At 38.3% G+C, this 144,179-nt stretch overlaps 4 protein-coding genes and 1 long non-coding RNA gene across 6 annotated transcripts in view; 3 read left to right on the plus strand and 2 right to left on the minus strand.

The window, feature by feature from the left end:
• The window catches only part of LOC121380217, a 14,000-nt gene extending 1,087 nt beyond the window's left edge, over window positions 1–12,913 (minus strand). Inside the window, exons 1-3 of one of the 2 annotated variants that reach the window (XM_041509036.1) lie at window positions 12,767–12,913; window positions 323–510; window positions 1–98 (exon numbers count right to left, since the gene is read on the minus strand). The exon at window positions 1–98 is cut by the window's left edge and continues 172 nt beyond it. In XM_041509036.1, coding sequence (XP_041364970.1) covers window positions 1–98; window positions 323–466 — 242 coding nt within the window. In that variant the 5' untranslated portion in view covers window positions 467–510; window positions 12,767–12,913. Of the gene's footprint in view, window positions 99–322; window positions 653–12,766 lie in introns of those variants that run through there. The other variant, XM_041509038.1, reaches the window with a different exon arrangement.
• LOC121380218 lies at window positions 12,850–15,126 on the plus strand. Its single transcript, XR_005958894.1, has 3 exons — window positions 12,850–12,932; window positions 14,487–14,704; window positions 15,007–15,126. It is a non-coding gene; the product is annotated as an uncharacterized LOC121380218 (long non-coding RNA).
• Window positions 15,127–25,166: 10,040 nt separating this feature from the next.
• On the minus strand, window positions 25,167–27,646 carry LOC121378722. The gene is made up of 2 exons (XM_041507007.1): window positions 26,910–27,646; window positions 25,167–25,786 (listed from the first exon to the last, which is right to left on the minus strand). The coding sequence occupies exons 1-2, from the start codon at window positions 27,325–27,327 to the stop codon at window positions 25,167–25,169; spliced, it is 1,038 nt and encodes a 345-aa protein (XP_041362941.1). The 5' UTR covers window positions 27,328–27,646.
• A 9,729-nt stretch (window positions 27,647–37,375) lies between these two features.
• Window positions 37,376–40,168, plus strand: LOC121379964. The gene is made up of 2 exons (XM_041508663.1): window positions 37,376–37,596; window positions 38,423–40,168. The coding sequence occupies exons 1-2, from the start codon at window positions 37,531–37,533 to the stop codon at window positions 39,317–39,319; spliced, it is 963 nt and encodes a 320-aa protein (XP_041364597.1). The 5' UTR covers window positions 37,376–37,530; the 3' UTR covers window positions 39,320–40,168.
• Window positions 39,386–116,826, plus strand: LOC121378727. Its single transcript, XM_041507013.1, has 6 exons — window positions 39,386–39,818; window positions 48,329–48,551; window positions 53,550–53,665; window positions 65,573–65,788; window positions 97,627–97,866; window positions 116,398–116,826. The coding sequence occupies exons 1-6, from the start codon at window positions 39,386–39,388 to the stop codon at window positions 116,637–116,639; spliced, it is 1,470 nt and encodes a 489-aa protein (XP_041362947.1). The 3' UTR covers window positions 116,640–116,826.
• The last annotated feature ends 27,353 nt before the right edge of the window (window positions 116,827–144,179 follow it).

Genomic DNA, 144,179 nt, shown 5'->3' on the forward strand with positions numbered 1-144,179 from the left:
TCCTCTGTCTCCTTGCCCGTCTCCTGGGTCTGGCCCTGCCCCTCAGTAGCCACAGCGTCGAAACGGTCGGGATGACGCTGCTTCAACTGCTGCAAGAACTGCAAATATAAGATCATACATACTTTGTTTAAATATTCAGTTCAATTAACATTTCACAAATTAAAATGTTTTAATTGTGTTTTGAACCTTTTTAATTCTGTTTTAATTATCCTGTGACTGAGTTAGTCAGTGAGTCAGTGAGTGAGTCAACTAGTAATTAAGCGAGTGAGTGAGTGAGTGAGTGAGTGAGTGAGTCAGTCAGTCAGTCAGTTAGTGTACTTACGTTCACCCTACTCCTGATTGGCACCCTATATACGTGGGAAGACAGAAACGCCAACTTCCTAGTGATCCACTCCTCCCTTGGCGTGTGCTTCTTCCTCCCACTACCACTGACGTCCCGGGTGGCCTTGCCGAACGTGGACCTCATGTTGGCAAACCAAACGGACAGTCTGGCCCCAGTAGACGGGCTACCTGCAAAATATAACAAGGGGAAAATTACAAAATAATTACGCCAAAATATTACAATAATTACATAAATCAAATTGCAAACATTTTTTACTCACCATCACTCTCCACGATCTCATGATCCTCCACACACTTCTTCCAGAGCGCCTCCTTGTCTCCCCTCTTCATAAAGCCAGGGTTGTTCTTGTCGTACAGCTGCGGGTGAGCGTGCACGAACTCAAAGACAACCACCTCCTTGTGTTCAGACAGCTTCAGACCTACACGCCGGGGGGTCTTGGCCTTGGTCACCTTCTCCTGCACTGGGTCCTGGTCGAGGACAATGTCCTCGACCTCTACACCGGAGAGGGAGGTGGGTGTTGACAACTGCAGAGTTCCTAGTACCACTACATTTGGGGTCAGCAGTGAGGCATCAGCTTCTTCACGTTGAGCACCAGCAGCAGCATTCCTGCTCTGTTTGAAAAACAAGCGCACAATGGCCATTCCACGCGCTTGCAGGATTTTAGACTCCGTGGGTAGTTGCTAAATATAACGTAGTTGGACCTTCTTTAGTGTAGTCTAGCGTATTCTAGCGTAGTATAACGTACATGCTACCGTAGTCTACCGTACTCGAGCGTTGTCTTACGTACCACTCCGTACTTGTCCGTGGGCGAGCCGAACTCTTAACTAGCGTAGTCTAGCGTAGTTTATCTTACTTTAACGTGGTGTACCTTACTTTAACGTATTTATCCCTACCCTTCGGTGGCTCATCGACCAAAACCTGTCGTACCTTAACGTATTTCAACGTAGTTTAACGTACTTACACCAGGTTTGACCCACGGTATTCTATTCTACGGATCACTACGTCCACTAACGGCTATGTGACCACAGCTTAAAGAGTCCCCCAAGTATTACTATACAACATGTTTTAGCAGCAGAGCTTTTGCAAGAACAATCTGCCTGGTGTCTATCCGTCCGTCAATTTTTCATTTGAAGTTTATCTTCTCCTAGAGTTTTCATTGGATTGTTTTCAAACTTGGTAAAATTATCCGCACAAATTTTGAAAAGATATTTTGGAAAAACGTTTTTAAAATTGTTTTGATATTATATTTGAAAAATTTAAATAGAAAGATAACGTTGAACATTTTCAAACCTATCACCTAGAGTGTTGACAGAATAGTTCTGAAAATTGTCAGTAACGTGTCTGAGCACCTGGGGCAGAGCATGTTGACAGCGGTACATCGTCGGCTCATGCTTCTGATGGTACGGTGGATCTCTGGAATAATGATAGAAATCCATTAACGAATTGAAGCATGTTTAAGGTTGTGGACGTTGTGAATGTGCTCGTGGTTTTCTCGCACCCTACGACCGAACAAATCCAATAACTGCACAATACAGAACAAGTCAGACGATCTTACAAGCCAGTTTAGTGCCTCAATATTGTTCCTCTGAAGAAGTCCAGTCAGTCGTCTTGCTGAATGCTCACGTACAGTCTCCTTTTGAAACAAAACACCTGTATGCTGCTGCATGAACGGAAGGAAGGAAATGGTTTGTTTAACGATGCACTCAACGTATTTTATTTATGGTTATATGGCGTCGGACGTATGGTTAAGGACCACACAGATTTTAAGGGAGTAAACCCACTGTTTTCACTTCACGGGCTACTCTTTTCGATTAGCAGCAAGGGATCTTTTATATGCACCATCCCATAGACAGGATAGTACATACCACGGCCGTTGATGTACCAGTCGTGGTGCACTGGCTGAAACGAGAAATAGCCCAATGGGCCCACCGACGGGGGTTGATCTCAAACCGACCGCGCATCAAGCGAACGCTTTACCATTGGACTACCTGCATGAACGGAATGACAACTGGTGAAATGATTTTGTCACTGTAATGCTCGTCATTCAGATTCCCATGAATGATGAAAATAAGGTTGTTTTGTCCGATGTCATGACTTCCTGCCCACACACCATGATACTACCACCACCACTGTCGGTCACGTTCAGTGCATCAGGCGACGTTGTACCATTGTCAATGTCCAGTGTGCTCAGACACGTTACTGACAATTGTTAAGATTTTCATGTATGGACCCACAAGCACCATTTAACGACGTGACAGTCACACATTTCATTTTTTATTGAAAATCTCCAGTTACTTGTACTGACAAATGATGTCTCTGTTAAATCAAGTGTCTGATTTTATTTTGTAAGTCACGAGTTTTCTTTTATTTAAGCACATTTACCAACTTGCTAAACTTTATTTACTAAGTATATATATATATGACATGGGGCGATTACGTGACAAAAGTAATCGATTACGATTACGATTACTTAATAATATCATGATTACGATTACAAGGAAAATGAAAGTAATGATTATTATTGCGATTACACTGCCCAGTAATCATGATTACAATCATGATTACATTTTCACAAATATTAACTATTTTGGAGGTGATGTTACCAACATGAAATTGTGCACTTGATTTCACCAATTAAGTACAAATAATGGATAATTGTAGATTATTTATTACATGATTATTATTACATGTATCAAAATTATTACATGTAATTGTATTTTCAAAACCCCTCGATGGACTAGTTCAATTTATAGTTTTTCTCTTATAACCAGTGCACCATGACTGGTATATCAAAGGCCGTGGTATGTGCTATCCTGCTGCTAATGGAAAACATGTAGCGGGTTTTATCTGATGACTATGTGTCAAATTTACCAAATGTTTGACATCCAATAGTCCATAATTAATTAATCAATGTACTATAGTAGTGTCGTTAAACAAAACAAACTTTACTTATTACATGAATATTGAAAACATAGGATTATATTTATCGACAAAACGTAATTACATGTGTGTTAATTCCCAAGCTGCTAAAAGAAACCAAAGCATGCCCCTTTAATCGCCGAACTGCTCTAGATCAGTGTCACATAAAACAAGACATATAGTTTACAGTTATCGAAGGTCCGAGTTGTCAACTATGATCATTTGACAATACATCAAATCTGTTAAATGCGATCGGTTGTACTGATGCGCATGTGTGTGATATGGCGGGTGGAAGGTGTTTTTCAGAGTGCTCTGATTTTTTCAGTGTTTTAACCAAATAATTAACTGTAAAGACAATTTTAGCTCTTATGTAAACATTTGTGGAATGTAAGTGCTCGTTCTTAAGTAGTTTTTGTGTGGTTTTCTTGCCGAATGCCTCCTAAAAAGAAATCGAGGACAGGAAGTAAAGGACATCGGACAAGATGGCGGACAACGCGATACAGGTACTCAGCAAATTAATCCTTCATTATGTGTCCCAAACACACAATACCCGTTTAGTCAAATACCAGTAAACATGAACAATTTGCAGTCTCAGCAATATTCACAATATGCAGTAAACTCTGTGCAGATGGTTAACGCCCAACCCGCGTCTCCACCCCTACCCATGTCGGTCTGGATGTCGAACATTTCTACTCAACTCGAGCAGGTTATTAACCAGACTGAATAAGCTTGATTCGATTGAACTGACAGTGAATTCATTGAACAGCAAAGTCGGTGTTATCTCAAAAGAGGTTGAAGGTCTAAAGGGGAGAGTTGCAGATATAGAAACCAGTCAATAGTTCATAAGCACAACAATTGAAGAAGTGAAACAGAGTGTTAAACATATTAAACTGGATGAGATGAAACGAGATTTGAACGAAGTGCGCCAATTACTTGATAAATCGAAATCTGACCAAATGCTATTGCATGACAACATCATTGATTTGCAGTGTCGTTCGATGCGGGCCAATTTATTATTTTTTGGTATGAACGAAACCAGGCTAGAAAATGGTGCTACGGAAAATACACTGGAGATTATAAAAAGTTTTATTCGTGAAACTATGCATATCAAGAAACGGCAGGCCAAGGCCGATAGTGGCTAGATCGTGAAACCGTGAAGAAATCATCGCGTGTTTTGAAGGGATCGGACTTCTTTGTTTCGGAGCAATTTCCAAAAGAAGTAAACGACACTTGTAAACTGCTAGCTCCCTATAGGAGAGAAGCCATCCTAGCTGGCAAACGTGCAGTTATGAACAGAGACAAGCTCTATATCGAGGGAGTTCTCTTCCGGCAACCGCCGAGTTCGCGCGATTCAAGCAACACTGTTAACACTACTCACGGTACAGCTGCATCTACAAGCGGAGCTGCTGAATAGGACAGGCCGGAGAATGGTAATCGACTTCCAAATGATTTCCGTTTAAAGACTTTGACATGGAACATTCATGGTGGCTTACATGAAAAACTAAATTGTACAGAATTTGTAAACTTTTTGTGTACATACGATCTTATTTTTCTTACTGAATGTTGGATTGCTAACGACTTTGTGTTTAGCCTTGATTGGTATGAGTGTAAAGCGTTCCCCGTTAAGAAAAGAAAATATTCCCAAGGTGGTGGTATTTTTATTATGTACAAAACAAAACTCATACCTTATGTTTCAATAATTGAAAATTGTTTAGATAGCATTATTTGGATCAAATTAGATAAAACATTGAATAAGTTCAACCAAGATATCTTTATAGCTGCTGTTTATATAGCGCCTCAAAAATCTTCCTATTACAGATTAAATGACTGTGATCTGTTTATAGAATTACAAAAATCAATTGAGTATTATTCTATGATTGGGGATGTGTTTTTATTTGGAGATTTTAATAGTAGAACTGCATCTAAAGATGATTTTATTAAATTTGATGAGCCTCATGTTAGCTTACTTCATCATATAAAGATCTAATTAATTATTCTAATGACGAGGAGTTATCACCAAGAATTAACCCTGATGGAGGGCAAAATAATTATGGGTGTAAACTTTTGAACTTATGTAAAGCTACTGGATTGTGTATTGTTAATGGTAGACACTCTAGCGGTTTTGTTAATGATTTTACGTTTCATGGTCAACAGGGTTTAAGTGTTGTAGACTACTTATTATCTACTAGTAATAGGTTTTCTATGTTAGAGAAATTTATTGTATGTAACTTTAATCAGTATTCTGACCACGCACCATTGCATGTGACGTTTGCTTTGAAAAATATAGTAATGCTTAATTCAAATGTTACCTCAGTTGATGTAGATACCGATATGAGTAAACTTAGTAAATCTAGATGATTTGGAGAACATGCTTGGAAGCAATTAGAGTTAATATTGATTTATTGAATGCATGTGTTATAAATGTGGAGACAGGTCTCAGCGAGATATAGATAAAATGGTTACTGATTTTACTGATATACTTCATGATATAACGGATCCTTTTTTTAAATGCGATAAGACACGTAATTATATGCCCAAGGTTGACAATATAAAAAACTAAAACTACTGATAAACCATAGTTCAATAAAGAGTGTAGGTGTTTATACAATCAATACTTAAGGGCATTACGTATTTTTAACTCTAGAAAATCTCGTGAAAATAATGATAACTTGCATATCTGTAAAAATTCTTATAAAAAATTAGAAAGACGTCTTAAAAGAAAATATCAGAGTTGGCAGGGAAATCAGCTAGAATATTTGAGAATACATAATCCTAAAGAATTTTTTCGTAATTTCTCCAAATCCAAACGGCAAAAGTCTAACGTACCTTTATGTGAATATTTTGATCATTTTAAAGAAGTAGTTGAAACAGAGTCTAACACTTCAGGAAAGCAGGCTGAATCAGATGAGGACTTTATAAATTATGAAAGTTTATATGAACAACTAGATTGCGCAATAACTGATGATGAAATAATATTGGCGATACAAAATTTGAAACGAGATAAAAGTGCTGGTTACGATGCTATTTTAAATGAATTTCTCATTGAATTCAAAGAGCCTTTAATCCCTATCATTAAAAAAATATTTAATATAATTTTAAATTCGGGTAGATTCCCTGCTTCCTGGGGTGTCGCTGTCATTGTTCCAGTTTCTAAGAAAGGTGATACGTCTGACCCAAACAATTACAGAGTCATTAGCTTACTAAGTGCTCTAGGAAAACTATTTACTTCTATACTCAATAAAAGATTGTTAGATTGGTCGGATGAGTTTGATGTTGTTACTGACGCTCAGTTTGGCTTTCGTAGAGGAATGGGGACAACAGATGCTATTTTCTCATTATACGCTATCATTTCAAGAACGCTTGCAAGTAAGAACAGGCTCTATTGCTGTTTCATTGACTATAAAAAAGCATTTGATTCTGTAAATAGAGTAAACTATTGGGTTAAGCTTTCTAAGATTGGTATTAGAGGCAAGCTTCTTAAGGTTATTAAAAGTATGTATACATCTGTAAAATCATGTGTTACGATAAATGGATTTCGTTCTGAATTTTTTAATAATGATGTCGGTTTAATGCAGGGAGAAATTTGTATTCTTTCTATATTAATGATCTAGAAAATGAATTTATTTGTAGTTCATGCTCTGATTATGAGTTAAAGGATTTAAGAATTTTTCTATTATTATATGCTGATGATATGGTTATTTTTGCTAAAAGCGTTGAAGGTCTCTAAACAATGTTAAATACGTTACACCAATATAATACAAAATGGAGTCTCTGTCTCAATATTGCAAAAACTAAGATTGTAGTGTTTAGAAACGGTGGTACTATAAAAGATTATGAGAGGTGGTATTACAATGGTGTTTTGCTTGATAATGTAGATCAGTTCACTTATTTAGGTTTAAGTTTTAATTATAATTGTAAATTCACACCTGCTATTAAAATCATTACAGACCAAGGTCGAAATGTATGCACTTAAAAGAAATACTAAACATCTAATGTTGAATTTAATGACGTCTTTATCCTTGTTTGATACGTACATTTCAAGTATTTTGTATTACTGTTGTGAAATATGGGGATACTATAAAGCTAACTCAATAGAAAAGTTACATTTAGATTTTTGTAAGGATATTTTAAAAGTTAAAGGCTCCACAAACAATATTATGGTATATTTTGAACTAGGTATTTATCCACTGTCCTATGTACGCAACTATCGTATGCTAAAATATTGGTTCAAATTACTTAAAACAAATAACTGTATATTGCATGCTGCTTATGATGAACTCAGGTCTAAGTGTAAAAAGGATAATAATTGAGCAACTCATATAAAACAACTATTGTGCTCCCTAGGATTTTACGATTTGTGGTTAAACCAGGATTCACTAGCAAATGCTAAGTTTTATTTACCTGTATTATGGCAGAGAATTATAGATCAGTGCAAGCAAAATCTTACAGGCGTATTACAAACGTCGACTAAATGTTCTTATCTTTATAAATTCTTAGTAAAGGATATGATTTTACAGAACTATCTTATGAAATCTATTCCAGATTTGTATAAATGGTGCATCACAAAAATTCGTTTGTCTTCACATAGGTTAGCTATTGAAGTTGGACGTTATAATAATATTGATAGAATTAACAGAGTCTGCGTATTTTGTCAACTGGGGGAGGTTGAAGATGAGTTTCATTGTATATTATGCTGTCCATATTTGTACGATTTAAGAGTTTTATATATTAAAAAATATTATAGGATGCATCCATCTATGTTCAAATTAATACAGTTACTAAGTACAAATAATATTAAAGATTTGTGTAATTTAGGTAAATATCTATGGAAAGTATTAAAAAAACGTGAAGCATATTTTATTGTTACTTATTCTATTATATTCTCCTTTGGTTGATTGTAATAATGCTATGTTTATATTGTTATTCTTATTTACACCTTTCACTCGTCTTTCAACATGTTATTTGTAATTACAACTGATGAGCAGTTACTGCTCAAAGTTTGAATAAAGAATTGAATACTCTGGCAGACTCTTTGCTTTTGTTAGTCTTAATGACAGCAGACGGACAGCGCACAACCGTAATGACTTGTCTGTAAGCTTGATTGGGCAGCAACCTTAATCACTTGTCTGTAAGCTTGACTGGGCAGCCAAATCCACACACAGCAACAAGTTATTTAACATATATAACCCCTCCTTCCAAAGCATCACTACAATCGTTACAATTTTAGGTAACCATTGATATAAAGTAATATAACCCACAAATTAAAAAAGAGATTAAAAGAATAGGATATTTTTTAGTGTTCTATCGGTTCATAAAATATTTTGCTCCAGCACTTTCTTGCCACGTGACTTCTGGAGAATCAATTATTTCAGTCAACTTTTATATTAACTGATTCACTTGACAGGTAAAATGAATGAATGAATGAATGAATGAATGTTTAACGACACCCCAGCACGAAAAATACATCGGCTATTGGGTGTCAAACTATGGTAAAAGCGAAACAAATTTGATAATTAACATCAATATAAAAATTCAGCAGTTAAATTAAAACACAGTGTAAAGAACTGTGCAAAAATACAAATATCACAGATGAATCAAATTAAAATTTACAATAAAAGTCAGTATCTCGAAGAAATTGTAATAAAAGTTCTGGATGGAATCGAAAGGATTCCATCATATTTCTCTGACCAAATATATCTTTTCGAATTTCTTTCAAAAACTGACACTCCACCAAAATGTGACACACAGTCAGAGTACACTGACAGTGTTCACACTGAGGTGGAAGATCTTTCTTTAAGATAAATGAATGGGTCAAGTGAGTATGACCAATGCGGGCACGACACAAGACTATTTCATCCTTCCTACACTGTCTATAGGAGGACTGCCACTCTCCCAAGACTGGCTTGATAGCATGAAGCTTGTTCGTAACCTCACCGTCCCAATCACGTTGCCAAATCGAAAAGATAAATTGGTTGATGTTAGGTTTAAAATCAGTATAAGGCACACCAACCCTGGCATGAGGCAAATCCAAAGCAGACTTGGCAACTGAATCTGCCTTTTCATGACAGGTAAAAAGCCATAAAAAAGAATGAAATTTGGCGCAATTTTGATGGTCGTTCAAATGTGAATGATAGAGAGCTATGTATAGGTTTTGATTTTTAGTAGGCCGAGAGTAGCTCGTAATTAAGACCTCCTTCATGAACATGCATTATATACTGCAGATATCAGCAAGAGCAAATGATACAAGTTCAATGAATCCAAGTGGTTAATAGCAAAACCAACCGGATAATTGCAATTAGGTGAATGTGTGGCTTCATCCCTTTGGGTTTCATTTAATCATGGAGAGCTCCAATGTTTCCAAGTCAGATTACAGTTATACTATTATAATAGAAAACAATGGGAAGTCAGCTATATTGTCTAAACTGATTGCTCAGTGCTGCACCCAACTACAAGCACTGTTACTTGAATTGTTACCAAGCATATCAAAGAGGATTGGTTAATAGGCATGTCTTCATAAGCTTTATATTCAAATTACTTATTCATTTCCTTCTTCATTTCCGTTGAAGTTTTATAGCTTACCAGGTGTACATAACATGGTACATAATATAACCATTTACATACATAATGGGTGTTGGTATAAAACAGTTAAAGAGAATATGATAATATGTGTACAGAACTCAATTTAAAACTAAGTAACCATAGATTCACGCCTTCTTATTATTTTGTATTAATACTTTCCTAACTTACATAATTTGTTTACATTGCTAGTAGGTAATAACTTTATTACTTTAAAGATACATGTACATTGAAGGATGCTATAATAATGATTAATATATAATCATCAAAAAAAGTGCAAGTTCATAGTTTGAAACTTTAATCCTAGTGTAGTAATCACGGAAGTAATCATATATTACGATTACATTAGCAGTGTAATCGATTACAATTACACTTACATGGTATTCTCAGAGTAATCGATTACGATTACCGGAAAATATGTAATCGATTGTAATCGATTACGATTACTGATTACGATTACCACATATATATATATATATATGTATATATACACACACACACATATATATATATATATATATATATATATATATACACTTACCAGAAGCTGAAAAAAACTTGTTTTAATAATTTGGTGGCCATCTTCGATTTTGCTACCTGGCTGAGTTAGCCCACACTTTTGAGAGGGTCAGCCCCGCTAGTTTCATTTGGAAGGCTTTGATGATATGAAAAACACCTTCAAACCTTTGTTCCCGTAAATGAGTATACTCCGGTGAGCACGAGCGTTGTCCTGAAAAACAAAATGGTGTCCAGCCTGACGTGCGAAGGACACAACGATCGGTGCAATGATGTTGTCACGGTAGTACTGGCCAGTCACCCTGCCCTGAACAATATGCAGCTGGGTGTTGGCAGTCATGGTGATGGATGCTACCCCATACCATAATGAACCCAACCTCCAAATCGGTCATGAGGATGAACGCTGATGTTAACGAAAAGTGCCGTCAATTTTAGTTTTTTACAAATGACAGGCAAAAAAAACCTGATGGGACACAGAGTATGCTTATTTTCTGTCAACACCGTAATCAACAGTAATGAGATGAAAATGTGTGTTCTTGTTAAATTTTATCAACACCGTAACGGTCACCACCGTAACATTATGACGTTACAATTTTGATCAACTATCTAAATAAATATTAAATTTAATATAACTTTTCTGTGGGCCGGGCTTACCCCCCTACCCTTTCCCTTGCCTCTGGGGACTAAATCATTTTTTTTTTTTTTTAAATAAATTATAATTTTTGTATTTTTATTTTTAGACTTCCCCATCTAAATTTGCGTTAATTTTAAATAATTATATAGGTGTAGAGTAGGGATTTCTGTATTTCTTTTGGGAACGCATTCAAAATTATTAATGTCGACATAATATATTTACTCTTTTTGACCTCCAGTTTAAAATTTCAAAATTTTATTATAGTTAGTTTTTTCTTGCCCCGAGTCAGACCACCGATTATATCGGAGGCCGGACTGGGGATAGGCGTGCTCGAAACCATAGAGGTATGTGAGCACGTTTAAAACATATCTAATCTAATCAACTATCTAAATAACCATATGTTCAACATGACATAGCTTTAAATTGTACTGAGGTGTTGCTAAACAAATATTCCTTTGCACTTCTATTATTTTGGCCATTTAATTGTGTGAACATACAATAATTGCGTCCAAACTTCTATTTTCTTGGCAATTGGCAGCTTTCTCAGTGTTCCTTGTTAAAAGAAATTAAATATGTTTATGTTATTTTGCTCTTTGATGGGCTATTCAAAAATGTGAATCAGTAAATGTTCATCACGTATAAACTATTTCGAATTTTTATTAAAAGAAAACAAAGTATGTTAACACCCTAACGTGACAGGTGTTGCCAGTGTTCGAGATTAAAAAATTTGGGCAGTATCCCAGTTGGATACTAACATTTCAAAATCTGGTATCCCACCTGAGAATTTAGTATCCAACGTAACTGAAATTCATAAATAACATCGTAACAAACTTGTTCTCGTTCCCAGTCTACTGCTACGCCGTAATCGAAATCGCTGCATCTATTTGTGAGTAATACTGACATAAATTAATATTTAGCAGTAATCTATAAGTGTTTCTGACATTATTAATGATAACTCTACCTGTATCAATTTTCTGCAGATGGAGAATCAATATCTCAAATAACATTTGAAGGGAGGAAACATCCAACAAAAACAATAGCGGTTCACAGTCCATTGCTATACTGCTATTGCTCCAGTGTAGCATTAGACTGGGTACGAGTTGGGTGAGATTTTGTTACGGCATAGCATTAGACTGGGTACGTGCTCGAAAATACTGTTACTTAACTTCACCAGTAAATGACAACTTTCATTGTTATTGTGAAAAATAACAACGCAGGATTAAAAAAACCAACATCATTTTATGGTATCCCGGTGGGATACTGGGTTAGTAAAGTCTGGTATCCAAATTTAAATTCTGGTATCCCCGGGATATCGGGATAACATTAATCTCGAACACTAGTTACTATCAGACCCTGTTCCGAAAAAAACAGTTGATACAAATAATAAAATCCTATGTAAAGATTGCTGCTTGAATTTGAAATACATTCACCTGATCCCAGAATGGGAGAATGGCCTATTATATATATATATATATATATATATATATATATATATATATATATATATATATATATATATTTATATATATATATATATATATATATGATTCGTCACGAGTATTTTTTAATATGAAAACTATCAACCGAGTCTATGTTAATCGGTACCTGTTAACGAATCGAGGTTGATATTTTACATATTAAAAACACACGAGCAGCGAATTCTATTTGTCCTATAACACTAGTAAATCACAGTACTAAAGTCGCCGCCATTGGTAATATGACGTCATCACAAATTAGTTTGACATCACGCATTTTAAATCAATCTTTGAAAAAGTTACCTCAGGTACACAGGTCTTGATGGCTTGATCTTCAAGTTAACTCTCCCCAAATTAGCAAAAGGATGGCTTCGGTGACTTCAATCAAAACAGTACAAAGCTCCTTTTCAATATTGACCCTGATGTTCTGGACAAGACCCCAATAAACAACACGGCCATCGAAGGACAGGTAGGTCGCATCAACTATGAGCACAAGTTTAGAGGAACGAAGGGACTTAAATCTGCATCATCATTAAACGTCAAAGCTCAGTTATGAGCTAGTCAAGTTGAATGCAGATGTACTCAAAGAGTATAGAAAGATGTCCAAGACAAACGAGCTGATGAAAACATGGAACGAAACAGAATCAGATAGTATATGCCAGAGTCTCCAAGAAAGAGTATAAGAACTTGAAATCGACAAATGCCGAAATGACGATCTAACTTAATTGAAGGGCATGGGTGGCCATTTTGTTTCTACGCCAGAAGTTGAGGAGTATGTGAAATTGATTCATAGCAGATATACACTCGACTGTACTATGATGTACTGTATGCTCGACACGGCTGTCTTTCTCTGCCCACGCCCAGCGACATATTTCGACTCAAGCGTGCCTACAAAAACTTGAGTTTGGAGGAATACTGTACGGTGGAAACAAATGTTTTAGCTACCTGGATGGACTTTCTAGCTGCGCTGGAAACGTTGGTACAATAAAATACCAGGTGTACCAGTAGAAAGCACATCAGACTTACCCTGATCGTAGAACTTCTACCCCGTTTATCTGCCACACTCTGACAAAGTTACAAACCAAACTTAGCTGTATATATATTAAATACATAATCTTATTGCCCCTGGACCTTACAAAGATCATTATTGCTACATATTAAAGAAATTAAAAGCACAATTATTAATAAATAGGACTTGTATCTGATTTATCATATGTCCGGTATTTCGCGTATTTTGGTTCATTATCTTCAGGCCACATGTACATAGGGGTTAAGATGAGAATAAATAAAAATCCTTTTGGGATATGTTTTATGGTATGATGTACCATCTTTTTGAAGGAGGTTTTAAATTTTGTTAGATTATCCCCCTCCCCTACTTGTAAGCTCATCCACAACAACACATTACCTAGAGACCTTGCAAATTTGCATGCCATTATTAACCGGGTTAATACATATACAGAACCTCACATACGTTGTTTGAGCTTCCTATTTATTACACGAGTTTATTTGCGAAAGAACATATACCACGAGACTGCGTAGCGGTCGAGTGGTATGTTCTTTAGCAAAATATGTGGTATGTTCTTTTGCAAAATAAACGAGTGCAATAATCAAGAAGCGAAAACAACGTATGTGAAGTTTTGTATTTATGACATACATTCTTTTATATTTTACAAAAACGTTTTTTTTTAATTTAAGGTCATAACACTTTGTTAAATCTATTATCGAAACTCTGCGGCAGCCTTGTGTAATGATTCAAATACGATGTGACGTAATGTGTAAATCATGTATGACGTCAGTAAATAAAAGGCGCTAACTGAAGTAAAAATAAAAAGGGAATTCCCCATTTTAAAGTTCCGGTCCAGATCGCACATATGTGCGATACAAAATAAATTTATCACTATGGTAAGACTGAATAGATATGTAATAAACTAAATTATTACATGGGTTTATGACATGGACATCATGGGTAAGTTGTAGGATAAATGTATTTATTTGTTTATTATTTTTTAAACGTCTATTTCAGGCAATGGTGCTGTGAACGTAGCACTTGGGAAGCCCGCCGCCATAAGCTCCCTGCACTTAATATCGACTACTCAAGGCGCCGTTATGGGGATACTGGCGTTCAGAATTATCGTACATGTTCCATCACCGACCCAGCTGACACGACACCGTGGTGGATGGTGGACTTACAGGGAACATATCGGGTTGATACCGTTCGGTTATCTGTTGTACTCTTCCCACGTAAGTTAACAGTTCCGTATATACAGGAGCACTTAAATTGTTTTATTTTTTTCAGTTGTCCCATGCCACCCTCATTAGACACGACCCTGAAAAATAAGATGCTCTTCGTGGGGAATGGCAAGACTGGTTTTACCCTTGATTCATGAATTGAATGGATTGATTTATTTTATTTATTTGTTGTTATTATTATTATTTATTTATTTATGTTTTTGTTTTGGGTGGGTGGAGGCGTGGGGATGGTTTTTGAGCAACATAGTGTCGTTTTATTTAACGATGTTTCCTCTTTATTTTTTTTAAAACAGAGTTTGGACTGAAGAATTTCCTCGTTGAAACATTTAGACAAAACCCAGGAAAATGTGCTGCTGCTGTTGTCGAAGTTTGTTTAAGCTACACTGGAGAGGTTATGGCCTCATCAGCTACCAGGAGCTTTCCGAGTGACAAGCCAGCTACAGAACGACACATCCCCTTATGTGAAGTTGAAGTGCACGGTATACTTACAACCGGTATGAACTATCTTCGTTTTTAGATAAACTGTTCCTAATAGTGTGTGCGCGTGCGTGTGTATGTATATGTGAATGTGCTCTAGTGGTGTCGTTAAACAAAACAAACTTTTTTTGGTAATTGTCGGGCACTTATCGTATTGTCGTATGAGACGGCCCCTGGAAGACGGAATCACCGAGTGGGCGATCATGTGACGCTACGTCACGAAATAGGTCAGTGAAGTTTGACGAAAGCTTAGCTTAATGTGGGTGCTGTCGGGTTTTTTTTTGTTGTGTGTGTATTCCTGATTAATATGTGGATTTTTTTTAAATCACAGAACTCGAAAATTATCGATATAAAGGTATTGGACGTCAAACATAGGATTGTTGTGGTATTAGAGCGGGAATCTTTGGCTACTCTTTGGTGGACAGCGATTGCGAAAAAATTACATAGCTTGGTCTGTGACTGTAATGAGAGCGTCATAACCGTCCAAATGTCCGTCTAGCTCTCTTACAGTCAGAGTACTCAGGCCAACATACATACATACATATATACATACATACATACATACTGGAGCTGCAACGATTCACTCACGTATTCTTTGCACCGAATACAGGCTATCCACGATACATATTCGTTATAGGGTACCCAAATAATCGAATATATTCAGGTTATTATTATTATTATCAATTAATTATATAAATTTAGAAAGACCACAGTTTGCAAGCTGTTTGTACACACGGAAGTATTTTAAGCAGTCTACTATCCACTAGTCATCGCACTCACGATGGTTGTGGTATGTGCTATCCTGTCTATGGGATGGTGCATATAAAAAAATCCCTTGCTGTTAATCGAAAAGAGTAGCCAATGAAGTGCCGACAGCGAGTTTCCTCCCTCAATATCTGTGTGGTCTTTAACCATATGTCCGACGCCATATAACCGTAAATAAAATGTGTTGAGTGCGTCGTTAAATAAACCATTTCCTTCATTTAATAATAATAATAATAATAATATGTTAAACCGTTCGTGATTGCTGTGTCTTAAACCCCGGCAATATGGGTTTTTGAAAACACTTCGACCAACTAATTGTGAAGTACGAACCCCCCCCCCCCCTCCTCCAAAAAACCCCAAAACAACAACAGCAACACCTCATAAACTTTCACGAATAATAAAAATTATGCATTTCGTCGTTTAAAATCTTGTAATAACACGATGGAAGAGTCATTAGTATATCTTTATCAATGGTCAAACTAGCTATACACATCGCAAAAAAAGTTTGTTTTGTTTAACGACACCACTGGCTATTGGATGTCAAACATTTGGTGATTCTCACTCGTAGTCATCAGGGGAAACCCGCTACATGTTTTTCTACCGCATCAAGGGATCTTTTATATGCACTTTCCCACAGACAGGAAAACACATACCACGGCCTTTGTCCAGTTGTGGTGCACTGGTTGGAACGAGAAAAAAATCCAATCAGAATGGATCCACCGAGGTGGTTCGATCTTGTGACGCAAGAACCTCAAGACATCGCAAAAGGTCGCTGCATGTTGTATTTAAGTAATCAACTGCAGTTGAAATTACTGTAGCCTACTAGCATCCACAATTTAGCAAAACCATGTGTGAGGCTCAGTGAAATAAAGAGATAACTGTCTAAAGGCCTGTTCATACAGAAAGCGAACGCGAATGCGACTACTGCGACGTTTGGCACGACTTTCCGCACGAATCGTCAGTCATACAGAAAGCGAACGCGAATGCGACTACTGCGACGTTTGGCACGACTTTCCGCACGAATCGTCAGTCATACAGAAAGCGAACGCGAATGCGACTACTGCGACGTTTGGCACGACTTTCCGCACGAATCGTCAGTCATACAGAAAGCGGTAAATGTGGCGGAAAGTCGCAACGACTTATATATATTTATTTACCAAAACACAGTTTAGAGGTATAAAACAGACCTGCACATATTATACTCTTCAACAAAAGTAGGGGAACTCTAATAAGTATTTACAATTGCCAAAATTGTAAGGTATATTAGCTGTGGGGAATGGTTATAAGATAATAGTGAATTAATTGGGCAAACATTACAACCGGTAGTTCAGTATTACAGTAGGTTTTATGACCACCAAAGATATTAAAGGACGATTGGGGTCAGAAGTGAAATTTGAAAGTTGACGTTTTTTTTATCAGTAAATCGCAAATTCAAACAATAAAAATGACTAAAAACAAAACAATAACAACTGTATGATCAACAGAATGAAAAAGATTGACAGAAATAATATTCCACAGTGATTAATGGACCTTCCCGGAAATCGTCCAAATCGAGAATGACGCCCCACGCACGTGTACGGGGCAACTGCGTGATGCATGTGCAAACTATGGAATGCGTTTCGGTGTGTTGATAAACAGACCTGAACGTTCTTTACTAGGATGTCTGTGGTCAAAACATATGTTCGGTCTAATAGTTGATATTACAAGTTCCCCTACTTTTTTGAAAGATATATACACAGACTATAATAATATTAACAGACAGGGATGATTATAATATATAAACATACATAGAGTAATACATTGTACATCAATAGCAAATGTATATAAAGCTTATATCAGGTGCGTGTGCACGGGGAGTGTTTTGGGGGTCCGAGGAAACATAACTTGAATCCAATTATAAATTTCGCTCGCCTGTCTATACCCCACCCCTCTGGAAATCCCTGTTATCTGCTTGTTATAGTACTGTAAAACGGGTAGACTAGGATGGAATGGTACTCGTTTTCTACTACATTCATATTACAAAGAGAGTAAATTCTAACATTATCATATTATTGTACCTGCCTATACTACGGAAGAGTAGAAGGGCCACTGAAAGAAAAATGTTTTCTTCAATTTCCCGACTTATATACTCGATAATATCGACTTATAACTCGATAATATCGACTTACATCTCGATAATATCGACTTATAACTCGATAATATCGACTTATAACTCGATAATATCAACTTATATCTCGATAATATCGAGTTATATGTCGATAATATCGACTTATATCTCGATAATATCGACTTACATCTTGATAATATCAAGACACATCAATATATAATGCATTCCGGTTATATCTCAAAAACAACAGACTACAATGGATGACTACAGAGATGAACAACGATAACAGGGTAAGTGCAACTTTGATTCTTTTCAGCATATTTTATTCTGTATGTCATATTCCTTAGTAACAAACAATTAATGTGACGGCTGTTTAAGATTTTATTTTTTAACCAATGTTTAATTTGTGTTAATGTTTAAAGCAACGCTTTGTTAATTGACAGTACATTGCATAAACTAAAATTTAATATGAAAGCTGTACTTTTAGCCTAGGACGCTTTTAAGTTGAGGTACGGTAGCAACATTTCCCAAAGTTGGCAACACATAATTATGTTGCTTGATCTCATAATTATATCATTCTGAAATTTTAAATTTATTTATAGATACTCTGGGGCGGATCTAGCTTTTCTGGCGAGGTTGGGGGGTCCAAGACAAAAAGGGCACCATAACATTATGAAAGAGTACTCAAATGAAAAATTACACACGGTTCACTTTCGCTATAATATAATAGTGCTACAACAGGGACGCAGACTGACGTATCCTACAGTGACAGAAAATGGCTATATTTAAAATTTAAAAAATAATTTTAAAATATCTTAAATAAAAAATGGCACTTCTCAAATTTGAGAGGGGTCCGCACCCCTTGGACCCCCATCCCACAGATCCGCCCAAATATTGTAGACGTTAGGAGCGTAGCTACCAATGGGTCACAATGCTTGCACTTAATTTAAAAAAAAAAAAAAAAAAAAAAAAAAAAAAACGCAAATTGTAGGTAAAGTAAAGTTTGTTTTATTTAACGACGCCACTAGAGCACATTGATTTTTTATCTTATCATCGGCTATTGGACGTCAAACATATGGTCATTTTTGACACTGTTTTTAGAGGAAACCCGCTGTCGCCACATAGGCTACTCTTTTTACGACAGGCAGCAAGGGATCTTTTATTTGACCTTCCCACAGGCAGGATAGCACAAACCATGGCCTTTGTTGAACCAGTTATGGATCACTGGTCGGTGCAAGTGGTTTACACCTACCCATTGAGCCTTGCGGAGCACTCACTCAGGGTTTGGAGTCGGTATCTGGATTAAAAATCCCATGCCTCGACTGGGATCCGAACCCAGTACCTACCAGCCTGTAGACCGATGGCCTGCCACGACGCCACCGAGACCGGTGCAAATTGTAGGTTAATTCTGTTTGGATGAATAACATGGTTGTGTAGTGACAGTAGAAGGGCCGAGGATGGCCGAACTGTTCGGGTGCTCACGGGAGACCCGATGGTCCCTGAAGGACTCCCTGGGGTCCAAGAGCAGGCCCCAGGGCACGCTCTCTTGATCGTTTATTTTCATGCAGATCAGAAGGACAGAAATATTAAAAGGTATAATTGTGTCTAGGAAATAAATATATATTAGTAATTGACATTCCTATTGTTTATTAGTGCGGGAATAATTTAAGTAATGTAAGAGAATTACAAAACTGGCGCCGTGAGCAGCTGTATTCGACGCTTGCTCGTTTTTCTGGGAGGTTTCCCCCCACTTGGCACCACGCTCTTGTGGTATATTGTCAACATCCCTAACTGCGTTATGCTTTCAACTCCGTTCAGTTTTTCTCATGCACTGTTCGTGCAATCAACATCCGATTTGTTGTCGTCTTCTTGTCGCTCATTTGTGAAGTTTTATAATATATATATATATATATATATATATATATATATATATATATAGTTTGTTTATGTAATTTGTTTGAGTTGTTTGCTGAACGGAAGCCATCCGTTCGCGAATAAAATTGTCAGTTCTGTTCAGTTTGCAACTCAAAATGTGTTTGTTGGTTGTTGTTTTTTTCTTCAAACGGTAGCCTTGCTATTGTCCGAACCAAATTGTTAACAACTACGAAAAATTACTCTCCTACCTTTAATTGCTATTAGATTTCCTCCAAAGTTTGTCCAAAAAGAAATCTTGAAAAAACCATTACAATGACACAGATTCCACATACCAGATGATAACTATGTCACCTATATCGACTTCGCTGAGAGCGCATAGGGCAAAAAGCATGTAATTTTGACTTTTTATGGAATATTCTTCAAGAGGGGTGAAAGGATATGACTTAATATAACAACGTCATAACATGTTATGATATAAAAGCAAACGTGATAACGTCATATTATTTATTATTATTTGTTATTATTATTATTATTATTTTTAATGATACCACTAGAGATCATTGATTTCATATTAATTGTGTCACATACTTTGGAGGCTTTCACCCCTCTTGAAGAGTATTCCATAAACAAAAAACATGGCAGACGGCAGAAAACTGCATGTATTTTTCCCTATGCAATGTCAGCAAAGACGATATCGGCGCCATCGTTGCAGTCTCATGTGTGGAATCTGTATATTTGTAGTGGGTTTTTTTTTCGAGTTTGTGCCTGGACTAACTTTGGAGGAAATCTAACGGCAATTAAAGGTAGGAGAGTAATTTGTTGTAGTTGTTAACAATTTGGTTCGGACAATAGTAGGCCGTTTTCTAAGGTCGACAACAGTCACTCTTCGCACCCTTGTTTTGGCATCGTACACAATAAATATAACATATCTTATCGTAATTTCACTTGAAGTTCATATTTCGTAAAAGGTACACTTTGTAATGCACCAAATTTTCTTCAAACAGATTCAGGTGCATTAGTAATTTAAAAAAAAAAAAAAAAAAAATCAATATCAATTTTGCATTGGAATTTTTCCAGCGTTCTGAAAACGGAAACGTCATGTACTTGGTTTGCGGTTATTGTACAGGAGATTCAAAGTGACGTCATTGGAATACTTACGTCATTCAAATTTAAAATAAGCTATATTATTACAATGCTTCGCCACATTGAAATAAAAACTGGTCTACTAACCTTGACCCCTGTCACAATGGCGAACACCCAGAAATTATCCCCCCCCTTAGAGATCGCGTCGTCACTATACACCCTAGAGTCTCGCTTTAAACAGCTGTTCAGTAGTGTGATTTGAAGCCACTGGTCGTATAAAATTACTTGTCCACCTCTGTACGAACAGGAAAAGTGGTGATATGTTTTCAGACGATGATGCATTGCACAAAGAATGTCTGGACTGCATAACGGATCTAGTATATGACAAAATACAACAACAAAAAACAAAACAAACAGTGAATCGCTGAAAAACGAGGCGTTTGTATGTCATTGCCAAAAACATCCATTCTCGGTGTGTGGATTTAAAACAAAATTAATTATTTATATATTATTTGAATAAAATCTAGTTGAAATATAATTTTTTCTTCCTTTTATGTATGCTATGAGGATATTTGTTTATTTGTGTGTTTTGTTCACTGCTTTTTGGTGAGGGGGATGGTTTAGGTGAGTTCGTCCTACCCCCCATGGCATTGATCATGTTTGTTATCGATTATTTAATTAATTAATTAATTTATTTTTAATCAATAATTTCACAGACTAAAAGAAAAAATGTTTTAGAAACAACACTTTTTTATTTATTTATGTACAGGGCCAGCAAAGAATTTGAAAGTGGGGGTACTTATAGTGTGCTGTTTGTTAAAAGGTTGTGGTGTGTGTGTGTGAGAGAGAGAGAGAGAGAGACAGAGAGAGACAGAGACTAGACACACAGACTAGACACACAGAGAGAGAGTGTGTATACATGTACTTGAGGGCCCAAACCTGTTGGTGGGGTTTCGGAGGCATGCTCACCCAGAATAAGTTTCAATATCAGATGTTAACATAGGACCTATGCCATCTCCAGACTTTTGAGAACAGTAACAGGAAAAAAGAGGAGACCATGGCCCTATCGGCCCTCACCTCTTCCACAGCCCCTAATACACAATTTGAAGAAGAAAATAATAGTTTGAGACATGCAAATAGCATACATACAATATAAACAGAATAGTGAGATGTGGAGTGCCCATTGAGGTGTAAAAACAATTGTTTCTTGAAACCGACCCTACCTAAAAAAAAAAGGCTTACCCTGATAATTTTTCCCTCTTTTTTTTTTAAGTTAAAAAGAGTACAGATGTAGGTGTTTTTTTGTTGTTTTTTTAAAGTTTAGACTGGCCCTACCTAATATTTTTTAGTCATGTTCCCAGAATTTGTTTTAGGTACAAGGCAGAATAAAATGTTCTTTTTTTCATTTGTTAAACTACATTTGATTATTCCTTTGTTAATCTATCTATAGAGGGCCTATTAGTTGGGTATCTCTTTTGTAAGCTGTAATATGTATGTAGGATGCATTTTCTTTTTATACTAAGCATATCTTAAATTACTGACAAAAACACTAATAACTCCATGAAAGTGAAAATGCTGAAATTAAAGTAATTGGTAGGAGTAGCCTGTGTGGTGGCCATGGGTTTACCTTCTTGGTGAGTCAGTATCTATGCCAAGTGTCAAAACCATGGGTCAAAATTATGAAGGCTGTTTTTCTGAAACACAGATGTTTAACACCAAATTTAAAATGTGCTGAGATGTTTCTTTTCATTATTGGTTATTCTAAAGAGACTGCGGAGCTTGTTTTGCAATGTGAGATTTGATTAAATATTTGAGGCATAACAGAACAAACTGTTTTGTTTTTGCTACTGACCCAAAAACAAACTAACCATAACAAAATACTTTCCAAATTATAATCTAGAATTTATTTACATAAATATCCTGAAACTGGAAATTTTAGTATTTGTTCAAAAAATAAATATCTTTTTTTTGAGAGGGGGTGGGGGGTCTCTTTTTATTCTTTGTCTTTTTTTTTATTATTGCCTAACTGGACTATTTTGGACAAATGTAGCAAAATCCCAACATTTTATTCTCCAATGACTGTTTAAGCCTATAACAGTTTATAATACTTTTACTTTTTGGGATAATATGTTGACTACATTGTGATAAATTCTAGCATGGCATTAAAAAAACTCACACTGTTGGACTGAAAATATAAATACCAGATAGGTATTTTTTATGTACAGTTTATCAAATACATGTACATGCTAAGCAAGTAACTCATCATACATTGAACATGAAATAAGCCATGTGTGAATACTGCATGTAATGCATCTCTTGAAATTAATGTAATTAGTGTTAATTGGTGTTGTACCTATATTCACTTTAAACTATTAGTAAACCGTAAGTGTACTGTTATATATAGTCATAATTATTTCTTGCTGCATCTGGTTTTAGAAATCCACATGTGTGAAATAGCAGTATTTTGTTTCTTTAATTTATAATTTATTACTCTTGCAGCCTTTGGAGAGAAAAAATAGTATAATGTCTAAAGCAGTTTTCAATTGCTGTTAATTTCATTATCAGTGGAAAACATGGAAAGTCATGAATTTTCTTGGTAAATAAGTGTATGAACCATGATAAAGATTATTTACATTGGACTTTTCTTAATATAAGTACTGAAAAGTATAAAATTTAGATACCGGTAGGTCAAATAGATTTATGTTAAAACAGGCTCAGTGAAATCAGAATTCCTATCAGATTATGTCATTTTGTACACACAAATTAAATTATTTACATTAACAAATTATAAATATTGAAAAACAATACCACTATCATTTCTAATTTCATGTAAATGTGTATGAAAAAGCATTGTTATATTTGAAGAGTTCAGATGCAAAAACAGACAAATCCATTTTGATCATTTTCTGTAAAAGAGGTTTTTTTGGTGTGCTTTCTAGGTTAAGCATATCAATTTAGTATAGGGTGATTCTGAATTGTTATAAGTGAAGTAAACCAAGGACAGAATTTCAAAAATATTAATTTATTAATAAAGTAGAAAAATGTAGTTTTTGATTCCGTTTTACGGCAAAAACAGACAAATCCATACATTTTTTTTCTTCAAATAATGGTCGAAACATTATATGTTTCAAAGTACACAAATATGTTAAAAATGGCAAATATTATGACTGTTATTCAATATTCAACATAAATCAGTATTAATCTAACAAAACAAAAGGTCCTTGAAGAAACAAACATTCATATGACTAGAAATCTAATCAGATTGATATTAACTACAAAGGAATAATCACCGCCATGAAAGAGAGTCAAGGTTCTTAAGGTTTATACAGTTTGTGACTAGTATCGCCACACAAAGTTCAAGTAGGATATAATGTAGCACTGGCTTGAAACCAACCAATGACAGTTCAGTCCTCATCACTGCTTTCCTCGAGGTCCTGTCTGCCAATGTCACGCTGGCCGACATCGGCGAAGATATTCTCATAAAAGATCCGGACAGTGTCAGCTGCACCAATCTCATCAATAAGTTTGAGGACATCAACTTTCTTGGCAGGCTTCACACAGTTGACCATGGGAGTGATGGCTGGCTTGAAGTTCTCCCATTTTCTACCCTTCTTGAGAATAACGTGTTCACAAAAGTCACCACCATAGACTTGCTTGAAACCAACTTGATCCGAATTGATGCGTAGGACCTTGGCGTCGCTGATCTTGAAGGACCTCTGGGACTTGCAATGCGCTGCTGCAGCTGTCTTGAAATCGCGACATTGCCAATCTGTACAATACTCATGTACTTTGCCGTGTTTGTTTAGAATAGCAACATACTCATCAGGTAGGAGAATAGTATTATTTTTCCTAATGTCTTGCTCGATCCTCCCGAATACCCTATCTGCTGGAAGAAAACTGTGGCCTCGGACAGGGAATGTGTATTCGATGCTCAGCTGTGGAAAGTTCTGTTTTCGCATAGCACACAGCATCGACAAAACATTGATGTTTTTATTTTGGCCATAGCAGGAGTCTGAAAACAAGCGCAAGTGTTGATTCCTTTTCAGTTGGTCCCCCACAACAGAAATGAAAAAATGGTTTAAGGCTGAAGCCACCATATTGCTATCCTTGCGGTTCTGGCTTTCTAACCATATGTATAGGTGAATGTCATCTTTTCCCTGTGGAAGACCTCGGCCGCGGTGGTGAACTACACCAAAAAACATAGAGGTAGAGCTGCCGAGAATAGAAGGTTTGTCCTATGGGAGACTTCGGAAGAACAAGATTCTCCATGATATCAAAACAAACGGTGAATGAATCCTCGACATTATTTAAACTGTCATAGAATCTCCTTGCCATACGCCTGTGAAGAATGAACATGGCCGAACAATTCCGTTTATTATCATCTGTGATGAATGGGTTCTTCAGCTGTAGCCTGAACTTCAGGCATGTGCTGCATATATCCACAGCAGGATGACCAAAGGCCAAGTTGAAATCGTAGACAAAAACACTGTAGTATAGTGAATACGATATCTGTAAATTATTCTGATCCTGAAACATTTGGTGCATCTTTTTGACGTTCAGGTCGGCTGGTAAGTATTTCCGGCCAGGGGCGCCACGCCGAGCATAATGGCTAGCTCGACAAGTGAACGTTGTGATGTGGTCACGAATGGCATGCTTTCTGGCAAGGTTCCTCTCCACATTTCGCACACCTCCACGATGTTCTGGTCTCGCAACTCCATTCTCTGACCAATATTTGGCAATATTCGCTAACCGATCTTTCTTGACACCTGAAACAATAAAATGGAAATGAAAATAAGAAAATTATTAAAATAACGATACTGGAGCACATAACAATAAGCAGTTATCATTCGGCATGCAATCTGGGGAAGATCCACGATTTTATGAAGGTGGGTCCCACCTGAAGGCTCAAAGTACGTGACTATGTCATTAGATACGACCTGAGCCACTCCCAAAGCCCATATAGTAAGGTTAAAATGTGTGGGAAGGGGGGGGGGGGGGTGTGTCAGAATAAATGGGTATAGCCTGGTCTTGGGTAGGGGTGAATATTTGCTAAGTGGAGCTAATTTAGCAGTCATGTAACCATACAGGGGCGTGCGCAGGAAATTTTGCAGGGGGGGGGAGGAGGGTCGAGGTGTCTGGCGAAGCCCCTTCTAGGGCTATTCTGAGGTGTTTTCTGCTGGCTAGCCGAGCTGCTTTCTGACAAAAAAAAATTCGCCTTGAGCAGGGGGGGGGGGGGGGGGTTCGACCCCTAAAACCCTCCCCCTGCGCACGCGCCTGCCATACCAGGAAATATGGCCGTTGGAGCAAACAATTACATAGCCTTGGTCAGTTGGTGTGGCTAGCCATTCTCTGGTTCGGGGGCTAATATTAATTATCTCGCCTGCATGTAAAATACTTGAATTCCATTGATCATTTAGCCTTTGACAAAACCATTATACACTGGAAGGCAAAGCCAGATTCTCTTATTGAATTGTATTCCCCGCCGAGATATAAATGACGTCATTTTCTAAGGTTTGACGTCATTTTTGTTTTAGGTTTATGGAAGGAAAACATTCAGTTTTAGGGAGACGCCGTACTCTTAGAAAAGTGTAAACCTTTAATCGCGGAAATTTGTAAATACATCATAATAATATATAGTTAAATGTCGGCCAGATAAATCCGTTGAAGAAGTATCTCTCGGGGTAAATGGATTTTTATGCACCGTACCCTCTGTGTGCTCTTTTACCCCCAGTCGAAGCACACAGAGGGCACATAAAAATCCATTTGCCCCTGTGATGTTTCTACAACTTATAATACTTTTTTTATTTGCATGGCATTTTGATACTAATGAAAACTAGATCATTTATGGCCTAGGGTCTAGAACTTTATTACACTGGGTACTATACTCACCGAAAATGCTCATGAATGAGGCCTTGCACACTGGTATCTTCTCTTTGTTTGCAGTCAAAGTGAAGTACTTCACTGAAATTTCTCTATTCCTCTTAATTTTAGAAGAATCGTCTATCCTTGGTCGCCTCCGCACACATTTACCGATATCCATGTAAGAAAGCAGGGTGGCATCCTGAGTAACCTTGTTTTCAGTAGAATATAACCGATCATGTGCGTAGGTTAAATCATCATTGGACAGGGAAGTCGCCAAGCACACATTACGTACATTATGTACACACGAAATGCTAGCAGGTTTTTCAGCACCACTATGTCGCGCGTTTTTTGCAAGGGAGCGTCCAGAATTGCCTGAATTGTTCTCCCGTTTACGCCCAATTGGTGATAATACCACTGTCTCGTCAATGTCATCAAAGTTCTCCATTATTAAAGGACATTTTCGATAAAATACGTAGAAACTTTAGTGAGTAATGAGAGGGATCCTGGGCGCTGCCATGTTGAATCACGTGACTAATTACGGCGTATAGATTGGATAAATGGAGTTGTCGGTATTTGCGAAAAATGATACCCGTCACTTGTCGGTTTCTGAAACGAATCATGGAATTGTTGTGGGTTTTATGAAGTAGGTGTCGGCTTTTGCAAAGAAACAGATATGCTGTCAGTAAATACGGCACCAGTACTATGTAATGGTCGCCATGGTTTATTTTCGACCAAAATGGCGTTTGTCGGTTTTTGCGCCTGAACTCTTCATTTCTACTTACATGTGAAAAAACCTTAAAAAACCCCATATATATTTAATATTTTAAATTTCCTATTTATTTTTCATCATTTGAAAATTTAATATTTATTTCTGTAATTATATGTGTTATTGATTTTTAAAAATTTATTACATGTATACATATAAACATTTTTTTATTTTTTTTTACATTGAATATATATATTTATTTATTTATTTTGTTTGTTTGGGTTGGGTTCGGTTTGGGTTTTGTGTAATGGATTAAGTTAGCGTCAAAGACCGCATTACTCTAACGCCTGGCTCGCTGCGAGGCACCGGTCAGCTGCGTGTCTTAGGTTTGGGGTAAAAACAGAAGTGGGCGGGATTATGCATAGATCTGAACGAAAGCATGGCAATACGTCATCGGTGAGAGTTACCAAGCAATACCGGTACACGTGTTGATTCTTTGGTTGTGCCTTTTAGTCGTCTTTTGTTTTTTTGTCTCCAGGTTTATCGGAAATTTAATTTACAAGATAATTAGTGTTATTATATACTGTCGACGTAATTATATGATGGTTAACTGCGCAGTGTTTAACTGCAAGAGTAACAGCAATGCATCCCAAGAAACGGCCAACATCATGGTTTCGATTTCCAAAAAAACCCGAAAGTTGTTTTAAAACATGGACGCATTATTGTCGTCGAATGGGCTTTACACCAACTAAATACAGCAGGTTATGGTACATTTACAATGTGAAAATAAAACAAAGTATGTACTTAAGATATACATTAATAAAGGTATTGCAATTTGTTCACATACGAATATTTAAACTTCACATTTATTTACCTATAATTACCAAATTAATTTTCACCGACAGCCCATAACGACTCCATACTAACGTCTCTTGATCTAGTTGGTTTGTTAACCTCATAATAAAACACCTTCGAAACGTGAATTATTACGTTAGTTAACAATGTTTATCGTCAGTTCAGTATATTTTCATTAAAATTAAAATGCTAACACTTGTGGCAGGAACAACATATGTACTCTGGCCAGAAGGAATGATGGTTAAATAATTTTAAAGCTAGTGTCGATTATTAAAGCATAATAAAATTATACTTTTCAATGCTTTCTGTATGTAATATTAAAAATACTCTACGTCAAATAATTATTTTAATACCTACCCTGAGTTTCTGCCAGAGGGTGCGGAGGGTAAACTTATATATGTATGTACTAAAAAAATCTCAGAAATTAATGTGTATATATATATATATATATAATTTTTGATTTTTTCGATAGATTATAGTAACATAATTGCTGTTTAAAATTTATAAAAGTGCATGAAATAAAATGTTCAATAAAAAATACATTTCAAACCTATAACCACCCAATATACTCCTTTGAATATATTTAGTTTTTACAGGCCCGTAGGAACAACTTGGGGGGGGGGGGGGGGGGGGGCACTGACAGACTGGGTATAAACTCTACATCAGATTTTGGTTACAATAGCAAAAATTAATGTGATAAAGAAAAGCTCACAAGTGGGGGGCTGTTTTATTACGTACCCTCAAATTATTTTCTGGCAGAAAACCTGGTACCTTTGGTAGAGGTTGAAACAATTGGTCGTCTAATTTTCGACTGTTACCATAAAGTAATATAATTAATCACTTTTGGCATCTAGCAATTTAAAGCAAAATTAACAATAGTTGTCACATGGAATAAGCATCATATATTTTTTTGTTTTACCTGTAATATATTTGACCTGTAATATATTTTCATCAGGACTTCCTTCTTCCTCCATGAATGATTAAAGAAAATAACACTGGATATATTGTTATTATTTTTATTTTATTCCAATATATAACAAATGTGTTTTATGTCAGTATGTGGAGCAAACTACCTGAAACAGTTGGTTTGAAATCATGATTACAAAATCATAAAGATAAAAGGAAGTGGGGGGGGGGGGGGGGGGGGGGGGGAACGTGGGGGGGGGGGGGGGGGGGGGGGGGGGGGAATACAGTCTCTAGTGAGGGATACAAACTAGATTTTTTTATCTTTATATCGTCTTTATTTATGCAAAGTAGTGAAAATTTAAAACATACATTTTCTTCCTAGAGTGTGTGATAGAGGACAAGCCCCTAGGCCCGCCTCTCCCCAGTTCCTATGGGCCTGTTGTATTTTATATTAATAAATGCAAAAACTACATAATAATATTGTCGATAAGACATATTAGTTGTAAAGTGATTGTCAGTATGTGGCAACAGTATATTTTCCAACATTTCTGTGTTTCTGTACCCGGCTGTGGACAGTTTCAGCAGACTGGTAACACATTTTCTTAATAATTAAAAATACACGGTTTAACCAAACACATTAAAACTTGGAGGGTAACTAGTTAAGAGAACAAAGTTTTTTGTTAAATTAATATATCTTGCTTTGGTGAGGAGGGGACGCTTTTTGCAAATTTGCGAAATCGGCCTCCTCTGGAATATCCACTGACGTGTCATATTTACATCTATGCTGAACAAGATTTATGATGAAATATTATTACATTTTGTGTGCTTTTCTTCTAATTAGGTCCATTTGCTTCAGTTTACATTAAAAATGTCATAAAAAATTATGTTTAAAAAAATGCTTGTATGCTAGTCTATGACCGTGTGGCTTCCTCGTCTTCGTCGGCAGTTGATTCATCCAAATTTTCGTCTAAGACAACATTTCCAGGATTAGGGACAAAGTCTCCGATAAGTGGTTCAAACTGATACGGTTTGATGCCATTAGCACAAGCTGGACACAATTCTTCGTCACTCGAATCGCTAAGTTCGTCCATGCTGCTTGGTAGTTTCTTCAGTTTTCCTCTCATCGATGACGTCACGGGTCTAGCTCATCAATTGTCGACAGTTTCCGGCAAACATCGGAGATCGGCGAAAAAAACCCCCAACCAAGACTGGCTCGCTTAACTTCGTCACTAAGGGGAGCGCGGTAGTTGCGTGTTGCGGTTTATGACGGCAAACAATTCATTACGCCATATATATGATTTGGTGTCCGGTCTCCTTTAAAAATAATTGTTGACAAATTTGGTTGAATTTACTCTACTCTGCAAACGAATAATTTGTGGTTTTAAACACGTATATCTTCATATTAAATCGCGATAACAAACATTGAATAGCAAATGAATGAATGAATGTTTAACGACACCCCAGCACGAAAAATACATCGGCTACTGGGTGTCAAACTATGGTAAACAAATAACATTGAATAGAACCCGGAAGTAAACAGCGAAGAATGGAGCGTGGCGTTTTACAAATTAAAACTTTATTAAATGCTGTTACCGTTTTTATTTTATTTTATTATCAGTCAAATATGTACACATTTAATGGTTTTGGCATGGTGGATATATGATAGAAAGTTGTAAGAACGGTAGGGAGTAGCCTACGTGGTTGGGGAAAACCCACGATTTAGCTGGACATTATTTTGTTCTTTTTTATTCTTACATTTTAATTTTTTTTTACTACCAACTGCGGAATTTCGTAGATTTTTATTATTTACTTTAATTTTTAGTCGTTCTACGCTTTAGTCACATACATGCTGACAATTAGGTCGAGAACAATAGAATGGATATACCGATCGGTGCTTTACGACAATACAAATTTAGGAAAAGGAATGGTGTATAGTGCACGAGCGCCACCTGTCGGAAAGTATCTGATTGTACGCCATTGCTGTTAATTTCATTATCAGTGGAAATCATGGAAAGTCATGAATTTTCTTGGTAAATAAGTGTATGAAGCATGATAAAGATTATTTACATTGGACTTTTCTTAATATAAGTACTGAAAATGATAAAATTTAGATACCGGTAGGTCAAATGTTATGTTAAAACAGGCTCAGTGAAATCAGAATTCCTATCAGATTATGTCATTTTGTACACACAAATTAAATTATTTACATTAACAAATTATAAATATTGAAAAACAATACCACTATAATTTCTAATTTCATGTAAATGAGTATGAAAAAGCATTGTTATATTTCTACTTACATGTGAAAAAAATAAATATTAAGAACAAAAAAACTATATATTTAATAGTTTAAATTTCCTATTTATTTTTCATCATTTGAAAATTTAATATTTATTTCTGTAATTATATATGTATGTTATTGATTTTTAAAAATTTATTACAGGTATACATATAAACAGTTTATTTTTATTTTTATTTTACATTGAATATTTAGAGAATAACTAACCTCGTGATTTCTAAGCCAGCCAATCAATGGCTGTAGAAGCAATCTGCACACTGTGCAGAGATCGAACAAATATTACCCCGTATATTTGAGCCCATATGGGTAATAAATATATTTGATTGGCTGGCTTAAAAATCACGATGTTTGGTTGGTTGCTTGTCATGGCCGGAACTTCACTTTCATTCATATAATGTTTCCAATCATGAGTCAGATTACACATACGTTATACGATATACAAAGATTTACAAAAACAAATGGACTCGCTTGTTTCGTAAACATGAAATGGTATATTTTCATAAGCAGCGGCTTTAGTAATATATAAAAATAATTATTTTCAAATGCAAATACAGTCGTATTATTTTGTACTGTAAACATTTGGCTGTAAAAAGAACACCGTTATGCTATGACGTCAGTTACATTACGTCATGTAATGTGCGTAAGATTATATGACGTAATGGCTGATGGCTTTGTTGTAGACTGCAGAGGAATTTTTACATTAAAAATCAGTTAAAATTGACAATGGGTAATAAAGAGAATAACCAACTCGCTACGAGGAGTTACGAATTATCTGTCCCTCGTGAATGAATGTTGTAAAACCCTCGCCAAAGGCTCGGGTTTACAACATTCATTCACTCGGACAGATAATTCATAATTCCTCGTAGCTCGTTAGTTATTCTCTAAATATTTATTTATTTATTTATTTATATATATATATATATATTTATTTATTTATTTATTTTGTTTGGGTTGGGTTGGGTTGGGTTGGGTTTTTTTTATTTTTTTTTATTTCATTGAAATAATTTATTAAAAATAATTGTTGACAAATTTGGTTGAATTTACTCTACTCTGCAAACGAATAATTTGTGGTTTTAAACACGTATATCTTCATATTAAATCGCGATAACAAATATTGAATAGTAAATGAATGAATGAAGTTTTAACGACACCCCAGCACGAAAAATACATCGGCTACTGGGTGTCAAACTATGGTAAACAAATAACATTGAATAGAACCCGGAAGTAAACAGCGAAGAATGGAGCGTGGCGTTTTACAAATTAAAACTTTATTAAATGCTGTTACCGGGTTTTTTTTTATTGCAAACACTCAAGTATTATCAGTCAAATATGTACACATTTAAAGCCGCACACCCTAGTTCCATCCAGCGAAAATAAATTATAATTTGGTTAATCTACAAACCTGTTACACACTTAGATCACGTTTTTATCAAATAGAGTGAAAAAGCAGGTTTTATATCGATAAATACCATGGGAATCCCCTTGTCCCAATTGCTTGAAATAATTTTGAAAGTTAGTATTCTGATGTCACCGGTAGATGTCGCTTGAAGCACAACAATGCCTACGTCACGACAAATTTCGCAGACTTTGGGGTGCGTTCGTTTCACGTCTCCTGGACATGTTCCAACTGTTCTGTCCTGGTCTTATCCCTAGAGGCACTGATTTTCCGGAATTGCGGACGGAATCGCGGAAATACCTATCTGAAACGGAATTCCCGATTTTTTTCCAAAACATTATTTAACTTTAAATAGCGCATTTGATTAATTAAAAATTATTTTTCGAACTAGAAACTGTGGACACCGACATCTGCCTGTGCTACGCTACGACACTAGTACCTTTGTATGTTACACCAAATGTAGAGTATTTAGACGTTTTACCAGTCGTGTTTTCTTCGCTTATTCCCGGCGATTTAACGGGAAAAACCGAACATTGTGAGCTAAAATTGTCCGACATTTACTCAAGTGAAAGATATGTTATGTTTGCTTATTAATTTTTAACATTTGCGGCATTGCCATATTTCCGATCTCACAAAGGAATGCAGTAATTGCATATCGTATGCCAGGCTTTGTTCAAAATAAATTATACAAGGGAAGTGGTTTATAGTGTGATCGTTTGTAATTATTTTCCCGATCATATCGTAAAAAAACCGAAAATGTCCGAAGTCTGTGTCGTGGCGTATTCGTGTTTAAATTTAAACCAAAAATAAATACAAACTACTGACATGTTTTACCTCATTGCATATTTATTTTACACCAGCAATTAATTGCGCGGTGTGTGTGTGTGTGTGTGTGTGTGTGTGTGTGTCTGTGAAACAAAAACAGAATTTGTTTAATACTGAAACGGAAAAACCCGGAATTTGTAACATTATGAAACGGAAAAGGGAAAAATCTGAAACGGAAAATCAGTGCCTCTATATCCCCTCTCCAGATATCGTAAGACTTAGCTAAATTATTTGTTTAAGGGTTTGTAACATTTTGTATTGAGACACTTACTTGTCTGAACTTTATTGTTACTGAAAATGTTCACGAAATGTGAAGAAAAATCTCACAAATGAACAACAACAAATCGGAACTGGGAACTGGGAAACTCTTTTTACGTGCCCCTATCCACAGAGGTTCAGGCACGCCCACCACGGATTTAGCCTCTGACTTCGCCAGTGACTAACTCCGGAGCAGGAGGGGGGGGGGGGGGGGGGGTAAGTTTGAGGTGGGCGGAATTTGGAATAAAGCCATTTAGTAAGGTCGACGCGAGCGCGGACCAAATAGCAGACACTTCGTAAACTTGAAGTACACCGAGTGGGAGCCGTGCTCTGATTGGCTGAATTTCGATTCCTCGGTGAAGCCTGTATTTTACCTAAGTCTACAAAGAGTAACTGCATCCAAAACATGTCCGGACTCTAAAATTTAACCAAAAATAGTTAAGACTGCTCAGCCAAAAGGTTTTTAAGGTGATTTTGAGCAATTGAACGGGCGCCAAAATAAAATGCGTTAGACTACTTATAAAAAAATAAACATAAGAATTTAGAACTGCTTCCAAAACGTTTAAAGTCTAACTAGCCCAAAAAAAAACCAGGTTGTTACCTGTCCTAGGAAAGGTTGTTAGCGGGGATGTCGTCACGGAGAGGCGATGAATAGGGACGAGTCCAGATGGGTGAGGGCGTACCGGTTTGCGGACTTGGCGATGCTCTCGGCGATTGGACGGTAGTCATCCCCGGCAACGGTCTTGATGACGCGGTGGATGGTCGGGTTGTCCATTTCATCGAGAAGCATCCCTTGGTTGAAAAGTCCCTTCCGGCGAACGGTAAGGCAGATCCCTCGCCCATCGTTTATCGTGATCCTACGCACCGAGAACTCTCCCTCAGTTCGTGGCAGAGGTTGGTAGGACTCCGGAGTCGGTCCACAAAGGAGCTGACGGACATCCCCAATGTTGGTCTTGACCAGCCTGGAGTAGCGTGTTGGGAGCTTGCCGGCCTGCAGTGACCAAGGTTCTTCAGGGGGCTGGTCGTTCACTGGAGATGATGTAGGTGGGGGCGGTTGTATCGGCGGACTTGGCTTGGCTGTCTGGTCGCCTGGTGACACCATCGCCTTTCGTTTTCCAACGAGTACTAGTCGGGCCTGGGTCTCTACAGCGCCACTCTTCCTGGGTGGGGGTGGCATCGCTGGAATCCCGGGGGTTGAAGTAGTCGGAGTTGTTGGTGGCGACTCCATCTGGGCCTGGTTAGGGACCGTGTCCGCCACTGGCGAGTCGACGACTGTATCCTGCAAAGCTGGATCAGCTGGCCTCGCTGGTATTGACTTGGGCTTGGGGGGTTCAACGGGAAAAGTCGCCGCCGGTAGTTGAGCTACCGGTTTTGACCTCCCCCGGTCCGCCCCTGGCGCGTCCGTCTTCCTCCTCCTTCTCCTCCTAGTTGGTTTCTTTACCGGGTCGCCGTACACCAAAGTCACGGTTGCCCGTGACCCGGTGTACGCGACGCGGTATTCCAGTAACGTCCCGTATGAAGCAATGAGTCCCCCCAGGTGGGGGGGGGGGGGGGGGGGGGGGGTTAGCTCGAGAGAGCAGGCACACACGTCCTGCTTCATCTTTGCTAGATTTCGGAATGCAAGAATCGAAGTGCGACAAATCGGATGTTTATTGCGCGAACTGTGCACGAGAAAACAAACCGAACCAAAATTATAACGGTCACGTGATATACCAACGTCTGTGACATTGAAATGGAAATATCCCCTCTAAAAATAGATTGGACCTGGCTTGCTTAACGGTTTTTTCTCGACAACACGTTTTGTGAAAAAATGCAAAAAATGCATTTCGTGGTTTTACAAACATCAGGATTACCAAAAAGCACTTCAGGTGAATGGAAATGTGTATTCTAAATAATAAAATGTAAGTAAAGTGCAATTTTATTTGTGAAAAATGGGGTTTAATAGCGAAAAACAACGCCGTAATGGTTAACAAATAAACGTAACTAGGGTGTGTCCCTTTAATGGTTTTGGAATGGTGGATATATGATAGAAAGTTGTAAGAACGGTAGGCAATAGCCTGCCTACGTGGTTGGGGGAAAAACCCACGATTTAGCTGGACATTATTTTGTTCTTTTTTATTCTTCCATTATTTTTTTTTACTACCAACTGCGGAATTTCGTAGATTTTTATTATTTACTTTCATTTTTAGCCGTTCTACGCTTTAGTCACATACATGCTCACAATTAGGTCGGGAATAATAGAGTGGATATACCGATCGGTGCTTTACGACAATACAAATTTAGAAAAAGGAATGGTGTATAGTGCACGAGCGCCACCTGTCAGAACAAGCAGATAACGCTGTTTACAGGTCGGCTATTTTTATTTTGCATAATTCTGCACAAAATATTAAGTTAAATTTTTATTGTGTACGAAGCCAAAACAAGGGTCCAAAAAGTGACTATCGTCGACCTTACTGTCCGAACCAAAATGTTAACAACTACGAAAAAGTACTCCTACCTTTAATTACCGTTACATTTCCACCAAATTTTGTCCACACACAATTTGTGAAAAAACCATTACAGTGACACAGGTTCCACATATGAGACTGTAACGATGTCGCCAGTATCGACTTCGCTGAGATAGCATAGGGCAAAATACATGCAATTTTCTACCGTCTGCCATTTTTAAAATTTTTATGGAATACTCTTCAAGAAGGGTGAAAGCCTCCAAAGTATGTGGCATAATTAATATAAAATCAATGATCTCTAGTGGTATCATTAAAAAATATTTTTAAAAAAAGAGAGTAATAAAATCAATATGACGTCATCACGTTTGCTTTTATATCACAACCTGTTATGACGTTGTTAGATTAAGTCATATCCTTTCACCCCTCTTGAAGAATATTCCATAAAAAGTTAAAATGGCAGCCGGCACAAAATTACATGCTTTTTGCCCAATGCGATCTCAGCGAAGTCGATATAGGTGACATGGTTATCATCTAGTATGTGGAATCTGTGTCAATGTAATGAAAAGGTCATGGAAAATGCCTCGAAACAGTCATGGAATTTCGTTAGTGAATGAGTGCTCCGCAAGGCTCAATGGGTAGGTTCAAACCACTTGCACCGACCAGTGATTCATAACTGGTTCAACAAAGGCCATGGTTGGTGCAATCCTGCCTGTGGGAAGCGCAAATACAATATCTCTTGCTGCCTGTCGTAAAAGAGTAGCCTATGTGGCGACGGCGGGTTTCCTCTAAAAAAAAAGTTTCTATAATGCTAGCTACGGCCCTGGAATGACCATATGTTTGACGTCCAATAGCCGATAATAAGATAAAAAACCAATGTGCTCTAGTGGCGTCGTTAAATAAAACAAACCTTTTTTTGTATTGGTGTTTTAGGTAGTTTTATTCTATTCTTTTTCAGGATGGACACTTTCTTGCGCAAACGAGGGGTTGATGACCGAACAGTCGATAAGCTGAAAGAGGATAAGGTGTGTGTGTGTGTGTGTGTGTGTGTGTGTGTGTGTGTGTCTCTCTCTCTCTGTCTGTCTCTGTCTGTCTGTCTGTCTGTCTCTCTCTGTCTCTCTCTCTCTCTCTCTCTCTCTCTCTCTCTCTCTCTCTCTCTCTCTCTCTGTGTGTGTGTGTGTCTCTCTCTCTCTCTCTCTCTCTCTCTCTCTCTCTCTCTCTCTCTCTCTCTCTCTCTCTCTCTCTCTCTCTCTCTCTCTCTCTCTCTCTCTCTCTCTCTCTCTCTCTGTGTGTGTGTGTGTGTGTGTGTGTGTGTGTTTGTGTGTGTGTACATAGCATCACCAAAGTATATATTCAATTTATAAAAAGATAACAAAATAATATTGAATGTTATACTTTACCTTGTGAAATACGCATTACAAGAACTTTACAGTAACTCCATTATGAATGTGAAGGGATCACCATGTTACAAACTAGACAACTTGTGACCAGTAAGAGGAATTTACAGAATGTCGTCCACAGGAGGGGTGTATACACCAAATACTGATTAAACTGAACATAGTGAAAGTTACTACCATAATTGATATATCCACACATTTTGATAATGTTCTGATCAGTTGATTCGAATGGAGCTCCATACTTATTCTTTAAATGAGAGTTTACACCTTCTCTTGAAGGTTGAAAAAAATATATGATTATGGATGAAACGTAATGTTTGGGGTGTTATGTTTAACATTATGATATGTTGCAGTTTGTTATGTTTACCATTATGATATGTTGCAGTTTGTTACCATGACGTACATGATGAAAGAAAAAGTATTCTCTAGGTGGTGGTGCTTTTGTTTTTTTCAGATTGACGAGGATGTAGCACGGCTAATGGATGATGAACAACTAACACAGTATCTATCAAAACCTGGGGATATTATAGCATTCAGACATTTTTTAAAACCATCCGTCCCGGACCAAACTCGTATCAGGAAGCACAGTTTGATGGAACAACTGAGGTCCCGATTGGAAATGCACGACCGTAATCCAGATGCTCCGCAATCCAGTGTAAAGTTGGCTCGCTATAACGCTATGAAAAACACCCATGTCACTGAGCTGGGCTGGATGCACTACAACGAAAAAAGACACCAGTATGTCCAAGTTAGAACCAAAAAAGGAGGTGGGACGCGCTCCATATCATTGGATAAGAAATCCACCAAAACTGACATTATAACAGAAGCAAAGAAACTATTCTTTCCTGGAGATGAATCAAGCCTTGGGTCACTTAAAGATATGGAAATTGAATTAACAGATTTCAAGTGCCTTCCTATGGATATGACCACAACGCTTGGGGAAATTATAGATGTTGCTAAGATGCGAAAGTTGCGCTTCTGTCTGAGAACGAAGAACACGCAGCCCAACGTTGATAATGGTGGAGTCCTGAGGGACATTATTTGTGAATTTTGGGAAAGGTTTTATGAACAATGTACTTTGGGTTCGGACATAAAAGTCCCATGCTTACGACATGACTTCGAAGTACAAGATAGGGAGGCCATCGCTCATGTGTTTGTACTTGGGTGGATTCTACAGCGAAATATCCCAGTCAGACTGGCTCCCAGCTTTCTCAAATATTGTTTGTATGGCTTGGACCCATACAAGAACAACTCAGGAATAATCGAGGAGTTTCTCGGGTTTGTACCGCACAGTGAACGCATAATCCTGCAGGTCGCTCTATCAGACTTCGACAAAGTTGACAACGAATAATTACTTGATGTTCTGACTAATCACGAATGTAAGGTTTTAGTGACCAAGGATAATATCTTTACTACAATGGGGCAGATCGCAAGCAAAGAGTTGGTGCAAGAACCATCATTCATTAAAGATGTTTTTTTCAACACACTAATTGGGTATGAACTGGACATCGACTTATGTAAAGTGCTAGACCGACTCAAACCAACGACAAAGCGAGTCCTATCTCTTCTTGACTGCGAAGATGAAAATGCTCCTTCATTCTGCTACCTGAAACGTTACATTCGTAAACTAAACAATGTGTCTCTTGGAGCTTTCCTTCGCTTCACTACACCATCTGATCTGTTGCTCTCCGGTGTGAATGATAACTATTACCGTCTGACTGTCCGTATGGTTGACCTAGATGGGCTTGCTCGCAGACCAATCGCGCATACATGCGGGAGAGTCCTCGAACTACCCCAAAAGTACGAAAGCTTTCCACAGTTCAGGGCTGAATTCAATGCAATCTTGTGTAGTAATATTTGTGTTATGGACATTCATTAAGATGATTTTGACAAGTATGGTGTCGGTAAACGTGCTCCGATTCTGTGTGTGGACATGTACAGACTCGTGTCGCTTGGTATTCCCAGCCAGTTTTGTTTTCTTCTTTTAATTTCTATAATTTGATTTGTAATCAGTGTGATTACTATGTCTGAGTTTGTGACAACTGATATTCGTTATCTTAGTTTACATACGAGTATGAGAAAGTAGCGGACATTCGTTCTGTCAGTTTACATACATAAAAGTATTTTTGATCTGTCAGTTTACATGCATACTAGTATTAAAATGAAGATATTGTAATCTTATAATAAATACTTTTTCATAAATCTGTATTTATTGTATGTTTATAATGAGAAGTCCATCCTGATCACGACGTCGATAAGTAAAAGTCAGGTCGATAAGTTAAAATCAAATTAATGAGATGAATTTTGATTTTGTCCAGGGAAGTGTATTGGTATAATTGTTAACAAAAACACATCAACGATCATTAATCTGCTTTTCCACGACTGAGTGAAAATGATGTCAAATAACAGCAGTGTACTGTATGTACATAGAAAACACACTCATGCATGTGTGTATACATTTTGTACACATTGTGTATAGTGTATTTATCTCGCAATCACATTGGCAAGATATGACAAGATAAATCTGTATATTTTTGGTCAGACTAGATTTTTAATAAACATACTCTTAAAATCATTTGTTTAAGTACAGTTAATACAAACAACTTTAACTTTTGCGATAACGATACAAAACTTGTATATTTATTTATGAATCGGAGTTTAGAAACGCTGTTTGAATGTGACAATGTAGCTAGCGTCTTGCTAGGTTGACGATAGTCTATTTGCGTACACAAAAATGGAATAAATAATGATTTTCCTACTATTCCCGTAGGATTGCAGGATAAAAGAAATAACTGGTTACTGTCTTAAACGGCTATATCCTGCTCAGGTCGAATGGCGAATGCAGCTCGACAGAGCCTCGACAAATACCGATTAACATAGACTGTTGATATTTTCCATATTACAAAAACATTCGTGACGAATCCTCTGTATGTAGCCTACATGGTATGTACATGGTGTATACTATATGTACTTTGGTTATACAATATGCATTTAGTGTATTGAAAATACAATATGTACACCGTATACACTAATTACATTTAGCATATTCTAAGAACCTCGAGTGTTCATCAAGTACATTATACATATAATGTGTATACAATAAGTATATCGAGTATACATTTAGTATATTGAAAATACTCATTATATAGTTTATTCATTTCTGTGTGTAGGCCATCGGTCCATATACAACAGTTTATACATAATAGTTTACAATATATAAGAACAGTAAATAAAAAATGCATTAACTAACAGCTAGCAAGTAGCGGATCTATATTTAAGTGCTAGTTTAACATACATTATGCAATTCATAAGAATGTATGTATCATTAAAGTTCAATAATTTACTAAATTTTACAATATCTGAAAGATTTTGATACTTAGGAATGTATACTAGTATATTTCGCAAGTCAGTATACGCTTTACAAGCAAACATAAAATGCAAAACGTCTTCAATACAATTGTTACTACATATTTTAAAATATACTCGGCGTCACTATTGAAGGGTCACTCATATTGTCAGTACTACATGTTAACGATGCCCATCCAGCACACTAATTATGAAAGAAGGAATGTATGGCCTTCGTGGCTTAGGCCCAGAGTGAGGTTTCCTAAGTAGCATTTGGATTTCAATATGAGTACGGTAATGGTACTTCCGGTTAGAGGCCACAGCAAAATGGTAAAAGTTATGCAAACGCATGTACCTACTATCACCCCAACAAATGGGTTGCCTCAACGCACCCATGTCTGAAATTCCGTATGTTGTGCCCGTGCAATGCGTTCTCACCATGGGTATAAAAGTGTGCATGATTGCCATCCACATTTTCACGCATACTTAAGTTGAAAAAATATATATAAATCAGGCCTTTCCCAGCATTTTTAAAAGGCGTTTACATTTTTATCATCAGTTTAACACAAATAAAGCCAAAATGTGTAGGGTAGTGGGTTGAAAACGATTACGTGTTTGCCTTCAATCCAGCAAATCATTTTGAAACAACTGATTTAGATTTACACGCAGTCAAAGCGCTTACTTTACGGACTAAGGCGTATCAGCCGGCTACGCCTTATGGCCCTGGGGAAACCACACACACACACACAGTCAGTCCTCGTTACAACGACCACGTTCGTCCCGGGGTTACGTTGTCGTTATATCGAAATTGCCATTATAAAAGTTTCTTTTGTTTAATGACACCACTAGAGCACATTGATTTATTAATCTTCCGCTATGTGATATCAAACATTTGGTAATTTTGACAGATAGTCTTAGAGAGGAAACCCGTTACATTTTTTCATTAGTAGCAAAGGGATCTTTTATATGCACCATCCCACAGACAGGTTAGCACATACCACGGCCTTTGATATACCAGTCGTTGTGCACTGGCTGGAATGAGATATAGCCCAATGGGCCCACCTACAGCGCCGATTCCACACCGACCGCCCAGCAAGCGAGCGCTTTACCACTAGGCTATATCTCGCCCCAACTTGTCTTTATATTGTAACGAGTATCTCATGTGTCAATATAACGTAACAAAATAATGATTAATAATAACTGAAGGCTGGATAACACTTAAATAATTAATGCATTGCAATTATTATTAGAAAAAACCCACAAATACACGTATAAATATCTTTAAAAAAACAACAAACAAAAAAACAAAAAAACACCATTAAATATATTATTATTAATCAAGGCAAATCGCTGTCAATCTAATCATTCCTTAGTTAAAGACATCTACGATTGGTACCTTCTTCGATTACAAAATGTCATAAAAATAGTAGACTTGTTTGTTCGAAGTTAATCCTTTAATTGAATGACTAAAGGTTTATTTTCAAAAGCAATACACGTCTACCGATTTAACCTACATCGGTAACTTGGACATCATCATGTGACACTGTCGGCTCGCGAGAAGATGAATGCACCTAGTAGTCAGGGGCGGATTATGGGGGGTTCCCAGTTACACGGACCCCCTCAGGCTAAAAAACAATAGCCCCACCACGTAGATCTAAATTAATGTCCACGTAAAATGTATAATTTCAAATTATAAACATTTACATATTGTTTCGGAACACACACACACACACACACACACACCCCTCCCTTACCTAAAGCATAATCCGCCCCTGAGTAGGTTCCAGTAACGAGCCACTCTCGGTATTCTAAATTCAAAACCTTATGTAGCTCCCTCTTTTTAACGTTCGACGGTCCGTTCCAAATTGCGCCTAATTTCTTTAATTAAAACTGCGCACCTTTTCCCGTTGGCATTAATCCTACGGGACATTCCAAATTCTATAGCACCAAACCACCCTCCGCCTGCTATCGACCCCGGTCATGCTGCTGGTGCTCCCTTGCACCTGCCAGTGCAGGCGGTCCCTCCTACAACCCAACCCACCTCTTCCCTGTTCTGCCCAAGACAGGCGTGCGCTACAACAGCTTGCTCTGAATGTGCACGTTAAACACTCTGACCTGACCTGACCTGACCTGACCAGACCTGACACACACACACACACGCACGCACGCACGCACGCACGCACGCACGCACGCACGCACACAGTATTACTATCTGTCCCGTCTAATAACCAAGTGTTGATGTAACCATATGTTAGACATCAAATAGCCGCGGTTTAAAATGTGCTGAGGTGCTGCCAACAAACGTTTCATTCCTTGGTCTACTAAAGTAGAAACCCTCTGCCCCACATACGCTATGTCTACCAGTTAACAGCAATGGATTCCAGATGCATTTCCCCCATATAGGGCGGTACATACCCCATTTCTTTTATATACCATTAACTAGAGCACGGAAACCCCGTGTCCACGGAGAACGATCAATCCTATATAGGCACGGATTTTCTGGAGAAGCCATCCACGGCACCATCGATATGCCACATAAAATTTGGCCCTGGGTTCATATACTTTCGTCGCTGCATGCGTCTTCCTTTTCGTTTCTTTACACCTTCTGGGTTAATAATATGCAACAGTATCCTTACAGTGTCTTGACTAACAACTAATGATTTAATAATATCGCTGTAATATTTTCTCCGATAAAGTCCATATTTCCGAGTAATCCTCTTCAGTGTACGCAAACCCATAGTGTAACCATGGAAATTGTCCAGACACTGTAAAATTTCTTGATGTTTGAATCCGAGGCGAAAGTACTTCACAACGAGTACATCTCTGTAGTCATCCATTGTAGTCCGTTGCTTTTGAGATATAACCGGAATGCATTATATATTGACGTGTCTTGATATTATCGAGATATAAGTCGATATAATCGAGTTATAAGTCGATGTTATCGAATTATAAGTCGATGTTATCGAATTATAAGTCGATATTATCGAGTTATAAGTCGATATTATCGAGATCTAAGTCGATATTATCGAGTTATAAGTCGATATTATCGAGATGTAAGTCGATATTATCGAGTTATAAGTCGGGAAATTGAAGAAAAAAAATTCTTTCAGTGGCCCTTCTGTATTTACAAAACGTTGTTTGTATTTAAATGCATATTGTAGATCTTGGCCATAATACAGTACTACCATCTTTGTTTTGTTAATCTTTAGTTTTAGGTTCCACTTAGTAGTGTATTCATTTAGGGTGTCTAGCATATTTTGTAATTCGCCTGAACTTTCAGTAAACAGTCATCAGCATGCGTGAACTTAGATTAAATATTAAAGGGACATTCCTGAGTTTGCTGCATTATAAAATGTTTCCGATTAATAAAATACTTCTACGATTAAACTTACATATTAAATATATTTTCTTGTTTAGAATATCAGTGTCTGTATATTCAATGTGTTTTTGGTCGTCTTAATATTTGTAAGAAGCCCAAACTGGATTTTGTACGAAAAAAAATATTTTAGGAAATAAAATTAAATTTACGCTAGTACAAATATTAAAACGATGAGAAACACGTTTAATATACAGCCTCTAATACGTTATGCAAGACAATATATTTGATATGTAATTACAATCGTTAAAAAGTCTCTGTTATGCCCTTCGCAGACGAGCGTTTTTTAACGCATGCGTCTGCGTTAAATAACGCAGACTCAACGCAGACGGATGAGTCTCGTGTGCGCCTACCTGCGATGCGTTCCTGCGGTCCACTGACGATTTCTTTTATTAATTAATTTATTTATACAAAGATGAGCAGTTGGAAATTATTTGTGTTGAAACATTTACATGTTAATCATTTTTGATGGTCGGGTCTGTTTTCACAGTTCTATTCATCACTGAAACCAATAATTGTTAATTTCGTTATATACATATATATAGACAGATGATTGGTCAATATAAAAATGTGAACGCAACGCAGACGCAAGTAGGCGCACACGTGCATTTTTAGACGGATGCAGCAGGAGACGGATGCGTTTGTGCGTCTAAAATCAAACATGTTTGATATTTGAAAAATCGACGCAGCGCTAAAAAACGCAATGCAGAGGGGGTCGCACACGATGCGTTTTTACTGCGTTCATACGGATGCTTTTTTTAACGGAAGATGCATGCGTTAAAAAACGCTCGTCTGCGCCGGGCATTAGTCGATAACACTTAAAAATTGCAGCAAACTCGGGAATGTCCTTTTAAGGTATGTTTATACACAAAGCGAACACGACCACGACCACGACCACGACCGCGAAAGCGACGTTTGCTTTGGATTGCTGAAAGGTAATTTGAATGAAGGCGCTTATACAGACTGCGACTACGAATGCGGCTGGATTTAGGTTCGTGCGGAAAGTCGCCTTTAGAGCGATTTTTTTTTACCAATGGTCGCACGAACTATTTATTATTAGCCAATTCGAGCTTTTTCTTGAACCACGTGACGCTTGGTATTTATGACACCTGTTTTAAAATTAACGTTTGTTGACCCCATGGAACAAATATTGTATTGCCAGAGTTGGGGCCCTGGTATTACTACCTTACAATCATTTCATACGTCAAAACATCGTACATAAGTGAAGAGTACCGACACATTTTGGTGGAGTGTAAGTATTTGAAAGAAACTCGAAAAGATATATTTGGCCAACGTAATGTAATGGAATCATTTCGATTCCATCCAGAATTTGTTTTACAATTTTTACTTGATACTGACTTTTACTCTAAATTTTAATTTGATCTATCTGTGATATTTGTATTTTTACACACTTCTTTACATTGTGTTTTAATTTGATCTATCTGTGATATTTGTATTTTTACACACTTCTTTACACTGGTTTTATTTGCTTTGAATTTTTATATTGAAGTTGATCGTCACTTCATGTTTTGACTTTACCATAGTTTGACACCCAACAGCCGATGTATTTTTCATGCTGGGGTGTCGTTAAAGTTACAGTGTCTGGTTACCATATAATAATATCATGCACAAATATGAAATACAAGTTCAACTGCACTTTTAAAAAAATTGTGTGTGTTCGCTATGAACGGAGAACGTCAAAAGTATACGCTCGGTTCGTCGCCTGTGCGGCCATTGCTCGGCAAACCACAGACGACAGCCTGTTGTCCATTTCAGTTAACAGGTGCGTTTGCGGATTTTAAATTGTAGGGTTCGTCTCAAAAAATAAAAAATGCGTCAATATCTATGTATGTAATAGTCAAACCAGATATACATATAATACGTAGATATTCATACATCAATTATTATACATACTAGCCAGTGCCAGGTTTGCTCATTGTTTCATGCACGTAAGAGGGATCGATCACGTAGCTTGTAGGCCCCACGCATATAGTCAGTTAAAGAGTGTTCTTTTTAGAGAATGTCTGATAGCCGAGAATGTATCGTAGCAAGCCTGCAAGGTGCGGGTGATTCGGCGCCAAGGGATCGAGTCCCAGCAATGTCATAAGACAATTTGTGAGGCCGGAAAAGGATATCAATTATCCCCTGCGCCATATATACTCTGCCAAAAATGAAACGCATAGCCAAAATATTCATGGAATTATTTCTTTAATACAAAGTGGCATAATTTCGTTATTTATGATCGTATCACAATCAAATTTGACATGAGTATGTGACAATGTTCTTTCTATGGACTGACGGCAGTGCAGGCGTTTTCGTCACCAAACAGCGTCGCACGATGGCGCTGAAATCAGTACCTTGTGTGGCCACCAGCAGCAGCAATCACTGCGCGACATCTTATTGGCATAGACTGAATGAGTCTCTGAATCCGGGCACGTGGAATTCTAACCCATTCTTCCTGCAGTGCATGTGACAGTTGCGGAAACGTTTGAGTCTCCGGGTCACGCTGGCGTACACGTCTGTAGAGTTCGTCCCATAGATGTTCAATGGGGTTGAGATCTGTCGATCTTGATGGCCATGACAGCGCATTAATGTTCTCATTCTGTAGGAAATCCATTGTTACACGTGCCGTATGCGGCCTGGCATTGTCCTGCTGAAAGAATTCTCTCTGTCGATCCAAAATGGGAAGCATGTGACGGCGAAGAATGTCATCCCGGTAGCGTACAGCTGTCAGGTTACCTTGTACGAACACAAGTTCACTTCTGCCGGTGTACAAGATGGCTCTTCACATCATGACACTCCCTCCACCGAATCTGTCAACTTGGGTGACGCAGTTGTTGGCAAAACGTTCATTGCAGCTCTGTAAACACGTTATCGTCCATCACGTCGCTGTAGAAGGAAACGTGACTCGTCGCTGAACCATACTCGCCGCCAGTGTCCCAAGTTCCACCCCTGTACATTTGTGCACCAGCGAACACGTAAATCATATAAATGTCGATGTTGACGTCGCAGGACGGGGCCAACAGTATCCTAGCCCGTAAACCAGCTTCTCGAAGTCGGTTCCGAATGGTTTGTGCAGACACCCTTCTTAAACCAAGTATGCGTCCAGTTTTGTTCGTTGCTGTGGCAGTTCGGTGACACAAGTCTTGTAACTCGTCTACGTCGAAATGGAAATGAGACATCATTGCGAGCATTGCAGCTTTAAATACCCATCACTACCCCAATCTTTTCCCCGAGTTTCATGTGCATTCGCCAAAATCTGACCATTTCACACCGATTTCCTGCAATTGTTGCACAACGTGCCACAACGTGCGTTAAATTTGTTTTAGGGTGCATTTGGGCATGCTGTCCCATTCCAGAAACATTAACAAACATGGTCATTCAGCAACATTGTACAAAAACACGTTATTTTGTAAGATCAAACACTTTTCTTCTTTCCCTATCACCTATTCGTTTCTTTTTTGACAGAGTATATATATTGGAAACCCATCAGATATATACAAACAACACGTGCATTCAGATGAACACACGTATTTCATGTTTGCTTTTTGGACGTGACTATCCGCAAGGTTTCCCGCGTGTTGAATCATCTCGTCTGCTGGATCACAGTCACATTTTTTATTGTTTGTTTTATTTCAGTCTGCAGTTACCAGAAACGTTTTCCGCGCGTTGAATCAGCTCGTCTAACTGACCAGTTCGAGTTACTGAATGACACGACTCTCATGGAATGTGCAGTGAAGTGTGGCAGGAAAATCACGTGTTTGGCTTTCAATGTGAACGTCAACGCACGGCAGTGTGAGCTGATCGTCAATCCAAGTTTTAGTGATTCGAAGCAGAGTGACCCACAGTGGGATTACTATGGGTCGGACTTGTGCTAGACTCGCGAGCCGAAAACAAAAGACGAGACAAAACAGAAACAGAACTGTATTACACAACTACATAATTCGAGAAACATATAACACACCATTGTGTATTGACAGAATATGGGGATTATATTATTAGATATATGTATACATGAATAGTAATAGTCATTGTAAATAATACATAATAGAGTTCCGGTCTCCTTTTAAGCTTACTGCATTTAATTGTCATTTTGAAAATTAATTTACATAATTTCTTGCGGTTATTTTATTGTCTGTCATTTGTTTTTAAATTTCACCATTCTAGGTTTAACATAACAATATGGCTTTGGCAAGCTTTTACGGGAGTGATTCGTGTATGCGTGTTTGTTAGAATTACCAAATGTTTGACATCCAAAAGCCGATGACTAACAAATCAATGTGCTCTAGTGGTGTCGTTAAACAAAACAAACTTTTCATTTGTATTTATTTGTGTGTTACAATCTGAATCAACTATAATAATAATACCATTAGTTTGAGATTACAATAAATACAAAACAACAAACCGCAAAAAAAACCCCACCAAAACCCCGTGACATGAAGTGTATCCAGACAAAATAAAGTATTTACACTCGGATCCTTACACAACGGCATAGGGGGAATGTATACGTAAACAATTTGTATTATACACGTGACATTTCGCAATGAAAAAAAATCATCAGAATTTTCCTCTCGGGTATTGATGTAAAACAAATAATCATTGTTTTTGAAAACCAGTCAACCAGACTCACTATCATTGATAAACATAAACATAAATAATAATAATAATAATAATAATAATAATAATAATACGTGTAGATATAGAATAGTAGTGGGGTAAATATTTAATGTATTTAACATGTCATTAAGCAACATAGAAATATAGTTGCAAGTGGGCTGGGGACTGGCCAACAGGCATTAGCCTATATTAAGGCCTTTCCCAACATTTTACAATATGAATATTTTACAAGCAATATAATAAAACATAACAATTATAACCTGTTCCAAATTTACTAACAAAAAGGTGAAATAGAAGGAAGAAAATGTAAAGAAGATGAAAGGTTATTATTTTTCCTAATATATATTATTTATAACGTGACAGTTGAAATAGAATAAAGTGAACATGTGTCAAAAACGGTTTCTATTGATAATTATCTCCTGGAGAGATTTGTATAACACTATCTTCTTGGACACTAAGGTCACCAATCAGTAAAATGTAACAGTCCATGGGCAAGATTGGGTTAGTGGTAAACAAGGATGATAAACCAATGCTGAAAATGGTTGCTGGACATTCTATGTGAGTAACGTTTTTTAATTTATATATACTCTTCAAAAGAAGAAACGCAAAACCACATTGTCGTAACATTTGGAGAATTGATTTAATTATTGAATGGTGAGTCCGATAATTACCAAATGTTGCAGGATTGTTCACAATTCACTCTAGTCCATTGTGAGTAAGTGATAGGACACACCACCAAGGTCAAGGTCATCAGGAGTCAATACCGGGTGTGGCCTCCGCGTGTGTTGACAACTGCCTGGCACCGCCTGCCCATTGAAGCAACCAGAGTACGGATGAAGTCCCGGGGGATGGTGGCCCACTCGGTCTGCAAGGCTGCTGCCAGCTCGGGCAGGGTCTGGGACTGTGGTTGTCGCTGTCGGAGGCGTCGGTCCAACTCGTCCCATAGATGCTCAATTGGGTTCAAATCCGGTGATATCGATGGCCAAGGAAGGACATTAATGTTGTTGTTCTGTAGGAAAGCCGTTGTGAGACGTGCTGTGTGAGGCCTGGCGTTGTCATGTTGGAACACTGCGTTGGCGTTGGCCATAACTGGAACGATGTGTGGCCGGAGGATCTGGTCAATGTAGCCCTGTGCATTCAGGTTGCCCTGCACGTGGACCAGGTCAGTTCTGCCAGTGTGTGAGATGGCTGCCCACACCATGACACTACCCCCGCCGAATCTGTCCACTTCCTGCACGCAGTTTGCCGCATAACGTTCACCACGACGCCTATACACGCGACATCTTCCATCATGACGTCGGAGCAGAAATCGGGACTCGTCACTGAACCACACCTGTCTCCATCGCAGTTGAGGCCATTGTCGATGAATCTGGCACCACTGCAGTCGGAGTCGACGGTGTTGTGGTGTTAAGATGACACCTCGAACTGGACGTCTGGCACGAATTCCTACCTCACGTAGGCGGTTCCCTACTGTCTGGTCGGATATCCTGCGCAAACCTGGTATTGCTGCGGCTGTGGAGGTGGCAGTAGTCAATCGTTCCCGAAGGTGGCGTACCCGGATGTAGCGGTCCTGCCCGGGGGTAGTGACCCGTGGTCGACTGGATCTAGGGAGGTCACGTGTTGATCCATGTTGCTGGTAACGGTCCCACAGTCTGGAGATGGTGCTTGGGGACACATGGAATGCCCTGGCAACGGCCGTTCTGGATTCGCCTGCGTCTAGTCGGCCGATGGCATTGTTTCTCTGCGGTTCACTGAGACGTGGCATGTCCTGGATTGTCAACTGTCGGCCAGATACAGAGGCCAGGCAAGCGAACACCCTGCACTTTTATACTGTCGGTGTTCATGTTGCACGTGCAGACAACGCACGTGCAGTGGTGACATGGTTTGCACGTGGCTGCGTTTTTGCGAATATTCACATTTTGGAACTTTATTGTACAGTAGCTGCGTTTTATCGAATGTAACCGTGGGAATGTGTTTGGGATGCATTCAGGTTGCCCTGCACGTGGACCAGGTCAGTTCTGCCAGTGTGTGAGATGGCTGCCCACACCATGACACTACCCCCGCCGAATCTGTCCACTTCCTGCACGCAGTTTGCCGCATAACGTTCACCACGACGCCTATACACGCGACATCTTCCATCATGACGTCGGAGCAGAAATCGGGACTCGTCACTGAACCACACCTGTCTCCATCGCAGTTGAGGCCATTGTCGATGAATCTGGCACCACTGCAGTCGGAGTCGACGGTGTTGTGGTGTTAAGATGACACCTCGAACTGGACGTCTGGCACGAATTCCTACCTCACGTAGGCGGTTCCCTACTGTCTGGTCGGATATCCTGCGCAAACCTGGTATTGCTGCGGCTGTGGAGGTGGCAGTAGTCAATCGTTCCCGAAGGTGGCGTACCCGGATGTAGCGGTCCTGCCCGGGGGTAGTGACCCGTGGTCGACTGGATCTAGGGAGGTCACGTGTTGATCCATGTTGCTGGTAACGGTCCCACAGTCTGGAGATGGTGCTTGGGGACACATGGAATGCCCTGGCAACGGCCGTTCTGGATTCGCCTGCGTCTAGTCGGCCGATGGCATTGTTTCTCTGCGGTTCACTGAGACGTGGCATGTCCTGGATTGTCAACTGTCGGCCAGATACAGAGGCCAGGCAAGCGAACACCCTGCACTTTTATACTGTCGGTGTTCATGTTGCACGTGCAGACAACGCACGTGCAGTGGTGACATGGTTTGCACGTGGCTGCGTTTTTGCGAATATTCACATTTTGGAACTTTATTGTACAGTAGCTGCGTTTTATCGAATGTAACCGTGGGAATGTGTTTGGGACACTCATATATCTGGGATGTCTCTCCGTTATTGATCCACATTGGAGTATAGACGTTGAAGTTGTTACAGCATTTACACTCATATATCTGGCATGTCCCCCCGTTATTGATCCACATTGGAGTATAGACGTTGAAGTTGTTACAGCATTTACAATCATATATCTGGGATGTCTCTCCGTTATTGATCCACATTGGAGTATAGACGTTGAAGTTGTTACAGCATTTACACTCATATATCTGGGATGTCTCTCCGTTATTGATCCACATTGGAGTATAGACGTTGAAGTTGTTACAGCATTTACAATCATATATCTGGGATGTCTCTCCGTTATTGATCCACATTGGAGTATAGACGTTGAAGTTGTTACAGCATTTACAATCATATATCTGGGATGTCTCTCCGTTATTGATCCACATTGGAGTATAGACGTTGAAGTTGTTACAGCATTTACAATCATATATCTGGGATGTCTCTCCGTTATTGATCCACATTGGAGTATAGACGTTGAAGTTGTTACAGCATTTACACTCATATATCTGGGAGGTCTCTCCGTTATTGATCCACATTGGAGTATAGCCGTTGAAGTTGTTACAGCATTTACAATCATATATCTGGGATGTCTCTCCGTTATTGATCCATACTGGAGTATAGACGTTGAAGTTGTTACAGCATTTACAATCATATATCTGGGAGGTCTCTCCGTTATTGATCCATATTGGAGTATAGACGCAATGTTTCGCATTTATACAACACGCGAACAATTCATCATTGGACACATAATACCTGTTCCAGTATAAAGTGTCGGTTCTTTTGTCGGTGTTTGTTTCTTGGGGCCCTGTGTTTATAAAACTTTTAAAATCCAGTCTCAAAACTAATTGACTCCAGACTTTAGTTGTGTTATATGTGTATGGGTGTCTAGAGAGAGAGAGAGAGAGAGAGAGAGAGAGAGAGAGAGAGAGAGAGAGAGAGAGAGAGAGAGAGAGAGAGAGAGAGAGAGAGAGAGAGAGAGAGAGAGAGAACGAACGAGAAGGAGGGGGAGAAGATATATCTAATCTAATAGTATAATGCGGAATGTAAGACAAACCAATATACAAAATGAAGGTGAAAAGATGTGATTGGCGGGGGACATGGCCATCATGCCTATCCCCTCAGGCTACACCAATATCAGATGCAGATGGAAAAATCACACGCTTCCCATGATGTAACTCATACATTATCAATGATTTGGACTGAAACGATTATAAACGTATGCGTTAATAATACGTAATAACACGTCTTTGTATTTGGAATCGCTTGGCCCGCTGGACCAATATCAATATTTGTGTTGTAGCCTACGATTCGGGGTGTGGTGAATCAGCCATGCGCAGTGCGTTGAAATCTCCACAGACTGGAATATTCCACTAATTATTGTAGTTCAGTTGGCGAATACTGCGTTGGGAAGAAGACGCTGATTGCAACTGTGAGCTGTAAAATGATCTGGAACTACAAGCTGGTGTGGGTAACTGTGGGGCTGTTCTCTCTTTATAAAGGTAAGGGCGCTGGTGCCTTATTTATTTAATTAATTTCTTTGGTTTAATTAATTAATTTTGTTTAATTGTTTAATTAATTAACTAATTAATTACCAAGTTTTAGAACGCTCCAAGAAAAACTCTAGGAGAAGATAAGCTTCAAAGGAAACATTGACGGACGGAGGAACGACGGATAAATCGTTCTTACAAAAACTCTGGTGATGAACGTCATACCGGAGCTACCGGCCTCGGTGGCGTCGTAGTTAGGCCATTGGTCTACAGGCTGGTAGGTACTGGGTTCGGATCCCAGTCGAGGCATGGGATTTTTAATCCAGATACCGACTCCAAACCCTGACTGAGTGCTCCGCAAGGCTCAATGGGTAGGTGTAAACCATTTGCACCGACCAGTGATCCATAACTGGTTCAACAAAGGCCATGGTTTGTGCTATCCTGCCTGTGGGAAGCGCAAATAAAAGATCCCTTGCTGCTAATCAGAAAGAGTAGCCCATGTAGTGGCGACAGCGGGTTTCCTCTCAAAATCTGTGTGGTCCTTAACCATATGTCTGACGCCATATAACCGTAAATAAAATGTGTTGAGTGCGTCGTTAAATAAAACAGTTCTTTCTTTCATACCGGAGCTAAAAATGTTATATATACTCTTTAAAAAAGTAGGGGAACTCTAATAAGATTTTACAATTGCCAAAACTGTAAGGTATATTAGCTGTGGAGAATGGGTTATATGATAATAGTGAATTAATTGGGCAAACATTACAACCGGTAGTTCAGTATTACAGTAGGTTTTATGACCACCAAAGATCTTGAAGGACGATTGGGGTCATAAGTGAAATTTGAAAGTTGATGGGTTTTTTTTATCAGTAAATCGCAAATTCAAACAATAAAAATGACTAAAAACAAAACAATAACAACTGTATGATCAACAGAAATAATATTCCACAGTGATTAATGGACCTTCCTGGAAATTTTCAAAATCGAGAATGACACCCCACGCATGTGTACGGGGCAACTGCGTGATACACGTGCAAACTATGGAATGTGTTTCAGTGTGTTGATAAACAGACCTGAACGTTCTTTACTAGGATGTCTGTGGTCAAAACGTATGTTCGGTCTAATAGTTGATATTAACATTAATATTTCAGGTTCCCCTACCTTTTTTAAAGAGTATTGTTAATTTAGAATAGTATTTGAATGATCATGTTTTAAAACTAGTGCTCATGGTAGTGTCTAAATAATGAGGATAATAAACGAGTTATATAATTATAAACATTGTTAAATACAGTCTAAATACTACCCCAAGTATTACTATATAACATTTTCAGTTCCGGTATGACGTTCATCAGCAAACCTTTGGTAAAAATTATTTGTCTGTCGTTCGTCCCTCCGTCAATTTTTCTTTTGATCTTCTCCTAGAGTTTTCCTTAGATTGTTCTCAAATTTCTGAGACAATTTTCACAAATTGCGGAAAAATATTTCGTAAATTTTTAATTTAAATTGTTTTGATATTAAATCTGAAAACAAATAAATAGAAAGATAACGTTGAACATTTTAAAGTCTATCACCTAGAGGTTTGACTGGATAGTTCTGAAACTCATGGTAATTATCCACAAACTAATAGAAAATATCTAATGACTGTACAATTAGCATATTACCGTATCTTTGTACAAGACATATTTCAAAAGATGTTATGATAGAGACGTGAGGGCATGCAGCTGTGAGGTTAATGTAAGGTTGTCTACCGAGGACAGCTGCTCTAGTGCACAATATATGGCTTTAACTCCGTCTGTCTTTTAAAGCGCACATTCAGAGCAAGCTGCTGTAACACACGCCTGTCTTTTGAAGCGCACATTCAGAGCAAGCTGCTGTAACACACGCCTGTCTTTTAAAGCGCACATTCAGAGCAAGCTGCTGTAACACACGCCTGTCTTTTGAAGCGCACATTCAGAGCAAGCTGCTGTAACACACGCCTGTCTTTTAAAGCGCACATTCAGAGCAAGCTGCTGTAACACACGCCTGTCTTTTAAAGCGCACATTCAGAGCAAGCTGCTGTAACACACGCCTGTCTTTTAAAGCGCACATTCAGAGCAAGCTGCTGTAACACACGCCTGTCTTTTAAAGCGCACATTCAGAGCAAGCTGCTGTAACACACGCCTGTCTTTTGAAGCGCACATTCAGAGCAAGCTGCTGTAACACACGCCTGTCTTTTAAAGCGCACAGGTTCAGAGCAAGCTTCAGAGCAAGCTGCTGTAACACACGCCTGTCTTTTAAAGCGCACATTCAGAGCAAGCTGCTGTAACACACGCCTGTCTTTTGAAGCGCACATTCAGAGCAAGCTGCTGTAACACACGCCTGTCTTTTAAAGCGCACATTCAGAGCAAGCTGCTGTAACACACGCCTGTCTTTTAAAGCGCACATTCAGAGCAAGCTGCTGTAACACACGCCTGTCTTTTAAAGCGCACATTCAGAGCAAGCTGCTGTAACACACGCCTGTCTTTTAAAGCGCACATTCAGAGCAAGCTGCTGTAACACACGCCTGTCTTTTAAAGCGCACATTCAGAGCAAGCTGCTGTAACACACGCCTGTCTTTTAAAGCGCACATTCAGAGCAAGCTGCTGTAACACACGCCTGTCTTTTAAAGCGCACATTCAGAGCAAGCTGCTGTAACACACGCCTGTCTTTTAAAGCGCACATTCAGAGCAAGCTGCTGTAACACACGCCTGTCTTTTGAAGCGCACATTCAGAGCAAGCTGCTGTAACACACGCCTGTCTTTTAAAGCGCACATTCAGAGCAAGCTGCTGTAACACACGCCTGTCTTTTAAAGCGCACATTCAGAGCAAGCTGCTGTAACACACGCCTGTCTTTTAAAGCGCACATTCAGAGCAAGCTGCTGTAACACACGCCTGTCTTTTAAAGCGCACATTCAGAGCAAGCTGCTGTAACACACGCCTGTCTTTTAAAGCGCACATTCAGAGCAAGCTGCTGTAACACACGCCTGTCTTTTAAAGCGCACATTCAGAGCAAGCTGCTGTAACACACGCCTGTCTTTTAAAGCGCACATTCAGAGCAAGCTGCTGTAACACACGCCTGTCTTTTGAAGCGCACATTCAGAGCAAGCTGCTGTAACACACGCCTGTCTTTTAAAGCGCACATTCAGAGCAAGCTGCTGTAACACACGCCTGTCTTTTAAAGCGCACATTCAGAGCAAGCTGCTGTAACACACGCCTGTCTTTTAAAGCGCACATTCAGAGCAAGCTGCTGTAACACACGCCTGTCTTTTAAAGCGCACATTCAGAGCAAGCTGCTGTAACACACGCCTGTCTTTTAAAGCGCACATTCAGAGCAAGCTGCTGTAACACACGCCTGTCTTTTAAAGCGCACATTCAGAGCAAGCTGCTGTAACACACGCCTGTCTTTTAAAGCGCACATTCAGAGCAAGCTGCTGTAACACACGCCTGTCTTTTAAAGCGCACATTCAGAGCAAGCTGCTGTAACACACGCCTGTCTTTTAAAGCGCACATTCAGAGCAAGCTGCTGTAACACACGCCTGTCTTTTAAAGCGCACATTCAGAGCAAGCTGCTGTAACACACGCCTGTCTTTTGAAGCGCACATTCAGAGCAAGCTGCTGTAACACACGCCTGTCTTTTGAAGCGCACATTCAGAGCAAGCTGCTGTAACACACGCCTGTCTTTTAAAGCGCACATTCAGAGCAAGCTGCTGTAACACACGCCTGTCTTTTGAAGCGCACATTCAGGGCAAGCTGCTGTAACACACGCCTGTCTTTTAAAGCGCACATTCAGAGCAAGCTGCTGTAACACACGCCTGTCTTTTAAAGCGCACATTCAGAGCAAGCTGCTGTAACACACGCCTGTCTTTTAAAGCGCACATTCAGAGCAAGCTGCTGTAACACACGCCTGTCTTTTGAAGCGCACATTCAGAGCAAGCTGCTGTAACACACGCCTGTCTTTTAAAGCGCACATTCAGAGCAAGCTGCTGTAACACACGCCTGTCTTTTGAAGCGCACATTCAGAGCAAGCTGCTGTAACACACGCCTGTCTTTTAAAGCGCACATTCAGGGCAAGCTGCTGTAACACACGCCTGCTGTTCAGGGCACACACGCCTGTCTTTTGAAGCGCACATTCAGAGCAAGCTGCTGTAACACACGCCTGCTTTTGAAGTAACACACGCCTGTCTTTTAAAGCGCACATTCAGAGCAAGCTGCTGTAACACACGCCTGTCTTTTTTAAAGCGCAAGCGCACATTCAGCGCACATTCAGCAAGCTGCTGTAACACACGCCTGTCTTTTAAAGCGCACATTCAGAGCAAGCTGCTGTAACACACGCCTGTCTTTTAAAGCGCACATTCAGGGCAACGCTGCTGTAAAGCACACAGGGCAAGCCTGTCTTTTTTAAAGCGCACATTCAGCACATGTCTTTTAAAGCGCACATTCAGCAAGCTGCTGTAACACACGCCTGTCTTTTGAAGCGCACATTCAGAGCAAGCTGCTGTAACACACGCCTGTCTTTTGAAGCGCACATTCAGAGCAAGCTGCTGTAACACACGCCTGTCTTTTTTAAGCGCACATTCAGGGCAAGCTGCTGTAACACACGCCTGTCTTTTAAAGCGCACATTCAGAGCAAGCTGCTGTAACACACGCCTGTCTTTTAAAGCGCACATTCAGAGCAAGCTGCTGTAACACACGCCTGTCTTTTGAAGCGCACATTCAGAGCAAGCTGCTGTAACACACGCCTGTCTTTTGAAGCGCACATTCAGAGCAAGCTGCTGTAACACACGCCTGTCTTTTGAAGCGCACATTCAGAGCAAGCTGCTGTAACACACGCCTGTCTTTTGAAGCGCACATTCAGAGCAAGCTGCTGTAACACACGCCTGTCTTTTGAAGCGCACATTCAGAGCAAGCTGCTGTAACACACGCCTGTCTTTTGAAGCGCACATTCAGCTAACACACGCCTGTAACACACGCCTGTCTTTTAAAGCGCACATTCAGAGCAAGCTGCTGTAACACACGCCTGTCTTTTAAAGCGCACATTCAGAGCAAGCTGCTGTAACACACGCCTGTCTTTTAAAGCGCACATTCAGAGCAAGCTGCTGTAACACACGCCTGTCTTTTGAAGCGCACATTCAGCAAGCTGCTGTAACACACGCCTGTCTTTTGAAGCGCACATTCAGAGCAAGCTGCTGTAACACACGCCTGTCTTTTGAAGCGCACATTCAGAGCAAGCTGCTGTAACACACGCCTGTCTTTTGAAGCGCACATTCAGAGCAAGCTGCTGTAACACACGCCTGTCTTTTGAAGCGCACATTCAGAGCAAGCTGCTGTAACACACGCCTGTCTTTTAAAGCGCACATTCAGGGCAAGCTGCTGTAACACACGCCTGTCTTTTAAAGCGCACATTCAGAGCAAGCTGCTGTAACACACGCCTGTCTTTTAAAGCGCACATTCAGAGCAAGCTGCTGTAACACACGCCTGTCTTTTGAAGCGCACATTCAGAGCAAGCTGCTGTAACACACGCCTGTCTTTTGAAGCGCACATTCAGAGCAAGCTGCTGTAACACACGCCTGTCTTTTAAAGCGCACATTCAGAGCAAGCTGCTTCAGTGCTGTACACACGCCTGTCTTTTGAAGCGCACATTCAGAGCAAGCTGCTGTAACACACGCCTGTCTTTTGAAGCGCACATTCAGAGCAAGCTGCTGTAACACACGCCTGTCTTTTGAAGCGCACATTCAGAGCAAGCTGCTGTAACACACGCCTGTCTTTTGAAGCGCACATTCAGAGCAAGCTGCTGTAACACACGCCTGTCTTTTGAAGCGCACATTCAGAGCAAGCTGCTGTAACACACGCCTGTCTTTTAAAAGCGCACATTCAGAGCAAGCTGCTGTAACACACGCCTGTCTTTTGAAGCGCACATTCAGAGCAAGCTGCTGTAACACACGCCTGTCTTTTGAAGCGCACATTCAGAGCAAGCTGCTGTAACACACGCCTGTCTTTTAAAGCGCACATTCAGAGCAAGCTGCTGTAACACACGCCTGTCTTTTGAAGCGCACATTCAGAGCAAGCTGCTGCAAGCCTGTCTTTTGTAGACAAGCTGCTGTAACACACGCCTGTCTTTTGAAGCGCACATTCAGAGCAAGCTGCTGTAACACACGCCTGTCTTTTGAAGCCACATTCAGAGCAAGCTGCTGTAACACACGCCTGTCTTTTAAAGCGCACATTCAGAGCAAGCTGCTGTAACACACGCCTGTCTTTTGAAGCGCACATTCAGAGCAAGCTGCTGTAACACACGCCTGTCTTTTGAAGCGCACATTCAGAGCAAGCTGCTGTAACACACGCCTGTCTTTTAAAGCGCACATTCAGAGCAAGCTGCTGTAACACACGCCTGTCTTTTAAAGCGCACATTCAGAGCAAGCTGCTGTAACACACGCCTGTCTTTTAAAGCGCACATTCAGAGCAAGCTGCTGTAACACACGCCTGTCTTTTAAAGCGCACATTCAGAGCAAGCTGCTGTAACACACGCCTGTCTTTTAAAGCGCACATTCAAAGCAAGCTGCTGTAACACACGCCTGTCTTTTGAAGCGCACATTCAGGGCAAGCTGCTGTAACACACGGCTGTCTTTTAAAGCGCACATTCAGGGCAAGCTGCTGTAACACACGCCTGTCTTTTAAAGCGCACATTCAGAGCAAGCTGCTGTAACACACGCCTGTCTTTTAAAGCGCACATTCAGAGCAAGCTGCTGTAACACACGCCTGTCTTTTAAAGCGCACATTCAGAGCAAGCTGCTGTAACACACGCCTGTCTTTTAAAGCGCACATTCAGGGCAAGCTGCTGTAACACACGCCTGTCTTTTGAAGGGCACATTCAGGGCAAGCTGCTGTAACACACGTCTGTCTTTTAAAGCGCACATTCAGGGCAAGCTGCTGTAACACACGCCTGTCTTTTAAAAGGCACATTCAGAGCAAGCTGCTGTAACACACGCCTGTCTTTTAAAGCGCACATTCAGAGCAAGCTGCTGTAACACACGCCTGTCTTTTAAAGCGCACATTCAGAGCAAGCTGCTGTAACACACGCCTGTCTTTTAAAGCGCACATTCAGAGCAAGCTGCTGTAACACACGTCTGTCTTTTGAAGCGCACATTCAGAGCAAGCTGCTGTAACACACGCCTGTCTTTTGAAGCGCACATTCAGAGCAAGCTGCTGTAACACACGCCTGTCTTTTGAAGCGCACATTCAGAGCAAGCTGCTGTAACACACGCCTGTCTTTTGAAGCGCACATTCAGAGCAAGCTGCTGTAACACACGCCTGTCTTTTGAAGCGCACATTCAGAGCAAGCTGCTGTAACACACGCCTGTCTTTTGAAGCGCACATTCAGAGCAAGCTGCTGTAACACACGCCTGTCATGGGCACAGGTGTCGACTTACGCCGGCTCCCCCTTCCAGGGCAGGAAAAGGGTTGGGGTGGGTGGGAGAGGGGACCACCCGCGCTTGGCAAATGAAAGGGAGCACAAGCAGCCCGATCAGGTTCGATAGCGGGTGGGGTGTTTGTGGTGCTATTGAATGTTGAAAATGTCCCATAGGATTAAATCCAAAAATGAAATAATTTGTGAAATTTTGTGACGTAATTTTGTCGCCTAATTTGGAACGGTTCGTCGAAACGAATCTGCGCTATACTTTCTTGTGATGACGTAGAGCACAGCGTGTTTCTTCACACTAATAAACAAAGATAGACGCTGATACTACACAGATTGTCAACATATTGAAATTAATTGTATGTGATCTTTAATGCCTAAAACATCCATTTGTAAATGTTTATTAAATTCAGGCAACACAACTGACCAATCACTTGTTTGCATTAATTACACAAATATTTCGTACCTTTTTTTCATGCATATTCTCCATTGTTCACTTATTCACTTATATTTATATTAATTTTACTAAAAGTATATTGACTTACTTGTATATAAACAATGACCGTAAATATTTGCATGTTAGTGAAATGTACATTACCAAACGTAACGTTCATTTCAGATATTACTAATGGCAGAATCCATAATAGATAGTGTTTATGTCAGAGCCTGTTACATAAGACAAATATGTAATCAATTAACAGATTATGTGAAAATTAGTGTCTGGATTTTGTCTTCAAATAATTTCGTACGTGCGAAAAAATGATGTTTAGGAAATAAAATGAAATTTAACCTAGTACAGATATTAGAACGATCAGAAACACGTTTAATATACAGTCACTGATAATTTATGCAAAAAAAATATATTTGATATGTAATTACAATCGTCAAAAAGTCTTTTTTAGTCGATAACATCTTAAAAACTGCAGCAAACTCAGGAATGTTCCTTTAAGATGTTGGCGACAATCACGTACATTTCAAAACAATATAATTAAAATTAGCTCCACTATTACATGTGGATCTAACAGCAGCCAGTTGGAGCTCATGTCCACCAATCAAAACCTTACTTGCAGAATCATGCCAGTGATTTAAAAATAATTTGAAAACATTCCGAATTATCCTGAGGGTATACGACATGTTTCGTGTGAATTACGAATGTCTTAAAACATGTTTTATTTTATAAAATAAATAATTTGTAATGTAAAACTGAAGACTGATTAATTTGTGTTTTTTTTATAAATAAATAAATAATTTTTAATGTAAAATTGAAAACTGATAACTTATCCCGCACGTATTGGTATGGTTCGCTGTACTGCGGCCACTAAAATAGACTCGTCCGATATTTTTAGAATTTGTATGCTCCCAAATAACGTTATAAAAGGCGAAGTGTGATTGGTCAATATTTAAATTATTATTTACAGACGAAATGTTACCTGGACATTGGAGACTACGCAGTGTTGTTAGCAATCTGATTAAAATTAGTTCTGCTGGTCTAAATAAGGCATTCGTAATTCACATGAAACATATCGTATACCCTCATGATGATTCGGAATGTTTTCAAATTAGTCCGATGGTCTAAACAAGGCATTCGTAATTCACATGAAACATATCGTATACACTCATTGATAATTCGGAATGTTTTCAAATTATTTTCAAATCACTGGCATGATTCTGCAAGTAAGGTTTTGATTGGTGGACATGAGCTCCAACTGGCTGCTGTTAGATCCACATGTAATAGTGGAGCTAATTTTAATTAGATTGATTTCAAAATGAGTGTATATTTCCAGCTCTACATCACTGTCGGTGCCGGTAATCGGTATATGGCGTTAATAATTTATGTATAAATATTGCTGCTATAAAAACACAAGAAAACCTGTGGAACATGATAAGCATTTATAGCGTAGAGTCCGGCGACGATAGAACACCCTTATATTGAGAAAGCGTGTGTAGCGTTGGCACTGGTTAACAACATGTACGTTTAATGTCATGACTGGACTCTGGCATCAGATTTCATTACCAGAGGTTTGCTCACTGAGCGCTGACCTAATTAAATTCAATGGTTAAGTAACGTTTTGACATTGGCTTTTTCACTGTCAACACCATTTTTATTTTAATAAAACGGCGGTCTTGAGCCAGTTCGCTCAGAATATAAGTACTAACTGTAAACTGAAATAAACAAAATAAAACATTATGTACAGATTAAAATGCCCCTGTTACACAAACACTCAACTCTGAGTGTCAACGTGCAGCAGTATTTTTTATTCCATATTTTTGACTGGAGCTTTTGTCAGTCTTTGTGACAATATAAAAAATAATTAAAAAATGGGGGGGGGTAGTTAAATTTTAAAGTTTGTTTTTGTTTAATGACACCACTAGAGCACATTGATTAATTAAACATCGGCTATTGGATGTCAAATATTTGGTAATTTTGACACTAGTCATCAGAGGAAATCCGCTTCATGTTTCCATTAGCAGAAAGGGATATATGCACTTTCCCACAGACAGGAAAGCACATACCATAGCCTTTAATCAGTTGTGGTGCACTCGTTGAAACAAGAAAACCCCCATCCACCAGCTGTTGTTTATATACACCAGAATTAATATTGCAACAACCCTCAAAATATATCCATAATGTTATATTCACAATTCTTCCAAATCACCCCTTAAAACCCCCCCAAAAAAACACCCCCAAACCCCCCCCCCCCCCCCCCCCCCCCCCCCCCCCCCGCCAACCAGCCAACAACTAGAAATTAAAAAAAAAAAAAATATCGTATTAGAGTTTTGTTTTGTTTTTTTACTGTTTTGCAGAACAGGTTTCGTTTTGACAACAACAACTATAATAATAATAATAATAATAATCAAATCTAGTAAAGAACCAATGACCACATATATACGTTATCGTGAAATTATAAAACATTTGGCCATTCTGAATTTCGCGCTATTTTTGTGTCGAAAAGTGCGTTTCCATTTGATCTATTTAATAGTCACTAACACGCCAGTTGACCTTAATTTTTAATTTGTATTCATGAAAGGTCGGTGGGTGGAGCCTAAACTCCTTTTGATGGAACAAGTGTTTTTTTAGACGAAGCTGCACAAGTTTTCGGTGAATGTGACATGAAATTTATTCATTGAATAGCATTAAACAATATAGATATTATCATTCTAGGAATCGACAGATATAAGTTGTGTGGTGTAAATGATTTTTTATGTTTTATATTTTTCGTTTGGGGTTTGCCGACCCTCTCTCTGTATACATGAACAAGGGCTATATGCTATGCGCGCACTGGAGTTCCATTGCCTGGTACTAATCATACACCCATAACCGCAGACCAGGATCCGAATGCCCGTGCTTGCGACCGTTTGGTTGTCGAAGATTGCGAAAACACTACTTAGAGTTTCATGTAGCCTTCCCCTGCGCATGCTGAATGCACACTCGACTTATTATCTCGAGCTCTCCACCTATTATCTCGAGCTCTCCACCTATTATCCCGAGCTCTCCACCTATTACCTATTATCCCGAGCTCTCCACCTATTATCTCGAGCTCTCCACCTATTATCCCAAACTCTCCACCTATTATCTCGAGCTCTCCACCTATTATCTCGAGCTCTCGACTTATTATTTTGGGCGCATTACTGAACATTTTAAGCGCTCGGCATTATTTCAAATGCTCAACTTTTTATCTTGAGCGACTGCATGACTTATTATCTAAGTGCTTAACTCTCCAGCACTCGACTTATTATCTTAAGCGACTGCATGACTTATTATCTGAAGTGCTTAACTCTCCAGCACTCGACTTATTATCTTGAGCGACTGCATGACTTATTATCTGAAGTGCTTAACTCTCCAGCACTCGACTTATTATCTTAAGGTCTTAACTTCTGCATGAGTACTGTACAACTAAAAAAAGAGAATTGCAAAAGAAAAAGACATGCATGTTGTCTAGAGTTAATATGTTGAGCGCTTGACATAATACATTGATCGCTTGAGATAATAAGTTCAGAGCTCAAGATCATAAGCTACGTTTTTCCACTAGCAGCAAGGGATCTTTTATATGCACACTCTTGTAGACGGGAAAACAAATACCACGGCATTTGACCATTTGTCATGCACTGGTTGGAACAAGCAAAACCCAATGAGTTAAATGCATCCACCAAGGTGGCAAGCGCTCAACTTACTGAGCTAAACCCCGTCCGCGCCCAGCCAAAAAGAGAATTGCAAAAGATAGACATACTTGATGATGAGAGGTAAAATGTTGAGCGCTCGACATAATAAATAAACAGCACGAGATAATGTTTCCAGTAGCATCAAGGGATCTTTTAGATTCACTTTGCTGAGCCTTGGATATACCAGTAATTAAACGTGCACATCGTTTTTTCGGTTCATATTTGCATGAACTAAAACATAATTGCGGTCAATTCTTAAAACAATTATTAATAAAAACAGGTACGAACCACTGAGGTTAATTTTGATTTTAATGTCTTGTCTTGTATTTCAGGCACTGTGACCGACATTAGTGACAACGTGGCGTTGAACAAGCCGGTCACTGCCAGTACCTTCGTCTCAAAACCCGAACTGGCGGTTGACGGGAACAACGGGACTGCCGTTGGCGACTGTTTCGTCAGTGATAAGTTCGACTTCAGCCACACGTGGATGGTAGACTTGCTAGGAACCTACGTTGTTGACCATGTTATTATAACCGTTCCTAGTAGCTGTAAGTATATTTAGCATATCCCGTGTAACCAAATTATGTAATATTTTTTCGATCACATACTTTCAGAATTTGATAACTTTGCAAATTAGATGTAAATTAATCGAGGTTACAGCACTATGTTTATTAACATTTAAGCAAATGTACTTCAGTGAAACTCCATAATTAATATATTCATTCATAGTCATCATTCAGATACATTTCAATAGCAACTTTACATTGAAAGCTGTCCAGCGTTCAGAATTTAAAAAAAACCCCAAACCCCCAAAACAAACAAAACAAACAACAACCGTTAAGCACTAGTTTATTTTTTATATAAGGACATCCAAAATAACGTCTTTCGAGTTTGATGTCATTTTCATTCAAAAAGTCATGGCGTCACGTATTTTATATATTGAATAATGTCTGACTGGAGTTAAAGTCACTGACAAATGATTGTCAGGTTAACTATATGTCACAGTGTAATCGATTTCGATCGTGTTGTTTTTCCATTGGATGTATGGCATTGGCGATCTGGTCATCACTTAGGAGCAGGCAGTCGTATGTCTTAAAATTGTTAACACGCGTACATGTGTTAACAAGTATGTGTTATGAAAAATAACGAATGATTTTCTCACCAACGGGTGTGTAAGAAAGTTGCATTACACGTATTTTATACGGCGGATGACTTCAAACACGATAGTAGTGACAAGGAGTTATTTAGTTAAACGATTTTTAAAATGGAAATGCATTTATTGAATTAGAATGGGGATATGTTGTATTTGACCATTTGCGGACGTTCGTGTTGGTTTTATAGTCGCAAATATCCGTTTTACCGGTTCTGTTCCGTGTCGATGGTAAAACTCAATTTGCAATTGTAAAAACAACATAAACGTCCGCAAATGGCCAAACACAACAGTTATCCCCTAAACAGAGTGAATCATGAATCTGTGACATGCCCTTAAAAACTAGGGATACAACCGATACTGTCAAAACCGTATTTCGATATATTGCGATAGAACAAACCGGATTTTTAAAACTTTTAAATGAACTTTATTAGTTTTATTTGTCAAGCTAAATTATTTAGTCTTTAAAAAACCCCAAAAAACAACACCAATCAACATATCTTCTTCTACTTAAGGATGCGGTGCCGCGTTCTGTGATGTTAATGTTCTCAGCTGTACTGGACATACGTTCTGATGCTACCGGGGTGGGGTAAATACAAATGTCAATCGGTCCACATGACGTCATTACTCTTGTGGAGGGAGTGAAAAAGAAAAGAAAAAGAAATAATAATAATAATAATAATAAGTATGTACAAACTAACAATTACAAGGTGATATATACCAAATAGTGTTAACAAAAAAATAATCATGGCAGAGTACGCATACAATTTTCAAATTAAAATTCACTGTATTTTCCATAAATTTTCCCTGTTGTAAAAGATTTTCTCCTGTCTGATATCCATGATTTTTTTTATTGTATCCAAGGGCCTCCTGCCACCGAATAAACCCAATAGCAGCGTCTTCACCTCCAAATACCATAATCGACATATTGTTACAATATATATGTGTGTACATTTCAACTCATTAATTTGTATTTATTTTTCCAATGTTCCAGTTACTGTAAATATTGTCTAGCCATAAAAACTACAAATGTTCATTGTGGTCCTTGGGGAAAAACATTAGACATTGTGTTATATTATAACTATATGTAAAAGCTACATGCTAAATATAATGGTTAGAAATATAACAATACTTGTATGTAGATTAAGTCTGGTATAACCTTCTACTCTTCACTTGTAGTGTTTTGGGTGCTATATGTAGATCATATAAACATGACATTTACCTTGGTGGTACAATTTAATAAAGTGACATACAGGGGCGGCACAGTGTAAAAAATAGTGGTACCTCTCGTGGTTGCCAGACTCGTCTTTCAAATTACTTATAATGACATTTTCACAGATAAAACAAATATAATTCACACGCACACACACACAAAAGTGGTAAAAGTGCGCTGCCCCTGCCATATGATTTCTCTATAAAAATAGTTTTTGAAACATACACTAGATTTCCTGTCATGGACGGAGGAGCCGGCCAAGGCCGGCTCTTGTGCCCACGACAGGCGTGCGCTACAACAGCTTGTTCTGAATGTGCACGTAAAACCCTATGACATGACATGACATACACTAGAAATCACCAGTAGCTATCATTCAATACCCTCATAAAAAAGACAAAGGAATCCAAAGCGCCAATATCTTAGGTTTATTACATTTTTACATGATTTTGTATACATATCCATATATATACAATATAGGATTCAACAAAATTCCCTGATATTTTTCCAGATTCCATTACACCCAAATAAAATTCCTTGTATTTTCCCTGAATCAGACCAAAATTTCAAATTCCCTGAATTTTTTTTCCCTGCAGGGAATTTAAAAAAAAACATTTCCCCTGTTTTCCCTGCCCCGTAGGTACTCTGCATGGTGACGTTTGTATTAATCACCAATTCGCTAACCACAGGAAGAAACCCGCCAGCACCTACATATTTAACTGGAACATTATTGAAAGGGGGTGCCGTCGGGTTTCGTCCTGTAGTGTGTGTATTATTGGTTAATATGTGGAATATTTGTTAATAGCAAAACGCGAAAATGATAAATGTAACGGTATTTAGCGTCAAACAGGAAAATATTTGTATTAGAGCGGGAATTTTTGCCTACCCTGGTAGGTAATAATTCCATGTATTTAGCATTAATAGAATCTATCACCGTTGTGAGGTATAGATAAGGCAATTCCAACCCGAGGGACAAAATATTTTTTGTGAGGGCCGAGGTTTACCGAGACCCTTACAAAAACATGTTGTCCCGAGGGTTGGAATTGCCTTATCTATACCTCACAACGGTGATTGAATCTTTGTCTTGCCCATTTAACTACAGTAACAAAACATTAATTTTCTAAGCTACGTACGTTTTTTTATTAAGTTGTAGAACGATTCGTAAACATTTCACCTACAAACTCATTTAATCATACGCGGAAAAATATAGTCCACCTTACGCAACGACATACAAATGTAACAACTTACCTATAAATATAAAGTTAAAACAATAATTTGTTTAAATATTTTTAAAACAATGATACAACGTGAAATGGCAAACATATTTCTAAAAACCATGAGTTATGATGTCAATCGTCAATCGCGTATGTAGAAATCGTCCAGCACCGGTTTGCTAGACAGATTTATCTAGCACCGCGCAAAAGCAGTTTTCTTGCCCGGTGCTGAATAAATGTTTATTACATACCTGTTCAATCTTACTATAGTGATAAAGACATTTTGAAACCGTGTGATAGATTTATTTTGTATCGCACATATGTGCGATATGGATCGGAACTTTTAAATGGGGAATTTTCTTTTTAATTTTACTTGAGTTAACTCCGTTTTACTTACCTTTTTTATTATTTACTCTTAAACCATGGATATTTTTCCCCCATTAATGTTAAAAATTAACACTAATAAAAATATATTATTGCTTTAAAATGTATTTGTTGTGTTTTTAAAAACGAAAAAAAAAGGAGAAGGGTTAATGATCACCGATGTTTTATTAGTAGGCTAGTGTCGTCTGCTATTTGGATACTCAGGCTTTGTTGCATTTTGTATTTTCAACTATGGTAAACTGACAAACGGACTATGGTCATTTCAATTTGGACAATCCTTTTGTTGATTTGAAAGAAAACAATTACTTTTCTGAAGAATTTAAAGTCGAGTATGATGAACACGGAATTTCTGACATGGCGTTTGATAATCTTTCCTATCCTTTGCCGAACGCTGAACAGCCCCCAAACGCCATTGCTGCTAGCATCAAAGATTTTAAAAAGTACATTAACTGGCAAAATAATAATGAAACGATTATGTGCATTTAACTAGCTTAACATGCGCATGCGTAATTTTGTGGCGCACGTGCAGCCTGCCACCCGGGAGTGTAGCTTAGTCAGTGTGCAGCTAGCAAGCGTGTCAGCAAGATGAGGAAAGGAGGGTTTTGAAGATTGGCTGGTCAAAACGGGTTTCAATGAAGATTCAATTCAAACACTACTGGCAGAAGAATTTACGTCTCCCGATGAATTGAGCTGCCTTAATAGAAATTACATCGAGCAATTGAATTTTAAGATGGCCCAGCGGAAACTACTTCAAAAAGTTGTCGCCTCGCTACAAGTGCAAGATTGTCAGCCATTACTGGGTGCGGTGTCTGGTAAATGCATGACAACTAAAGACCTGGCTAATAACGCAGAACTAAACAACCTACTCGAATCTATTGGTACGACAACGACGTTAAATGTTGAACTTTAAACGACGTGTTGCGACTGGACGAGAAAGTCGGGGAGTCGGACGTTGGTAACCGTGTCCCAGGTGAGAAACCATGGTTTATTAATTACTTTATTACACGACCAAAATGCGTGTCCGAAGCTGAAGACAATATGATAGGGCTTTCAGACGACGGTACTAGCATAGTGATTAAAAAAAAGGGCAAACTAAATTAAGACGAGAAGAAATTTCTATTTCTCAATAGATTTCTGCTAACGCCAGAATTATGACTAAATTAATCAAAGAGGGATAGCTGACTTCACAAGGGTTTCTCGAGTATCTCGACTATACAGCATGCACAGGGGGTTATTTACAATTTCACATTACAACGTCAGTTATGATGTTTGATCACATGCACAGAAGAAATGCAAGCTGAAGAACACAAACGGTGGTCCGATATTGACTATCAGATGTTTTATTATCTGAAAAAAACGAGACATGGGTAGGAAACTTGTTAAATCGAATAAACAGTTCATTTCTGGTGGACGAGATACATACAATATGTCTTAACTACCAGAACCCAAGTGGTTGTAAATTGACATATTGTAAATATATGCATGCGTGCACTCAGTGTCACGGACATCATCTGGGGAATGCCCCCGCCCACCTGTACAACCGCCTTCAATAGGGCTACGGCCTTGTAAATTGTATGCTCGCATAGATATTTGGAAGAGGGACTCCGAGGGCGATTTCGATAGCGACTTCATTTTAGACGGGTTGAGAAATGGTTTCAGAGTGATAGATGAAGGTGTAGAATTTAAACGTATTGAATGTAAAAATTCGAACTCTACAATCGGCGAGGAAAACCGACGGAAACTTAAGCAAGAAATTGATATGAACAATTACGTTGTCACAAATAGGAAGCCTATTATAATAAGCAGTTTAGCAGCAGTATCCAAGTAAAATTGTCGAACGATATTCGTCTTATTCACGATTACAGCAGGCCAGCAGATGCCAGTGTCAGTGGTTATGTGACTGTCAATTCAGAGGATTATGATACAATCGACAAAGCTGTAAAAATGTTACCACTGAATGATTTTATGGCAAAAATCGACTTGAAGAATGCATACAGAAGTGTTCCGGTTCATCTAGACTGTTACACCTCATTAAGGTTAGTTTGAAGGGGACAGCAACATCACATATATGTTTGACACGAAATTTCCTTTTAGTGCAGTTATATGTAAACTGGCGGGCGGGTGTACCAGCGATTAGCGACTAACATATTAATTAGTTGAGTAATTATAACAGTGATTCGTTGATTCATCATTGATTCTTTGTTGTTTTTTCAGAGCTTCAATGTCTAGATTCTGAATTAAAAGGCTACAAACAATCGGCTTATGCCATAAGTACTAAAACGACTTATTCATCAATGAAAAAAAGCTATCTAAGAGTTTGTCTTTATTATGGATTGACACCTGTACCATCTACTAAATTAACGCTACTTAGATATACAGCGTTTTTGGCCCGATCACTCAGTGCTAACAGTATACCTGGGTATCTTAATGTAGTCAACCCCCTGACAGACTGGTCCCTTTCGTTGGTCAAGAAAGGCATTATGAGGCAGAAAGGTAAACCTCCAGTGCAGAAGTTACCCATCACACCACATGTGCTAGTATATTAAAAAACCCCACAAAAACAAAACAAAAGAACAACAAGAAAACCACAAAAAAAACCTGGACTTAATAATTCCATTCAATATTGCATTTTGGAGTGCTTGTGTGGTAGCATTCTTTACATTCTTTCGTAAATTTACGTTGTTGTCGAATTCAGTGTAGTGTGTTATCCGATAAACAGCTGTGTATCTGTGACATCATGTGACATGAACATGGAGCGTCTCTTACCGTTAAACATTCCAAGACATTCGGTCAGAGAATACTTACTGTTCCAATGTACAAATCGCAAGACTCCCCCTTGTGTCCTGTGACTGCATTAGAGAGGTTACGAGGTGTCCAGGTGGACATCTCGACTGAAGAAAATGTGTTTTATTTTTGGGACAGAAAACAGATTAACTGTGTGACCAGTGACACATTTATAAAATCACTTAAAGGTGTGCTTGCTGCTTGTGGCTACTATCCAAGCCAATACAATGATCATTCCGTCCGTAGAGGTGGCTGCACGTTAGCGTTTGGTCTGGGGATGCCCCCATATTTGATTAAGTTGCACTAACCTGGGCACAATTGTACTTTAAGATCATAAAGAATATCTGAGATGGGGCTGCCCACTGTTAAAGGTCATTGTCGTTTCAAGGTCAAATTAAAACTATAGCGCATTGGTTGCCAAAACATATAAATTGCTATTTCTGACTGAAGCCAAAACATGATTGGACTTTAGTGGTAATTCATTTCATTTATAATAATCTCTTGCTAACTATGACATAGAACCATCATATTGAATCCAAGATGACCACCAAAATGGTCGCCCAAAGAAAAGTTAGTCAGCCGAGAGCATTGAACCTTGTAGTTCGATGCCAACAGTTGTTCTTTGTAGTTTTTGCATCTGTCGAAAGTGCTGATTGAGGACCCGAGGAGTACACTATTCAAAATAGTGTCCATGATGGCTGTAAAAACACAGAACTGACAATATATCTGATACAAGTTTTCAGTCACCTATGACAAAACTGTCGCCTATGGCTGGGTTTTAAGGTCAAAGAATTCATTTTTAACTACCCCCAGCTCAGACCATGATGACAGAATATCTTAAGTCTATAAGCTATGAATGTACGGTAATGCACGAGTTTCAGTGCCAGTATAAAAGCCAACATTGCCTGGGCTATCTGACTGATTCTGTCAACGATTTAAAGTACACAGCTATTTACAGACATTTCTTTGAAAGCAGTCATGCCAAAGGACCCCAAGATGCGGAGATGCCGCCGTAACTCGTGGGATTCAGTGTGCTTATGACTTGTACCAGTTTTCCTGAGCAATCTCCAGGTAGCAAAATCACATAAATTCAGTAGTCGTATATTCAGATATGTTGAAAACAACTTTAGTACGCACAGAAACTGACGAGTGGAATGCTACATATAGGGCCGGGAGTGTAGTGCTGAAGGGACTGTATTTTGCAAAGGTGGGAGACTTAAAGTATAAAGTAATACGTGAAAAACAGCCAATTGATTTACGTACAGTCTGTCGTGTACATTTGCAGCAACATCATATGTGAAAATGGCCAATTTTCCTTAAGCGAAGATGGAATACCAAGCTATATTGCAGTGTGTTGATATCTGTCACGTTGCTCGCTATGACAAGTATTTGCAATGCATATGTGTACATGTAATAAATTGAGAATAATTATACTAGTATTTATAATACATAAAGTATACAGTACAATTGAAATTGTGTTTATTGACAAATTAAAGTGAATAGTTTAATATACAATGTACAGGTTTTAACAACGTTATAAACAGATGGCATTATTTTGACATTTTTTACTTTACCGTGTGAGGTACGAACATTGTGCATAAAATCATTATGAGCCTGACACGCTGACGAGCTTCCATAGAGGTATCGACAGGTATCTACGAGAAACTGATTATGTTGTACACGTCCTGACGTCCGATCAGTTTTAGACATGCAGACAAATTCTGCAAGCTCGAAGAAAGGAATTGAAACAAAAGGGTCTGGGGAATAACCCCAAAAGGTCGGAGCCAATTACGCAAAATGAAGAAGAGAAACTGTGGGAAAATAGGCAGCTTGGTCTTAATAATCCGGACGCACTTTTGAACACAATTTGGAAGGAGGTAAGAAATGTTTTATTTAACAACGCACTCAACACATTTTATTTACGGGTATATGGCGTCAGACATATGGTTAAGGACCACACAGATATTGATAGAGGTTCTAATAGACCAAATCAATTCCTATTGCCGATAATGTTAACGTTTACTAATAAAACTGATATAAGCAGCGTTTCAACATAACCAGGAAGTACAGCAATAGAAAGTGTGGCACCTCACATCTAATCTACCTACAAGAAAATAGGGGTGGGATGTTTGTCACGTATCACTTAAGAGATTTAATTAATGTTTTTAATAGCAACCGTCATTTTTGCTGAAAATTGCAGTTCCATTTTTGGGGGTACCCCGCATTAGTTTCAACCTCTGGTATATACTGCATAACAACCGTATAACAAATAAAAGTGTATTTATTTATTGTCAATGAATAATAGTATTTGCACAAATAATCAATGTCACATATTACTACCAATCACACCCACAGCTGCTTTTACTCCGTAAATATTTGACGGTGCACATCTAACTTTGACACGGAACTCTCTTCTTTGGTACTTTGCAACCTAGAGGAACCCGCTGTCGCTACTTCATGGGCTACTCTTTTCGATTAGCAGCAAGGGATCTTTTATATGCACCATCCCACATACAGGATAGAACATACCACGGCCTTTGTTACACCAGTTGTGGAGCACTGGCTGGAACGAGAAATAGCCCAATAGGTTCACCGACGGGGGTCGATCATAGACCGACCGCGCATCAAGTGAATACTTTACCACAGGGCTACAATTTGGTTTCACAACACTAAACTCATGGGATTCAGGAGTTCAGACGAAAACCGCCAATTAAAATGGGGTGATATAGATTTAAAAACAGATGAAAATAGCCAAGAATACCTGGAATTTTACGCACAGACAACACATCATGAACACTCCAGATTCACCTTTCTACATTGTATGCAATGAACAGACCACACATCAGGAACACTCCAGATTCACCTTTCTACATTGTATGCAATGAACAGACCACACATCAGGAACACTCCAGATTCACCTTTCTACATTGTATGCAATGAACAGACCACACTCAAGATTCACCTTTCTACATTGCAGTAAATCACAATTACCTGCAAAAAAGATGCATTGTGGTTCAAATCACAGCCGAATGGCATCAATAAACTCAGGACAATGATGAAAAACATGGCACAAAAGTCCGGTTTGTCAGGCAGAAATCCAAACCATTCCCTTCGAAAAACCATGTGTCCACGTTTGTTACATGCGGGTGTTCCTCCAAGTACAATAGTACAGTTGTCAGGACACAAAAATATCGACTCAATTAACAACTATGCTGTGGCGTCAGTCAGCCAACAAAAGGATATGTGTAATATTCTGCAAAATTGCACTGACCAAAATCAAACTACCACACACAGTCTACCACTCTATACAGTGAAATCTCCGCCCCCCCCCCCCCCCCCCCCAATAAACAAAAAAACCAGTGGCACAAAGTGTCGAAAAAAACCCCAAGAAGGTGTCGTGAGTCGGTTGTTTTCTGGAGTAAATGTTAGCGGTGGAACATTCAATATTTCGCTTCAAGTATCTTCACAAATTGACATTCCTATAATTGACTCGGACAGTGAGCTTGATTGACATTAAAACATCAAATTATAATACAATGTAACAATGTACTTGAGAAAGGACACCACATACCTGTCAACTCTCACGCATTTGGCGTGAGTCTCACGCATTTGTAACAAACATCACGCTCTCACGCAACGTTACTATAATCCCACACTTTTTCTAAAAAATAAAAATATTTTATAATCGTGGTTTATATTTTAGAGCTGAATGGAATTATATGCTGATTATTAAGTTCTCTGAATTCGTTATCTATTAATAATAATACAGCATACTGAACCTACCCTCGGTTCAATACCAACAATCACTCGCGGGTGCTACCGATGACTGACTTGTATGGTTTAACATTAACCCTATTTTTTTTTTTAGATTTCCATTTTGGACTTAAACAAACAACAACAAAAAACTTCACCCTGAAACCGACCAAGAGCCTGCACTCCCTGGACCCTGATTTCTAATTTTAGCACGCCTAAGAATTGTCACAGGTTGATGGCTCTAACACGAACATGTGCAAGTGCCCGCCACATCCCCGTTTATTTTTACCATTGGTTACAGGCACAACTGGAAATGTTATTTTTAATTGAAACTACATTTAACTGTATAATTTTATTATTAAAACCAGTTTTATTATACAGACGTTATTTTGTGTTTATTTTGATATATTATGTCCATGATAGGCCTTCAATAATCAGTTTTATTATACAGACGTTATTGTGTGTTTATTTTGATATATTATGTCCATGATAGGCCTTCAATAATCAGGTAAAAAGAATAATAATAAAAGAAGATATAAGATACCATTTTTTTGTTAATATTACAAATAAATTTATTTATCATACTAAAACTGGTATATGTAACAAATGCAGAAATACATACCTGCCTTTTTAAGGGTTTTTTCTTAATGAATTGTTCGGAAAATTTAACATTTCGCTCCAACTAACAAAATAGATTGCACTCAATTAACGTAAAAAATCAACCATGGGGACGTAAAACAAATCCATTCTAGTAAAAAAAGTGAAACACCCTCCAGGAACAGGAAAGAGTTTGACGTTCAGGCGCATGTGTTTGCAAAAAGTATCGTATCGCGCATTTGTGCGGTTCGTCATTTTCCATTTTTAAGGCCACTGCATGAAAAAAAACATGGTTCTTAACTATGCACAGTTGACGAACACTTAGTTTAATATTTAAATTTTTTTATTTTTTTTATTTGTCAAGCGTTCTGGTCCGGTCCGCGTTTTATCAACACACACCGCTAACACTTGATGTCAATACTAATAGGCATTACGTTCATTCCAGTGAATAGTTTGTAAAATATCTTCTTTTTTAAAAATGAATTGATTCTTAATTATCACAATTTATACACTCAAAATTATTTTAAATTGTAATAAATGGATTATGAATACTATTCACTACAATAGAGGCACAAAAATGTAGCATACCTTTTGCAGATCGAATACCATAATTGAAAACAAATTCTAACAGGGGTCTTAAAAGTCGTAAAAATTAAATGTTTTGGCCTTGTTGATCTGGCACGTGTGAGGTCATGTGACATGCACCGAATGTTTATTCATCTTTCTCCATTGTAAGTCGATTTCTATGAGTCATGTGGACCCGATATCGGTAATTGTGAGGAATAAACAAAAACGACTTAGTAAAATTAATGTTTTTAGGTGTTTGTAAAGTCTTGTATTTAGATACTTACTTATTTGAACTTTGTTAATGAAAATGTTCCTCTAACTGTGAAGAAAAAACCCTCATAAATGAACGACATGCCGATGACAACAAATCGGATGCTCATTGCGCGAACCGTGCACGAGAAAACAAAGTGAACGGAGTTGGAAACATATCGCAGTTAGGGACGTTGACGATAATGATCATAGATTTAAAAAAGAATAGATGTATGTCATTTTTTTCTCATTTTGTTTTAATAAAAATAAAACAAAATCGAAGGTATGTAATACATACAGAACTTCAAATAGGTTGTTTTCGCTTCCTATTTATTGCACTCGTTTATTTTGCGCAAGAACATACCACTCAACCTCTCGTGGTATATATTCTTGAGCAAAATAAACTCGTGCAATAAAGAGGAAACGAAGACAACGTATGTGAAGTTCTGTATATTTCTTGAACACTGGACAGGGTTATCCAGCTTTTGCACGGTGCTAAAAAAACAGCTGTCTGACCCTAGAGCTAGATAAATCTGTCAGATCCGAGAGCTAGACGATTTCGACACACGCGTGACGTCATAACTCATGTTTTACAACGATTGACGTCATAACTCATGGGTTTTCAAAATTCTGTTTGCCATTTCACTTTGTATCATTGTTTTAAAAATACTTAAACAAATTAATATTTTCAACGTTATATTTATTGTTAAATTGTTGCATTTTTATGTCGTTTCATAAGTAGGACAATATTTTTCAGCGTATGAAATGAGTTTCATTGTTTGTAGGTGAAATGTTTACGAATCGTTCAACAATAAACAAACCGTATGTAGCTTACAAAATTCATGTTTTGTTAATGTAATTAAATGGGCAAGAAAAAGAATCAATCACCGTTGTGAGGTATAGATACCTCTTTCGCATTCTACTGCGCATATGCACGTAGTGGGGCAACTGGTGGACGCTAGCCGTGAACTGACGCGAGGTCTCGTAAAAATAGGCCTGTCTATGGGAGACAACGCAATAGGAATGTGAATTAGCTCTATTATTAATTATAGTACGGGAGCCAGGTCGATTTATCTATGTCGGAGAGTCAGGAAGGTTTGAACATTGATTCTTTTGTAAAAATGTGTGTAGATTTCAGATCTGCAACTCTTACTTGCCTAAACCTGTACGTTACTTGTGAATTTACATACTTTTAATGGTACGTCAAAATCAATTTGTGTTTGATCTGTTGCTTTCGACTTGGCAACGTGATTGGGACGGTGAGGTTGCGAGCAAGCTTCATGCTATCAAGCCAGTCTTGGGAGAGTGGCAGTCCTCCTATAGACAGTGCAGGAAGGATGAAGTAGTCTTGTGTCGTGTCCGCATCGGTCATACTCACTTGACGCATTCATTTATCTTAAAGAAAGATCCTCCACCTCAGTGTGAGTACTGTCAGTGTACTCTGACGGTACACCACATTTTGGTGGAGTGTAAGCATCTTCATGAAATTCGAAAAGATATTTTTGGTCAAAGTAATGTGATGGAATCATTTCGATTCCATCCTGAACGCATTTTACAATTTTTACGTGACACCGAGTTTTATTCTAAATTTTAATTATATCTATCTGTGATATTTGTATTTTTACACAGTCCTTTACACTGTGTTTTTATTTAACTGTTAAATTTTTATATTCATGTTGATCATAAACCAATTGTTTTTGCATTTACCATTGTTTGACACCCAATAGCCGATGTATTTTTCGTGCTGGGGTGTCGTTAAACATTCATTCATTCATTCATTCATTTGATCTGTTGCTACCCAAAAACAACAAATTTCAGTTAAGGGGAGATTAAACTCTTTAGAAAAAAATTAAAAAAAATTGTGACGCTTAATATCCAAACTATCCATTTTGATTTGCTGGATTTTCATACTTGGTCAATTTGACCTACATTTTCAAAGTCAAATGAAGGTCATTGTTTCTGAATATATAATATGCTGTAAATGACACAAATCATTGGTTTCTTTTAATTCTTTCCAATTATATTGATCAATAATGGTCATATTATGACTTTGGTTTATAGATATATCCATTACACATCTAGTAGGTGTGCTTCCTGATTGAAATTTCAGGGACAGATGCATAGTTTAACGAAAGGGGGAGATGTGTAGAAAAATGTTACGTCCACATTTTGGGGCATGGTTTGTTAGAAATGGATACCACTGCTTACTGAGGTCTATACAGGGTATAGTTAATGGCGAGGGTAGGTGCGATTTACGGTGAGAGTAGGTTCCCACATAAAGGTGACCTTTAAAGGTCATTTTGAGGGTCATGTAAGGTCATTTAGGGTCAAATTAGAGGAAGTTAAGTTGTTTTTGTTTTTTTTACATTTTTCTTATCTTTGTGGGTAAACCTACTTACAAATATGCTACCTAAAATTCGCTTTTCATAAATATGATTATAATGGATCATTATATATTACAAAAAAAAAAAGGAATGTTTTATTTAACGACGCACTCAACACATTTTATTTACGGTTACATGGCGTCAGACATATGGTTAAGGACCACACATATTTTGAGAGGAAACCTGCTGTCGCCACTACATGGGCTACTCTTCCGATTAGCAACAAGGGATCTTTTATTTGCGCTTCCCACAGGCAGGATAGCACAAACCATGGCCTTTGTTGAACCAGTTGTGGATCACTGGTCGGTGCAAGTGGTTTACACCTACCCATTGAGCCTTGCGGAGCACTCACTCAGGGTTTGGAGTCGGTATCTCGATTAAAAATCCCATGCCTCAACTGGGATCCGAACCCAGTACCTACCAGCCTGTAGACCGATGGCCTGCCACGACGCCACCGAAGCCGGTATATATATTACAATTTACATGCAAAATATAGGGAAACTTGATATAAAAATCAACTGATCTCGAAATTATGTCTTTCTGGGGCAGATCCAGAATTTAATCAAAGGGGATAATTTCTAAATGGGTTATGTCCACATTTTGGGCATGGCTTGTTAGCAATGGATACCCATGCTTACTGAGGTTTTTACATGGTGAGTGTAGGTAGTTTATGGCGAGGGGAGGTACCCATGCGAAACTGACCTTTAAGGATCATTTTGGGGTCATTTGAGGTCATTTAGGATCATATTAGGAAAAATTAAGTTTATTACATTTTCTTTATCTTTCCGGGTAGGGATTTTTACAAATATACTGCTTAAAGTTCGCTTTTCATAAATATGATTATAATGGATCATTACATATTACAATTTACATGCAAACTATAGGGAAGCATGATATAAAAATCAACTGATCTCGAAATTATGTGTTTACCCTAAAACATATGTTTAGAAATAATTAATGGTAGCTTTGTTAGAAATGGGTACCCATGCTTATTGATGTTTATGGTGAGGGTAGGTATCCACGTAAAATTTACCTGTATTGAGATCTGTTTAAGGCAAGGTTTATGGTGAAGGTAGGTTTTCACACGATTGCCACATTTAAAGGTCACTTTAGGGGGATTTTAGATGTCGGTGCAAGTCAAAATCAATATTTTGGTTACATTAAAAAAAAACATTCTATGAGAGTAAGTCTTTTCTAAAAAGTGTTGTTTAAGGTTTACTCTTGATTATGACTAACTGATCAGTATATATTGCAATATTCATATAAACTAAGGGCAATCTGGAATGCAAAAATGTGTTTATTTGACAATATTCATTTCGTGTGACACATCCTTCCCCCAAAATCTTAATGCCGCTTTTAGACCACTATCAATTTGTAGAATCTTTACATGTACCAATATGTATGGCTGGATATAGGTCTTCCCACATATAACTCAGTGGCACCATTGCTAGATGGAAGTATTTCAGAACTTCTGGGTTGGTTTTTTAATATCCTTAACCTGAGTATCAATCCCAACATCTGACTCAGTAGCTCCATTCACGCAACATACATATACCTCAGTTCAGGAGGTCCACAACAGTTCCACTCTTTAAAGTTACATTCTCTGGTTACCATATTATAACATCATGTACAAATATAAAATACAAGCTCAAGTGCACTTTTAAAAAACTCGTGTGTGTTCGACACGAACGGAGATCGTCAAAAGTATACGCTCGATTCGTCGCCTGTGCCGCCATAGCTCGGCAAAGCACAAACAACAGCCTGTTGTCAGTTTCAGTTAACACGTGCGTTTGCCGATTTCAAATTGTAGGGTTCGTCTCAAAAAATTAAAAGAGAAATCTTGCGCTATACGAAGAACGTTCGGTTGAGGATACGGTACTAGAGTCTTTCGTTAAAACCGGTTTGATATTGACATCGTATTATCGACAATCGTACCTTCCTATTTCAGAATTAAAATTTTATAAAGTGTTAGTAGAACTTTCAAAGTTTAATTTGTATACTAGTAACACATTAATCATGTATATATTTTTTAAATAAAATATACTAAAGTAGACAATGAACGTTTTCACTTCTTAATTTTACGTGTTAAAATTGACAAATTCAAATAAATATTCTTTCGTTTGGAAAGGGTAAAGTTAGGGGGGTTGTTTAACGACATCAAAGTTAGAGCATATTGATTTAATAATCATCCGACGCCATACAACCGTAAATAAAATGTGTTGAATGCGTCGTTAAATAAAACATATCCTATCCTTCCTTCCATCTGCTGTTGGATGTCTAACATTTGGTAATTTTGACATATAATCTTAGAGAGGAATCGGGTGCATGTGCAGGGGGAGGGTGTTGGAGGTCGAAACCCTTACTTGCCCAAGCGTAAAAAAATTTGAAATGTATTTTCTGGGGGACCATGGCCACATATAAACTTCACTCAACACAGTCTATAACCCCAACCCCGCTGAAATCCCTGTACACGCGCCTTGGATACCCACTACCTTTTTGTTTTTTTAGCAAGAAATCGTTTATATGTACCATCCCACAGACAGGATATCACATACCATGGTCTTTTATATACCCGCCGATGGGGATCGATCCTAGACTGACCGCGCATTTAAAAAACCCACCTTTTTAGGTCTAAGTAATGAATAAAAATAACATATAGTCTTGAAAAATGTTACGTAAATCGAACACAGTACCCTCTTCCTCTACCCCTAGAGCGTTACGTAATTAGTAACACCCCCTTACATGTAATGAGTATGCCAACAGCTGGCCACTGTCAAAATTGCAAGGCAAATCTCCCACCCACCGACCCCTGGAAAGGCGTTGTACTATACCTCTATGGATATAAATATGTTTTGGAGATATGAGACGACCTCTCAATCAAGACTTGTGATAAGCCAATGAAAACCGAGATCGGTAGGAGCCCGTCAAAAGTGTCCCACTTTCGAAATACTGGCTTTGTTTTTGACCTGGATAAGCCAGCGTAGTGAAAGCAACATAAACATAAACATAATTGGATTTTCTGTTCTATATGATTAAATAATAAAAATATTCCGGATACTGTCGCTTTAAGAATGGCAAGAACACTGTTGGTTTCAATGAATTAATGAAACATTGGAACTATACTTGTGTCAAATGAATGTCACATCTATTATTTTGCAAAATTTACCTTTCTCTTTCCTACTCCTTAGATTTTTGTTGGTAGCTTTATGTATTGTTTCTCAATATGAGTGTCAAAAATAATAGCATCTTTTCTGGTGGAACCATCAATCTTTCCCAAAACTATGTTGACAAATGTGTTTGCAATTGATTTGTTTAATGCATAGATCGGAGCATAACCATCAAACATATAAAGTAAGACAACTGTAAGTCTACAATTGTCACTCTACGTAGCATTCCCTTACCACAAGTATTATCCCAGTTGATCATGCAGTATCAGAGTAACAATGTTTTGTGTGTTTTTTCTATTCAATATTCTATGGAATATGGGGTTACATTAGTATGTAAGCATGGGCTCATCATTAGATATGGTTAAGGATCCAAAAATGGCACATTCAACTAGATAGGAAATTATGACGCAGCTATATATACACCATTTTTTTTTATCCAAGCATGAAGCATATTCTCGAGTTGTGGTTGAATGAATGAATAAATGAATGTTTAACGACACCCCAGCACGAAAAATACATCGGCTATTGGGTGTCAAACTATGGTAATGCAAATAAATAAAGTGTCGATCAACATCAATATAAAAAAAATCAAGATTTAAACAAAAACAGTGTAAAGAACTGTGCAAAAACACAAATATCACAGATAGATACTGAATTTTACTCAAAACTTCAATTTTGTGCTGTATTGGCCATTCTCAAAGAAAATGTTACACCCCTGCACCACGGTGAGGTTACAGCACGCGCAGGGGAATGCAGACACACAACACTATTAATGGTTTGCTATCTTGGTAACCCTAAAGACGAAGCTTAGATACCATTTGGGTTGTCATTAAATACTGAGTAGGACATACTCCACTTGAAACACGCTGTCACGGATCGCAGTAGACATTGTGGATTTCCTGAACAGTTGATAATTTGTATGGTCATACGGAGTCATTGATAAAGCCAGGAAGGAGAGGAGGCTATGGAGGTGTTTCCACCATCAAAAATGTCTCAGTATCATTTAAAAAGAGCTAATTTCTAAACATACTTTTGAAGCATTCCATAATTTGACAGTAGTCTACCTCCTGCTTAAGGAGATTGGAAAAATAATTTGAATGTAGAAAAACAAGGCAGATGCGTATTCCAGAATACACATGTACTGCAATCCTGTGCTGCAATCCTGTGCTGCTATCTATCAATCATGATATGAAACCGGTTAGTTATATGGCAATTGTTCATGTTGAATGATAAGTTTAATCGTAGAAACCAATTAAGACATACCATTTTAATTGTTGCTAGAATAAACAGTGATATTGTCTTTAATTAGATAATGACATTATATCTTAAATATTGATGATGTTCCACCACTCCCCCCCCCCCCCCCCGCACAACAAACAAACAAACCCAAAACCCCCACAACCAAAGAAAGAAAGAAAGAAACAACAACAACAACAACAACAATAATAACAATAACAACAACAACAATAATAATAATTATTTTCCTTAATTTGTACCAAATGATTTTAAATGATCTTAACTTGACGGGGTACCTACCCTCTTTGTAAACCTTACACTATATAACATTAAGCATGTGTCCCCATTTCTAACAAAACGTGCCTGAAATTGTATTTGCCTAGTGATATGGAAAGACCGATGGGATCTCTTTAAATCCCCAATAATATTATATGAAGCTTATTTCATTTCATTCTACACCAAAATCAAAGATTAAACAAAACATAAATAAATTTATATTTCATATTTTTATTCATAAACATCTTTCGAACAATTAGTTAACTTAAAACTAGCATTTGACTTTATTCAGGTTGAGAAACAGTTAATTTAGTGAGTACTTCTTTTGTATTTGGGTAGTGGCTGACAGAGGAAACAATTTCGACATGCCAATAAAAACATGCACATTCCAAGCTAACGCAGAGGTTTATTTTTTTATAACTGCTATACCAATGCAAATTATAATAGCCTGTCAGTTTGTATGCATTGTAGAACCAGTTATCTACATACAGTATCTGGAAGAATGTATCGCATGAAATTAGTATTGTAGAATAAATGCATTTTTCGTTCCAGATTTCCAAGTTACATACAGTATCTGGAAGAATGTATCGCACGAAATTAGTATTGTAAAATAAATGCATTTTTCGTTCCAAATTTCCAAGTTACATACAGTATCTAGAAGAATGTTTCGCACGAAATTAATACTGTAAAATAATAATGGGGGCAAGGGGGGCAGTTGCCCTCCCCCCTCCACGCCCGAGGGATTCAACTAAAGCACCCAGCATAATGTGTTATTATACTAAACATGCATAAACACCACTAAGGCGTCCGAGGTTTATTTCTCTTTGTTTAGACTTAAGGTACTTGGGGAAATTCCTCCAAGACACTTCGGACATTAATATATGGTAAACACTGTCACTGGGGTTATCTTAAGGAACCCAGGACAGTAATAGTCTGCCAGTATTGGTCAGGTGTGTGTGATGTTATCAGAGTGACTGGGGTGAAAGATAGTTGACTGAGAGACTGAGAGAGACGGAGAGAGGGAGGATATCCAGCAAGAGAGAAAGACGTTTGGGGATAACTCTCCATATCATATACATTGTCTATATGTTATCATCACGGATTAAAGAATATAATCAAGATCGAACTTGTGTAGTTTTTGTGGGGGTGGGGGGGGGGGGTGCTTTATGCACTCGGCCACACACACACACACACACACACACACACACACACACATACATACATACATACATATATATATATATATATATATATTATATCATAAAGAAATTATTACCCTCGTATTTTTTGGTATCGTCAATATATTAGATTAGGAATAAACACATAATGTATTATGCTCGACAGACTTGAAGTTGTATGTGTCTCATATACATGATAGTGAAAAGTAAATACAAGAAAAACATAAAAAGTAAAAATAAAATAAAATAAAATAAATTTAAATAAATAACTTTATTTAAAACTTCGTAAATACCAAATATTTCAAATAAAGCTGTATGTGTCCGATGTAAATTATAGTGGAGAGTAAATAAAATAAATAAATAAAATAAATAAATAAATAAAAATAAGATAAATAAAGAATGTTTTTAAAACTTCGTAAATACCAGATATTTCAAATTAAGTTGTATGTATCTGATATAGATGATAGTGAAAAGTAAATAAAATAAATAAATAAATAATTTGTAGGTAAGACATGTAGCATTGATTAGTAGTTATATAACTGTCTTTTTTAATGAAACGATAAGGTGAAAATATAGCTGTGATAAAGGTCTATATGAAGTAGGGATTTTGTTGGGTTTTTAGGCGGAATCGGAGGCATATTTTTATTAAATTTTAAATACTGATATATGTGGAGAATCATCACTAGAAATCCGCGTGAATATAACTATAATTCTAATTGTTAAAAGTAGCAAATACATTCCAATTAAGTTCATTTTATTGTATAAATATTTTAATTTTGCTTTTTTAAAACCCTTCGTCTAAGTTAATGTTTCTCTGATTTTGGTCTTAAACCATTCCAATTTAAACTTTAGTAGACCATTTTTCGCTGCCATCATCTGATACGAAATATGTACGTTAGTCGCTAGAGATTCACAGCTCCTACTAAGCTACTCACGACGCTCATGACAACTATCGATCATGCTCCCCAATTTGTATACAGCCTGCATTCCGCCTAATTCGGCAAGGGACATTACTCTTCGTACGCATGCGCAGTAGGAATGCGATATAGGTCTATTCCAACCCTCGTGACAAAATGTTTTTGTAAGAGCATTTTGTCCGTCGGGTTTGGAATTGCCTCATCTATACCGCACAACGGTGATAGATTCTATTAGTCTTGCACCCGGGTGCTGGACGATTTCTACATACACGTGACGTCATAACTCTTGGTTTTCAAAATTCTGCTTGCCATTTCACGTTGTATCATTGTTTTTAAAGGCACTCAATCACGGATGGTTGACCTAATTATTGACCCAACAAAGTATAATATGACAATATATACATTTGATTTGTAGCTAAAAGTACTTTATTGAACCATCTTCATAACCGCCATATCCCACTTATTATTGATATTTAAAAAAAAAAAAAAAATATGTTGACGATCCATAATTCAGAGAAAAATAACAGCTATTTGGAGAGCAGAGGTGTGACGTATTATGTTGAGTCACGTGACGGGCATCCCCCGAATAACCGCAGTGTCAAAGCGATTTACCAAGCTCGTGTAACGAGAACGCTTGACCGTCCTCTGCAAAGTAGGGTAAACAGAAAAACCCCACAATGAAAATAAGTTATTAAAAATTAATAAAAACATGTACTGAATAATAATAAGCTTATACATTAATTTATTTCAGTAACAGAAGCATGTTAAACGTTGACAATGCCGACAATGAATCTTTTTACAAACACACACACACATTTAATTTTTTTGCCAAAAAATATACATTTTGTAGGCATACATACATATTTATATATAAAACAATATAATGTGCACATTGCGGGGAATGGAATGTAGCATCGGGTTACAATCGATAAAATTCTATAGTAAATGGGTAATACATGCATAGCAATAATATACAATATAATAACATATGTCATGTATCAGTGTTGTCTGTTATATGCGTGGTAGCAGTGTTCGTACACAATACTCACACAATTTAATTAGCTGTTTTGAATTGTCGCTAGACAGCAGTTGCGTCAATTTAAATGTTGATGGTTTATTATAATAAAAAAGTTTAATATATTTATCTCTTATGTTACTGTAGAAAGGACACACTAGAACAAAGTGATATTCGTCTTCTACTACATTCATATTGCACAGACTACCAATTCTATTATTTTGTCAATATTGTGGTATCTGCCCGTTTCTATAAAGCGATTATGGGAAGATAATCTATATTTACTCAAAATATGTTTGTATTTCAAGGCAATAGGTTTCTGAAGGTAAAGTTGTAAGCAATAATTATTAACAACGAATTTGTATAACAGACATTTTGGAGAATTGTTGAATACAGATTGGATAAATTGATAAGTCATTCTCTGTTTGAATAGTAATATAAATGTATTGCGGTTTTCTACATTTTGATTATACCATATGTGACCAAAATCAGGTCTCGTATTTGACTAACCCAGTTAACAGAACGTGGTTTTCTTATGCACTCGTCATATAGGGTGTTAAAACACTCTTTCAAAATACAGTTATCTGTATTCAACAAATTTATCCAATATTTAACAATACGGATGTTCTTACTTATGTACAAAGGTGATCTACCTAATTCAAAATAGACCATCATATTAGTAGTGCTCCTTTTCATGCCTAAAATACGTTTACAGAATTGTAAATGTAGGATCTCGTGACTATTTGGTTTGTTAAAACCCCAAACTTCACAGCCATAATTTAAAATACTGTTAACATATGTATCGAACAGTGATAGTAATGTTTCTGCATTTAAGAAATAGCAACTAGTTTTACCACATAGAACAGCCATAGCTTTTCTACCTTGGTTGCATATTACCTTCTGAGCGGTATTAAATTTTCCATTATAATGAAGACAGACCCTAAGATAGTTAAAACTGTCAACAATTTCTAAATCGGTTTTGTGGTATGTCCACCTTTCTTCAGGTTTCACATTTACACCTTTTCGGAATACTACAATTTTACTTTTATTAATATTTACTTTTAACTTCCATTTATTTGAGTATATATACAAAGTGTGTAACGTACTCTGCAATTCAGGCGCACTTTCGGAGAACAATACTGTATCATCGGCATACATCAGTAGACAAAGATGAAGCATATTTAACTAATGGTCAGTGAAATTTAACAGTTCCATTTGTAGATCGTTAACAAATAAAGAAAACAAGAATGGCGAAAGAGCTTCTCCTTGAATTAGACCGGATTTGTACCAGAAGGATTCAGATATATTTCCCTGATATTTCAGACATTATTTTATCTGACGATACATTGATTTTTACAACATTTACAAGCTTACTATTTAATCCTAATTTATACATTTTTAGCCACAATGCCTTATGCTCAACTGTATCAAATGCTTTACTAAAGTTAATGAAAGCACAATAGAGTCTTTTCTCACTGCCAAGCATAATAGTTATGACTCTGCAGAGCAAAAATAGCGTCAACTGTGCTAAAATCGGGCTTAAACCCAAACTGTGCATCAGATATAATATTGTAGGTTGAACTTACATTCAGTAATCTATTGTTTCAAATTGTTGTGAACAATTTTGGTAAGTGGCTCGTGAGAGTGATACCTCTATAATTATTTACATCATTTTTATCACCCATTTTAAAGACAGGAATAATTGTGCCATTGCACCAATTTTCTGGAAAGATGCCAGAGTCTAAAATAACATTAAAAAGTTTGCATAGAATTGGTAGCATTATTGTTATATCGTTAGATAAATAATTCTTAGTTATCAGAGTAACTTGTGTACCTCGACCGAAGTCAGCCCAAGTAATTGCCTTGATATATTGTATCATTTATCCTGATTGGTTGAGTTGATTGTCTGTTCAGTTAGCGCCATTAATAAAGAATGGAAGTTGATTGAATTGGTGTGTATTTGGGTACAATACACCAGAACTGGCGACGAGGATGGGATTATTTATCCATGCGAACATTTACGCTAGTGTTTGAAGGACCGTATGAGTTAAATGATTGATCCGAATTTAAACCGATGTGTGTTAAACGTCGTGTGACAGCAGTTGAATGCTGTATGAATTACGTCACGCCGGTTAAACGTTCGACAGCGTGGGTTTCTGACAAACAAGGGAGGCAACTCTTGTATACCAAGTGCCCGAAACGTACAACCTAAAACAATGGCTCAAACAATTGGAAAAATGGACTGTTTTGATGAAACGGTCGAAACATGGCCTATCTATATCGACAGATTAGACCAGTATTTTGAAGTGAACGAAATTCCAGAAGAAAAATAATTGCCAGCGTTGTTAAGTCTCATGGGACCCAAAACGTATGGGTTACTCCGAACATTGACGAAACCAGATTTACCTAAAACAAAAACATACACTGAAGTTTGTGAAATTTTAACAAGACACCTGTCACCCAAACCACTGCTGATAGCAGAACGATTTTGGTTCCATAAGAGATCAAATACCAGGTGAATCAATAAAAACATTTATGACAGTTTCAAGAAAACAAACTGAATTTTGTGAATTTGGTACTTTTCTAAATGAAGCCCTTCGACATATATTTGTTTGTGGTTTGATAAATGAGCAGATCCAGAAAAGATTGGTGTCTGAAGAAAACTTGACATATGATAAGGCAGTAAAGATTGCTGTAGCGATGAAATCAGCAATAAAAGATTCAAGTGAACTAAACTTCATTCAAAGCCTACCGTTCCTGTAAACAAAGTTTACAAATCCACACAGGGAGGAAAAAGTAATGAATCATCTGCTTTGCCGAAGTGTGGTAGATGTGGTTACCATGGTCATACACCTGACAAGTGTAAATTTAAAGGTGCTGCATGCTGACAGTGTGGAAAAAAGGGACATTTGCAGTCAGTGTGTAGATCGAAACCAGTTAAATACCCAGCCCGTAATTCCAGACCTCGCGTACCACAGAAAAACAGGAAGGTGAATATGATTAAAAATGATAGCATTTCATCTGAGGATGATATCCTGTATGACAGTGTTTCTCATATTGACATTCACTCTGTGGATAAGAAGGATAATGCAGTTATCAAAGTTTTTCCTAAGGTGGAAAATGTTGTTTTGGAAATGGAGTTGGATACAGGATCTGCAATATCTGCAATACCATTTGATCAGTACAAGAAACATTTTAGCAAGATGAAATTAGAGCCAACTGATTTAACACTGAAAACTTACACTGGGGAGATGTTTAAACCAGTGGGTGTGCTGAATGTAACTGTATGCTATGAAAACCAAACAGAACAATTAGATCTCTATGTAGTAAAGAGAGGTGGCGCTGCATTATTTGGCCGAGATTGGCTAAATAAAATTCATTTGGATTGGAAATCCATCAGATCTGTCAACAAAATGGAGAAAACATTTTGGACATCTGAAAAGGTGAAAAGTCTTCTTAAAGAATTCAAGGATGTTTTCCAAGATGATATTGGAAAACTTAAACATATGAAGGCGAAACTGGTCTTGAAAAAGAATGCAACACCAAAATTCTACAAGGCCAGACCTGTGCCTTATTCTCTTCGTTCCAAGGTTGAAGCTGAGCTAGACAGATTGGTACATGTCAACATAATCACTAGAGTGAAACATGGTGAATGGGCAACTCCTGTTGTTCCAGTAGTCAAACCGAATGGCGGTGTCCGAATTTGTGGAGATTTTAAAGCCACAGTGAATCCGCAACTTTGTGTGGAACAGTATCCCTTGCCTTTGATTACAGACATATTTGCAAACTTAGCAGGTGGTGAAAAGTTAAGTAAAATAGACTTGAGACAAGCTTATCTACAGATGGAGATGGATGAACAATCTAAACAGTTGTTGACAATCAATACACACAAAGGCTTGTACCAATATAACCGACTGATGTTTGGAATTTCATCAGCACCAGCAATTTGGCAAAGGGCCATGGATCAAGTATTGCAGGGTATTCCGGGAACACAGTGCATGTTGGATGACATGATAATCACTGGAAAGAATGACCAAGAACATCTGGATAATCTCAGACGTGTACTTGGCCGTTTGCAAGAATATGGACTGTGCGCCAATCGTGAGAAATGTGAATTCTTCAAAGACGACATAGTTTTCTGTGGGCACAAGATTGACAAAGATGGTCTTTACAAAACTAGAGAAAATTGATGCTGTTGTAAACGCTAAACGACCAGAGAATGTGAGTCAAGTGCGTTCTCTTCTGGGACTTGTCAATTACTACCATCGATTCCTACCAGATTTGTCAACAGTATTGTGGCCTTTGAATCAGCTACTGGAGAAAGACCACAAGTGGTGTTGGACTAAAGACTGTGAAAAGTCATTCCAAGAGATAAAGCAAATGATGGTTTCTGACCAAGTGTTAACCCACTATGATATGAACTTACCAGTGAAACTGGCATGTGACGCTTCATCATATGGAATTGGAGCAGTTTTATCCCACATTATGAAAGACGGATCCGAAAGACCGATTGCCTATGCTTCTCGTTCCTTGACCAGTGCGGAACAAAATTATGCACAAATAGACAAGGAGGCATTAGCGCTTGTGTGGGGTGTTAAGAAGTTCCATAAATACGTATATAGAAGGAGATTTACCCTAGTTACAGATCACCAACCACTTATTTCGATTTTCCATCCTGAAAAGTGTGTGCCAACCATGACAGCTGCTAGATTGCAGAGATATGCCTTGTTCCTTGCAGGACATGATTATGAAATTCAGTATAAGAACACTTCAAAACATTCAAATTTTGATGCCTTATCTAGGCTACCGTCACAGACTGTTGAAAGTGTGGAAGATCCTGTTGAGATTTTTCATATGTCACAATTTGAAGTGTTACCAGTCACCAGTGAAATGATGAAAAGAGAAAAAATCCGAGATAAGATATTATCTCAAGTATTCCAGGCAACCATGACTGGGTGGAAAGAAGAGGATGCAGAGGTTTTGAAACCCTATTATTCCAGACGTAATGAACTTACAACATTTCAAGGCTGTGTGATGTGGGGTACCCGAATTATTATTCCAACTAAATTGCAATCAGCTGTGTTGGATGAACAGCACATGGGACATCTTGGTGTGGTGAAAATGAAAACAATGGCCCGAAGTTATGTCTGGTGGCCTAAGATGGACCAAGACATCGAAAACTTAGCGAAACATTGCCAGGGATGCTGCAAGTTGAGAAACAATCCTCAAAGTGCACCAGTCCACCACTGGGAGTGGCCTTCTACTCCTTGGTACCGCATACATGTTGATTATGCAGGTCCTTTCCAGGGACACATGTTTTTGGTGATTGTTGACAGTCATTCAAAGTGACCAGAAGTGATTTGTACTAACTCCACCACATCAACACACACAATAGAATTCTTCGAACCATTTTCGCTCGAAATGGTATCCCAGTACAATTGGTGAGTGACAACTGTCCTCAGTTCAAATCAGAGGAATTCAAGATGTTCATGAAACAAAATGGAATATTACATTTAACATCAGCTCCTTATCATCCCGCGATAAATGGACAGGCTGAACGATACGTCCAAACGTTTAAACATGCTATGAATGCAATGAAGGAGAATAATGGATCAGTGAACAAGAAGTTGGCAAATTTCCTGCTATCTTATCGGAATGCTCCTCACTCAACAACAGGACAGACTCCAGCAAACTTATTCATGATGAGATCACTAAGATCACGACTAGATTTGTTGAAACCAGATGTCGCTACTCGGGTATACAACAAACAGCTCAAGCAGCTTGGAAGCAAACAAACCAAGTTACGGGAGTTTGAACCAGGTCAGCGAGTTTTGGCTCGTAACTATATGAATGGGCCAAAGTGGGTACAAGGAACTATTGTATCACGAAATGGACATTTGTCATATGAAGTCAAAGTTGGATCTGACATAATCTGGCGTCGACACATAGATCAGTTACTTAATGCCAACATAAAGGACACAGACACGAGTGTACCCAATCAAACACTTCCAGCAATTACTCCTCAAATGGATGTGTGCATTAGCGATTCTGAAGGTGATGTAATTATACCAGTCGTTTCAAACCGTGATTCCACAAATAGAGACAATAACATTGTTCCAGACATAGTTCCAGAAATGTCACCAGAATCTGTTCTAACAAAGACAAATGACCCACCTGAACGCCGATACCCGGTCAGAGCACGAAAAGCCCCGGATAGACTGAACTTGTAGAACTGTTTTCTTAAAGCAGCATATTTTATTATTTTCAAACAGACTATTTGAAAATTAAGAGTTAATCCAATTGTTGATGTTTAATTCTTTTATTTCAGGTTGGAACACTGAACATTTCCAATTTTAATAGTTTCCAAGTGGTACAAACTGAAGGATATTCAGAACTGTTTTGTTAGGGAGAAACTGTTAGTGGGGAGGAAGTGTTATATCGTTAGATAAATAATTCTTAGTTATCAGAGTAACTTGTGTAACTCGACCGAAGTCAGCCCAAGTAATTGCCTTGATAGATTGTATCATTTATCCTGATTAGTTGAGTTGATTGTCTGTTCAGTTAGCGCCATTAATAAAGAACGGAAGTTGATTGAATTGGTGTGTATTTGGGTACAATACACCACAATTATATCATTCCGTGAAAATCTAGCGGAAAATTAATAATAAAAAAATAAAAAATAAAAAGAGAGAAACTAACTTCGGACAGTACACAAACTAACAACAGAGCTTGAAGTTAATAATTTTTCACTGTTCTCCATTTTGAGGCGCCTTACGTAATTTTTTTTAAAGTTAATTTTACCGCAAATAAATATGACTACAGGGTTATTTTGCTGTCTTTAGACATATTTCAAATGCGCAAAATTGCAAGGGCAATACAACTCGAAATACATATTTTTATACCATTAACGCTGAGACTACTCCCGGGTCCCCCTGTAAATTTATGTAAGGTTTCTGTAACAACCACCCCTCACCCACCCCACCGCGACGTGATTTTACCAACATTATAATACATGTAAGGGGCCGTTCGAATATTACGCTATTTTGGTTAAAATTAGACACCCACCCACCCCCTTCTAACGCCCCGTAACGCTAGACCATACACCCCCCAAAATATTACGTAACGCTCGAAGATATACCCCCCCCGCCCCCAACACACAAAGTAACGTGGCAATGTTTATTTATACCCATGTGTACTATGATGACGTCATTAAAGTGACGTATTGCTGTACGATGGAAAAAAAAAAACCCGCGGGTTTTCACTTGCGCCATTTTAATTGATCACCATCATTGTTGACAAAGAAAAATTATACCAGACCCTAATTGAAGGGTACGGACGAGCTCACACAGAGTTGTCCAAAAAGACGATCCAACTTGAAGTTGCCAAAGTTTGGAAGGAAATGAAGAAGCAACCAGGCTCCGTGCTTATAAACCTTAAAGTCTAGACTTTAATAAAGTCCAGACTTTAAAGGGACATTCCTGAGTTTGCTGCATTGTAAGATGTTTCCGACTAATAAAATATTTCTACGATTAAACTTACATATTAAGTATACGTTTTTGTTTAGAATATCAGTGCCTGTATATTCAATGTGTTTCTGGTCGTCTTAATATTTGTAAGAAGCTCAAACTCGATTTTGTCTTCAAATAATTTCGTACGTACGAAAAAATATATTTTAGGAAATAAAATGAAATTTAACCTAGTACAAATATTAGAACGACCAGAAACACGTTCAATATACAGCCACTAATATTTGATGCAGAAAAAATATATTTGATATGTAATTACAATCGTTAAAAGGTCTCTGTTGGTCGATAACATCTTAAAAAGTGTAGCAAACTCAGGAATGTCCCTTTAAAATTATGACAACGCCATTCAAATAGTATGGCAGAAGATCTCACACAGCATGTCTCTACAAAGCTTCAAGAATGGAAACAACTTGAAATGAAACGCAGACGACGTTTGTTTTCTTTTTGGTCAACGGGAAACTATTATACATCGACTAAACATGATTTTTGTCAATAACGTCGTCAGTTTCGTTTGGCGTAAACATAAAATAAAATGTGTCGGAAATAACAAACACAATCAATTTTTATATGCAAGTCGGAAACATCTTACAATGCATCTTACCGCGAGACTCCGTGTATATTCAGTTATATATATATATATATTGGATTTATCCTGCGAAGGTTAGAATGAATGAATGAATGTTTAACGACACCCCAGCACGAAAAATACATCGGCTATTGGGTGTCAAAATATGGTAATGTAAACAATAAGGTGATGATCAACATCAATATAACAATTCAAGATTTAAATAAAAACAGTGAAAAGAACTGTGCAAAAATACAAATATCACAGACTTTTACTCAAAATTCAATTGTGCTGTATTGGCCATTCTCAAAGAAAATGTTACACCCCTGAACCACGGTGAGGTTTCAGCACGCGCAGGGGAAATGGCTAATACCGCGAGACTCTGCCGAGCGGCATTCGCCATTCGACCTGAGCAGGATAAATTCTATAATTTAAAAAAATTATGTTATTATATAGCCGGTCCTCATTTGCCAAGTCTCTATACACAGCGGTCGTTTATATAAAATTTTCTAAAATACATTATACGGTTGTCGTATATACAGCATCATCACTACGAGTGTGTTTTGCCGTATTTTTTTTATGACTTTTCACATGAAGACTTCCAAATTTTAAAAATGAAGCGTGTCATGGAATTCCCTCGATCGTAGTTCAATTAAAATGTTTTGGATCAAACAATAACTACATTTGGTATTCCAAATGAATGTAATTTCCATTTATAATCCATATTTAGAGAAATAAGGCCCACTAAATCCATGATTGAGCGCCTTTAAAATATTTAAATAAATTAACATTTTCAACTTTATATTTATCGTTAAGTTGTTACATTTTATGTCGTTGCATAAGGTGGACTATATTTTTCCGCGTATGATTAAATGAGTTTGTAGTTGAAATGTTTACGGGACAAACACACACACACATATATATATATATATATATATAAAACATCGCTGCTCCCATAAAGTGAAGGGACATATACCCCCTTACCCCCCCCCCCCCCCTCCCCCCTCCGCTTCTTACGCCAGTGTGAGGTATAGATTAGGCAATTCCAACCCTCGGGACAGAATGTTTTTGTAAGGGCCTCGGTAAACTTCGGTCGTCAAGACATTTTGTCCCTCTGGTTGAATTGCTTTATCTATATCTTACAACGGTGATATATTATATTAATCGTTAACGGCAGAGAGATAATAACCGTCCAAATGTCCGTCTAGCTCTCGAACGGCAGAGTACTCTTGCTAAGATGTCACATACTATATCGTCGCCTATATCGACTTGGATAATATCTCCTGGGGCAAAACGCATGTAATTTTCGCAGGCTGCCATTTAGTGTCATCGTTAATTAATTAAAAAATTATTATTATTATTTTATTTTATTTTATTTTTGGGGTGGGGGGAGAGGGGTGGTGGGGTGGGGGTGTTTTCTTTCTTTGCCTGTTTCCCGTCAAATAAGATACACGAAAACAAAAATAAGTGTTAAAATCGCGATACCGTAAAACTGTATCATGGTTCATGAAACATCGCGGTATACCGGTTTATCGTTGCGGCACTATTAAAAAAAGACTAGATCTCGTCTCAGTAACCGTTATTTTTCGTGTGCGTTTTAAAAAAACCCATGCATTACGTGGTACCGGTATTATAAACACCAGGAAGACCAGAAACACTTCGGTTGTAAAAAAATTGATAATTTATCAAAACATAAAATACAATGGAATAACCTCCGATGCCAAGGTCACAATAACGCAGTACAATGAAAATCTAACATTAGAAAATTGTATATAAAACATATTTCAATGTACAGAATGTACTGTACTACATTGTATATTTATAATGTTACTAAGTGATTAAGATATGTGTATATTAACTAAACGTTTTATTATCGTCATTAGATTGTAGTTTAGAATGAACAAGCATGTCTTGAAGATTGAGGAGTCTTATATAAAACAGTGGCACAGGAAGGTGACAAAAAGTGTGTGTGTGTGTGGGGGGGGGGGGGGGCGAGCACACCTTTATATTTACACACTTTTACACTATTATAAAGCAAATCTAAAGCAAAATATCTGAAAAGTGGGAGGCACATGCCCCCCCCCCCCCCCCCCCCCCCCGCTTCCTACGCCATTGTAAAATCTCAATGTCTAGAATACTCGAGTTTGTTAATTTATGGAAAACTAATTTGACCACAATTTATTCTAAGGCATACTAAAATGTGTTTTCTTACAGCGTACATGTTGCAAATGTTCTTCATAGAAGTATTTTCACAAAACCCAGAAAAATGTCCTAATGCGGTTCCTGAGATTTGTCTACCCTTGTCTAAAAGTCCTCTGCCGATGGAACAGACAACAACCTTGACCTGTGATAAACCATCCAGAGGTCGATTCCTCCGCATACACTCGGTGACCTCTTTTATACCTTTGGAAATGGCCTTCTGTGAAGTTGAAGTATACACCGCACCTGAAAATGGTATATAATTACTTTTTTATTTATAGTTCTAAAAAGGATTGTACCACGCGTTGGTGTCGGTCCCTTTGATTTTACCCGTGGTGTTTTCCATAGTTAGACTGAATGGCTGAAGAACGCCTACAGGTCACATAGGAAGTAAATTAGAACATTGTTTTAAAAAGTAACACTTTCACTAACATTAATAATAAAAATAAGAACATAGAAAGTGCATGGACAAAAGACGGAGTGATGTTTGCAAAACTAAAATCAGAGGAAAGAGTGAAAAAGATACTGGAAATGAATGATTGTCTGCCTGCGTCATGAACGTGTTTCCAACATTTCGACGATGGTTTAATGTTTTTGTAAACGCCATGTATTCCCGGACTACCTATCGCAGAACACTAGCTAGCTTAGTTCTTTATTCACCAATATATATATATACTGAACAAAAAAAGAAACTTCCGATTTGTACATGTAGTATTTGTTGTGTTAAAGAATTCATTGTGTAATGAAATTATATAGGTCGTATTAGCCTTGAGCTGTATTATCAGGATTCATGAAGTTTATCGATTATTTTTGCACTGTTAATCGTCGACAACGTGAAATTTAATTTGCACGTGCATGCATGATTCTACATGTCCCGTGTAGTATTCGGTCAATTTGTTTTACTTGTCTTACTGACATTGTTGTCAAGTGAACGAAAACGCTTCAAAATTTGTAAAACAATTAACGTTTTTTACATTGTAGCATGTTTAGTATGCCAAGAATACCCAATAATTTACGCGAACGGGCGATTAGCATGCTTGATGCTGGCATGTCGACAGAAGACGTCGCAAGGCATGTTGGGAGTTCTAGTCGAGCGATACGAAATCTTCGCGTAAGATTTCGAACGACAGGAAGCACCAACGACTTGCCACGTCGTGGACGTCCGCGTGTTACAACGCGTGGTCAAGACCGCTATATCATGAACACGCATTTGCGCAATCGATTCCAAACTGCCACTGCTACTGCTGCTAACACACATGGGCTTCATAATAACCGAATCAGTGGGCAAACTGTTCGTAATCGTCTGCGGGAGAACGGTTTACATGCACGATGTCCTTACGTCGGATGCGTTTTAACGCAACGTCATCGTCTAAATCGTCTTAATTGGGCACGTATACACACTCGTTGGATACGGCGACACTGGAATACCGTTCGTTTTTTCGGATGAATCCAGATTTTCTTTACAACGTGGTGATGGCAGGGTGCGCGTCTACCGTAGGAGAAATGAACGCTATGCTTACTGTTGTGTTCTTGAACGAGATCGTTTCGGGGGTGGGGGTTGTGTCATGGTCTGGGCAGCCATTACCCATGGTTATCGTTCACCACTAGTCGTCATTGATGGCAATTTAAATGCTCAACGTTACCGCGATGACATTCTCGCTCATCACGTCATTCCTCTGTTCCATAACAACACCAACATCTCGATTTTTCAGCATGATAATGCCACCTCTCATACAGCTAGAGACACTGTAAATTTTCTTAGGACAAATAACATTGATTTCATTGATGACTGGCCCGCTAAAAGTCCGGATCTCAACCCCATCGAGCATGTCTTGGATAGTCTGGACAGACGATTGAGGCGTCGTCCCAACCCACCCGCTAACGTCAACGAACTTCGTCAAGCGCTCATTCAGGAATGGAACAATATTCCATAGGCAGAAATCAACAATTTAGTCAATTCTATGCGCCAGCGATGCACTGTAGTGGTCAGTTCAAGAGGTGGCCATACCCGTTATTAATTTTTTTTTTTTTTTTAAACCCCTACCACACTTGGTCAAAATTTCTCCCAATTTCTGTTAACCTATGGCCATGATTTTTGCACCAAAAGATGCATCATGGAACACTCTTTAAACGCATATATAACAATTATTCCCCCGGTTTGTTTTCATCAAGTTATGTTCAAGCAAAGTTAGCGGAAGTTTCTTATTTTGTTCAGTATATATATAATTGACACTTTGTGTGTATGTTTGTAGGCCTGTGTTTTCGTGTACATATCGGTGTGTGTGTGTGTGTGTGTGTGTGTGTGTGTGTGTGTGTGTGTGTGGATATATGTATGCATGTTCATGGGTGAATGCTCGTAAGATAATTGTGTGTACTGATGTTACTATGCTGTTATATCTGTGTATACGCGCACTTGTGTGTGTATGTATGCGTCCGCACCCGCACCTATACCTTTGCAGGATATACTAATTATATACCCATGTGCATTTATCTGTCTTTATAATTATGTGCTTTTTTCTTCTTTTGTTTCTTTTTTCCCCCTTTTTTATGTATTGGCATGCGCATTATGTGTGTGTGTGCACGTACATGCATGCGAGTGTTAATATGTGTCCTTTTGGGCCAATATAATGGAGGTAATCCCATCAGCTAAACGAAAAACTAATTTATATACTTTTTTGCACAGAATATACTTAATCTATTAATATCAGCCTCAAAAGGGAACATTGATACATGTATATATGTAAATGGAGAAAGTCGGATATGGTGATGGTTCCGTACAATAACTTAAATTACTGTTTTTATCCGATAGTATTAGGACCATCTCCATTATTATCTTTATTAATATTATTACTACTAAAAACGGTCTTGCATCTGCTTATATCTATTAATGGATATGTGGTGACTCTTCACGTTTTTTTTTAAATTTTGTATTTGCTGTCAATATGATCAAGGGTTAGGAGACCCTTTAAGTGGCCTACATGGTTATTTTAATGTTTAATTTACTTATTTGTTATTTACTTTCATTCCCTATCTTATTTGTGATTCCCTTTTTTACAAATCCTTTTCTCGCTGAATGTCTGCCTTGTTCAAAAGCAAGAGGATATAAAAGTTACTTATTTCATTTCTGCCCTCTGAAACTTTCATTTTCAAGCAAGCTAGATACAACATCATTAAAATATATATACAAACATATTAACCAAAATGTAACATGGCATATTTACAAATCATGACATTGAACTGTCAGGGACTCAGAGATCCTGAGAAACGAAAAGATGTTTTGAACTACCTAAAATGCAAACACTTTGATATTTACTGCTTACAAGATACACACTTTACTCAGGATTTAGAACCTTATATAGAAGCTCAATGTGGATACAAATGTCTGTTTAACTCTTTCACTTGTAGAGCTAGGGGAGTTGCAATAATGTTAAATAATACATTCGAATACAAAATAAAATAAAAGCAGATAATTCAGGAAACTTTATAGTACTGGATATAACGGTGAACAAAGAGCGAATAACATTTATTAATATATATGGACCAAATAACGATATCCCGGACTTCTTTTCTAAGTTTTTACTAAATATAGAAGAATTTGATAATGAGTATTATATAATATGTGGTGATTTCAATTTAGTACTTAATCATGATCTTGATACGAAAAACTATTTACATTGTAATCATCCTAAAGCACGTGAAAAACTCCTAGAAAATATAGAAGCATTTGATTTGAAAGACCCTTTTAGGGATTGATATCCAATACTTGGAGAAAATCAAACCCATTAAAATTGGTAAGACTAGATTTTTTCTCTCATTTCAAATAATTTAATACCACATGTTGTAAAGGTTTTAACTGACAATAGCTACAGGTCAGACCACTCTGGTGTAATATTGTATTTGAAACTAAATACAATCCAAAAAGGTAAAGGGTTATGGAAATTTAACAATTCACTATTGACGGACAAATATTATGTAAAAATTATTAAAGGGACATTCCTGAGTTTGATGCAATTTTTAAGATGTTATCGACTAACAGAGACTGTTTAGCGATTGTAATTACATATCAAATATATTTTTCTGCATAAAATATTAGTGGCTGTATATTACATGTGTTTCTGATCGTTCTAATATTTGTACTAGGTTAAATTTCATTGTATTTCCTAAAATATAATTTTTTCGTACGTACGAAATTATTTGAAGACACAATCCAGTTTGGGCTTCTTACAAATATTAAGACGACCAGAAACACATTGAATATACAGACACTGATATTCTAAACAAGAAAATATATTTAATATATAAGTTTAATCGTAGAATTATTTTATTAGCCGGAAACATCTTACAATGCAGCAAACTCAGGAATGTCCCTTTAAGGATGTAATAAATAATATACTTTAGCAATATGCTGTTTTAATTTATAATGCAGATAACTTAAACTCTATTCCAAAAGTTGAAATACAGTTTGTAATAAATGAGCAACTTTGTCTTGAAACACTGCTGATGGAAATAAGAGGGAAAACAATATCCTTTTCGGCGTTTAAAAAGAAGAAAAATAATAAACTTTGTGAAGATATAAAAGAATTAGAAGACAACGATAACAGTAACTTTAAAGTATTAGAATTAGTATTAAAATTCCAATTTTACCCTAACTTTAAAGTATTAGAATTAGTATTAAAATTCCAATTTTACCTTTCAAAATGAAAATTCTACTGAACACAAATGCAGGATGTAAAGATCTGTACAATATGTTGAATAACAAAACATAAGCAAAAAGCAAAAATGTAGTTATGTTTGGAATGACAGATGGTGATCTAAGATACGTAGTAAACTGGATAACTGTCAATATAAAATATTACATTTACAACATGAAAATACTTAAACAAACTTTGAACAAAAAGGCCATTAAAAATATCCTGAAAACTAAATTCCAAATAGAATGAATGAATGAATGTTTAACGACACCCCAGCACGAAAAATACATCGGCTATTGGGTGTCAAACTATGGTAAAATGCAACAACAGTGTGATGATCATCATCAATATAAAAATTGAACAGTTAAATAAAAACACAATGTAAAGGACTGTGTAAATATATCTTTTCGAATTGCTTTCAGATGGGTACACTCCACCAAAATATGGCGTACTGTCAGAGTACACTGACAGTGCTTACACTGAGGTGGAGGATCCTTCTTCAAAATAAATGAATGGGTCAAATAGGTATGACCGATGCGATCACGAAATTCCAAATAGAAAGATGTATTTATTTTAAAAATTGCCAGTATGACAAATTTAATGAACATTGGGAGAAATGGTTGAATCTTTTTGCTTGAAAATCAGAGAATTAATTGATACTACTTTCTTCAATCTCATAACTGCACATTTTGTTAACCTAAAAGAAAATCTGGGCTTGCTTGAATATACGAAAACTTCAGAAAACCAATATTAATCTACAATACGAGTAAATAATACATGCTTCTTTCTCTCTTGTTTAGACCGGCCTCGGTGGCGTTGTGGTTAGGCCATCGGTCTACAGGCTGGTAGGTACTGGGTTCGGATCCCAGTCGAGGCATGGGATTTTTAATCCAGATACCGACTCCAAACCCTGAGTGAGTGCTCCGCAAGGCTCAATGGATAGGTGTAAACCACTTGCACCGACCAGTGATCCATAACCGGTTCAACAAAGGCCATGGTTTGTGCTATCCTGCTTGTGGGAAGCGCAAATAAAAGATCCCTTGCTGTTAATCGGAAAGAGTAGCCCATGTAGTGGCAACAGTGGGTTTCCTCTCAAAATCTGTGTGGTCCTTACCCATATGTCTGACGCCATATAACCGTAAATAAAATGTGTTGAGTGCGTCGTTAAATAAAACATTTCTTTCTTTCTCTTTTTTAGTTTCTGTTTATCTTTCCTCTTTTCCCCACCATTCATTTCATCTGTCCATTCTCTCTCCCATGTCCCCATCAGATCAAAACCATTATTGTATTCATATTTATGTATTGTTTCTAAACAAATTCAAATGTATGTAACTAGAAGTTGTTTCAGTAGTGTATAAAAATATTGTAAAACCATCAACATTTTAAATATCGCAATTTAAAATGATCTATTTAGTTATCTCTTTAAGAATAATGGAAAATGTTTTTAAAATATAATTATTTAATGTAATTGATTAATAAATTTTAACTAGAAGTTGTTTCAGTAGTGTATAAAAACATTGTAAAACCATCAACATTTTAAACATCGCAATTTAAAATGATTTATTTAGTTATCTATTTAACAATAATGGAAAAAACAGTATATTTTAATATAATTATTTAATGTATTAATGTAATTGATTAATACATTTTAATTTAATATATTCTCTATATTGAAATTAACTTCCATAATATGCGATGTATGAATGTACATATATACTCTTCAAAAGAAGAAACGCAAAACCACATTGTCGTAACATTTGGAGAATTGATTTAATTATTGAATGGTGAGTCCGATAATTACCACATGTTGCAGGATTGTTCACAATTCACTCTAGTCCATTGTGAGTAAGTGATAGGACACACCACCAAGGTCAAGGTCATCTGGAGTCAATACCGGGTGTGGCCTCCGCGTGTGTTGACAACTGCCTGGCACCGCCTGCCCATTGAAGCAACCAGAGTACGGATGACGTCCCGGGGGATGGTGGCCCACTCGGCCTGCAAGGCTGCTGCCAGCTCGGGCAGGGTCTGGGGCTGTGGTTGTCGCTGTCGGAGGCGTCGGTCCAACTCGTCCCATAGATGCTCAATTGGGTTCAAATCCGGTGATATCGATGGCCAAGGAAGGACATTAATGTTATTGTTCTGTAGGAAAGCCGTTGTGAGACGTGCTGTGTGAGGCCTGGCGTTGTCATGTTGGAACACTGCGTTGGCGTTGGCCATAACTGGAACGATGTGTGGCCGGAGGATCTGGTCAATGTAGCCCTGTGCATTCAGGTTGCCCTGCACGTGGACCAGGTCAGTTCTGCCAGTGTGTGAGATGGCTGCCCACACCATGACACTACCCCGCCGAATCTGTCCACTTCCTGCACGCAGTTTGCCGCATAACGTTCACCACGACGCCTATACACGCGACATCTTCCATCATGACGTCGGAGCAGAAATCGGGACTCGTCACTGAACCACACCTGTCTCCATCGCAGTTGAGGCCATTGTCGATGAATCTGGCACCACTGCAGTCGGAGTCGACGGTGTTGTGGTGTTAAGATGACACCTCGAACTGGACGTCTGGCACGAATTCCTACCTCACGTAGGCGGTTCCGTACGGTCTGGTCGGATATCCTGCGCAAACCTGGTATTGCTGCGGCTGTGGAGGTGGCAGTAGTCAATCGTTCCCGAAGGTGGCGTACCCGGATGTAGCGGTCCTGCCCGGGGGTAGTGACCCGTGGTCGACCGGATCTAGGGAGGTCACGTGTTGATCCATGTTGCTGGTAACGGTCCCACAGTCTGGAGATGGTGCTTGGGGACACATGGAATGCCCTGGCAACGGCCGTTCTGGATTCGCCTGCGTCTAGTCGGCCGATGGCATTGTTTCTCTGCGGTTCACTGAGACGTGGCATGTCCTGGATTGTCAACTGTCGGCCAGATACAGAGGCCAGGCAAGCGAACACCCTGCACTTTTATACTGTCGGTGTTCATGTTGCATGTGCAGACAACGCACGTGCAGTGGTGACATGGTTTGCACGTGGCTGCGTTTTTGCGAATATTCACATTTTGGAACTTTATTGTACAGTAGCTGCGTTTTATCGAATGTAACCGTGGGAATGTGTTTGGGACATGCAATGACCTTATATTCACAAAGCATGAACCGGTAGGAAACATAAAATCGGAGTTATAACCCATTTGTACCCTTTTGCGTTTCTTTTTTTGAAGAGTATATATATATATATATATATATATATATTCTGTCTTTAATACAAAGTGGCATAATTTCGTATCACAGTCAAATTTTACATGAGTATGTGACAATGTTCTTGCTATGGACGGACGGCAGTGGAGGAGTTTTCGTCACCAAACAGCGTCGTACGAGGGCGCTGAAATCAGTACCATGTGTGGCCACCAGCAGCAGCAATCACTGTGCAACATTTTCTTGGTATAGACTGAATGAGTCTCTGAATCCGGGCACGTGGAATCCTAGCCCATTCTTCCTGCAGTGCATGTGACAGTTGCGGACGCGTCTGAGGCTCCGTATCACGCTGGCGTACACGTCTGTCCAGTTCGTCCCATAGATGTTCAATGGGGTTGAGATCTGGCGATCTTGATGGCTATGGCAGCACATTAATGTTCTCATTCTGTATAAAATCCATTGTTACACGTGCCGTATGCGGCCTAGCATTGTCCTGCTGAAAGAGTTCTCTTTGTCGATCCAAAATGGGAAGCATATAACGGCGAAGAATGTCATCCCGGTAACGTACAGCTGTCAGGTTGCCTTGTACGAACACAAGTTCACTTCTGCCGGTGTATGAGATGGCTCCCCACATCATGACACTCCCTCCACCGAATCTGTCAACTTGGGCGACGCATTTGTTGACAAAACGTTCATTGCGGCGTCTGTAAACACGTTGTCGTCCATTACGTCGCTGTAGAAGGAAACATGATTCGTCGCTGAACCATACTCGCCGCCAGTTTCCCAAGTTCATCCCCTGTACATTTGTGCACCAGCGAACACGTAAATGTCGATGTTGATGTCGCATGACGGGGCCAACATACGGTCTCCTAGCCCATAAACCAGCTTCTCGAAGTCGGTTCTGAATGGTTTGTGCAGACACCTTTCTTAAACCAGGTATGCGTCCAGCAGTGTTCGTTGCTGTGGCAGTTCGGTGACGCAAGTGCAGAACCAGGATGTAGCGATCTTATGCTACAGCTATTATGCGAGGTCTTCCACTTCTGGGCCGGTCTTCAGCTGATTGAAATTGCTGGTACCTGTCCCAGAGACGTGAAATGGTGCTCTGATGGACGTGCGACTGCTGACTGCGATTCACCTAACTGGAGGCGGCCTATGGCAATGTTTTGATTCGGCAGGCTTAGTCTTGGTATGTTGTAACTCGTCTACGTCGAAATGGAAATGAGGCATCATTGCGAGCATTGCAGCTTTAAATACCTATCATTACCCCAATCTTTTTCCAGAGTTTCACGTGCATTCGCCAAAATCTGACCATTTCACGCCGATTTCCTGCAATTGTCGCACAAGGTGACACGACGTGCGTTAAATTTGTTTTAGGGTGCATTTGGGCATGCTGTCCCATTCCAGAAAAATTAACAAACATGGTCATTCAGCAACATTGTAAAAAAAAACCCGACATTTTTTAAAATGAAACACTTTTCTTCTTTCCCTATCACCTATGTGTTTGTTTTTTGACAGAGTATATAATATATATATATATTCGTATGTCTCTTCATAACATAGGGGTGTAGCCCATTGATAACGCGTTTACTCGATGCTGGCTACAAGATGGACACACTCAAATATCTGTGGCTCACCATCTAAATGTAAGCCAAAGCGTTATCGGTAGACTCTGGCAGAGGTTCAGGACGACTAATTCTATTGAGAATCGCTCCCATTTTGGAAGACCACGATCAACAACAGCACGAGAAGACCGTTTCCTGATGATAACGGCGTTGCGGAAGCGTTTTGTGATCAACTCAGAGCTGCTACAGGCAACAATGTGTCTGACCAGACCATTAGGAATCGTCTGCGAGACCAAGGTTTGCGATGTCGGCGTCCTGTAGTCCGACCACAGCTACTTGCCCGTCACAGAAGGGCTCGCCTTCATTGGTGCAGACGTCATATCCGGTGGAACCGTGGGTAATGGGCAGAGACATTATTCACAGATGAGTCACGGTACTTGCTCCAGTTCAATGATGGCCGAGCTCGTGTTTACCGTCGTCAAGGAGAAAGATTTGCTGATGTTAACGTTGTTCAACATCTACTATTTGGAGGAGGAAGTGTAATGGTGTGGGCGGGCATATCCATGAATCACAGAACCCCTCTGTACATCATTAATAGAAATTTGACTGGTCAGCGTTATCTCAACGAGATTGTTCAACCTTTTGTAATTCCACTTCTGCAGCAGATTGGACCAGGAGCTTGGTTCCAGGACAACAACGCAAGACCTCATTGTGCCAGGGTGGTGACCGACTTCCTGCAGCAGCAGAACGTTCAGCACATGGATTGGCCTGCATATTCACCCGACTTGTCACCCAATGAGTGCGTGGGATGAACTAGGGCGGCGAGTTCGATCACATCACGTCCCTTCCGTCAACCTCCAGCAACTGGCTCAGCAATTAGTTGCAGAATGGCAAGCGATTCCTCAACGTTATTTCCAACGCCTGGTTAACAGCATGCGCCAACGTAGTCAAGAATGTGTGAATGCTAATGGTGGCTATACCAGTTACTGACGCTTCTACTACATGTGTGAACATCATTTTTGTGGGTGCATGACTTTCTCCATCTGGGTAGTAAACTAATTTCCAAGCAAAGGTTTTTTTGTTTTGTGTTTTCTGTTCTTGAGACATCAAATAAATAATTTGTCATTAGTTGTCACAATTTTAGCATATTAGCTTATTTTTATTTGCACAAATATTTTTGATGCGCGGTCGGTTTTGGGGTCGAATCCCGTCAGTGGACCCATTGGGCTATTTCTCGCTCAAGCCAGTGCACCACGACTGGTACGTCAAAGGCCGTGGTATGTGCTATCCGGTCTATGGGATGGTGCATATAAAAGATCCCTTGCTGCTAATCGAAAAGAGTAGCTCATGAAGTGGCGACAACAGGTTTCCTTCCTCAATATCTGTGTCCGACGCCATATAACCGTAAATAAAATGTGTTGATTGCATCGTTAAATAAACCATTTCCTTCTAATCCTACTACGCAAGCACCTCCAGCAAGAATCTCAAGCAAGCAGTCAATCCACTGAGCTAAATCCCACCCCGTGACTATTATAATGTGAAATCATTGCTTAGTGATTACAGGAAGGGTTGTTATTTTATGTGGTTATATTTCGGTATGAATTAAAACAGAGAAATACAACCAAAAAAAAAAAAAAAAAAAAATTACTTTGCTTAGTTCTAAAAATAAATTATTTAGTCATAATGTCATGAAGTGAAATTACTTTTAAAACTTATTTTCATTTTACCAAATAACTATATTGTACTGTAAACGAAAACACAGTGTTAGTAGTAAGGGGGCCTGTTTGGAGGCATGACCTACTTTCTCGTGACCTTGGCCTTGGTATGAGTCATAGCATGACCTACTGACCTACTTTCTTGTGACCTACTGACCTACTTTCTCGTGACGTAACTGACCTACTTTCTCGTGACGTAACTGACCTACTTAGACTAGACCACCGCGTGTATAAAAAGTTGCGCCATTCCGAGCTGAACCACAAACATTGCAGCTGTTAGATAACTGTATCGGACTGTCATTATTTGATTGTGAGGAAGATTCACCGAGAAAAAACAAAGTAAGTATGTATTATAGTTTATAAATTTAACTACTATAGGGATAAGTATGAATTGGTGGTAGAAAAATAATTATACAATAAATGTGTATTTAACGATGTAAAGGTGATGCGTTTATTTTTAAGCTCAGAAATGTGTCCCCCTAAAAATACAAAACACATTTTAATATAATAAAAGTTTTACCAACGTTATTTGAAGACTGAACACCATTTTTCGCATATCACAGGAATGCTTTTGTCGCACTCGACACAGCTACAAAATAATTGCTGTATACTGGAGATAATGAAACAGTTAACAAACTCTACTTTCCTAATCAGCCGACGGTCGAGTTAGCTATACCCAGGTTATTATTGGCCAAACATCATAACACAGTTTTATTTTATTTTTTTATTTGAAGTATTGTTAGCAATGAATTTATAATCGTCATACTATGATGCGAGCAATCAAGTCCCGTTAACATTCCCATATGGTAACTTAATTACCGTGACACATTTTAAAAAGATAACAACACCAGATGTCCCGCTCCTCGTCGTGGGTACAGACTCGGCATCGGGTCCCGGCCTTTGATGGTGGTTAGTATCCACGGAGGGGGTGACTAAACCTTCATTAGATAAAGGCACTTTAAGTCAATGCGACTGACTGCCTAACACTAGATTTATTGTAACGCTCCAGAGGAACCACAATGGACGCGGGAAAGCGCTCCTCCCCCTGGGTGGATAATGACATCATTGTCACCTATCGAGATGTTAACATACACACGCTAACGACAGTGGACAATACTTTTACAAATAAGTGGCGTTCTTTAGTAAAGACCATGAAATAACAGGTGCCGGAATACAGGTACACAGCTTTAACTAATTAAATATGTTTTATTGTTAAAGGGATATTCCCGAGTTTGCTGCATTGTATGATGTTTCCGACTAATAAAATAGTTCTACGATTAAACTTACATATTAAATACATGTTCTTGTTTGGAACATCAGTGTCTGTATATTCAATGTGTTTCTGGTCGTCTTAATATTTATAAGAAGCCCAAACTGGATTTTGTCTTGAAATAATTTCGTACGTACGAAAAAATATGTTTTAGGAAATAAAATGAAATTTAATCTTGTACAAATACTAGAGCGATCTAAAACACGTTAATATACAGCCACTAATATTTTATGCAGAAAAATATATTTGATATGTACTTATAGTCATCAAAACGTCTCTGTTAGTCGATAATATCTTTAAAATTGCAGCAAACTCAGGAATGTCCCTTTAAACACCACCGTTCACCATTTCACCGCTCACCATTTCTCGTGACGTAAACAATGGAGCCAGCCACAAGACAATTAATTTGCGTATAATCATTATGACGAGCGAAAACACTGTCCTTATTCATCTACATAATATGAAGCTATTTACCTCCAAACAAGGAATTACCCTACCGTAACGTTTCGTTATGTAAATTAAATTTGAATTATTTCTATATACGTCTTGTTGTTTAATGGATAGAGCGTAAGCGCACGGCATGGACTAACCGAGTTCGCCTCTCAGTAGTGCAATTGTTTTTTTGTTTGTTTTTTTATAGTTTTTTCCTTCTTATATAAATCTATAGTTGTTTATTCTCTATTTGTTAGGTATACAAAACAAAATTTCACGAATATAGTAAGTAGGCCCGACTGAATGTGAATAAAAAATTGCGGTATTGAATTTCTAACAGTCACGCGTTTTAACGTGTGTGCGTGCGTGTGTGTGCGTGTGTGTGTGTGTGTGTGAAACACTCCCAGCCCATTGTTTTGAAGAAAGAACGCGTGACTGCAACTCAACGCTCCAACCTAACCTATGATCTTTTAACTGCATTTTAAACACAAGTATTTCCCTAGACTACAAGCCTTTATAGACAACCAGTGTATTATGTCTGGTATATCAAAGGTCGTGGTATGTGCTGTCCTGTACACACAACTCTTGCTACTATAAAGTAGCGGTAGAAATATTCAATCACAAATCTAGTCATAGAGTAAAAAACACAATGGTTTGGTTTTTCATTTATTTCTAAATTACAAATTACTGACATATATAAACTGGGGCACGCATTGGGTTACATCGAGAGGCCTTAAGGGCGACATGTGAATAATATTAGTGTTCATTTCACTTCATCTTCGGCCTCATCATCAGTATCATCATCATCAGTATCCTCGTCGAAATATTCGCCGATCTAGGAACGATACAGATTTAATTTAGAACGAATCTGTGGTCTGACATCTCGGTTAGGATTCACAGACTGTAGAAGCTTTAAATAACTTCCATTGTAAAGTCTTCATGTTTCTTTCGATGGCATCTTGGGACATGTTTTCTCTTGCTTTCGATATAGTCATGATTGATATCGAATTCACGTTCCACCATGAGACGAATGCCTTCGTTTTCCAGGTCGGACGACAGTTCTTCTTCTTTTTCATTTCCCTCCTCACACGTTTTAAATCGCAGATGTCGCTGCAAGTCGCTTCCGTCTTTAAAGACCAGACCACACGTATCGCAAGACTGCATCCTCTTGACTTTTTTCAGATAGGGTTCCACCTCATCTTCTTCTTCGTCGTCACTTTCGTAGGCGGGCATGCCTGGTAGTGTTCTTTTGAATGCGTTTCTTTGCATGTAGAGCTCTTTCTTCGTCGGTGGCTGCAACTCTTCTGAGACATTCGCCGTTACGTTCGTGCTTTTGTACCATTCGGACGGCCCCGTCTCTAAACCATTAGGTCGAAGGCGCCAATGTTCGGGCGTGGTCGGTTTCAAGTCCACCAAGAGATATCCGTAGGGCCTGTGGGTAGCTTCCTCAAACCGCTGCATGAAATGACGAGTATTTCCAGAATACATCTGCTGTGCCAAGGTTAGGACTTGCTGCTTGTCGATGGGGTTGCTGAACAGTGCCAGGTAATGACAGTTTCTTCTCTGTGTCGGGTCCTTGCTGTGATACAGGTTCTGGTTGATGGCGATGACGGATAAGTTTCTGTGGTGACTTCCTTCCGTGAACAGGTCGGTGATGCGAGGGTCTTTTCCAGCTGTAGACATCAGGTCGTCCAACACGATGAGATTTCTGACTCTCGAATCCAAATAACGATCCTTTTCCAAATTCTCGGGTATGCCTTGAACAAATTTCACTCGAGCAACCATTTTGATCGTATCATAGACGGGTTGCCATCGTTTGTAGAGCCAAACGATGCGTTGAGGCGATGGGAAGATCTTACCATCCCTCAACAATTTGTATACCAAAAATGTCTTTCCACACGACGTGGGTCCCGACACGATCATGGTGAAGGGATGTAGCAATGTTAGGGGATGCTGCTGCTGCTGTGGTGGTGGTGGATGCTGCTGTGGTGGTAGACCTTTAGTATGTTTTTGTTGAAAATGTCTTAACATGGCGTCTCTCCTCGAGAATGTGAAACCACATTGTGAACATGTGCTTTGCAGGATGACTCTAAATGAAATGACGATATCTGACCCACATAGTTCCTTTTATAGTTTATTTAGAAATGCTTCTGCAGTTTTGGGGCTTTCCAACCCGTACCACTTTGTTGTTGTTGTTTCCGTTTCAGATCGGCCTTGGCTTGCTCCACGACTTGCTGCGTTGGGGAGACCATGACAACATTGGGTGTCGGGGGCTTGTTCTGTTCCTCTTTTTCTTTTTTCCACGTGGAATCGTAGAGTTCTAGACATCGATCCACACTGTACATGATCTGACTTTTCCCACCACGTTGAATTTCGAAGTGAAGTTGAAGTTTGCCTTCTGCTTGCAATTTGTAGAAACGGGTCCACTTATCCACGTCGGGAACATACAATTTGTACTGGTCTGACATGTTGCTCCTCTGAAGGTTCTATCCTCAAATGATGATGGTTTTTAACAGACATCCTATTTATAGAGATCCTGCATATCTCCAGCGATCCGTGATCACTGACCATACTTTTTTTGCTTTCATCTGATCCAGGTGACTGTCGTCCATACTAATGAAAGTCAAACAGGTGTTGAGGTCTTTTATACCATCTGATATCGAACGACGTCTGCTTCTGTAATCCATGTATTGTACTTCTTAGGCCAGTGAAGCCATTTCACCAAGACTTCTTTTTTCTTGTTACGAGGTCTCTTTTTCATGATGTCTTGGATGCGGTATATCCGTTCTGGATGCTCTGTCACCTCTTGAAGTTCGGCAGCATAGAATGTCCCTTCGATGGCATCACCACTCCAATCCTTTAATTTGTACATGTCTTTACCTTGAGACCAGTATCTTTTCTCGACGGTAAATATTTCCCCAGACCATTTCTCTTGGTATTCCCGATCGAAGGTACCACGAAGATGACTGACTCGTACTTTTTCACCTATGTCAAAAGTAAACTTTCTTTTCTTTTTCTGGATTTTCTTTTTAGATTTGATCAGATACTACGACAGACGGACCTCTTCTTCATTCGTTTTGTTTACACTGATTGGTTTTTGACCTATCATCCTATGTATGGTATGATTATAACTATGGACGACTTTCTCTAACACATCCATGTACTTGTAAGTAAAGTGTTTTAACATATAGCAATACAGGCACATTTTAATGGTTTTAATGACCCGTTCTGCGTAACTGGCTTTGGTTTCATTGAGTGAAAACAACTGTGTTATACCGTGTGACTTTAATAATGCTTTGACCATATGGTTCTTGTACTCCGACCCCGAATCAGACTGAAACAGTTTGGGTTTTCTGAACTCTGACTTCCATAGATCTGTCAAAAGGTCTGTCACGTGTTTGCCCGTTTTCGATTTGAGCGGCAGAACCCACAAGTATCTGGAGAACAGGTCAATTATCACCATGAGATATTTCACCCCATCATTATATTTAGCCAAACTGACCATGTCCATCAGGTCGGATTGTCAGTGGCTGTCTAAGCCTTCCACCGTATATGTATTACGCGGAAACTTTCGCCTCACTTGATGTGTCATGGTATAGGTCTCTTGACCTTTCAACCATTTCTTAATCTGCGTTAGAGGAATTTTAAATTTATCCTCTGCTTTAACGGCTTGGTACAGTTTAACAGGACCTGCATAACTACCAGGATGTTTCGCATCGTAGTAAACAGATTCCAGGTACCGTTCCCATGGAGACATGGTTCTCGACTGACCGATAGATCATAAAGACATGCTATTTATAAACAACAGATTCGCAATATACAACACAAAATTTATTACTAAAACAGCAGAAATACACAAAATATATGACAAAACATAGCAAAAACATACAAGTGTTTCAAATGCGTCTGAACACATTGTTCACATAGGGACATCTTGGAGAGAGTCTGTAATGTTCCATCACCGGGTCGTCCATTCTCTGCCATCGGTAGGCTCGTAGCCCGCAACAGTAACAGACGACGGCATCGTGATCTCCCATGTAATAAAAACCAGCCTTGGCGAGTTCCCTCGGTTTCTGGCGTAACTGTATTGGCCACCACCCAAATATCTGCATCCGCGTGTAGACGTGGTGCATTTCGGGACGATGGCAGAACAGGCATCGTCTGTTTTATATTCTCGAGTGGCATCTGTTTGATCCACGGCTTCTTTAATTTCACCATCTTCATTTTCATCCATATTGACACAGGCAGCATCCGTTTGATCCGTGAAATGTTCTTCTGGTTTGGTAGCCATTCTTTAGATCGTATGTCTTTCTGAACATTTGCAGACCAATACGTCGTCCTCGTCGCTACTGCTGCTGCTACTAACACTGCTCGAATATCCCGATGCCATTTTCTTCGTTCCAGATAGAGTGCAACAAGACACAAAAATGTTAGAATCATAAAAACACGTCTGCTGCCTAGGACAGTCGTAAAACAAATGACGTTTATACCACAAACCACTTTTTATAGCCACTGATGGCAGTCGTTCGGGTTGCAGAAGTTACACTGTAGGAATCCCATCTGATTTTGATGGTCGTCTTGCATGGCGCAGGGCACGATCGAGTTCAGATCTGGTACAAAGTCACACATGACTGCGAAACAGTCTTTGAGTTTTTCCCATTGGTCCAAATGAAGAAACATTCCTTTCTTCGATGGCTTGATCGCGTCATCGCCCCACCACCACTGTCGAATGTCTACACCGACAATGTTTCTGTCCACGCTCACGTACACGTTGGACCCAATATGACGAAACAACTTCTCCTCTTTCCTTTCTTTTAAGATTGCAATGGTGTCGTCTATCTGGCTCTTACTCGTACACAGTTCGACCCAGTGTTTAAGGGTTAGTGCAATACCTCGTTTCGTGGGTAAAGTGGAATTTTCGTCGTCAAATGTCCTGATGTGAATGGCAATGTCCCCTTTCCACAGTTTGGCCACAACGTATACGTTACTTCCAAGTTCTATCTTGCATCTCGTATCGGTATTGCTTCCACTTGTCGAACAGGCCACGTCAAATGAATTCAGTTCTCGTTCGTAGAAAGTGAATGAAGTTACTAATGAAATACCCTGTATTTTATACTCTCGAGTCTGGTCTAAGTAGGTCAGTTACGTCACGAGAAAGTAGGTCAGTTACGGCACGAGAAAGTAGGTCAGTAGGTCATGCTATGACTCATACCAAGGCCAAGGTCACGAGAAAGTAGGTCATGCCTCCAAACAGGCCCCCTTACTACTAGTGTTTACCGCGTACTGGCCAACCGGCCACGTTTCATATCGTTAGACCCCTAACATTGCTAACTAAAACATCGTTATTTTGTTCTTTAGATCCAAGGCAACCACGTATGAAGGCTTCCATACTTAAACATATCGCGCCCACTCTGTGAAATTGGTCTGCGCTAACTCCCAACCTCAAAGCCCCCCCCCCCCCCCCCCCCCCCCCCCCCCCGCAGGCTTGATGTTATACATGTACGCCTTTAATGATATGATTAATTTTATAGCAGGTTGCGGTTATAGCATGCACACTGACATAAACACTCACTCACTCACATATTTAGTCTCCTGTCGGTCTAACCGGGGGGGGGGGGGGGGGACTCCCATATGTCGTCCTAGTGCTTCTATCTGCTGTCTGTCTGTCTGTCTGTCCGTCTGTCTGTCCGTCCGTCTCACATAGTTTTCCAAACGTTTTTTTTTCTTCAGAATGCCTCAAAATATCGAGATGGAATTTTATATATAGCTCTATCATAGCTCTTATAGATCGCATTCGACTTCCACAGTGATTTAATCATTTTCACAGAGTTATGACCCTTGAACGTAAGAGATACGAAAATGTGTTGGGCCCAGTAGGGGGCATGTATTACTTTAACAACAGTACTCTCAGGATGCATGCTATGATTTGTTTCAGGATGCAGTTTTCCACAAAGTTTCCCGCGCGTTGAATCATCTCGTCTGCTAAGTCAACAGACCGTGTTACTGAATGACACGACTCACATGGAATGTGCAGTGAAGTGTGACAGGAAAATCACGTGTTTGGCTTTCAACGTGAACGTCAACGCACGGCAGTGTGAGCTGATCGTCAATCCAAGTTTCAATGATTCCAAGCAGAGTGACCCACAGTGGAATTACTATGGGTCGGACTTGTGCTAATAGCCCGAGTACTCTGACATTCGAGAGCTAGACGGACATTTGAACGAGAGCGAGTATAGCCTCTATTAGAAACATACTTATCTGCCCTTGGTTTTTATCGTGCTAAGCGGTCCCAATTAGCTACTAAATTATTTCCGGCGCGTTACGCTCCAGTCGCTTGCAACAAAGGCCCTTTGTTACTGCTGAATTGTGGACGTTAATAAAGTTTTCTATTACTATTATTGTTCCTCAGATTGTGTGCAATCTCCTTCTTTTACAGAAAAGAAAATGTACAATATGTTTTGTGCTCAACAAAACACGTTAAAACGGCACCTTAATACAGTTTTAATATTAAATTTGCAAGTAATATGCATGTGTTTGTGTATATATCACTGTGTACGAATGGAAGTACATTAATTTGACTAAATGACTAGCTGCGATTTTTTGTACCGCTAGCTGCATTATTAATTACGACCTATGCAGTAGTTAATAATGAAACTAACGATACAGAAATTCACTTCCTCGACTAACGATAAGGTTTCTACTGTCTGACTCGCAAACAAATCGGAACAGCGAGTCCAGTGTCATTGTCAGACGGACATAGTGTAACGGACACAATTTCATGTGTAATTTAATAGTTACGATCGACTATCTACCTGCAGTTATTAATATTATGCACAACCATTAAGCATTCCATGATGTGTGTTTGTGTGTGTGTGTGTGTGTGTGTGTGTGTGTGTATATATATATATATATATATGTATATATATATTCACTGGCGTAGGAAGCAGGGGGGCAAGTGCCCCCCACTTTTCAGATAGTTTGCTTTATATATAAATATAAAAGTGGCCCCCCTCCCTACACTTTTTGGCTGTGTGTGTGTGTGCGCGCGCGCGCGCGCGTGTGTGTGTGTGTGTGTGTGTGCGTGTGTGTGTGTGCATACATACCCCCGCCTTGCCACCTTCATACGCCACTGGTATATGTACATAGATAAAACCTTTGTTTTAAATGTGCGTGTTAGTTTGGGTTATGTTTTTGGTTGTGCGTGTGTACTGGTGTGTGGGCTTGTTTTGTAGGCTATTGTTTATTTGGGGGCAAATGTATCATGCAAGACTAACATAAATATGTTCACACAGATATTTTGATGTGAACAAAGCAAGTACTGTTATTATAGGTAGATGTTTTTAGGTTAAACTATATATTTAGCGGTTATTACAGCAAAATTTACACTATATAATGCAATGTATATAGACCTAATCAATTTACAGCAAACGAAATATTTAGTAAAACAGGCGCATGTGCAGGAAATTGTGTAACTCGCTAGTGGCGTTTTTAGGGGAGGGGTCGGGTCATGCGTCCCCAGAAATACACTGAAAAAACTAAAAGCAACATAATATAGCACGTGGTGAAGGGGACTGTTCTGATCGGAATATTACATATAGTCCGTCCCATCCTACAAAAATGTTTTTGTAAATAATTTAAGTTTGGTTTGACGTAAAAATAAAAATAAAAGTTTTTTGGAAATAACAAAAATATACTATTTTTGTGTGTAATTTAGAAAACAAGCGACTCAGAAATAAATAACTTGTAAATTCCATAGTATGAAAAAAATGCGTTCCCCGTGGAACGCAGGCCCGTACGCAGGGGGTGGGGTGGTGGTGGTGGTGGTGGTGTGTGTGTGGGGGGGGGGGTCGAGGGGTGCGTACGCACCCCCTATAGTCTGTCGAGGTCCGTCCGTGGATGTGTAAAAAAAATAAAAATAGTCGGACGATATGACAAATTTACTACCCAGAATGCAGGAAAATGCATCTCCTGCTTTCTAGATTTAAAATCCCCCTAATAACTCCGGCCCTTTGGGCCGTCTATTACGCACCCCCCATATAAATTTCTGCGTACGGGCCTGCCGCATTATAAACATAATGTTTCTATTATCTATTACAACGGTGTTACTGTCACACACAATTCACTAAAACTGCAGGTGTGTTTGTATGTTTAAATGAAATTATGATAATTAATGTGAGGCGAGATTGCAGCTTTGACGCAAAAAAAAAAAAAAAAAAAAAAAAAAAAAAAATATTCCATGCAAGAAAACCGAAACAATCAGAGTGTGTGACAGCTCGCTAGATTCATCACCTATATTTAACACATGATCATACGGTGGCTACTACGTATTCATAAATCTCATAAATTGGGGGGGGGGGGGGGGGGGGGGTGTGTGTGTGTGTGTGTGTGTGTGTGTTATTTTACCCTAATTGTTCAAAATGTTTCTAAAGCATTTTATGGTTGAGAGAGAAATGTACACACCGTCTAATAAATTCACCACCTCCTGGACATTTGACATTTAAGATTATCGCATGCTAGTGGTGAAGATTCACCACCTCCTGGACATTTGATATTTACGATTATCGCATGTTAATGATGAAGAATCACCACATCCTGGACCTTTGACATTTACGATTATCGCATGTTAATGGTGAAGATTTACCACCTCCTGGACATTTGACGTTTACGATTATCGCATGCTAGTGGTGAAGATTCACCACCTCCTGGACATTTGACATTTACGATTATCGCATGTTAATGATGAAGATTCACCACCTCCTGGACATTTGACATTTACGATTATCGCATAATAGTGGTCAAGACCCACCTCCTGGGCATTTGACATTTACGATTATCGCATGCTAGTGGTGAAGTGGTGAAGATTCACCACCTCCTGGACATTTGACATTTACGATTATCGCATGCTAGTGGTGAAGATTCACCATCTCCTGGACATTTGACATTTACGATTATCGCATGCTAGTGACGATTATCGCATGCTAGTGGTGAAGATTCACCACCTCCTGGACATTTGACATTTACGATTATCGCATGTTAATGATGAAGAATCACCACATCCTGGACATTTGACATTTACGATTATCGCATGTTAATGGTGAAGATTTACCACCTCCTGGACATTTGATATTTACGATTATCGCATGTTAATGGTGAAGATTCACCACCTCCTGGACATTTGACATTTACGATTATCGCATAATAGTGGTCAAGACCCACCTCCTGGGCATTTGACATTTACGATTATCGCATGCTAGTGGTGAAGTGGTGAAGATTCACCACCTCCTGGACATTTGACATTTACGATTATCGCATGCTAGTGGTGAAGATTCACCATCTCCTGGACATTTGACATTTACGATTATCGCATTCTAGTGACGATTATCGCATGCTAGTGGTGAAGATTCACCACCTCCTGGACATTTGACATTTACGATTATCGCATGTTAATGATGAAGAATCACCACATCCTGGACATTTGACATTTACGATTATCGCATGTTAATGGTGAAGATTTACCACCTCCTGGACATTTGACGTTTACGATTATCGCATGCTAGTGGTGAAGATTCACCACCTCCTGGACATTTGACATTTACGATTATCGCATGCTAGTGACGATTATCGCATGCTAGTGGTGAAGATTCACCACCTCCTGGACATTTGACATTTACGATTATCGCATGCTAGTGGTGAAGATTCACCATCTCCTGGACATTTGACATTTAGGATTATCGCATGCTAGTGACGATTATCGCATGCTAGTGGTGAAGATTCACCACCTCCTGGACATTTGACATTTACGATTATCGCATGTTAATGATGAAGAATCACCACATCCTGGACATTTGACATTTACGATTATCGCATGTTAATGGTGAAGATTTACCACCTCCTGGACATTTGACGTTTACGATTATCGCATGCTAGTGGTGAAGATTCACCACCTCCTGGACATTTGACATTTACGATTATCGCATGCTAGTGACGATTATCGCATGCTAGTGACGATTATCGCATGCTAGTGGTGAAGATTCACCACCTCCTGGACATTTGATATTTACGATTATCGCATGTTAATGGTGAAGATTCACCACCTCCTGGACATTTGACATTTACGATTATCGCATAATAGTGGTCAAGACCCACCTCCTGGGCATTTGACATTTACGATTATCGCATGCTAGTGGTGAAGTGGTGAAGATTCACCACCTCCTGGACATTTGACATTTACGATTATCGCATGCTAGTGGTGAAGATTCACCATCTCCTGGACATTTGACATTTACGATTATCGCATGCTAGTGACGATTATCGCATGTTAGTGGTGAAGATTCACCATCTCCTGGACATTTGACATTTACGATTATCGCATGTTAATGGTGAAAATTCACCACCTCCTGGACATTTGACATTTACGATTATCGCATAATAGTGGTCAAGATCCACCTCCTGGGCATTTGACATTTACGATTATCGCATGCTAGTGGTGAAGTGGTGAAGATTCACCACCTCCTGGACATTTGACGTTTACGATTATCGCATGCTAGTGGTGAAGATTCACCATCTCCTGGACATTTGACATTTACGATTATCGCATAATAGTGGTCAAGACCCACCTCCTGGGCATTTGACATTTACGATTATCGCATGCTAGTGGTGAAGACCCACCACCTCCTAAACATTTGACATTTACGATTATCGGATACTAGTGGTGAAGACCCATCAACTCCTGGGTAGACGGATACCATCAACTCCTGGAGATTTGACATTTACGATTGACATTTACGATTTATCGGCATACTAATGGTGAAGATTCACCACCTCCTGGACATTTGACATTTCGCATGCGAAGATTATCGATTATCGCATGCTAGTGGTGAAGACCCACCACCTCCTAAACATTTGACATTTACGATTATCGGATACTAGTGGTGAAGACCCATCAACTCCTGGGTATTTGACATTTACGATTATCGGATACTAATGGTGAAGATTTACCACCTCCTGGACATTTGACGTTTACGATTATCGCATGCTAGTGGTGAAGATTCACCACCTCCTGGACATTTGACATTTATGATTATCGCATGTTAATTATGAAGAATCACCACATCCTGGACATTTGACATTTACGATTATCGCATGCTAGTGGTGAAGATTCACCACCTCCTGGGCATTTGACATTTACGATTATCGCATGCTAGTGGTGAAGATTCACCACCTCCTGGACATTTGACATTTACGATTATCACATGTTAATGGTGAAGATTCACCACCTCCTGGACATTTGACATTTACGATTATCGCATAATAGTGGTCAAGATCCACCTCCTGGGCATTTGACATTTACGATTATCGCATGCTAGTGGTGAAGTGGTGAAGATTCACCACCTCCTGGACATTTGACATTTACGATTATCGCATGCTAGTGGTGAAGATTCACCATCTCCTGGACATTTGACATTTACGATTATCGCATAATAGTGGTCAAGACCCACCTCCTGGGCATTTGACATTTACGATTATCGCATGCTAGTGGTGAAGACCCACCACCTCCTAAACATTTGACATTTACGATTATCGAATACTAGTGGTGAAGACCCATCAACTCCTGGGTATTTGACATTTACGATTATCGGATACTAATGGTGAAGATTTACCACCTCCTGGACATTTGACGTTTACGATTATCGCATGCTAGTGGTGAAGATTCACCACCTCCTGGACATTTGACGTTTACGATTATCGCATGTTAATGGTGAAGATTCACCACCTCCTGGACATTTGACATTTACGATTATCGCATGTTAATGGTGAAGAACCACCACCTCCTGGACATTTGACATTTACGATTATCGGATACTAGTGGTCAAGACCCACCACCTCCTGGACATTTGACATTTACGATTATCGGATACTAGTGGTGAAGACCCATCACCTCCTGGGCATTTGACATTTACGATTATCTGATACTATTGGTGAAGACCCATCACCTCCTGGGCATTTGACATTTACGATTATCGCATGCTAGTGGTGAAGATTCACCACCTCCTGGGCATTTGACATTTACGATTATCGCATGCTAGTGGTGAAGATTCACCACCTCCTGAACATTTGACATTTATGATTATCGCATGCTAGTGGTGAAGATACACCACCTCCTGGACATTTGACATTTAAGATTATCGCATGCTAATGGTGAAGATTCACCACCTCCTGGACATTTGACATTTACGAGGGAACAAAGTAAATTTTTAACCCATCTGGGTGAGATTGGTGATACCACGAGACAATATCCAACATATTCTGTGGGTCGGTCTCCACTCATCTGATTAGTTTATAGTGGTCGCCTGGACGTCAGACCGAAACCGTCCACTGAAGTTAACACCATATATATATAGATAACCACAGATGACATTTCGTGGAGAAAGCATGTTGGTACACGTATTAAAATGAGGAGGCATGGGGCACGTTTTAACCTCTCGATCCCTCTCTCTCTTGCTCCCATACCAGACTGTGGGCTTTACGTACAATGATTATTTCAGAATTTTCTTCTCTCTAATGATTAGTTGTTCTGTGTGTGTCTTTTATTCACATTTGTAGTTCCTACATGAATGTATATATTGGAGGTTGACAGCAGCTGAGTTGGCCATTTATATATTAATTTGAATTTTCAACGGGTAAGGGGGAGGTTATCATTACTTTAGGAGTTGGGATAATGACCTCCCTCCCCGCTTCCGGCTATATGTGTACTGTTGCCTTCTATCGGTCGTAAATAACTCATAGCACTGCCCCCCCCCCCCCCCCCCCCCGCCCAACCCCCAGTCATAGGCTAATCCGGCTCCCATCACTTGTGGTAACTGTTGACAGTGTATTACATTTACTAACTTTAACTAGTCATGTAAATATATAAATACATGCAAAAATATATATAAAAAAATCATTGTTGCTGTTACAAAGTGGGGGAACATGCCCCCCCCCCCATGCCCTCCCCCGCTTCGTACGCCAGTGCAATACATACATAATACACACATGGTACACACCTATATACCCATATTAGACGCACGTATATGCAACACACACGCTCACACACAATATACACATGATATGTAAGCATATGTAAACAAAGAAAGATGTGTTTTATTTAACGACGCACTCAACACATTTTATTTACGGTTATATGGCGTCAGACATATGGTTACGGACCACACAGATTTTGAGAGGAAACCCGCTGTCGCCACTACATGGGCTACTCTTCCGAGGCCGGTCATATGTAAACAAATGCACGCACATAAAAAAGAAAGAAAGAAATGTTTTATTTAACGACGCACTCAACACATTTTATTTACGGTTATATGGCGTCAGACATATGGTTAAGGACCACACAGATTTTGAGAGGAAACCCGCTGTCGCCACTACATGGGCTACTCTTCCGAGGCCGGTCATATGTAAACAAATGCACGCACATAAAAAAGAAAGAAAGAAATGTTTTATTTAACGACGCACTCAACACATTTTATTTACGGTTATATGGCGTCAGACATATGGTTAAGGACCACACAGATTTTGAGAGGAAACCCGCTGTCGCCACTATATGGCTACTCTTCCGATTAGCAGCAAGGGATCTTTTATTTGCGCTTCCCACAGGCAGGATAGCACAAACCATGGCCTTTGTTGAACCAGTTATGGATCAATGGTCGGTGTAAGTGGTTTACACCTACCCATTGAGCCTTGCGGAGCACTCACTCAGGGTTTGGAGTCAGTATCTGGATTAAAAATCCCATGCCTCGACCGGGATCCGAACCCAGTACCTACCAGCCTGTAGACCGATGGCCTACCACGACGCCACCGAGGCCGCACGCACATAAATACACGCACATAACTATACATTGTCAATATGTATGAATGCATGTACTTTGAGAACAATTTAATCGCGATATTAGCTTTATTTAATCTAAACAAATTCGGCTAAGTTAGAGATTAATATTCATTACCATTGAGTTACATACTACTCAACATATTTTAGTCAAGCAAATCCATAGTTTCTTGTCATCTCGATATAGTAACTCAAAGTGTACTTTATACGAAACAAAAAAAAGAAGAAGTTTGTTTTGTTTAACGTCACCACTAGAGCACATTGATTTACTAATCATCGGCCATGGAATGTAAAACATTTGGTAATGTTTTACATATAGTCTTAGAGAGAAAACCCGCTACATTTTTCCATTATTAGCAAGGGATCTTTTATATGCACCATCCCAGACAGGACAGTACATACCACGGCCTTTGGTATACCAGTTGTGGAACACTGGCTGGAACGAGAAATAGCAGAACAAAAAATGTACCTACCACGGGAAAACTTTAACTATGGCTATAACTGTCTATTTGGGGATGTTGTAATGCTATTTATATGAAATTTTATTTCATTATTATTATTATTATTATTATTATTATTATTATTATTATTATTATTTATGTAAAGAGAACACAATATGAAAATGCATCTTTACTTAAAGTAGGCCTACCTTTTAAAACTGTCGTTATAAAGTTTCCTCCAGTTTAACTGTAAATGAGACTTCGTTTATTAGCCCAGCAAACATTTCTTTTAAAATATTATTTGAATTCAAGCTAAATAGAGTAAATTGTCTTGTTTTTAAATTTTTTATATCCAGCAACAAAACTGAAGTGATACAAGGGAGGTTACCCCAATATTGCTACACGTCTCGAACGTTATGGTCTCACTACACCCATGATAAATTGCCCAACTACAAATGAAGACTGCCAATAGAACGGGTTTTCATTGGCGCTAACAACATACATCATTGCGAACATACATTATATATGCATTTATTTTCACTCCAAAATTGAGAACATTTCCGTCTCAGTGTTTTGCTATATGACCGCATCTGGCTGTAGTACCGGTCTGAACAGGTGGTTCATTAACCGATTCACTCTGGCTGTCTCTTGCGCTATACACCCATGTCCCAAAAGGTCAATGCACAATATTACAAAATAACATGGGCCAAATACAGCTAGAAGGTTTACCATTAAACATACATATTGTTTTAATTCTTCACCATTTCCTAGAAGTGAATATGTGAACCATAACTTGTGTCACAATTAGGAATTATAGTGGACCGTGATCGTGATGAATGAACTCTCACCCGGAAATGATATGTGTAGTGAGACCTATACAGTATGCGCTAAACCACCAGGGTAAAAAAAGTACTATTTTGTACGCAAATAGTCCTCTTCTGGTTTTTATATTTGTTTGTTTTTGTTGTTTTGTTGAGTTGTTTTATTGACATTTTTGTATGTAGGGCCGTACCTAGTTTAAAATAACGAGGGAGAGGGGGTTCGTGAACAAAGAATCAAGGCAGAGTAAAACTAACATACATGTACAGTTAAAGTCTCTATATGTATAAAAAGGGCATTGTTAAAACCAATAGCCATCGCGCTGGACAGAGGCTATTATCTGGTAACACGAGTTTGAAAAACATTGACCTTGGGAATTGTAGAACACCTTTCTGCAACACCCCACCCACACCACCCCCACCCCGTACAAATAACGGTCCTGTAATATTAATTTAGGGTGATTTCTTAAATCCATACCACTGTACATGCCCTTAGGAACGATGTCTGGAGGTGGGGCAGAGCACAGCTCGGGAGGGCGGGGGGGGGGGGGGGGGGCGGAGGGGTACACGCCACATTTGTATCTTAATTTATATATGTAGAGTCAGGGTTGAAAATTAGCAGTCGCCCGGTCGAGTATGGTACCAGTTGAAAAAGAAACACACTGAAACTGAATCGAAAATGATAAAACGCACTAAATATCCGGAAGCAGAAGACATAGAACATGTTCTATATTTTTACAGCGCCAAAATAATGAATAAAGATAACATTCATATAAAAACATATACTGTGTATAGTCCGATGGCTTAACCACTGCGCCACCGAGGCCAGTCTTTTGATACAAACGGACTACTAGTATATACGGTGAGCAAATGGTTATTATTCAACAGAAAAACAATCTAGTTTTGATTTTGGCTGTGCAGTTAATTGGAGGGCTAGTTGAATTTGAGAAGGGCCAGTAAGATTTTTCTTCAACTGGCTCTGCTGGGCACCATGATTTTCATGTTAATTTCTCACCCTGTTAATAGTAAAAAACGTGTTATAATATTTAATAACTAATATTTAATATTTAACGTAATATTTAAAAACTAGGGCCTGTCACTTTAATTATAGAATTGTGTGGACAGCCTACTGAAATAATTTATCACAGTTATAATAACATGGTGAACACGATTGAAAAACAATACATTAATTATAGAACTGCGAACAGCTTACTGAAATAATTTGTCGCAGTTATATTAACATGGTCAACACGATTGAAAAATGATACATTATTTATCGAACTGCGAACAATTACTGCAAAAATTTGTCACAGTTATAATAACATGGTCAACACGATTAAAAAGCGATACATTAATTATAGAACTGCAAACAGCTTACTGAAATATTTTGTCACAGTTATATTAACATGGTCAACACGATTGAAAAAAAATTATACATTAATTATAGAACTGCAAACAGCTTACTGAAATATTTTGTCACAGTTATATTAACATGGTGAACACGATTGAAAAGCGATACATTAATTATAGAACTGCAAACAGCTTACTGAAATATTTTGTCACAGTTATATTAACATGATCAACACGATTGAAAAACGATACATTAATTATAGAACTGCAAACAGCTTACTGAAATATTTTGTCACAGTTATATTAACATGGTTAACACGATATGTTCCCTGCAAGTCTACCATCCACCACGTTAAAGTCAGATTCTTCTCATTGATGAAACATTTCGATGAGGAAGATGTCGTGTTTCCGTCAACGGCCTTTTCGGGATTGTTCTGAAAATATGAGGAGCTGGCTATGGCTGGCATGCCACGTGCCACGTTCCTAGTCGTGGTGTCTGAAAAATACAAGATAAACAACAAAGAACTAAAAAAAAAAAAAAAAAAAAAAAAAAAAAAAAAAAAACTACCCTCTGGGGCCACATGATCTCTTAGTCTAAAAGTCACTACGTACGTCATTGTTGTTCCACGTTATTAATTCGTGGTATTGAAGGATTTGTTTGGGTTTTGCATACATGTAATCACAAAATCGATCATTTGGTCCCCAAATTTCTTAATCACTCTATGCAGAGTTATTCGAATAAGGGATTAAAAATTAAAATGAGTCGTAATCTATTGAATTTTGTTTAAATATTAAAAAATAATAGACATAAGACATGTCTATAACGTAGTATTCGACCAAGTGAACAACAACAATATCAAAGTCCTATTCGAAATTATTATCCACACCATTTTTCCGTATCATGTATGATTTATATAAATCGCTGCAATGGAAACCTGAACATGTGTCACAGTCTGGTGTACACATTACACGGTTACATCCCGTGAATATTTATAAAGACGAATATAAATAAACCTGTTAGTCGGAAACGTACTACAATGTTTTATTCAGTCAGGAATGTCTCTTTAACCAAACAGAATTAGTTAATTAAACATGAGGGTTCTTACCTCTGAACTCGGCAGATAGCTCGACGATTATCAACACGGATAGCCCAATGGTTATCCACACCGACTTTCTTACCTCTGAACTCGGCAGATAGCTCGACGATTATCAACACGGATAGCCCAATGGTTATCCACACCGACTTTCTTACCTCTGAACTCGGCAGATAGCTCGACGATTATCAACACGGATAGCCCAATGGTTATCCACACCGACTTTCTTACCTCTGAACTCGGCAGATAGCTCGACGATTATCAACACGGATAGCCCAATGGTTATCCACACCGACTTTCTTACCTCTGAACTCGGCAGATAGCTCGACGATTATCAACACGGATAGCCCCATGGCTATCCACACCGACTTTCTTACCTCTGAACTCGGCAGATAGCTCGACGATTATCAACACGGATAGCCCATTGGTTATCCACACCGACTTTCTTACCTCTGAACTCGGCAGATAGCTCGACGGTTATCAACACGGATAGCCCCATGGCTATCCACACCGACTTTCTTACCTCTGAACTCGGCAGATAGCTCGACGATTATCAACACGGATAGCCCATTGGTTATCCACACCGACTTTCTTACCTCTGAACTCGGCAGATAGCTCGACGATTATCAACACGGATAGCCCCACGGTTATCCATACCGACTTTGTTACCTCTGAACTCGGCAGATAGCTCGACGATTATCAACACGGATAGCCCATTGGTTATCCACACCGACTTTCTTACCTCTGAACTCGGCAGATAGCTCGACGGTTATCAACACGGATAGCCCAATGGTTATCCACACCGACTTTCTTACCTCTGAACTCGGCAGATAGCTCGACGATTATCAACACGGATAGCCCAATGGTTATCCACACCGACTTTCTTACCTCTGAACTCGGCAGATAGCTCGACGAGTATCAACACGGATAGCCCCATGGCTATCCACACCGACTTTCTTACCTCTGAACTTGGCAGATAGCTCGACGATTATCAACACGGATAGCCCCATGGTTATCCACACCGACTTACCACTGAGCTCGGCAGATAGCTCGACGATTATCAACACGTATAGCCCCATGGTTATCCACCCCGACTTTCTTACCTCTGAACTCGGCAGATAGCTCGACGATTATTAACACGGATAGCCCCATGGCTATCCACACCGACTTTCTTACCTCTGAACTCGGCAGATAGCTCGACGGTTATCAACACGGATAGCACCATGGCTATCCACACCGACTTGTAGTTCCAGGCCATCACAGCCCAGTGTTGTATACAACACAGTACTCGACCAACTGAACAACAATAATCAGTCCTAATCAAAATTATACTCCATTGCGGTTTTCCTTATCATGTATGATTTATATAAATCACTGCAATGAAAACCTGAAATGCATTAAGTATGATGACCCTTTTATACAAAGGATGGGCATAATAAACATTAAAAAGTTGACGTTTATGAACGAATAATATATAATTGGCTATATAAAGGCCGCACAGAGGCAATTTACAGAGTCAATTTGAAACACACTACACTACACATATTACACCTGACAGGTGTGACCACAGGTGAAATAATGCTGATAACATGCATTTTGTTTTGATGCAATTTATGTCAAAATTATTAGTTTTCGATTTTAAAAGGGTTTTAATCAATGCAATATTACAGATTCTTTATTGTGATATGCATTTAATTACCCTCATCCCCATCAAAATGGCCAGTCCTAAAATATGAGCGTGCACGGTTCGGCATTTTCAATTTTTGAGGCCACTACATGAAAAAATAAATGCACAGTAGACAAACACTGTGATCAATATTTTGAAAAGGAAAATTTCGGTCTGTCAAAAGCAATCCATTCACATCTTTTCCCCCTGTGATCGCTAAGACTTGTTGTCAATATAGATAGGCAATACGTTCGTACCAGTGAATACTTTGTAAAATATTAATTTTGTAATGAACTGATTCTTAATTAAAACAATGTATACATTCATAATTATTTACAGTTGTTGTTAATGGATTATGACAACTATGCACTATAGTAGGGGCACGGAAATGCAGCATACTTATTGCAAATCGAATATAATAATTGAAAAATTCTAACAATGGGGGAATGAAAAGCATACATATTAAATGGTTTGGCCTGGTTAATCTGGCATACAGGAAATGCAAAATGTTCAGAGTTTTGGACGGGGCAGTGCATCGCACGTTTCTTATAATGTCAAACGAAATCATCCATCTGCAATGCAGTTTCAGTTTTGATATGATATGTGTTCATATGAATTTCATATGAATTTCAAAAACTCCCTAAACTCGAACTATCGGTATTTTGGGGGTAGTTTACCTCGGAGTTTTGGGAGGTATACCTGAATCTAAACTCATGCTTAGATAATATTCATATTATTTCGTAATCCAATAGCACCACGGGGTTTTTTTCTGTACAAATTAGACATGCTGGATTTTCTGTTAAATTTCCTCCACTTTTTATTGGAAATATGATGCTCACACGCTCTTCTTGTCAGTCAGTTTGGGTTAGAGTAATGTTTTTGGATATATTTTATAATGTTTTACTTAATGACGAGAATAGTTTCAGTACCGAAGTTTCGGTATTTTGATGTTTGTTCAATATACTGCCCAGCTCAGCTCGAGTCACCTCCAGCCCTCCCCTTATAATGAGGTCTCTTAGCAATATTTTGGAGACAGGTTGAAAAAAGTGCCATTTTTTATACCAAAGACTCAAATCAATGTGCAGATAAAAAGAACCAAATATCTGACCATTGGGTGGCAGTTGTGACGTCATAATTCAAAACGGCCTCCAGTAGAAATGGCTTCACAAATGTTTAGCATTTTATTATTCCTATAAAGATATTTTAACACTTGACATAGTGTCGGTTCTCATGACAAAGTACAATTATATAGTACATTTTATATGAATGGTCTTTGTGACGAGTGGGCATGTCATACTGATCTATATATGTCACTAGTTTTCTAGGTTAACCAGTTTTCATAAACGGCATTATCCATTCAATATTTTCATAATTTATGTTCACATTCTAGATATTTTTTAAATAATATATTTAAATGTAATCTACAGCATATAGCTATTGGAAGTGTGGACAATATCCTTACATTACTATTTTGCTGTCATACAAATAAAACTAATATTCAAAGCTATAGGAAATATATGAATTTTGAGGATTCCCTAGCAGGTTGTAATTATTTTATCAATTTTCGGACATTTATATTATTAATCAACTTTATTATACAATGTATGCAACTTATATGTTTTTGTTTTTTTTATCAAAATAATTCTGGTCTTCTACCATTGGTTCGTAAAACGATAAACACGGTATAGATTTTGTGAAGAATGTTACAGACTATTTGAATTATAGTGGATTCCTACAATGACCCACTCTTTGCCACATTCCAGAGTATACTGTGGGAGGGGCTATTGACCCACAGTGAAGACGAATTTACCAATATGCTGTTGGTCTTCGTCTGAAAAAGTGTTCTTTGAATACCTAAAGTAATATCTTGAGAGGTTCACAATAGACTGAAGCTTTCTCAGAAACAGCTGGAATCACTGACTAATTCTATTCATATATAACGGGCGTTTCTGATACACGCAACATGAACCAAACATACCCAGCAAGTGACCATTTTGAGCCAAAAATGGGCATGTGTCTTCTGAAAGTAAAGATTCATATGGCTGGTGCTTCAGTACTGGGATATAGTGCTACAAAGTGTTAACCTCAAACCCTATACTCAATGTTATGGACAAATCTGATATTTCACCTTACAATACCTTGTAAAATGCCCATAGGACTATTAAAGGACTTTTTTCTTTGCATTTGATTATTACGAAGGGGCGGGACGTAGCCCAGTGTTAAAGCGCTCGCTCGATGCGCGGTCGGTCTGGGATCGATACCCAGCCAGTGCACCATGACTGGTATATCAAAGGCCGTGGTATGTACTACCCTCTCTGTCGGATGGTGCATATAAAAGATCCCTTGCTGCTAATCGGAAAGAGTAGCCCATGAAGTGGCGACAGTGGGTTTCCTCTCTCAATATCTGTGTGGTCCTTAACCATATGTCCGACGCCATATAACCGTAAATAAAATGTGTTGAGTGCTTCGTTAAATAAAACATCTCCTTCCTTCTTGATCATTACGATTACTGTAAGTAGTTGCCTGTAGCTCTAAGAGTCACTGCCGTGTATTCTGTATCCTATAAAGCAAGAGTTCCATAAGGGCCGAGTTATTCAGGAAACAATTCACCATTTTACTGCAATGGCAAATAAGAAAATTCATGACCTCCTCCCCCCTCCCCCGAAAATAAAGAGGGAAAGTGGAATAATTCCAGCAACATATTTTTACATTTCAACCAAGCAGTTAGCAAGTATGATGACCCCTCCATCCCCTTTCAGAGAAATGTTCTGTTTTGATGGTATTAAATAAACGATTGCATTGATGATTTAGAGGACGTTTTAAAAGAATATACATAACAGATAAGTTGATTAAGTCTACACAATGAAAATATATAGCTCCTTCTGTATTCTTATATCATGAAATTAAAGTATACCCACTTTTACCAGATGCTAACAATCTACACACGAAAAATAAGATGTTTTGACGGGGTGTGAACATCCTCAGAACTTTAATGATTGAGCGCTCGTTCAGATACTACATAGCAACAGTTTCAACATTAAAATGGTTTGCTGTTAACAAGATGCTTCTGCCATTTCTATCACATGAATTGAAGAGAATGGTATATAGAATCGTTCAGATTTTGGACTGCTATTTGCATTGTAGTGGAGTATATCATAACGTCGTTCCACATACATGTATGTAATATGCTAACCATGTCACATTATGCAATTACTTTCTTCGTGATTAGTTAGATAAATACGAGCTATTTGCAGTGTAGTGGAGTATATCATAACGTCGTTCCACATACATTTATGTAATATGCTAACCATGTCACATTATGCAATTACTTTCTTCGTGATTAGTTAGATAAATACGAGCTATTTGCATTGTAGTGGAGTATATCATAACATCGTTCCACATACATGTATGTAATATGTATATCATAACGTCGTTCCACATACATGTATGTAATATGCTAACCATGTCACAGTATGCAATTACTTTCTTCGTGATTAGTTAGATAAATACGAGCTATTTGCAGTGTAGTGCAGTATACCATAACGTCGTTCCACATACATGTATTAAGATGCTAACCATGTCACATTATGCAATTACTTTCTTCGTGATTAGTTAGATAAATACGAGCTATTTGCTTTCTAAGATATTAGCTAGGCGAGATACTCATGGAAACAAGTCTATATAACACCAGGGACACTTGTTACTCGAATTGTTACACTCATTTGATGCTGAAACAGGAAGATGCCGATTATGACTGTAGATTGATATATTGATTATACTGCTGTATTCCTTGACAGTCCAATCTGATTAAAATTAGCTCCACTGGTCTACCAGTAGATCTAACAGCATAATGTATGTAACTATAGCAGTCGTATCACGGGTTTCTGTTTGGGGGTACCTGTGTTCTGAACGGTTCCGAGGAATTTTGCTCGGAACGAATTGCGGTCAAAATAACGACTACCATCACGTTTCCCCACACTAATCGTGTATTGTGATACATTTTGAGCTCATGGAGACCAAGAAATACTTACTTTGAAACGATCTTCGCTTTGAATTAAAGGAAAAAAGTCCAACTGTGGGTTTTTTTAGTATTCACTATAACTTAACAATTTCAGAGTTTTAAAGAGTATCTTCATATAAAAACCCCCACACAAAAACAAAATAACAAATATCTGTATAATTTATACAACATAACAGTTTTATTAAGCACTTTTTTAACATCTGAAGTATCACTTTAAAATCATTCTGTAATACGTTAAGATGGGTGTGTTCAACTAGTTTTGTAAAGACCACAACCCGATTGACCGATAAGTATGTTGGGTTTTTTGGGGTTTTTTTTATTATTATTATTTTTTTTTTATACCTGTCAAACATTATGAAAGGGCCTGCAGATGGATGAAATTAATATCTTCCTTATAAATTTATATAGGGTCGTCAAACCTTGCATGCAAGTACAGCTAGGATGGCAGTGTATTGCGTACCACAACTAGGTAACCATAACCTACTTTTGATGGGCATATCATGTAACAAACCAGTACTCTTGTTCAGCTTTTTATTAGATTTCGGCTCTTTTGTGTGTGAGTAAAATAAAAGTGAGAAAGTAGACTGAATTTGATCTGATATGCTGAGAAATTACCTTTATTTAGGTATAGTGTAGAGGTTTCAACTTTATAAAGATCATTTCAACTTTTGTTTTGTAAATACGTATGACATGCCTGTTATAGGCTATATATTATAGTATATAGCTTTCGTTGACAATGGCCCACATTTACAGAAATTACATAAGCCAAAGATAACTCCTGTACTTCCCCCTAATGGCTAATTCAGTTTTACAGTGGGCTTAGGCCCAATTTTGATGAATTAATATTTTAATTAAAAAAAATAATCCTCTTGCAGTGTGTCTTCAAGAAACTTTCTTGAAGGACACTGATCATATTACCATGAGAGGATTTAACCTGTCACAAATTTCAAGAAACTGAAAATAGAGCGTCTGGGGGGTGTTTCCATTCCTGTCTCCAAACTGAATTCACAAACATCAGTGAAATCTGTCTGGAATAGGATCCGTAAAATCAAAGGTAAAGAATCCAGTAATACAGTTCATCATTTGTTTGTCAATGACACGGATGTCACGTCTCATCGTGACATTGCCAATGTACAGATACTTTTACATCTGTCAGAACTAAAGCTGAAAAGCAGTCCATTAATTTTTCATCTGAAAATGCTGAAGTATACAACAGGCATTTCTCTTTGGAGGAATCGCAGGATGCTCTTCGTCGAGCCCATGATACTTTAGTAGGACCAGATGAAATGCATTATCAGTTATTAAAACATTTACCTGAATCATCTTTGATGGTTCTTTTGAATATTTTTAATAACATCTGGATTTCTGGAGACTTTCCTTCTGATTGGAGGAAAGCTATTATGATTCCTATTCCCAAACCTGGTAAGGATCCAACCAATCCTACTAGTTATCGCCCTATCGCTTTGACAAGTTGCATTTGTAAAACCACGGAACGAATGATCAATCGTAGACTTGTCTGGTATCTTGAATCTCACAAATTGCTCACTAACGTGCAATGTGGGTTCAGATCTAGACGTAGCACGGTTGATCATCTTGTTAGATTTGAAACGTTTTATAGGGAAGCTTTCATCCATAATCAGCACTTGGTTTCAGTGTTTTTGATTTGGAGAAAGCTTACGATACCACGCGGAAGTATGGGATTTTAAATGACCTCCATGGCATGGGTCTCAGAGGTCGACTTCCTGTTTTTATATCTCAATTTGTAAGAGATAGATCTTTTAAAGTCCGGGTGGGGTCGACTTTGTTTGACATTCACCCACAGGAGATGGGTGTGCCTCAAGGTATTGTCCTGTCTGTAACTCTGTTTTCTGTGAAAATTAACAGTATCACCCAGAGTTTAACACCTAGTGTGGATTGTTCGTTATATGTCGATGATTTTCAGATTTGCTATAGATCGTCCAATATGAGTATCATTGAACGTAAGTTGCAGCTTTGTTTGAATAAACTCCATGCTATCAAGCCAGTCTTTGGAGAGTGGCAGCCCTCCTATAGACAGTGTAGGAAGGATGAAATAGTATTGTGTCGTGCTCGCATCGGTCATACGTATTTGACCCATTGATTTATTTTATTTTAAAGAAAGATCCTCCACCTCAGTGTGAGCACTGTCAGTGTACTCTGACGGTGCGCCACATTTTGGTGGAGTGTAAGCATCTTAAAGAAACTTGAAAATATAGATTTCGCCAACGTAATGTGATGGAATCTTTTGAATTCCATCCAGAATTTGTTTTACAATATTTACGTGATACTGACTTTTACTCTAAATTTTAATTTTATATATCTGTGATATTTGTATTTTTTGCACAATTCTTTACACTGTGTTTTTATTTGACTGTTAAATTTTTATACTGATGTTGATCATCACTTTATTCGTTTGTATTACCATAGTTTGACACCCAATAGCCGATGTATTTTTCGTGCTGGGGTGTCGTTAAACATTCATTCATTCATTGACAATGGCAGGTCTGAATGTGCAGCTCCAGAAAATCCATTTCGGGGGGGGGGGGGGGGGGGCAGTGACAAGAGGTGGAATGCCAAGGGAACTTTGGGGGAGGTTTGGAGGGGATCGTAAAAAATGAAAATTAATATATAATAAAATTATAACTTTCGCAAACTTTGAGGAGGGGGCGGGCGCCCCCCCCCCCCCCCCCCCCCCCCCCCCCGATCCGCCTCTCACTAAGTATTTGACATAAATACTGTACAAAGAATTTAGAGAGAACAGCTGTTACTATGCATTGTTTATTTCGATTAACGTTTCTGATAAAGTGTGGCGTGAGATTTTGCACTAAAAGTAACGGTCCGTATGGGAATCGGTCATTGTGAAGCTCCATCAGTTTCATTTAAAATCAACGTTAAGCTAACAGAAATGTTTCTCCCCTTGATGGGTGTCAGACAATGAAACCACCTCCGCCCAACATTATTTAGCTTATTTATTAATGCCACATTTCCACGTGTCTTTATCAAACGTAGTAGTAAATTAAATATTTACCTCACATTGATTCCATACTCGTATGTATTATTATAATATTCTTTTGATCACCGACAATTGGATTGTTGATTGGTAGATTTGAGCGTACAAGGAAGTAAAATGTTTCAATGTCAAAACCTGAGAGGTTATTTTTCTGTCACGGTCAGTAAATTCTGTTGTTTTGTTTGGTGATATGGTAATGACTGAAGTCACGTTTTTTTGTGGAATGATATCACACACACACACACACACACACACACACACAGAGAGAGAGAGAGAGAGAGAGAGAGAGAGAGAGAGAGAGAGAGAGAGAGAGAGAGAGAGAGAGAGAGAGAGAGAGAGAGAGAGAGAGAGAGAGGAATGTATACAGGGGGTGGGGTGTAGTGTTTAGGGGACTTGGTCGAGTTCTGTTCCCGCGGAAAGTATTTTAAAAATGAAATATTCGCTATGAACAGAACAGAACTGCATTAAACAAACCACCCCCCCCCCCCCCTCGAAAAAAACCCCCAGCAAAAAAACCTCCAAAACCCAAATCACACACAACCCACCCATAGCTCTCTCTCTCTCTCTCTCTCTCACACACGCACGCACACACACGAACAAAGAATTGAACCTCTAATAAAAACATGAGATCTAAAATTTTATAATTCTCTCTCTCTCTCTCTCTCTCTCTCTCCCACACCTCTCTCTCTCTCTCTCTCTCTCTCTCTCTCTCTCTCTCTCTCTCTCTCTCTCTCTCACGCACGCACACACGCACACGAACAAAGAAATGAACCTCTAATAAAAACATGAGATCTAAAATTAGTATAATTCTCTCTCTCTCTCTCTCTCTCTCTCTCTCTCTCTCTCTCTCTCTCTCTCTCTCTCTCTCTCTCTCTCTCAAAGTACAGTAAGTACTGTTTAGCTTTAACATAAACGATTCTAAAATTGTTTCGTTGCTCTTTTTCCCCAAGGAGTAATTATACCTCTGGCTATATGTGAGCTATTATAAGGAATGAATAAACTTTACGTTTCCTTGTTGTTTAAACCACTCATCTGTAAATACAGTATATAAATATTTAAACACTTTAGGGTAGTGTCTATCCTAATATAGCTAGCGGCAGTGAAAGGTAATACATTTTTAAAATAAATAACAAAATGACACATCATTGACATTAGACAGAAAAAAAACCCACTTTCAAATTAACAATGGTACTTTGTCATATTTGAATGAGCAATCCTTTCGTCTAGGAACGTAACTAATGAGCTTAAACATAACATAATCTAAAGTGCATAAACGGAACATAATTTAAAGTGCCCAAGTGAAACATAATTTTAAATGCTTAAAGAGACATTCCTGAGTTTGCTACATTGTAAGATGTTTCCGACTAACAAAATATTTCTACGATTAAACTTACATATTAAATATATTTTCTTGTTTAGAATATTAGTGTCTTTACATTCAATGTGCTTCTGGTCGTCTTAATATTTGTCAGGAGCCCAAAACTACGAAACAATAATATTTTCAGGAAATAAAATGAAATTTAACCTAGTAAAAATATTAGAACGATCAGAAACACGTTTAATATACAGCCACTAATATTTTATGCAGAAAAATATGTTTGATGTGTAATTACAATCGTTAAAAAGGCTCGGTTAGTCGATAACACCTTATAAGTTGCAGCAAACTCAGGAATGTTCCTTTAAGTAGAATATAACTTAAAAGTACATAAATCTGAACGAATAAACCGTCATCCACGATCTAGACTGTGTTTTCAAATGCAGAGTCGAATAGGTATTTGGCAAAATAGTGATCGATTTCATAAATCTCTATCTAGGGTGTATACTACCAAATCAAATCCCATAGACGACAATAGTAACATATGTGGCTAAAACTCCTACCTGCAGTGTATCAATCGACATAAACACCACGGATATAAATACTGCCACCCCTCACCCTTAAAGTGAATAAAACAAATTGTGGGTCAAGCTGACCACAGAGATGAAAACGTATCCATAAGTTCAAATATGAAATAGTATCAGCCATCATTGTGGTCAATGATGCACCATATTTAGTAGATACAGCCTCCAAATGTGTACTACAAAACGTTTTGAATGCCCTCAGGAGTCCCTGGCCATCACAACCCTGCTGGAACAACTTCTGTTCCAGAATGATATATGGCAATCTGCATACAATTAACATGCCCTTTGATATCTTAGACGTTGTGATATGTAGACTCCAAAAGCTGGAGCAGTGGGTATATTGCTCGACATAACAGAAAAATTGATTATTGGAAAGTTGAAGTCATCCGTTTTTGTTATACAGTTCAGTTTTGAGGCCAGTGTCGCTTTTAATCTCTATGCATAGATTGCGGTATCAAACTGATTAGACACCTTCAGGTGTTTCTTTTATTTCAAACTATTGTGGATAAATCGATGGAAGGTAACCTGTTATCCTACTATTATTGAATGAAGTAAGGTCATCAGTATAGCGGAAAGTAAAGATAAACAGTTTTAAACATGTTCTGCATAGAGAAACAAATCGACGAATAATGGAGCACAGTTGGTAGACTTGAGGATTACTATTTCCTGCCTAATAGGTATATGTCCTATCCCCAAATGTGGCTGTCCCATTCCCTGCGTTCCCTTTATTCCCCTTTCTCGAACTGTACATATATACTAGTATATTGTTCTTTTTACAATGGTAATTCTGTATAATAAACTTGACGTTTTGGCCAGTTTCAAAGATTTCATTTATTACAAGCAGATCGATATGTCATGAATTATTAGTATTCAAATCATAATGAAACGTCATAAACCTTCCGTCTATATTAATTTTATTGCCAGAAGTCAGTTTAATGTTTTATTTATAGTTCACTGCATCAAATCAGTTTTATTTGGAGTCAAATATGTTTGAATACTATTTGTTCGACTATATTAATTTAATTGATAGAAGGCAGTTTGTATTTTTATTTATAGTTCGTTGTATAAAATTAGCTTTATTTTGAATCAGATATGTGTAAAAGTCTAATACAGATGAATTAGCGTATTAGCGCCTGTATGTTTGTTAGTATTTCCCACCTCGGCCTGTGGGACCAATATGAAAAGCTGTGTACTGTACGCAGTATCCAACTGCTCGGTCATTCGTATCGCGGTCAATTCTCCACAGACTGTACTATTAGAAATCAAATAAGTATTGATATTCATTTACTAACTGCGTTGTGGACAAGACGGCGAACTGTAAAATGATCTGTAAATACATGCTAATATGGGTTGCCGTGTGCCTATTCTACATCAATGAAGGTAAGAATCGGCAAGTCTCGTAAATAAATAAATAAATAAATACATTAATAAATATTCAAATAAATATTCAAATAAAATAGGCTATATTAAAAGGTCAATATTCATGTACATGTATATATCTTACCTGCTGGTTTGTGTTTATTTATTTAAAATTTATTTTATTTTAATTTATTTTATGTACTAAGCTACTAACTTACTTATTTGTAATCATAGGATACTTTTTGGAGTACTGTGATCTAAAACGTTTACTGCTATCTAATTGGTCTAGTGAGAATGTTCATTGCATATGTATACATATTGGTTTATGTATGAGAATATCTTCAAAGGGATTTCTCCCTGTAAATTGTTCGTACATATTTCTGTCAATCAACTGCAGTTCCTAGCTAAACATAGTGTAATGTATGCATCCGCGTGCCCATTCAGACCTGCCAATATTTACGAATGCAATAACACGTTTTTTCGGAGCCTGTACTGGAGCTGACGCTAAAAGTGGCAGTCCTCTTACAGACGGAATTGCAACCAAATATCGTGGTCAAGACTATCTTACATCCTATAGACAAAGTAAAGCACCTGACAGTGATTCATGGTCGCATACCATCACGACTCGGTCATACCTTCTTTTGGACTCTTATCTTCTGAATATATACAATATTGAATATGCTAAATTAATGATATATTTGTAATCGCCATAACTGTTACGGCTTCTATGACTCATTTTACTTTCTTTATATTGTCTCTCGGTGTATTACAGGTGAATAAATAACACTTATTATCGTCAATTGTCTTGGAATAAATTACGTTCGTTTGAGGGCGAAGGCTCTTTATCAAGGGCGGATCCAAGAAATAGTTTAGGGGGTGGGGACCAAGGGCAAAAGAATACATGGACCAACCCCCTGAAAAGGGCACTTTAGTAAAACTTGTAAACAAATTGTTTAAAAAGGGAGCAAATTAAAGGGACATTCCTGAGTTTGCCGCATTGTAACATGTTTCCGACTAAAAAAATATTTCTACGAATAAACTTACATCAGTGTCTGTGTATTCAATGTGTTTCTAGACATCTTAATATTTGTAGGAAATAAAATGAAATTTAACCTAATAGAAATATTAGAACGATCATAAACACATTTAATATACAGCCGCTAATATTTTATGCAGAAACATATATTTTATATGTAATTACAATCGTTAAAAACTCTCTGTTAGTCGATAACATATTAAACATTGCAGCAAACTCAGGAATGTCCCTTTAATATTTAGGACACGCCCTCCTTGAATCCGCCAACGTTTATGACCGACTCTGTATTAAATTTGTATTTGTTTTCAAGACTACATTGACCGTCTGTTCTAAGGAATCATCTTCTTTAATGAATTAATGTGTAGTGTGTGCATATATATATGTACCGCGGAAAGGTCGAACACACTGCTACGCCCGAATCGAGAACGAAGTCCAACATTATTTTTTAAACTCTTTTATTCTGCATTGAAGAGTCGAGCAACACATTGGTCGAATACAAACCTTCTCTCACACAATTAGGCCAAATAAAAAAAAGAGTTGGTGATCGTCCTCGCCCGTACCTGAAAAATGCGCCCGCCCCTGATTTTATTTTATTTTTTATTTTGTTAAAAACTGTTAAAAATGCGTCGAGATAGCAGCAATTCAACTTTCGTAAGCACCGTAACGGGTTAAACCATCACCAGGTCCATCTGGTGGCCAGTGAAGGAACTACAATATCCAGGCGCATGCGCTGTTGGCTGCTACTCCCGCAAACAAAATGGTCTCCAGGGTTTTATAACGTTTTTCACAGAAAAAACAACCCCTCCCCCCTACCCTGATTTGTGTGATCAAAAGGACGATCACCAACTCTTTTTTTTATTTGGCCTTATGTCAGTCCCGTCAGAGGATAACGTTTTGGTCTATTACATTTCATAGAAAATTATAAACAAACAAATATACTCGGTTTTAAATAGATAACCAAATCTCGAACACTCGCGAAGATTGCTGAATGGATTGCTCGAACTATATATTTATAACATGGTTACTAATCAAGAAATGATTACTAATCGAAAAACGTTTTGATAAAAGAAAGATAAAAGAAGAAGCACTGAATACTTTTCTTTTCATGCATAATTGGTGTTACATTGAAATAGATTTCATGGATAATGATGATTAAAAATTAAAAAGAATGCTCCTCTCTCCATCCTCATCATATCCGAATATGGTCATTTCTTGAATATACCTTTAGTTTTAGTCATTAAAGTTTTTATATTGTTAAAACATAATTATACACAGACTAGGAAAACAAATAAACCTGGTGTCTCGGTACATGTCATAAACAATGGCAGGTCCGCCATCTCTTAAAGGGACATTCCTGAGTTTGCTGCACTTTTTAAGATGTTATCGATTAACAAAGACTTTTTAACGATTGCAATTATAGATCAAATATATATTTGTGCATAAAATATTAGAGGCTGTATATTAAATGTGTTTCTGATCGTTCTAATATTTGTACTAGGTTAAATTTCATTTTATTTCCAAAAATATAATTTTTCTTACAAATATTAAGACGACCAGAAACATATTGAATATACAGATACTGATATTCTAAACCAGAAAATATATTTAATATGTAAGTTTAATCGTAGAAATATTTTATTAGTCGAAACATCTTACAATGCAGCAAACTCGGGAATGCCCCTTTAAGACTAATTTCCAATACGCCCGCCATCCACTGGCAGCTATAGTAATATCCGCCATCCGTTTATTTAGGCCGCCATCCAAAATAAAAGTCATGCCATCGTCTAGAACTACCAGAGTAATTAGGTTCATCGTCGTTTACAAAACATTTTCGAAGTACTTGTACCCTGCAAATCTTAGGTACCATCCCTTCCTATACGTGGAACCAGCTCTACCGATTCCCTCCTGAATACTGGAGAGACCACTGTAAACAGTAATAACAACAGCAACAGTAATAATTATAATACATTAAAACCCCCACCATCATCATTATAATAATAATCAGATTCGTCATAATATGCATAATAAATATTTATAATAACAATAATAATAAATTTATAGAAATAGGGATATGTATAATATGGTGAAGCGAGATAGTCAGTTTATCAAAACTTGCCATGTTTCTGTTTTAATTTAGTAAATGCTGTTATATGCTGTTATAATATGGTGAGACGAGATAGTGAGTTTATCAAAACTTGCTATGCTGTTGAAGCCCAAAATGTCCCAACTGCCCAAGATGTCCCAATTGGGACAGACTGGGCCGAGAAATTCCATATACTTTGTTACATTTGCTTAAATCGTTCAAATTGTTTTTGTTTAACGATACCTCTAGAGCACATTAATTTATTAATCATCGACTATTGGATGTCAAACAATTGGTAATTCTGACACGTAGTCTTGAGAGGAAACTTGTGACATATTTCCTTTAGCGGCAAAGGGTCTTTTATATGCACTTTCCCATAGAAAGGACGGCAAATACAAAATCCTTTGATATAATAGTAGTGGGGATCTGGTTAAACCATTTAGAGACATGTGGACATTTTGAAACTCAGCCTGCCGAAACGAGTGGAATTTTCTCTCGGTTATAATCAGTTCGTTTGAAATGGACTATGTAATCCTCTGTATGTATGTATGGATGGATGGATGGATGGATGTAGACAGCCTTTTTGCACTCCCAGACTAGTCTACTAAATCAAAACTAGCACAGGACAGGTCATTGGAATAAATAGAGCTGTGATGGCATGCGCTCATGAATCACTCATGTCAAAACAGTGATGATATAAGATGTTCCCGAAATACATACATACATATATATATATATATATATATATATATATATATATATATATATATATATATATATATATATATATATATATATATGACCATATATAGTTTATATTTAACAATTGTTTTGGGTCACAACAACAATACAATATACATTCCCATTATATCATTTTCTATAGGTACTAAATAGAGATAACTACTACTATACAGTACGTCTGTTATGTTCTAAATAAGTCGTGACAAACAGACCAAAATGTAAGTCCGTCACTTCATCTAAAACGATGCAAAAAACGATGTGCCACAGTTTCACCAAGAGATGAAAATGTATGCACAAGTTCAAAAT

The sequence above is a fragment of the Gigantopelta aegis genome, chromosome 8, assembly GCF_016097555.1.
Source record: "Gigantopelta aegis isolate Gae_Host chromosome 8, Gae_host_genome, whole genome shotgun sequence".
In the NCBI taxonomy this organism is placed as follows: domain Eukaryota; kingdom Metazoa; phylum Mollusca; class Gastropoda; order Neomphalida; family Peltospiridae; genus Gigantopelta; species Gigantopelta aegis.

Excerpts from the sequence above, each read along its gene's own strand:
- LOC121378722 (XM_041507007.1), bottom strand. The coding sequence starts at position 27,327 with ATGGAGAACTTTGATGACATTGACGAGACAGTGGTATTATCACCAATT. Across the intron at positions 25,787-26,909 it reads CTCATTCATGAGCATTTTCG|GTGTCAAGAAAGATCGGTTA; the intron begins GTGAGTATAGTA and ends TTATTGTTTCAG.
- LOC121379964 (XM_041508663.1), top strand. The coding sequence starts at position 37,531 with ATGGACACTTTCTTGCGCAAACGAGGGGTTGATGACCGAACAGTCGAT. Across the intron at positions 37,597-38,422 it reads ATAAGCTGAAAGAGGATAAG|ATTGACGAGGATGTAGCACG; the intron begins GTGTGTGTGTGT and ends TGTTTTTTTCAG.
- LOC121378727 (XM_041507013.1), top strand. The coding sequence starts at position 39,386 with ATGGGGCAGATCGCAAGCAAAGAGTTGGTGCAAGAACCATCATTCATT. Across the intron at positions 53,666-65,572 it reads GCTGTTCTCTCTTTATAAAG|GCACTGTGACCGACATTAGT; the intron begins GTAAGGGCGCTG and ends CTTGTATTTCAG. Across the intron at positions 65,789-97,626 it reads TATAACCGTTCCTAGTAGCT|CGTACATGTTGCAAATGTTC; the intron begins GTAAGTATATTT and ends GTTTTCTTACAG.